The 144,179-nt window shown below is 34.5% G+C and overlaps 5 protein-coding genes and 1 long non-coding RNA gene across 8 annotated transcripts in view; 3 read left to right on the top strand and 3 right to left on the bottom strand.

The window, feature by feature from the left end:
- The first annotated feature begins 1,743 nt into the window (after positions 1–1,743).
- On the top strand, positions 1,744–10,759 carry LOC145269752 (uncharacterized). The gene is made up of 2 exons (XM_080125483.1): positions 1,744–5,580; positions 10,196–10,759. The coding sequence occupies exon 1, from the start codon at positions 1,834–1,836 to the stop codon at positions 3,043–3,045; it is 1,212 nt and encodes a 403-aa protein (XP_079981609.1). The 5' UTR covers positions 1,744–1,833; the 3' UTR covers positions 3,046–5,580; positions 10,196–10,759.
- A 29,686-nt stretch (positions 10,760–40,445) lies between these two features.
- LOC145269757 (uncharacterized) lies at positions 40,446–46,796 on the bottom strand. The gene has a single exon (XM_080125487.1). The coding sequence runs from the start codon at positions 46,785–46,787 to the stop codon at positions 45,744–45,746; it is 1,044 nt and encodes a 347-aa protein (XP_079981613.1). The 5' UTR covers positions 46,788–46,796; the 3' UTR covers positions 40,446–45,743.
- A 659-nt stretch (positions 46,797–47,455) lies between these two features.
- Positions 47,456–67,261, bottom strand: LOC145269763 (uncharacterized). 2 transcript variants are annotated; one of them, XM_080125493.1, is made up of 3 exons: positions 67,077–67,261; positions 47,992–50,204; positions 47,456–47,587 (listed from the first exon to the last, which is right to left on the bottom strand). In XM_080125493.1, the coding sequence occupies exon 2, from the start codon at positions 48,952–48,954 to the stop codon at positions 48,001–48,003; it is 954 nt and encodes a 317-aa protein (XP_079981619.1). In that variant the 5' UTR covers positions 48,955–50,204; positions 67,077–67,261; the 3' UTR covers positions 47,456–47,587; positions 47,992–48,000. The 2 variants fall into 2 exon arrangements, with proteins under 2 accessions (XP_079981619.1, XP_079981618.1); XM_080125492.1 differs by lacking the exon at positions 47,456–47,587 and having other exon boundaries at positions 47,599–50,204.
- A 12,178-nt stretch (positions 67,262–79,439) lies between these two features.
- LOC145269754 (uncharacterized) lies at positions 79,440–98,716 on the top strand. The gene is made up of 3 exons (XM_080125485.1): positions 79,440–80,166; positions 89,408–89,510; positions 92,407–98,716. The coding sequence occupies exon 3, from the start codon at positions 93,430–93,432 to the stop codon at positions 94,621–94,623; it is 1,194 nt and encodes a 397-aa protein (XP_079981611.1). The 5' UTR covers positions 79,440–80,166; positions 89,408–89,510; positions 92,407–93,429; the 3' UTR covers positions 94,624–98,716.
- A 17,429-nt stretch (positions 98,717–116,145) lies between these two features.
- LOC145269774 (uncharacterized) lies at positions 116,146–126,935 on the top strand. Its single transcript, XR_013865234.1, has 3 exons — positions 116,146–116,244; positions 123,566–123,679; positions 126,312–126,935. It is a non-coding gene; the product is annotated as an uncharacterized LOC145269774 (long non-coding RNA).
- Positions 126,936–140,971: 14,036 nt separating this feature from the next.
- LOC145269765 (uncharacterized) overlaps positions 140,972–144,179 on the bottom strand; it is a 13,758-nt gene continuing 10,550 nt past the window's right edge. For both annotated transcript variants that reach the window (XM_080125495.1, XM_080125494.1), the window contains exon 2: positions 140,972–144,179. This exon is cut by the window's right edge and continues 2,227 nt beyond it. In XM_080125495.1, coding sequence (XP_079981621.1) covers positions 143,813–144,179 — 367 coding nt within the window. In that variant the 3' untranslated portion in view covers positions 140,972–143,812.

Here is a 144,179-nt window from a genome sequence, read left to right on the forward strand (position 1 = left end):
AATATTGAAGTGAGGCTTGTTGGTGATTTACATAGTTTTCAATTTCTTAAAATTTTCAAGCATTTATTTGCATTGTTGAACCAAAACATTGGAAAACTTGCTGGATTTATTATTGATTATATTTTTATTTTAATCAAAAATAAATTTGAAGACTTCTAAAAAAAATAGCATGATTATTTAATTGTGCCTTTTGCTCACAATGCAGACGTTTATCTCTAATTTTTCCATTTAAAAATTAATTGTGTATACATATTGACATCTTAGTATTTTACAAAGAACATGTATGAAATTATATTATTTACTGATATTTGTCTTTATTTTATTTTGCAGAATATCCAACAATCAATACAATGCAAATTGAACAAAGTTAAAAGCTGGAAAACAAGAGAAATCAGATCCTTCTGAACTATACGAGTTTTTCTCTTATGAAATATAATTTTATGAAAATACGAGGAAAACTTCTGACATCTGAGTATGTATTTCCTTATTCTTAGACTTATTAAATATGATACTAGTTGAAATAATTATCGCAAGTGCAGATGACTAATGGACCCATTCACAGTTTTCTAAATGAAAAAATAAATATGAAAATATATGAGGTTTTAATAATGAGCGATAAAAATAGTGGATTTGTTTGATCTTTAAAAATAATTGATATATAAATCTTGTAGACCCGTGCTATGGGTTACTAATAAAAGAAACCATAAATAATGTAAAGTGTATAAAATATAATATTCAATGTACAAACATTTAATGAATTTATAAAATATCTTCAATATTCATCAATCTTATTTATTTAAAGTCTAACATATTGTAAAACATTTCCATGTGAAATGTATTTCATGGTTATAAAAACAAACATTTTACTGATAACTATGTATTTCTCGTTAGGATTAATAAAATGAGCACTCATTGGAATAATTGTCTCAAATGCATATGACTAATGTACTTTTGGGTGCATATGGCTAATACACTCATTTAATAAAAATACAGCTAATAAAAAATCTATATGAGACTCTCAATTTGGGCTGCAAAATGGTCGTTTTTGTAGAAGTATCAGTTAAATTACACAGAAAATTATATATATTTATCTGAAGTATCTACATATACGTTGCATCATTTGTGTTAGCTGTAAATATCTTATAAGATAAACAGTCGTTGATTCATCAGATATTTTCCGTTTTCATTCATCTGTAGATATAAAATTCTTTGACCTAATCATCTGCGCAATTCTTATATATATTATCGATTATATTAAAATATATTGACCTAATCATCTGCGCAATTCTTATATATATTATCAATTATATTAAAATATATTGACCTGATCATCTACGCAATTCTTATATATATTATCAATTATATTAAAATATATTGACCTGATCATCTACGCAATTCTTATATATATTATCAATTATATTAAAATATATTGACCTGATCATCTACGCAATTCTTATATATATTATCAATTATATTAAAATATATTGACCTGATCATCTACGCAATTCTTATATATATTATCAATTATATTAAAATATATTGACCTGATCATCTATGCAATTCTTATATATATTATCAATTATATTTTAAAACATTGACCTAATCACCTGCACAATTCTTATATATATATATATATATATATATATATATATATAAATTATATTTAAAGACATTATATATATTATCATTTATATTTAATAACATATTTTCATTTAACACAAAACAAATATAAATTGTAAACGATCCATAAATTCATAAAACTTAAACAGAAATAAAAAAGAATATAAAAAAGCTAATAAATCAAAAGTAATTGTCAATATTTGAACTTTGGAAATGAACCCTAAATTAGATACTGGAGAAAAATCTAATTCTTGTAAAGTATGTGGCTCTTCTTTTTCAAGAAAACAATATTTAGCAACACATATGCAAACACATACTAGAGAGAAACCATATTCTTGTGAAATATGCGGTTCTTCTTTTGCATGGGAACCACACATGTTAGAACATATGCAAATACATGCTGAAAATAAACCATATTCTTGTGAAGTATGTGGGCATTCTTTTTCACAAAAACAAAATATGTTGCGACATATGCGAACACATACTGGAGAGAAACCATATTCTTGTGAAGTATGTGGCCGTCCTTTTTCACAGAAACAACATATGCTGCAACATCTGCAAACACATACTGGAGAGAAACCATATTCTTGTACAATATGTGGCTCTTCTTTTAAAAATAAAATATATTTAAGTATACATGTGCGAACACATACTGGGGAGAAACCATATTCTTGCGAAATGTGTGGCCGTTCTTTTACACATAGACACAACTTGTTCAGTCATATGCGAACACATACTGGAGAGAAACCATATTCTTGTGACGTGTGTACCCATTCTTTTACAAATAAACACAACTTGGTCATTCATATGCGAACACATACTGGAGAGAAACCATATTCTTGTGAAGTCTGTGGCCGTTCTTTTACAAATAAACCCAGCTTGGTCATTCATATGCGAACACATACTGGAGAGAAACCATACTCTTGTGATGTATGTAGCCGTTCTTTTACAAATAGATCCAGCTTGCTCATTCATATGCGAACACATACAGGAGAGAAACCATATTCTTGTTACGTGTGTACTCATTCTTTTACACATAAACAAAACATGTTAGAACATATGCGAACACATACAGGCGAGAAACCATATTCTTGTGAAGTCTGTAGCTTTTCTTTTATGCGGAAACAAGACTTGGTTATTCATATGCGAACACATACCGGAGAGAAACCACATTCTTGTGAAGTGTGTGGCCGTTCTTTTACAAGGAAACCTGACTTAAAGGCTCATATGCGAACGCATACTGGAGAGAAACCATATTGTTGTGAAGTATGTGGCTCTTCTTTTACATATAGAAAAACTATGGTGCAACATAGGCGAACACATACTGGAGATAAACCATATTCTTGTGAAGTATGTGGCTCTTCTTTTAAAAGGAAACCCGAGTTGATCATTCATATACGAACACATACTGGAGAGAAACCATAATTCTCTGAAGTATGTTCCCGTTCTTTACAAATAAATCCAGCTTGGTCATTCATATAGGAAAATATACTGGAGAGAAACCATATTCTTGTGAATTATGTTCCTTTTCTTTTACACAGAAACAACACATGTTGGAACATATGCGAACACATACTGGAGAGAAGATCAAGGCTTGATGACTAATGCGTTTAAAAAGATGAGTGGTCTCAGCAAAGACAACAAATGCAGGTTCTGCCACACAGAAGTAGAGAGTGTGAGCCACCTGATTTCTAGCTGTAAGGTTCTGCTAGGGGACGGCTTCTATACAATGCGACACAATGAAGTATGCAAATATCTCCACTGGACGATCTTCAATAAGTTAAATATCGAATGCAGCAAGAAGTCATGGGAACATATACCCGAAAGAACAGTCGGAAACAAGTCATATACCATCCACTATGACTATGCAATCCCTACAGCCACGTACCTAGAAAACGGAGCTATAAAACCCGACATTGTAATATGGGACAAGAAGGAGAAGGAAGCAACCTTGGTGGAAGTTAGTGTCCCGAATGATGCTGGGTTAAACAGAGCTGAGAGGGAAAAGATTACCAAATACCAGGGTCTTATGTATGACATGAAAAAAACTGGAACCTTAAGAAGATCTCTATCATCCAAGTAATTATAGGAGCAACCGGACTTATGAAAAAGAATTTTACAAACTATCTTACAAATATACCAGGTAAACCAAGTGCAAAGGAGATTCAAACAATTGCACTTAAAGGGACGGTTAGAATCTTAAAAAGATCTCTCGGTTGGAGTGTCTAAAATAGCAGGTGTATGTTTGGCATCTGGTAGGATGCCCCATCCCTGGCTTAAACAAAATGATAAGAAAAATGAAACAAAGAGAGAAACCCTATTCTTGTGAAGTATGTGGCTTTTTTCATAAGGAAACAATGTTTGATCATTCACATGCGAAGACATACTGAGCAACTAGAACTTGAATGCCTACTGGGGAGAGAACTTGAATGCCTACTAGACACTATCCTCGAGTGTCTAAGGTCTCTCTGTACAGGGGTTTGTCAGAACAATCTGGCATGAGGATACTTTTCCATAGAAGTAAACCCTGACCAAATATTCAAAATCACATAGTATTCACAGCCCAAATAAGATCTCCTCACTACGGCTACCCCACAGCTTTTCCGAGGAACGGTGCACCTTCTCCAAGTGATATTACCTCAAGTAATAGCACGAAACTGGATACTCCACCAGACTAGATAAATTCTTGTCCTGGAATCCAGTAAGACCATGAGACCAACATAAAAGATATACTACAATGTAAAAAAATGGTTAATTGGGGAGAGGAAAATTATGTTCTCAATTTATCTACTAACTCAGTGCTTGAGAGATAAAGAAGTTTAATGGAACATTCGAATATCTATGTATCTCATATAGACTTCAAGTGTCAGCCCCAGGTCGTGGGCCCCTTGATTTCTGAGAACTTCGACTGAAGTAAAATAAAACAAAAAGGGAAAAGCAACTGGGCTTATGAAAAAGAACTTTAAAAAGTACATAGCAAGCATACCCGGTGAACCAAGTGCAAGTGAAATACAAACGATTGCACTGAAAGGGACGGCTAGAATCCTGAAAAGATCTCTTGGTTGGACTCACTAAAATAGGGGTAAATGTCAGACATCTGGTTGGATGTCCCATCCCCTAGAAGAAAAAGTTTACGAAAAATGAAAAAAAAGAGAAGAAGAGAAATTGAATTCCTACTAATGTCTCGGTACACGGGTTTGTCAGAACAACTTGGTATGAGGATACTTTTCCCTGGAAAAAAAGCATTTTGTATTTGGTGCACAAATAGGATCTCACTTTGGCTAACTTACATTAGATTTTATGAAGAATGGTACCCCTTCTCCAAGTGGTGTTACTTAGAGTGATAACTCCACAAGACTAGATAACTTCTTATCCTGGAATCCATTGCCTTTTGTCTTCTTTAATGAGGAAAGAACTTTTGTATCTTTTATAAGTAATCCAATATGCTGCATGCGAATACTTATAAACATTTTTTTCTCATATCAAACTTTTACATTTTACAGACATTATGTGGTCCTTTCAATCAAATGAATCGTATATCCTGATGCTACAAAGCAATCATATATTATTTTAGTAACTCTATAATGCAATACAATCGAACACATATTTTGGAAATATTATTATTAGCATTAAACCAATGTCCATACTCTTGATAATGCATGGAAAACTTGTAGTTTTATTCCAGTTGGTTTTATGTTGGAAATAAATAGTTGGTTTAATTGATTTAATGAAAAAATGCTTTCTAATACGAAGTTGATTGGAAAATAATGACACTGTAAACGTTTGGAACAATTTGTTAGTGCATATGTTTAAACATATTTTGTAAAAATTAAATCCATACAAAACTGAATAACTTTTTGTATGAAATAAAAATAATGAAATTTTTTGATAAAAAATCGTTCGTTTTATAAGAAAAAATACTGTAATTTGAACATTTTATAAAATTTATGGAAGGAAATTGTGGAGAAATGCGTGACTTACCTGGATAGACCACGTGTGGGTCGGTCACCAAAAATAAATAAAAAGAAAGAAAAGAAATGGTCAAGACTCTTATTTATAGAGTAGTGATCACGTGAGTTAGAAGAATATGCAAATAGAGGTGAACGATTTTGCGATATAAAAAGCCTGTGTTGTTAAGAGGAGGCGAGACTGTTGGCAGAAGTCAGTGCTGTCAGACGTGCTTTAGAGTTTTGTTATTATATGCTGTGTTCGATTGTTGGGAGAGAGAAAAGAGAAGAGGAGGAACCAAGAAGACATTCTGCAGATACTTGACTTTGTGTTGGTTTTAAGCTATCTCGGCGCTTGGTGTGCGGTTACTAACAATGGACAGATTCGACATTCGCTTAATACCCGAGTTCGACGGATCTACCACTGGACCGGCTGTCGTTGAATGGATTGAAAAGGCAGAGAAAATCTGTAAACTGTGCAAAATTAAAGAACCAGCCACAGTTATCCCTTTGAGGCTAACCGGAGGGGCCTATGCAGTCTACCAACAACTCGGGGATGAACCAGACTGGGATGAAATCAAGCAGAGCCTGTATACAGCGTTTGGTACAGATCCATTTGTTGCGTGGCAACAGTTCACGAGCCGGACACTTCAACCCAAGGAAACAGTCGACGTGTACCTAGCCGACCTGCGAAAATTATCTGTACCGTTTGGTGGGGTCAACGATAAAATATTAAGCTGTGCTTTTTTGGTAGGCCTACCCGAGGAGGTCAGTAAACTGTTGCGGGCATCATCAAGAATCGATGAATTGTCAACTGATGAGTTATTGGCCCGAGCTCGAAACATCTGTAAGGAACAGGAACCAATTGCAGCAGCAGCTCGTTTTCGACATGGAGGCAATGTGGACTCTCTTCCAGATAGTAATAAGCATGCCACCCCAGTGTGCTATAAATGTGGGGAGGCCAATCATTTTGCTAAAGAGTGCCGGAGTGATAGGAGAGGTGTATATCCACAATCAAAGAGACCAGTGCAATGCTATCGCTGCAATAAGTTTGGGCACATATCTCGCAACTGTTCGGGAAACGAAGTTGGGGGCAAGGTACTATCGCTACCCTTGCCCCCTGCCAACCAATAAACACAGGATTGCCTGTCATTAGCGTTAAACTTGATGATGTGCAGTGTTCAGCACTTATAGACACGGGGTGTTCCCGGTCTATAGTTAGTGCCCATTGCTGTCCGGTGTGGCGGAGGAACCCAGTTGGCGTTATGACCATCAATGGCTTATCACGGGTATGTTGTGGTGAAGGGACAGTCACAATCTGCACTGAGAAGGGTGACACAGCTAAAGTTGACGTTCTGGTGATGCAGGAGAAACCCCTTGGCTACGACATGTTGCTTGGAATTGATGCAATACAAGCACTAGGAGGCGTTACAATCACAGCAGCTAGAGGTATCAGGCTTGGAGAAGGGAAAGACGTCTGTGCAGCCATGTCGATTGAAGAAAAGGACTTCTGTGCTACATTTGATGACAACGAAAGGGTGTGGACTGCAGAGTGGAAATGGGCCATGGGCCAGGAACCAGATCGGCTGTGCAACACGATTCCAGAGTATGCAGTTTCTACCAAGAATAGAGCCGCATATGAAGAAGAACTTCAGATGTGGATTGACAACGGTTGGTTAATACCATACCCACAGGAACGTCTGGGACCACCCAAGGGATTAATTCCGCTCATGGCTGTTGAACAACCTACCAAAGAAAAAATTCGTCCCGTAATGGATTACCGAGAGTTGAATCGGCATGTTGATGCGTTTACCGGAAACGCAGATGTGTGCGCTGCTAAACTGAGAGAGTGGCGTCAAAAAGGGAGCAATGTAGCACTTCTGGATCTAAAGAGGGCCTACCTGCAGATACGTGTCCATGAGTCATTATGGCCGTTTCAGACAGTACTACTCAAGGGAAAACTATATTGTTTGACACGTTTGGGTTTTGGCCTAAACGTAGCACCCTTGATTATGACATCCATTATTAAAACTGTTTTGATGCAGGATGAGACCACAGCAAAAGCTGCTTCAGCCTACATAGATGACATCTATGTTAATGAGGACATAATGTCTGCGGATGCAGTTCGAATAAAACTGAAAGCGTTTGGGTTAATAAGCAAAGACCCTAAGCGCCTAAAGGATGGAGTGCCCGTGCTAGGCCTCGAGGTCTGGGAGGAGGGCAATACGTTGCGATGGAAACGAGGGAGCCCACTTCCAAAGTTACCCAATGTATTAACAAGACGTACTGTGTTTTCTATCTGTGGTAAATTGGTAGGACATCTACCTGTCTGTGGATGGCTCCGATCGGCAACAGGAGTGGTGAAAAGACGAGTGACTACAGTAACAAAAGGATGGGACGATGTTGCAGATGATGATTCTCTCCAACAAATGATGGCTGAAATGTTGTCCAGAGTGCATAGGAATGACCCTGCCCGGGGTGAGTGGCAAGTGTCTGGAAACGAACTAAATGCATGGGTTGACGCAAGTTCGTTGGCTACAGGTGTCGTGTTGGAGCAACTAGGTGTTGTTGTGGAAGATGCATGCTGGCTTCGTCCGAAAAATGATGCCCAACATATAAATTTGGCAGAACTTGATGCCACGTTAAAAGGTCTTAATCTCGCATTGCAATGGCAGACTAATGTTGTGCATCTCCACACTGACTCATTGTGTGTTTACCATTGGTTAACCGACACCTTGACTGGAAAGGCTCGAGTTAAGACTAGAGCTGCAAGTGAAATGCTAGTACGAAGGAGACTAGCAATAATTAAGCGTCTAGTTGACGAATACAGCTTGCAGGTAGACATTACGTTAGTCTCGTCGATGCAGAATTTGGCTGATAGCTTGACTCGAGTACCAAAGAGGTGGATCGATGCAATGAGGCAGGGATCCGATCTTCAACAACAAACATGCGCGACTGTAACGGATCAATTAACACCTGACCAGATCCGTATGATGCACCAGCAGATTGGACATCCTGGAATTCAGAGGACTGCATATTTTGTCCGAAGAGTATGCCCTGCAACTACAAAAGCATCAGTGAAAGCAGCCATACGTTCGTGTGAAGAGTGTCAGAGAATTGATCCGGCACCATCCCAATGGCAAAAAGGGAAGCTCGAGGTGGAGGGCAACTGGCAGCGAGTAGGGATGGACATAACACATTATGGGGGCAAACATTTTTTGACCATGACGGATTGTGGCCCGACGCGTTTCACAATATGGCGCCTGTTGACACGACAGGATGCAGCCAGCATTATACAACAGTTGAGAGCCGTCTTTTTTGAACGTGGTACCCCGATTGAAATTCTGACTGATAATGCCGCCACATTTCGATGTCAAGAATTTCAGAAATTCGTGCACGAATGGGGGATTAAAATGCATTATCGGTGTGCATATTATCCCGAGGGTAATGGTATAGCAGAACGGTGTCACCGCACCATCAAAAGAATTGCAGCCAGGACGCAGTGCTCTATTCCAGAAGCTGTGTACTGGTATAATATAACACCCAAGGACAATGCAACACCAGCAACTGCACCAGCCAATGGGATTTACCAATATGAACAGCGTGTGAAAGGAGTTGATGCCATACCATCAGTGGTGAGTGTTGTCAATACACCATATCAGGTGGGAGACCTTGTTTGGATAAAACCCCCAAATGCTGGGTGCACTACGAAATTTTTCCGGGGAAAAATAGATGAAATCATAAGTCCTCAGACCATGTTGATTGGTGGCATACCACGTCACGTAAAAGATATCCGCCCTTGTTATACCTCTTCTGATTCTGAGGACGATGAGGAGGATCACACACCGTTCAGAGATGATCCTGATCACTTACTGCCCCTTCAGGTGAGCATAGAAACACCACCAACAGAACCAGATGAGGGAATGATGGGACATACTGATGACAATAGTGAGGAGAGCGATGGACACAAGGAAGTAATGCCTCATCGAAATACTCGACAGAGACGAATACTGCCCACCCCCCGTGATTGCGAAACCCAGCGAGAAGGGATGATGGAGCATACCGAGGAGATGACGCCTCCGATTCTTCGGAGAAGTACCCGACAAAGACGGATACTGCCCCCCTGCCCTGATTGTGAGACACCGCCTATGGAACCACGAGACGGGATAATGGAACAGACTGGTAGTAATGATGGTGGTAATGAAGAAAACAGCAATGAGGAAGTGCTTCTTCGAAGGAGTACCCGCCAACGACGATTGCCCGCATGTCCTGTTTGTGATCATGAGATCAGGGGGGAGTGTGGAGAAATGCGTGACTTACCTGGATAGACCACGTGCGGGTCGGTCACCAAAAATAAATAAAAAGAAAGAAAAGAAATGGTCAAGACTCTTATTTATAGAGTAGTGATCACGTGAGTTAGAAGAATATGCAAATAGAGGTGAACGATTTTGCGATATAAAAAGCCTGTGTTGTTAAGAGGAGGCGAGACTGTTGGCAGAAGTCAGTGCTGTCAGACGTGCTTTAGAGTTTTGTTATTATATGCTGTGTTCGATTGTTGGGAGAGAGAAAAGAGAAGAGGAGGAACCAAGAAGACATTCTGCAGATACTTGACTTTGTGTTGGTTTTAGAAATAATGACATTTATAATCACATTACTTATTATACGCTTATACCTTACCACTAAAATAAAATAATATAACTCCAATTGCATAGACAATTTTTGCAGTTTTTCTGTATTTGTATATTAATTTGTTTTCTTTCAGATGTTTATAATGTTACAAAAATGTGTATAATTTTTCTGTATTTTTATATGAATTTATTTTCTTTCAATATTTATAATTTACAAAATTTTGTACAATAAAACGATTTTTGATTAGATTATTAGTCCGTTGGTGGAATAGAACTTTGATTAATTTCGGGAGAAAGTACCTTCTAAATAGTAATAACAAACAAACTATCCCCAGTTATCTACATATTTAAGTAGTCACATTTTACTGCGGTTCTAACTTCTATCTGCGGTCCTATCCTCTTTTGTTTTCTTTTTGAAAAAGGGGTAATGTCTCCCGAAATTAATCAAAGTTCCAGCAAAAAAAATTATATACACCGGACATACTAATAACTTGGTTGAAAATAATTATGTAATGAGGGGAGGAGTGATAAATAAATAGTTGGGAATTTCTCTACTCGAACATACCCATCCGTTTGTTCGTTTGTTTTTCCTTTATTTCCTCTTGTAACCCCGGCCTTTCCGGATTGCTTTTGGCTTTTTTAAAACTTTCATATATCCCTTTACCATCAATGCTTCAAGCAAACTATCATTTAATTAGTTTTAAATTTAAACTTTTGTCCATTAATTTAACCTAAAATGATGAATAATCATCATTTCCAGGCTACGTTAACATTGTAGAAATGTTCACTAACCTGGAGTCTTACTAGTAAGGTTGTAAAACTATGCATAATTGCTTAGACCTCTCCCAAAAGCGTACAGAAGTTATGTCCATGAGGAAAACAATAATTTTTGGTTAGTGTTTTAAAATCCTACAATGTCTCTGGAATGAAAAATCATTTTACATCCAATTAATATTGCCCAAGCATTTCTCAACTGGAAAGATCTAGAGATCCGACTTGCTGAAGGAGAGATAGTTGGCAAAGTAGAGCAACATCTTATTGAGAAGGAAACAAAAAAGCGGCAGAAAATTCTAGCTAGATGGCTAGACATCATCAGGTTTCTCACCAAGCAGAATCTGACACAACGTGGTCACCAAAAAGACATCCATAATGATGAAGGAGATCAAGAAAAGGGATTTTTTAGAATTGGTAAATTTATTGGCCAAGTATGACCCTGTGCTCTGTGAACATTTGGTGAAAGTTAACCTGGGAAAGAAAATCGACACTTCTTATCTGTCACCTAAAATTCCAAATGAATTTGTGAGCATTTTGGCAAAGCAGGTGAGAAAGAAAATAATGGAGCAGCTCACCGCCACAATTGTAAGAGACAAAACCTATTGGCATAATGTCGTTTGTGTAATGTATTAATGACTACTCACACTAATGGCTGTCGTCACGCAACACAAAGCAAAAGGTACATACATAAATGTTTTTATTATTATTATTGAACGAGCAGGGCTTGTGTCCCGGCATATGCCTGGGAAAAATATAAAATAATAAAGAGACTGCAAAGATCAGTTCGTACATATCATATCATAGTTTAGCATGGCAATAGATATTACTTATAAAGGGTGGGATTAGCTGTGAATGTGATTTTGCAAATTATGAGGACTATTATGGGCATAGCTTATAATGAGATAAACCAAGAAAGAAATATCGTAATATGTCTACAACATATATATGTCACATATGAAACCAATATTTCTGAATACTTGTTACACTTTCAATTATTTGCTTAAATAAGAAGTCGTGAGATTGAATGTTTTTTTTATTTTTAAATAAGCATCCCAAATATTCCCAGAAGGAGGGTATATTTTCTCTTGAAACACTCAATATATATCATCCACTACTTTTCAAGTATTTAGTGGCATACTATACAAAAGAAAATTACAAATCTGAGCAATTCTAACAATATTATTGAGAGCTTGTAAGTCTGACTACATTTTCACTGTGCATAAAAATATTGGGGAAGGTATCGTTGAACTATTCACATATGAATCAATAACTGATTATTGTTAATAGGTGAGGCAGTGTATAAAAGATTGTATATTGTCAATTGAGCAACTTATTGACAATTGTGGCTTCTCTGATTGTATTCCTATCTGATGAACTATGGAGATTTTATGAAATTCAGCACAGATTTCAAAATTCATCAGGAAGATTCCTAACTTCAAGATACAACTAAAGAGAGTTAAATGTTTTTCCAAACGTGAAAATACTCCAAATGAAAAAAGTATTTCTAAAAATAAATATAAAATACCTTAAATCCTTACCTTAAAAAGTCAGAAATATAACACTTATATTTTTTACTTTATCTTATTAAAACTTTCATAATGTCAGCTTTTTATTTTTAAAAATATTACAAACAAAATTAATTTCTGAGAACATTCATAAAGCATGGTGTTCAAATTAATTGACTTTACAAAAATTTACAAATAAAAAAATAAATAAAATTCACACAAAATAATCATTAAAGAAATAATGAAAATTAAACATTTTTACAAATAGAAATAATTACATTTTATTTTTTAAATAATGGAACCTTAAGCAGTATGTTTTCTTTAAAAGTTACAAAGCTATGCTTGATGATTTCGACAATAGATATAGGCAGTTCAGATTTTCTGGAATAGAATAACGTTCTCATGTAGTAAGCATTTCGAACATGAAAACATACCTGTGTTTAATAAATCTAGCAAAAATCAACTAATGGTCAGATTTTCGTGGAATTTTCGATACTTATCTATTTTAGAATGAAATTACATATAAAATACAATTTCCGTAAAAGATAAGAGGGAAATTTTTTTCTTTTTATAATGCGTGCCCCCTATTTATTTTTTCGAAATTTTACAAAATATATTTAAATCTATCGAAAATTCTATTTATTATGAAACATAAGAGTTCAAATAAGTAAAACATTTTTTTGAATTTAAATTTGTTTTGAAGTTGCAATTAAAAAAAATGATGTGAATTTAATATTATTATGTTTTTTAATAGCGTTTTTCGAATTAATATACACTATAATTAGTTGAATCGCCAAGAAAAAGAAACTTCCGAAAAATTAATTAATTTTTAAAAGATTAAAACGATTAAAATTCCATTATTTCAAAATGTTCTGTTACAACGTAGATTTTTAATTGTGTTTAATTTTTTTTTAGTATTAAGTTTTCATTTAAACATGGCTCTTAGCAGCTATTTTATCGCCAGATTAAAACCGATTTGAAAATATTATTGCACAAATATTATGCATTTTGTACCCCCCTCATATTTTGTTAGTCTCTTTTTACCGAACAAAAGTATGGAAGCCGAACATAAACATTCAGTAAAACCGTATTTAATATTTAATATGCAAATGTCTGCTGTGAAATAGTAAATTAATTGTATTTTGTTATTATTCAGAGCTTCTCTGATAAAATGTTACTTAACGTCGATGTGTTTACATCTCTGCCGATGAATGGGATCCTTAAAAAGTGTTATAGCGCTTTGACTGTCTCTGAATATTTTGATGGGGGCGTGGTCTCGGTGTGGATCTATTTCCTTATACAAGGTATAACCCCTCTTGGGTGGTTTTTGCCAGCGCTACGTACAGCAAATAAGTGGTCAATCCTGAATTAGGCTAAAGCAATATCCGGATGTACGGCGTCTGTCGAATTGCTTAGATGCCCAATCAGCGTCACTGTATACGATTAGATGGATTGAGTGATTTGTTTTTGCGTAGTGCAGTTGGTGTCACGTCGTACACTTTAAGTATCTCAATACAGGTTTAGCTTCCACCCAATGCTTTTCTCATGGCTTGGAAAAATATTTCAATAATTTCCCGACATTGTAGCATAGGTCTGGTCGAGTGCAGATCATAAGGTAAACTAGACTCCCGACGACCTCGTGATATTTCCTGGGGTCAACAATGTCATCCTCTTTGCCAGCTAGATCCAGGTTTTGCTCGTATTGGATCGTTGTAGGTTTGCATTCGGACATGTCAAACCTTTTCAGTATTTTTGTCGCATATTTTTCTTGGTTCATCTGGATATAACCTTCGGTTATATTGAAGTCTATTCCGAATAAATTGTGCAACTTTCCGAGGTCTTTCATGTTAAATTCCGATGTTAATGACTATTTGGTTTCATTTATTGAGTTGATGTTATCGGCAGCATTAAATCATCGACCCACGAGATGATGATATTTTTTCTTTATTGTTGTGTCGCATATAAACGCAATGGTCCACCTGATTTTGGGTAAACCATGTCTGCTGAAGTAGATCTGCAGGGGTTGATTCCAGTTTCGTCCTGATTGTTTTAGGCCATACAGGGATTTGTTCAGTAAATAGACTAGTTTCTCGTCTGTTTCCCCTTTTGTCTCGAATCCCTCTAGTTGTTCCATGTAAATTTCGTGGTCTATTGGAGCATGGAGACACGCCGTTTTACGTCTATTAGATTAAACTGGAGAGCTATTTGCATTAACATGCGGATTGATGAGATATCGGCCGTCGGAGAAAAAATCTTGGTGTAGTCTACTCCCTTAGTTTGTACGCTGGTCTCGTATTTAGGGGACCCATCTACCACTTATTGTCGTTCTGCCTTTGGGTAAGGGTGTCAGATGGTATACATTGTTTTCCTTTAGGGAGTCAATTTCTTTCCGCATCGCTTGTATCCAGTGGTGTGTCGCTGGGGAAGTTACAGCTTCTCTGAAAATGCGGGGTATGCCATATGTGGCCTAGTAGCAGTAGTCAGTGTTGATTAATGTGTGGCCGCTCCCATCCTGGACTACTGTTACATAGTCTTCTAGGTAGCTGAGCATTTTGTGCGCATGCGTCGGGTATCTTCGCATACAGCTAGTTTCTACTATAGACTCGATTTGTTTGTATTGGACCGTTCAGGGTTTTCCCTTGACTTTAAATGTTTTATTAAGTTTCTTGAGGGGAAATTTGCGTCATAATCGCTTGATGAGTGGGTTTGTGTTTAAGTGTGATGGTCATTGGTGTTGTTCGTAAATTTTACCAGTCTGTGTTTACACACTTTCCCGTTTTCTGAGTGGTAGATAATATATGCCGGGCTGGTTCTATCATATCTGACGAAGATTCCCCTCGGGCATCTTGGGTCTAGCTTTCTTTTTATGTTGAAGTAGGCATAGCAAGACTAACCGAAAATATGCTTCCTTGATAAGTCCGGTTTTCTCCCAGTCGTCCTGTAGTAAGGCGTCATTTTTAGACGGTTGTTGAAGCATCTGTTCTGTATAACTGCCGATGTAATAACTGCATAGCTCCACAGTGTTTTGATAAGCCGTTTTCTATGATAAGGCAACTTGCCATTTTGAAGAGAGTTCGCCAGTTTCTTTCAGCCGTTCCATTTTGATGAGGCGGGTATGGCACTGATGTTTTGTGTTTTATATTGTTATGGTGGAGGAGTTTTCCGAAGTGTTTGACTTGAACTCTGAACCATTATCCGACCTCTTTCGCATTCAAAATGGAGGACTATTGCTACTATACCCGGAACTCAATACCACATACAAACCTACTAGTCGATGCAGGGGCCACTTCGCACATTATAACAGACGCGAAGAAATTTAAGAATTTCGACCCAACATTCCATTCTGAGAACCACTACATGGAGTTGGCAGACGGAACTAAAACTAGTGGCTTAGCCTTAAAAAGAGGAGATGCTGGTCTGCCTTTTAGACACTAACAGAAACTCCATTACGATTACCTTAAAAGGGGCACTACTTATACCTTCATACCCATAGGATATATTTTCTGTGAAAACTGCGACCCAAAACGGAGCGACAGTTATTTTCGAAGGAGACGGGAATATATTAAAACATAAAATCGTAACGAAATTCAAAATACACGTGCGCAACAGACTATACTACCTAAAAACTATAGAGGAAGGAAATGCAGAAGACATTTGCCATCAATGTCATGATATCCACACGTGGCATAAAATACTCGGCCATTGCATTACGACAACATAGCAAAACTACCCGATGGGGTCAAAGGGATGAAAATAAAAAATAAGAGTGCAAAAAACAAAAACTGCAACGTCTGCATCCAAGGAAAATTTCCATAGAAAAGAAATAAATCTCCCGACAAAAGCGCGACAAATATTCTACATTTGGACATTCAGACCTAGCCGGCCCCATAGAACCAGCGGATTTAAACGGGAACAAATATACCATCTCCTTCACTGACGACTTTTCTGGCGCCGTATTTGTATATTTTATTAAAAACAAAATGAAGCTACACTTGCCACCGAAAAATTCCTCACAGATATTTCCCCATACGGCAAAATAAAAATACTGAGGTCGGATAATGGTTCGGAGTTCAAGTCAAACACTTCGGAAAACTCCACCATAACAATATAAAACACAAAACATCAGCGCCATACTCGCCTCATCAAAATGGAACGGCTGAAAGAAACTGGCGAACTCTATTCAAAATGGCAAGATGCCTTATCATAGAAAACGGCTTACCGAAAACACTGTGGAGCTATGCAGTTATGATATCGGCAGTTATACAGAACAGATACTTCAACAACCGTCTAAAACAGACGCCTTACTACAAGATGACTGGGAGAAAACCGGACTTATCAAGGATGCATATTTTCGGTTCGCCTTGCTATGCCTACTCCAACATAAAAAGAAAGCTAGACCCTAAAGTCTAGAGGGGAATCTTCGTCAGATACGATAGAACCAGCTCGGCATATATTATCTACCACCCAGAAAACGGGAAAGTTTGTAAACACAGACTGGTAAAATTCACGAACACCACCAATGACCATCACACTTAAACACAAACCGACTCATCAAGCGATTATGACGCAAATTTTCCCCCAAGAAACTTAATAAAACATTTAAATTCAAGGGAAACCCCTGAACGGTCCAATACGGACGAACAAATCGAGTCTATAGTAGAAACTAGCTGTATGCGAAGATACCCGACGCATGCGCACAAAATGCTCAGCTACCTAGAAGACTATGTGACAGTAGTCCAGGATGGGAGCGGCCATGCATTAATCGACACTGACTACTGCTATTAGGCCGCATACGGCATACCCCGCATTTTCAGAGAAGCTGTAACTTCCCCAGCGACACACCACTGGATCCAAGCGATGCGGGAAGAAATCGACTCCCTAAAGGAAAACAATGTATACCATGTGACACCCTTACCCAAAGGCAGAACGACAATGGGGTGTATAAAATCAAAGAAAACGCCGGATCCCCTAAATCCGAGGCCAGGTTTGTCGCAAAAGCGTACAACCAAACTAAGGGAGTAGACTACACCAAGACTTTTTCTCCGATAGCAGATATCTCATCAATCTACATGTTAATGCAAATAGCTGTCCAATACAATCTAACAGTACACCAAATGGGCGTAAAACGCTACTTCAGCAGACATGGTTTACTAGAGGGATTCGAGACAAAAGGGGAGACAGACGAGAAACTAGTCTATTTACTGAACAAATCCCTGTATGGCCTAAAACAATCAGGACGAAACTGGAATCAACCCCTGCAGATCTACTTCAGCAGACATGGTTTACCCAAAATCAGGTGGACCATTGCGTTTATATGCGACACAACAACAAAGAAAAAATATCATCATCTCGTGGGTCGATGATTTAATCATTGCTGCCGATAACATCAACTCAATAAATGAAACCAAATAGTCATTAACATCGGAATTTAACATGAAAGACCTCGGAAAGTTGCACAATTTATTCGGAATAGACTTCAACATAACCGAAGGTTATATCCAGATGAATCAAGAAAAATATGCGACAAAAATACTGAAAAGGTTTGACATGTCCGATTGTAAACCTACGACGATCCCATACGAGCAAAAACTGGATCTAGCTGGCGAAGAGGATGACATTGTTGACCCCAGGAAATATCACGAGGTCGTCGGGAGTCTAATTTACTTTATGATCTGCACCCGATCACAGTGTATCAGAATTTTTGTAGGAATTTTTGACACCCCTAACACGAAATTGCGAATAAAATATAAAAAAAACTCGTAATTTCTCCTTTAAAAGTGGGTTGTTTATTTTCTTTATGGATTATACTTCCAAAAAAAACTATTAAAGTTGTTTTAAAAATAATAGAAATTTTTTTTTATTACATTTTCACCCCAAACAAGGCAAATTGCCACTTTGGTGTAGGGGGCTACTATCAGGAGCAACAACTACTGGGGTACTATGTAGGGATTTGGGCAGCAAGATGTCGGTTCACATTACACTTGAACTTCTGCACGTCAGTACTGTTGGGGAAGCCGGGACCTGGAATGGAATTCCCGAGTTTAGCGGTTCTGGGGAAGAAACTATTGGAGTAAAAAGATCTTTTACATCTAGGGATCTCTACAGTGTGGGGGTGGGATTTAGCAGCCTGTCGGGTTTGTCGATGGTGCTCACGTCGTGGGGGCACAAGTGATTGCAGTTCGTCAGAGCATTCACCACTAAAATACTTGTAGAAAAGGCAGAGGGATGCAACATTTCGTCGATGGGACAGAGGCTGAAGCTTAGATGCCAGTTCAGATGGCGCTGTATTTGTATATTTTATTAAAATGAGAATTAGCAGCAAACCGGATGTTAACACATCCACCATGAGAGACAAAATGAAAAATCATCTTTTGCACATGGCTCCACGCATCGCTTCCGCTTGGGAAGAAAAAAATAAGATAACCACAAAATAATTATCGACCAATGGCAGAGCTCCGCGCCTAAAATAATCACCTCAAATATCACAGTCACTAGGAGCCAGTTTGCCACTATAATACGAGGGATTTGAGGGAACCAAAAGGAGGGAAGAGGAGATTCGCCCACCCGAATTCTCCTACCCGACCTAAAGAGAGGTAGAGAAGAGAACTCGCCCCGCTCATTAGTAAACACATTGACGGATTCTGTCACCAAACCTGAAGAGACATAATGAAGAAGAAAAAGAAATAAGGAACCAGTAAACTGAAGCCGATTACGCTCTCATGTTATGGGCCAAACGCCTTCAATTCTAAACAATGCCTAATTCACACAAACCAAAGAAAAGAGGAGGAAAAAGAAGACGAAAACACCGGGCTGATAGCTGCTGATGAAAAAGTCACCCGCTTTCCAGTTACAAGCCAGGACACGCATCACCGACAGCAGGATGACCGGCCTATGCTAACCATCTTCATCGTCCAAAAGATAAGTTACATTTTACGAACATTCATTCCTTGTCAATTCATACATACCTACAAACAGTTTACGAACATTCATTCCTTGTCAATTAATACATACCTACAAACATTTTATGAACATTCATTCCTTGTTAAATTGTACATACCTGCAAACATTCTACAAACATTTCACCGTAATACAAACTGTCAAATATCTCCATCGGACAATCTATTCTTCGTTAAATCACATTCCATCCTATGAACACTTTACCTCTTCTAATACAAATTGTTAGTAGTAAATAAAATCGGTTCTCAACCTTCAATATTCGTCTGTCTTTAATTATATGGAGTCAGAATCCACACACTTCCAACGTTGTTCATTTCATGTATGCTTTGTTGTGACCTCTATGGCGTCCTTCCCACCCCCAACCCTTCTATAAAAACCAGAGGCCATAAGTATTTTTCAATTTTAAAACTTTAAAAATCTATCAAAATTTTTCTATTGATTCTATTTTTACGATATTTCCAGGGTCAATGTGAAATATTATGCTCTTTCCAATAAACCGGATATAATATTTTAGACAAACGTTTTTTTTTTAAATTAACACCCCCCCATTTTTAAATGTCTATTAAAAAGTAAATAATTAATTTACTCACCAAAGTGTTATAAATCACAAATTGAAGATAAAAGATCAATAAATAATATATTAAAATTTAAAACAAAAAAGTAATGTTTTTTAGAAATTTACCTGTAAAGTCCGAAATTCAAAAACCTTTTTTTGTAAACCACATTGTTTTTTTTTGTTTTTTTAATGAATCCTTGGTTCTTGCTCCTTTAATTGAAAAAAAAATACGGTTTGAATTACATTTTTCGAGCTTGGAAAGACAGGGGGTCGAATTAATTCACGCCATCCCCATTTTGAAGTGTCTATTAAAAAGTAAATAATAAGAACCTGGGAAACCTCATCAGTATTGCCAGCATTTAAAAATTCAGGTGATCGGTTATTTTTCTCTCGATACAGACCAATCCGTCTCCTGTGCATCATACGTTGCTGGAATCTATGTTAAATAGCCAAACACCTCAGCAAAAAAAAATCTCCCCAGTGACATACAATATGGTTTACATTTTGCTCCTTCTACAGTAGATGTACTGCAAGGCCTTTAATAGGATATTACATAAATTCTACTCCACAAAATCCCCAGCTATGTTATAGCTCGAAATCTTTTTAATTAATTAATCATTTCTCTCTGATAAATTCATAAGAGTAGTAGTTTATGGGCAGAAATCAAAAGCTCACAGTATTAATACTGCAGTCCCTCAGGGATCCATTCTAAGCTCAACTCTCTTCCTGATCTACATCAATGACCTCCCAAATCACATACTAAGATAATTTGTAGACATTTATGCTGAAAACACTACCATCTATGGTAATACTTCAAAGGCCGTATAAGCCAAGCTTCTATCTTTACATCATTAACGCTCTAATCCCCATCTGGCATCAATTGAAATGATGGCTCTCGTCTTGGAGAGGCTCCATGTTTTGACAAGCTTCTGGGTATGACCTTTACTCCTGATCTGAAATGGAACCCGTACATCAAACCTGTTGCCAAGGTCGCTGGAAAGATGGTATGATCCTTCTATCGCTCCAGAAGATATCTCACTACTAATGCAATTCTCTACCTGTATAAAAGCCAAGTACGTCCAAGGATGGAGTACTGCTCCCACATCTGGGCAGGAGCTGCTAAAAACAGCCTAGCTTGCCTTGACAGAGTACAAAATAGACTTTGTGGTTTAGTGGGGGATGTCCTTTTCTCTTCCCTGCAACCTCTCTCCCACAGAAGAGACGTTGCAAGCCTATCTTTGTTTTATCGTTATTTTACTGCAAGTGCTCGTCTGAGCTCCAATCCTTCGTCCCCCTCGCCAATCTTTCACGAGAAACACCCGTCTGGCTGAAACTACTGTCAATAATTTTCCCCACTCTTTATCTGTGTCTAAATCAAAACGTAGATTCCATGAGCAAAGCTTCTTTCTTAGAACTGCACGCTAGTGGAACTCTCTGCCGCTTGCCTGTTTCCCACCTGAGTACAACTTGGACGTCTTCAAGTCCAACATAAACAAACTCCTGACAAACCGCCCCCTTAAGTAAGACACTCTATCAAGCCCCCCAATACTAATGATTACTACAATACTATCGCATTGATTACTGTACACGCAATAATCCTTATCCCTGAGTGTCCTTCGGGCCTTGATAATTGATGACCCCCATGTAAAAAAAGACCAAATTCTCTCTGATTCTTTCTCCTCTAATATTGAGACCATGGTACAATGGGGAAAGAGGTGACTGGTTAATTTCAATGCATCTAAAACCAAGCCTGTATCTTCACATCATCAACGTGATGATCTCCATCTTGCATCGATTGAAATGAATAGCTCTCTTCTTGGGGAGGCTCCATGTTTTGACAAGCTTATGGGTCTGACTTTTAATCCTGATCTGAGATGGAAAAAGTACATTAAATCTGTTACCAAGGCTGCTGGAAAAATGATGGAATCATTCTACTGCTCCAGTAGATATCTCACCTACTGATGCAATTCTCTACGTCTATAAGAGCCAAGTATGTACAAGGATGGAGTACTGTTGCCAAATCTGAGGAGGAGCTGCTAGAACCTCTAATCCTGCCTTGACAGAGTTCAAAACAGACTTTGTATCCTCGTGGGGGGATGCCCTTTTTTGTTCCTACAACCTCTTTTCCACATAAGAGACAATTTAAAAAAAAAAATTTTATTCAATTTTCACCCCAAACAAGGCACAGTGCCACTTTGAAGCAGGGGGCTTCTACCAGGGACTTAATTAGCGGGGTCATTATGAAGGCCGATGAGTAGAAAGATGTTTGTTAACATTACACTTGAACTTCTGCATATCATTGCAGTTGGGAAAGCAGAATCCCGGAAGGGAGTTCTAAAGACCCGCAGTTCTGGGGAAGAAATTATTGGAGTAAAAGGCTTTCTTGCACCTAGGGATGTAAAGGGATGAGACTTAGTAGCTTGTCGAGTTTGTCGGGGGTAGTTACGTCGGGGAGGTACAAGTGTTTGCAGTTCGTCAGAGCATTCACCATTAAAGTACTTGTAGAACATGCAGAGAGATGCAACATGACAGTTCAGGACCTATCAGGTTAGCGACTCTCTTTGGAACCCTGTCCAGGAGCGAGAGACAAGCAGCAGATGCACCAGCCCAGATGTGACAACAGTACTCCATACAGGGGCGAATGGTTGCCTTATAGAGGTATAGGATACTGTCAGGTGTAAGTAGTTTTCTAGTACGGTAGAGGGAGCCAACCTTCATTGCAGCAGCCTTGGTAATGCTCTCAATGTATCTATTCCAGTTCATATTCCCTGTAAACGTTAGGCCTAGGAGTTTGCAAGCCTGTCTCTGCTTTATCATTATTTTCATTGCAAGTGCTCGTCTGAGCCGAATCTATGGCCCCATTTACTTGATTTTCACTAAAAATACTCATCTACCTGTAACTACTATCATTTTTTTACCCTGCTCTTTATCTGCGCACAAACCTTAATGTAGATTCCATGAACAAAGCTTCTTTCTTAGAACTGTACACCTGTGGACTTCTGTTCTGTTTCCCTTAGTTGCAACTGATTACAATACAGTCATCTTCAATTTCAACGAGTTCTTGATGGATCATCCCATAAGCAATCCAATTTACAAAATTTTCATGATTTACGATTACTATGATGTTTTCCCATTGACTACCATACACTCATTAACTCTTATTCTCGAGTGGCCTTTGGACCTGGATAAGTGTTGACTCCTTTGTCTAAAAACAAAAAAAAATGCAGCCATCATTAACTCTTAGCAGTGTCAGAAATTTCGTGAAAATAGTGAATAATTTAACCCCATCTTTCCAAGCTTATAACTCATCGAAAAATGTAATTCAAGCCCTAATTTTTTTTCAATTAAAGTAGCAAGGACCAAGGTTTTATTAAAAAAAAAAAACAAAAAAAAACAATGTGTTTTTTTTTAAAAAAAGGTTTTAAACTTCGGACTTTACAGGTAAATTTCTAAAAAAGGGACTTTTTTTGTTTTAAATTTGAAGATATTATTTATTGACCTTTTCTCTTCAATTTGTGATATATAAAACTATTAAACATAAATTAATTATTTACTTTTTAATAGACATTTCAAAATGAGAGGCGTGAATGATTCGACCCCCTGTCTTTCCAAGCTTATAACTCCTCGAAAAATGTAATTCAAGCCCTAATCTTTTTTTCAATTAAAGGAGCAAGGACCAAGGTTTCATTAAAAAAACAAAAAACAAAAAAAAACAATGTGTTTTTTTTTTAAAAAAAAGGTTTTAAACTTCGGACTGTACAGGTAAATTTCTAAAAAAGGGATTTTTTTTGTTTTAAATTTGAATATATTATTTATTGACCTTTTCTCTTCAATTTGTGATACATAAAACTATTAAACATAAATTAATTATTTACTTTTTAAGAGAAACTTGAAAATGTGTGACACTTACACAAATGGGGGGGGGGCGTGAATTAAAAAAAAACGTTTGTCTAAAATATCATGTTCGGTTTATTGGAAAGAACATAAAATTTCACATTGACCCTGAAAATATCGTAAAAATAGAATCAATAGAAAAAGTTTGATAGATTTTTAAAGTTTAAAAATTGAAAAATATTGAGTTCGGAAAATTCATTACTGTTTTTAAAAAAAATATATTTCTACTACTTTTAAAACAACTGTAATAGTTTATTTTGGAAGTATAATCCATAAAGAAAATAAATAACCCACTTTTAACGGAGAAATTACGAGATTTTTATATTTTATTCGCAGTTTCAGGTTAGGGGTGTCAAAAATTCCTACAAAAATTCTGATACTGCTAACCATACACTCATTAACTCTTATTCTCGAGTGGCCTTTGGACCTGGATAAGTGTTGACTCCTTTGTCTAAAAACAAAAAACAAAAAAATGCAGCCATCTAAGGCCGTGTACACTTAACAGTAAGTAATTGTAAAACATTCACATGTGTAAACATAACACTGAATTATGTACCCTTAACCCGAGCTCTCCAGGAAGGAGAGAGGAAAAAGGACTGTCATGGCGGACCCAATGAAGGTACACATGTACGTCGCTTATCGAGGCTAACTACTGTGTCTTGTTGTCTTTCCCTTATGAGTGAAGTCCTTCCCTCATAATTATACATGGTGTCAGGAGTCGGATAAAAACAAAAATAACGAAACAAAGGAAAAATACAACGACCCATCCTAAAAATAAAACATGAAAATACGTATGAACGATTAAGGACGCACCCTCACCACGTGGTAAACTTTTTTCGTTTCTTTGTTTGTTTTGTTTTTAATATCCAGTCAGTATACATATTCAATACTTTTTGACACTCTAGTTAAACACAAATATTTCTAACCCAAACGAAGCTTCACCAAAACATGCCGAAATCGACCCAATTTCTTTCATGTTACAAATGCAACAACAACAACTCACCATACAAGAACAGATGACGAACCTCATGGCACGCCTTCTGCCCACCGGGCAACACGCCCCCACCCCATTGTCGCGCCATTCACGGGTGAAGCCCGAGCGACCAGTAATAGAACCTGACTCGTCAGACAATAAATGGATCATTTTTAAGGATACATGGCTTCGTTATAAGGAGATGACACAACTTAACGACCCCACAGAAATCCGGAATGAGTTACGATCTGCTTGCAATTCATCTGTCAATGAGATGTTATTCAATTTTATTGGTCCGGATGCCCTGCATACTGCTACAGAGGAGCAGATGCTGGAATATATTAAATCCGTTGCCGTGAAAACCGTCCATCCCGAGTTATACCGTCAGCAGTTCTTTGTAATGAGGCAAAGTGATGGGGAGACTATCACATCCTTTATTTCCCGGTTGAAATCACAAGCGATGCTCTGCGCTTTCAATTGTGGCAACCAGCAATGTACAATGTCATTTTCCGAAGACATGATCAAATCTCAAATCATTGCCGGATTACGGGACACCTCCCACCAGAGCAAAATTTTAGCAGAGATTACGTCCCTGCCAACTCTAAATGACTTAACTAGACGTCTCTTGACTCTAGAATCTACCGCCAGAGCATCAAATCACTTCCGACCAGCAGAGATCACACAAGTGGCCCAATTTAAATCTGCGTCATCAAGAAAGTTTCCCCACCAGACAAGACCAAAAATGATAATGGCAAATGCAAAGGTTGTGAACACAAGGCACACCCAAAAGGACGAAGACAGTGCCCCGCTTGGGGCAAATCATGCCACAAATGTGGCAAAGAGAACCACTTCTCAACCACATGCCATGGCACAGCATCGTCAAATGCCATAATGGGAGACTACCCAAATGACAGCTAAGATGAAGATTCTTCGTTCATATCGACAATGACTGTGCAACCTAAATGACTAGAGGAAGAAGAGGGGATCCTGCATGGGTCATGGACCAACAACAAGTTCACACCAAGCCGACCAGAGCCACCTCCATTTTTCAATGTTACTATTACGTTAGATACAAAGGCCCACCAACATCTCGGACGATTCAGACATATAAATATGAAACACCAACCCGTCCAATTGCTCGCTTTGGCAGACACAGGAGCTCAGACAAGTACAGCTGGTGTGGACTTATTGAACAATCTGGGGTTCACTTCTGAACATCTGCTGCGCACCAGACATCGGTTACGTGCCGTTAATGATGACAACCTGCCCATTAAGGGGGCCTTAATTGCCACGATGTCACTCGGTAAGGCAACATGTTCGGAGGTGATATACATCAGCCCAAGGGTTAAGGGCCTGTATATATCACAAACGGCCCTGAAAAAACTCAAAATTATCAACGACGACTTTCCAGCACAAATTAATAGTCTGGTAGCTACAACGAAGATGGACCACAAACCAACTGACCGAATGTTAGCCCCATGTGGATGCCCATACAGATCACCATGCCCACCACTGCCAGACAAGCTCCCGTTTCCTGCCACACCGGAATATCGAGGAGAGATAGAGAGCTGGATCAAATGCTATTTTGCCAGCAGTGCATTTAATACATGTACACACCAGAAATTGCAGACCATGACCGGAGAACCGCTTACTATCACATTCCTCGCCAACCACCAACCCAAGGCTGTTCACAAACCAACCTCTGTCCCTCACCACTGGAAAGAAGCTGTCAAATCCCAGCTTGATGCAGACGTAGCACTGAACATCATTGAACCAGTGCCAGCAGGGACACCAACGACATGGTGTTCGAGAATGATCACCGTGCCCAAAAAAGATGGCAGCCCACGTAGAACGGTCAACCTCCAAAATTTAAATGCAATGACAAGACGAGAAACACACCACACACCCTCCCCATTCAATCTTGTCAATACGATACCCCCAGGAAAAAAGAAAACTATTCTGGATGCCTGGAACGGATATCACAGTGTTCCTCTGGCTGTAAAGGCACGGGATGCCACCACTTTCATAACAGAATGGGACAGATACAGGTATTTGTGAGCCCCCCCCCCAAGGTTTCCAAGCGTCCAATGATGGTTACACAAAGAGATTCGACACCATTACAGAAGGTTTCCCTCGTGTTGCTGGCTGTGTGGACGACTCTATCTTGTGGGATGATGATATGGCACTATCCTTTTGGCACACCGTTATATACATCATACTATGTGCTGAAAATGGAATAGTATTTAACTCAGAAAAATTCCAATTCGCAAAAGACAATGTAGAGTTTGCTGGCTTCGACATTAGCTTAACAGGGTACAAACCATCTCAAAAATTACTTGAGGGCATCAGAAACTTCCCATCACCGACAAACATTACAGGAGTTAGATCTTTCTTTGGTTTGATTAACCAAGTTTCATATGCGTTTGCCCAAGCACCCATCATATCACCCTTCAGAGAACTACTGAAACATAACAGCAGGTTTTACTGGGACGATACATTGGAACAACTCTTCCAGCAATCCAAGGAAACAATCCTAGAAAACATCCGGGATGGCGTTCGAACATTCGAAATAAATCGCCCAACATGTCTGACTACAGACTGGAGTCGAACAGGAATAGGATTTACCCTACTCCAAAAACATTGTGCATGCCCGTCCACAATGGACCACCGTTGTGGGCCAGGACATTGGAAAGTTGTATATGCTGGCTCTCGATTCACTAGACCTGCTGAGAACCGGTATGCACCAATTGAAGGGGAAGCTTTAGCTATAAAGTTTGGATTGGAAAGCTGCAAAATGTTTGTTTTAGGCTGCCCCCACCTGATACTTGCTATTGATCACAAACCCCTTGTGCCGATATTCAATGATCGTAACTTGGACGAAATAAAAAATCCCAGGATTTTAGATATCAGAGAGCAGACCCTGATGTACCAGTTCAGGGCCATATCAATACCAGGCGACGCCAATGGTGGAGCAAATGCCATGTCCCGTATCCCTACACATACCACCAAGGTCGCAGCAGCGGAATTGGATAGCATAGAAGAAGCGTTGCAAGCTGGAATAGAATCCCGATACAACCAAGAAACATCTCCTATGAAGATGGTGCGCATACAGCAAGAAGCCGCGATGGATCACCAATACATGAACCTCGTGGAAACAATAGAACAAGGATTCCCTGAACTCAAGGATCTTCTACAGCCAAATATTAAAGAGTTTTGGAATATGCGAAGCGACCTATACACAGTTCAGTCTCTAGTATTCAAGGAAGGCCGCATATTAATTCCAAAAAACCTACGTCGCGAACTCATCGACCAACTCCATGTTGGCCACCAGGGGGTCAACAGTCTGAGAAGCAACGCCAGACAACGTTTTTTTTTTGCCTGGTATGGGAGCACAATTGCAGGAAAAGCGCAATCAGTGCAAGCGCTGTAACGAAATTGCCCCATCAAACCATAAAGAACCTGCAATGGAGCCTGTCCACCCAGAATACCCTTTCCAGTCGACAGTAACAGATATTTTCAACATGGCGGGACGGAAATATATGATATATGCTGACAGATATTCAGGTTGGACAGAGGTATCTTCAATGCAACAAGACGCCAGGATCTCCACAGTATGCAACATCTTACGCAGGTATTTTGTGAATTATGGTGTGCTGGAGGAAATTGCTCGTAACGGTGGACCCCCATACAACTCTGATGAGTGGAGGACATTTCTCAAAACATGGGACATATCCCTCCGAGTCTCGTCGGCATATTATCCACAAAGCAATGGCAGAGCTGAGGCAGCTGTCAAGCATATGAAGAGGATATTAACAACAAATGTTAGCCCCAATGGTTCACTGGATACGGATGAAGTGGCAAAAGCACTGCTACTCCATCGCAACACACCACCACCTGACATAGGTGCGTCACCATCAGAACTTCTATTCGCTCGTCCCCTGAATGACCACTTACCAAACGCCACAAAATTTCGCCGTGAATGGTTGGAACTCGCCGACATGCGCGAGAGGGCCATTAACCAGCGTTTCCTCAACAACATGAAACACACTGAAAACAGGCAACAACTCAACCCACTAAGAAGTGGGGAACATGTGTCAATTCAAAACCAACATGGACACAAACCACTGCGCTGGGATAACACCGGCACGATTGTTGAAACTCTCCCCCACAGACAATACTGTGTATTAGTTGATGGCAGCAGAAGAACCACACTCCGAAACCGCCGTTACCTTCGCAAAATAAGCACGGATAGCCGCAACCTGGCTCATGATGACACCCTACCAGATGACCTACCAAAACAGAATCAGGATCCATTCCCCACAGTCACCTACAAACTCAAACCCAGTACGCCCAGACAGCCAACAACACCCTCAAATACAAATAACACCAACCCTACCTTCCACACCAGGTACTCAAATAAAGAATGAACCCCTGAAAATGACAGATACAGGGCAGAATGAAAGATCTGAAGCTAGGTCTAGACCTATCCGTAACAGACGATTACCGTCTAGATTTAAGGACTTCCAGCTTGGATGATAATAATAATAATAGTGGTAATAATAATAATGATAAAAAAGACTTTAAATAAAAAAAATAAATAAATAAATAAAAATTACATGTAAACATAACACTGAGTTATGTATCCTTAACCCGAGCTCTCCAGGAAGGAGAGAGGAAAAGGGACTATCATGGCGGACCCAATAAAGGTACACATGTACGTCGCTTATCGAGGCTAACTACTGTGTCTTGTTGTCTTTCCCTTATGAGTGAAGTCCTTCCCTCATAATTATACAACATGGATGCAACATTATGACGATGCGACAAGGGCTGGAGTTTGGTTAATAGTATACAATTTATTAGATTGGACATTATTTTTAGGATTCTGTCTATAAGGAAAATAATGAGGTAACAAAACACCCTTAATTTACTAATCATGGCTTTATAGAGATACAGGATCCTAGTAAGTGTGAGTAGTTTTCTTGCATGGTAGATGAAGCCCACATTCTTTAGAGCAATCAAATTGTTTTGAATTCATGTTGATGTTGTGCTAATAGTTTGAACGAAAAACTTTCAGGTAACATGTTATTAGTCATAAAAATCAGTGAATAAGAAGCTTTCTTATAATTGTTAAAAGGAAAGAAGCTTAGTCTTAGCAGCAACGACTGTTACCATCTATTTATACCTCATTCCATTATAGACTGATAGTAATTTTTAAGGTTTTGTACATTGCATACATATGTGTAAATATGTTTTCTTTTGATGTATATGAAAAGTATAAATATATCAATCTCGGACACAATTTTATAAATTTTCTTATGAATATCAAGGAATAATAAAAGTAAGGATCGAACTCTGAAGCACACTTGTGTTTATATCATGTTGTATGGATGTTCAACTACCGAGGACAAGCTGATTTTTTCTCTTGTCTCAAGAATTTGATTATATGAATCCTACAGTGTTACTGTACGCTTTAATTTTAATGAGAAAACTTTCATCCCAGTCTCATCAAAAGCTTTGGATATAAAAAGGCCTACTTTCCTAGCTCTCCATTCCTTATTCAATGCATGGTATATGCGTACAAAGATGACTATTAGAATACCTGCAGTTGAATGACTTTACCTTAACCTATACTGTTTGTCAAAAAATATTTAGCATTAATTAACCACTATTGTTATGTAGTGGGAGAAACACAAATTTTTTATCGATATATCAATCTGGCTATTTGTCTATCTCGATCTATCTATCTATCTATCTATCTATCTATCTATCTATCTATCTAACTGGCAAGATCAAGATAAACAAGGGATGAGATATGAAGGTGTTTTGATAAAATGGAAAGGTTTCACCGGAAGCTCTAAATACAGCTGAACCAGAAAGACGTGTTCTCACGTGATCAGGTTAGTTGACATAGAGTTCGAATTTGGATGTTAAGAAGAGCGGTCATGTTCATGGTTGTCTCTTCCCGCTGGAGACGATTAGACTTAACCATATGAAAAGAAACTCACTTTCCATTCATGAATTCCAGCTGGACCAAGATCAACAATAAATATAAATGAAAATAAGGTATGTTAAAAATACATAATGACACACACCGGCATAAGAACACTGATCACGGAAAGAACTCAAATAGGTCATAAATAGAACTTGGGTTCAGATAGTGAAGAGCCACCATAGACATTTAGTGACATGTACACACATTCAGATGAACCTTTCGTCACATACACAGTCCATGTCCATGCAGTGTATATGCAACATATGCCATGTTGGTACCTCGTTATATAACTGTGGTTAGAAGCAAGAAAGAGAAGTCTTACCGTGGGTGCTCAGCGAGTGAGTTCAGGCGAAGAAAAGGAAGAACAAACATGGCGGCCAGCATTTTTATCGCTAAATGGCCTCTTCGATTGTGAGAAATCCACAAGTTCGGGAAACTGGCGAGGGGAGGCCGACGCGCCAGCGGCCGCCCCGTTTCGAGAATAGAGGCGCACCCGCAGCAGATGCCCAAACAGAAGATATCGGTGGAAGGACGGGAAGTTCTTGCAACGGACAGTGTGTTACAAATGCAATCGAAGAGGCCATTTAGCGATAAAAATGCTGGCCGCCATGTTTGTTCTTCCTTTTCTTCGTCTGAACTCACTCGCTGAGCACCCAGACTTCTCTTTCTTGCTTCTAACCACAATAACAAACGTTGATTTAGTGACTTTATTATAACACGATTTACCTTTTATTGTGATTCTCTTGCTATATGCCTAAGGATTATTCATTCACTTGAAAACTACTGTAAACCTGTTTCTACTATTTTTACTTTGAGTTGATCGTTGCAGTGCTGACTCTACCCACTCTCATCATCTGTAAATCTGTTTCTGACATTAAGTTTATCTTTTCAATGCTAATGTCATAAAGAATCATTGACTCCAGAGAGTTCGTTTTGATTGGCCTGTACTCTAACAGCTGTTACTTGAACTCTAACATTAGCATAAACATTACCAAACTGATAGTAAAAAAGTGTTTGTATTTCTTAAGCCCTAGTGTCCCACCATGCAAACAACAAAATTGAGGCCAATTTTCTTTGTCCTATCATTTTGTGCTAAAGGAAGTTTGTCAACAGCAAATTTCAGTGTTTATAGGAAATATTTTCTTTTTATGTTAAAAGCCTGTTGCGGAAAAGATTTAATTAAAACACAAAAATTGTCGGGAAATTGAGTAGCTTCTTAGTAATTTAGTTTTTTGACGATCCTTCTTTACAAGCATAATCATTCAAATAAACATTGCACTCCATCTGTCAGGTATGCAGCATGATTAATATTTCATCATCTAAGCCGTAATTGACTACATTTTTTGAATATTCAAACAGATTGAAATGATGTCTCCGTCTTCATTTTTCTTATTTTTAATTTTTAAATGGCATAATGATTATTTATTTTTTTCATGCACAGATACAACAGCTTTAAATACTGAACACTGAAAGAGAACTTGAACAAATGTTTAATTGATTCTATTTAATATATACTTGAATCTATTTCATGTTTAACTGATTTTATTTCATGTTTAATTGATTCTATTTCATGTTTAATCGATTTTATTTCATGTTTAATTGATTCTACTTCATATTAAACTGATTCTATTTTATGTTTAATTGGGTGCATTTTGTGCTAAATTGATTTATCTTATGTTAAATTTATTCTATTTAATGTTAAATTTATTCCCTTTCATTTTAAATTTAGTGTATTTTATGTTTAATTGATTCTATTTCGTGTGTAATTTATTCTATTTTGTGTTTAATTGATTCTATTTCATGTTTAATATATTCTATTTCATATTAAGTGGGATTGTAAGTAGTTTAAATTATGGACATTCAGATATGCCTCTATTATAAATGGCAACAGTTTCTCGAAAAATTTCTCATAACTTTTAAAGGAAAATAGCTTTCTCTTTGTAGAAATAGATCTTATCCATTTATCCACTATATAAAAATTATACAAATCTGAAAACATAAATATCCCAGGATCAACACTAGGGTTCACTTGCATTAATGTTGTTTAAATATATTATCAGCAACAACACTGTTGATCAATGTTTTGTCTAAGAATAATTTGATTATATGAAATATTTTTTAGTAATACTGTAGTAATTAATTTGTGTAAGATTTTTATACTAGACATTTTTTTAATATATTTTTAACATAATTCCTCAAATCTTATATTAAAAGCCATTAATTTCAATTGATGCCAGATCGAGGTAAGAGCCTTGACGATATAAAGATAAAAGTTTGATTTTAGATGCATTAAAAGTAACCAGCCACTCCTTTCTCCATTGTACCACATGCCCAAGATCAGAGCAGAGAATCGGAGAGAACTTGGTCATTTACAGTCTTAGATGTGCTATCATAGATGGTAGTGTCATCAGCATAAATGTCTACGAATGATGTAAGGATGTGATTTGGAAGATCATTAGTGTAGATCAGGAAAAGAGTTGGGCCCAGGATCGACCCCTGAGGGACTCCAAGATTAATACTGTGAGCTTCTTATTTCTGCCTATCAACCACTAGTCTTATGAATCTATCAGAGAGAAATGATTTAATTATTGAGAAGATATTCCCGGCTATACCATAACTGGATATCTTGTGAAGTAAACCTTTATGCTATACCCTATCTAAGGCCTTCGATATGTCAAGAGCAATTGCCCTAGAAAGGTTGCCTCCATCAAGAGCTTTGCTAATCCTCTGAAATATAACCTCATCTGCACATCCGCTGTAGATTTAATGGAACAGAAACCATATTGTGTGTCACTAAGAAGATTATTTTTGCTGAGAGGGTTGACTACTCCTCTATTTAACACAGATTCCAGCAACTTACTCATGACGGACAGGGGACTTATTGACCTGTACTGAGAGGGAGATACACGATCACCTGAATTCTTAAATACAGGGCATACTGATGAGATTTTCCAGGTTGATGGGAAGGAATTTTCCTGAACACAACGTTTAAACAGTTTTGTAAGTATGGGCGCTAGTTCTGGTTGAAGTTTTTTGAGTACTATAATTGGAATACCGTCAGGGCCTGTTGCTTTACTGGAATCAAAGTTTTTGATTAGCTTACATACAGATATTTGTATATCACATAGCGTGTTTTCTGATACAGGAGGAAATATTGGGGGATGGCGGCCTTGGTCGCAAAAAGTTGAATTAGCTGCAAAGTTCTTGGCAAAGAGTTTGGTTTTGTCTGATGCTGGCGAGATTACCTCAGGTCCATTGATTATAGTTAGGATAGAGCACACGCTTCTGTTCAGGATTCTGTTTGCGCTTTTTGCCAAAACTTGTGGGAACCAAGCTGCTGCTCAGCTACTTTGGACTTGACGGACTGAGCATAAACTTTATCGTGTTCTTTATTACATTTTACAATGGTTGCTGGCATTCCTGAAAGCGGCTTTAGTCTCAATACATCTATTACATTGGAAGCGATAGAAAGAGTGATTTCTGTGCAACACAGCAGCAGCATATTCTTGAGAGAACCACGGCTTGCTGTTAGGTTTGTGATGGAACATTTTTGAGGAAATGAAATGGTTTATACCTACACTTAACCATACCATCATATATGATACTATAGAGGACACATCCTTTATAAACATGGAATGCAGAGGTAGATCTGATATAAATCTACGGATCTATGCCAGTCAGCCATAGTGTATCGATATACTGTACGGTGGAGAGGTATGTCTGAGGACTTATTACATTTCATTTTTATTAATTAATACAACAGAGTAGTCAGAAGATCCAAGTGGAGACAGAACAGAAACTGAACATAGTTCAAGGCAAGTTGTGAGAAAAAGGTTTCGGAGACTCGCATACTGGCCGTCAGTGTCGGGCACATGTTAGGGTTCGTGAACAATCTGAGTGAGGTCATAAGAAATGAAGAAATCGTGACAGAACCTCCCCTATTCATCGGCCCTGTTTGAGTGAGTTAACCATTCCAAATTGTGAACATTAAAGTCTCCACATATGTGAATGTTAGCTGAAGGATAAGCAGATAGGATGTGGTCAATTTTCTCAGATATGCTTTTGTGGGGGTAATAGAGAGTAAATATAAATGCAGTAGTTTAAGCAAGTTCAACCCAGAAGCACATATAGGGTAAGTAAGGGTCTTCTGTGGAGAGGTCCCTTCCACATGGAAAGCCATCTTTGATATAGGCACATATTCCATGTCCATGGCGATCTTAGGGGTCATATTTGGAAGTTAAGTTAGAGTATCCTTTAATTACGAACTTCGCCAGTTTGCTTAAACCAAAATTACTTTATTATTTTTCAGACCGCTTCCAGAAAATCTGAACTGCCTGTATGTATTGTTAAAATCCTCAAGCATATCTTTGTAACCTTTAAAGAAAACATACTGCTTAAGGTTCAAATATTTTTTAAATGACAGGTAATTATTTCAATTTGTAAACATGTTTATTTTTTAGATTGTTTTTATTGTTTTAATGGGTGAATTTTATTTTTTTGAATTGTAAATTTTTGTACGGTCAATTGATTTTAAAAGCACAAACTTTATGAATGTTCTGCTCAGAAATTAATATTGTCCGTAATATTTTGAAAATAAAAAGATGGAATCATGAAATTTTAAAAAGATAAAGTAAAAAAATAATAGTGAATTTTGGAAATAGGGATTGATACTTTATATACATCTGAAGCTGTTGTTTTTCCTGAAGTGCAACAATTCCCCGGCACAGCCTCTCAGTAATATTTTTGAAGCTCTTGTTTAATGCTATTCTGTTAGAATTCTTTCAGATTTGTAATTGTCATTTGTGTAGTATGCTAGATAGTTGAAGAGTAGTGGATGATATATATTGAGTGTTTCAAGAGGAAATACACCTTTCTTCTGAGAATAATGTTTGGGGCGTTGTTTTTTTTTTAATAGAAAACCGTCTAATTTCAAAATCTCTTATTGAAGCAAATAATTGAAAGCATAACAAGTGTAATGAAAAATAAAAACCTTTTAATTATTATTCAATTACATCTGCCTGCATCATTTCATCTAATTCGAAGTACATCTTTACCCCATTTTTCTTAATCCATCATGGCTTTTATCACACTTGTGTTGAGATTCTCTGCAACAAAGAAGTCACGGTGCAAAGACTGACGTTCTATTCCTACTCTTAATCGAGCAAGCCATTTTACAATTAATAGGGAGTCATTAGCTGTTCTTAAACCTTTTTAAAACATAGTTCAGGTTCGTGTCTAAGTTCTTTAAAAACACTATTTATTACTAACAGCTCTGTTCTCCTATTCACCAGAATTCTATAATTCTTTCCCTCAATTGTAATCAAAACAGAATTTGATATGCCCATGTTACCGACTATTTGCACTGGTATGCCATTTTTTCATTCGTCGGGCATTGCAAGAATGGAGCATCCCTGGTTTCCCTGGATATGCTTCTTGCAGAATCTCTGTATGTTGGCCATCTTGACAAAATATTAACACTTAATTATCTATCTGCCTCTTTTTTTTTCTCTAGTTTTAAATCCTAGCTCCCTATTCTCTACTTGGTTTCCTCTTTTACATTTGTCTACCTATCTTTGGGAACTATCTGGATTTAAAGCTTAACCAGAATCTGCCGTACAACAACATGGTCGGTAACTAACGACTAAGCTGGGGAAAGGCGCCAATTTCGTTCTATTTGTAAACGCTACGGATGACTGTGCCAAGCATCAAAACATGTGCAGTGTTCGTGATGCCCCTAAATCTGGTCGTCTTAGAGTTATTTCTTACAGGGAAGACAATGCTACTAAAATCCGCAGACTCAGAAAAAGATTTGAAACTGCTCCACAAATCAAACAACAATGCAATCTTGTCAAAAAATGCTCTCTTTCTACAGTTAAGAACAGGTTGAAGGAATTTTATTTGCGAGAATATGTTTCAAAATGTGAGCCAATGATTTATGTAAAGATCAAAAAGCGCCGTCTAGTCTTTGTCAGATGCAATGACGATCATGACTTTTCATCTTGGGCGAAAGTGATTTTTAACGACGAAAGCAAGTTTAATAGGTTAGTAATTCTAGACATTATGTCTGTTAAAGGAAGACAAAGAATTTAATCCTAGGTTCACAATTTCAACGCTGAAAGGTGGTGGAGGTTCAATTTTGGTGTGGGACGTTATTAGTGCCAATGTATAATTCTCCTATTCAAACAACTGCCAATGTCAAGAGGATCCGTGAAAAGCATGATATTCCGTGTTTGGATTGGCCTGCACAATCTCCAGACATCAATCCTATCGAAATAGTTTGGCATTACATCAAGCAACAGCAACGCAATGATAAAATTTCATATGTGCAAGAACTTTGAATAAAAATTAAAGAGAAGTGGAATGCCCTTTCACTGGATTATTTCCGCAGACAAATTTAAGAGACCCCCCCAAAAAAAAATTTGCAGGCTGTCAAATTGAAAAAGGGGTATGCTACTAAGTAATGACTAGTTCATTGAGTTCCTGCTGTATTTGTTTTGCATTAATGTTCTAATGTTACATTTAAATAACAATTTTCAATTGTGCAGAGTTTCTCCTTTTTGCCTTGTCGATTTGAAGTTATTTATTCACATTGACGTGAACACTAGGATGTGTAGCAGAAACAAATGGAACCTTTTTCTTCCTCGAACCAATGCCTCTCCCCAATGCTATTTGTAGAAAAATCATGTTGTTAAATCGCGTGAGGAACGCCTATTCAATAAGGCACGATTTTCAACAATGGAAGCATAGTGTCCTTCAATGACTATGTGACGTTTTCAATTTTTGTGCCACGCAAGTGTTCTGGTCCGCCGATGCTTTTGAAGTCAGCAGCATGATGGCGAGAGTAAATTTGTTTTTTTAATGTGTTTCATGCGTGTTCCGCTAAATTCTGATGAAAATCCACCAGTTTGTAGGAAACTCGAATAGGAAGACTTTTTTTGTTTGTTTTACGTGTTTGAGTAATCTGGACAACGTTAAGAAGAATCATCAATGTAAGGAAGAAAGTCTCGCATATAATTTGCTGCATTTTCTGCATATGTTCACAACGTCGAATGGTTGACCCACTCAAACAAGACCGATGATGAGGGGAGGTTCTGTCATGATTTCTCCATTGCCTATGACCTCACTCAGATTGTTCAGGAACCTACCCGTGTGCCCGATAATGACGGCCAGTATGCGAGCCTACTAGACCTTTTTCTCACAACTTGCCCTGAACTATGTTCAGTTTCTGTTCTGTCGCCTCTTGGATCTTCCGACCACTCTGTTGTATCAATTAAGATAAAAATGAAATGTAATAAGTCCCCAGACGTACCTCTTCATCGTACAGTATATCGATACACTAAGGCTGACTGGGATAGCTTCCGTACATTTATATCTGATCTACCTCTGCATTCCATGTTTAAAAAGGATGTGTCCTCTATAGTATTAGACCTAACTGAATGGTTAATTGTAGGTATTGACCATTTCATACCCTCTAAAAAGTTTCAGCAAAAACCTAACAGCCAGCCATGGTTCTCTCCAGAATGTGCTGCTGCCATTGCGCACAGAAATCACTTTTTCCACTGCTTCAAACGTAATAGATGTATGGAAACTAAAGCCGTTTACAGGACTGCCAGCAACCATTGTAAGAAAGTAATAAGGAACGCAAGAGAGTTGTATGCTCAATCTGTTAAGTCCAAAGTAGCTGAGCAGCGGCTTGGTTCCCACCAGTTTTGGCAAATAGCAAACAGAATCCTGAACAGAAGCGTGTGCTCCATCCCAACTATTATCAATGGACCTGAGGTAATCTCGTCAGCATCAGACAAAGCCAAACTCTTTGTCAAGAACTTTGCAGCTAATTCTACCCTTTGCGACCAAGACCGCCAACCCCCAATATTTCCTCCTGTATCAGAAAACACGCTATGTGATATACGTATATCTGTACGTGATGTTGCCAAGCTAATCAAAAACCTTGATTCCAGTAAAGCAACTGGCCCTGATGGTATTCCAATTATAGTACTCAAAAAACTTCAACCTGAACTAGCGCCCATACTTACAAAACTGTTTAAACGTTGTCTTAAGAAGAATAGTTTCCCATCTCCCTGGAAAATCTCATCAGTATGCCCTGTATTTAAGAATTCAGGTGATCGCTCATCCCCCTCTCAGTACAGGCCAAAAAGTCTCCTGTGCGTCATGAGTAAGTTGCTAGAATCTGTGTTAAATACAGAAGTAATCAACCATCTCAACAAAAATAACCTTCTTAGTGACACTCAATATGGTTTCCGTTCTGCTAGATCTACAGCAGATGTCCTTACAGTTATATCGCATAGGATTAGCAAATCTCTCGACGGTGGCAATCTTTCTAGGGCAATTGCTCTTGACATATCTAAAGCCTTTGATAGGGTATGGCATAAAGGTTTACTTCATAAGATCGCTAGCTATGGTATAGCTGGAAAAGTCTTCTCAATTATTAAATCATTTCTTTCTGATAGGTTCATAAGAGTAGTAGTTGAGGGGCAAAAATCAGAAGCTCTCAGTATTAATGCCGGTGTCCCTCAGGGATCCATCCTGGGCACAACTCTTTTCCTGATCTACATTAATGATCTTCCAAATCATATCCTTACATCATTTGTAGACATTTATGCTGACGACACTACCATTTATGGTACCACATCTAAAACAGTAAACGAGCAAGTACTCTCCAATTCTCTCTCCTCTGATCTTGAGCATGTAGTACAATGGGGAAAGGAGTGGCTGGTTACTTTTAATGCATCTAAAACCAAGCTTCTCTCTTTACATCATCAACATTTTAATCCACATTTGTCATCAATTGAAATGAATGGCTCTCGTCTTCAGGAGGCCTCAAGTTTTGACAAGCTTCTGGGCTTGACCATTACTCCTGATCTTAAATGGAACACGTATATCAAATCTGTTGCCAAGGCCGCTGGAAAAATGGTGGGATCTTTCTATCGATCCAGTAGATATCTCACTGCTGATGCTATTCTCTATCTATATAAGAGCCAGGTACGTCCAAGGATGGAATACTGTTGCCACATCTGGGCAGGAGCTGCTAGAAAGGACTTGTCCTGCCTTGATAGAGTTCAAAATAGACTTCGTAGCCTCGTAGGAGATGTCCTTTTCTCCTCCTTACAACCTCTATCTCACAGAAGAGATGTTGCGAGTTTGTCTCTGATGTATCGTTATTTTCATGGAAAGTGTTCAACTGAGCTTCAATCTATGGTCCCCCCTCGCCAAACTTTCACAAGAAACACTCGTCTAGCTGTAAACACTATCAATAATTTCCCCTACTCTTTATCTGTGCCTAAACCTAAACATAGATTCCATGAACAAAGCTTCTTTCTTAGAACTGCACGCCTGTGGAATTGTCTTCCGTTTTCCTGCTTTCCGGCTGACTACAATATGGTTGTGTTCAAGTCTAAGGTAAATAAGTTCTTGATGAGCCGTTCCATATAAGTTATTAAATTTACCAAATTTTCATTACTAATGATTACTATATTGACCAACTTCTACTGTACACTCTTTAACCCTTATCCTTGAGTGGCCTCTGGGCCTTGATAATGTGGTGATGCCTTTGTAAAAAAAAAAAAAAAAAAAAAATATTCTGCCAAGGTGTCATCTCTTGTAGTAAAGACCTTTTGAATGGCGAGTGCCACTACTTGTAAGGTACCATCGAGTTGAGGAACAGAAACTTCGCATATTATGTGTATGAAGTCCGGAGTTGAGAGGCGCCGACTAGTTGTTCCCATGAGGGAAATGATAGGCCGCTAAAATACATATATGCCAGGTTCGAGTGTGTGAATCTTTTATAACGTCCGTTTATTATTTCTTGTGTGTCATTCCAGATTCTGAAAAAGCAGGGTCACCACTTGTTGCTGGACTTACTTTGAGACCCACAGTCTCGCAACAAATGGAAACAGAAATATTAATAAATGGGTGTGAGGCAATCAAGCAAAGATGACTGAGACGAATGGATAAATTAAATACATTTTTTTAAATTGTAAATGAATGAAAAGAGAAGATAAGAAAGTTTCTTCTTGATTGAAAGTCTCTTCCTGCGACTAAGGTAATTAAAAAAAAATCTGTAATGAAGAAGACAGTTCTTTTTAGGAAGAATTAAACAATATAAAAATCCCTCACTTACATTAGCAGAGAGATATAAAAGGGTAAAAAGTTCATCTCCATGTGGAAGATTAATTCTCAAGTATGCACGTGTTTAATGTCTATACGGACGGAGATCGACGTTGATGTCTACAGCATGCTGCTCAAAGGTCGACTGATTCGTTTGGCTGCAAAAATGCCCTTTTTATAGATTCCAACTGGCTCCACCTTCAGAAAAAAATTTTATGAATTGGTTTTTCTCAGTCTGATTGGAAGAAAAGAATAACATCTGTGTGACATAAGATGCCTTCGACTACATCCACGTAAACAGACAAAGTTTAGTTTATATGGCCACAAAATTTGCGTGTGTGCAGTTGAGGTAATCTTAATGCAGTTGCACACATGTACAACTGGGTTTTGCAGTTGTGGCTACGTGAGTTCTTGAATATAAAGAGAGTTGTTTTTGTGGGGATATGTTTCTTGAAAAGCGGATATGTTATCTTGAAGTTCCATTTAACCTGGCTGCTGCTAACGAATAATGCCAAGGTCATTCTTCTTAACAAAACTTTTATTCTTTTATGTGCGAACAAATTGACTACACCTACAGACATGGTAAAAATCTTTTTTAAAACGTTAATGGCTAGGTGTGTCAGAATTTTTTGGGAATTTTTGACACCCCAAACACAAAACTGCGAATAAAATATACAAAACTCGTAATTTCTCTTTTAAAAGTGGTTTGTTTTATTTCTTTATGGAATATACTTCCAAAATAAACTATTAAAGTTTTTTGAACAATAATAGAAATATTATTTTATATTAAAAAAAAACAGCCCCGGCAGCCATTTTTTTACGTAATGAAATCAATTGAATTTTACAAGTTAATTTTTTTTCAATTTTTTCACTTTAAAAATCTATAAAAAATTTTCTACTGGTTCAATTTTTGCAATACTTGAAGGTTTAATGCGAAATTTTATGCTTTTTTCCAATAAACTTATAGTATTCTAGACAAACATTGTTTTTAATTCAGCCCTCCCCATTTTGAAATGTCTATTAAAATGAAAATAATTAATTTCTCACCTCAGATTTATATATCACAAATTGAAGATAATTGAATAATCTAATTTAAAACAAAATAAGAATAGTTTACCTGTAAAGTCAAAAGTTTAAAATCTTTTTTTAACCACGTTGATTTTTTTAAGTGAAACCTCACATTTTTAAAATGTTGTCCTGAAAAAATTGAATACCTACAATTTTTTTCTTCTTCATTCAATGTTTTTTTTGTTTTAAAAAATCATTCCATAAAGTAAAAATAAAATACATTAAATCAAAAACTCATGTATTTCTTTGAGAGAATAAAAAAATGGAAAATTGGTCAAGTTTGTTTAAACGGCAAAAACTAATAAGTGAAATATGATCATTTTTCAAGTACGGTGGCCAATTTGACTAACATTATTTTACAGCAAACACATGTCAGAAATATAGAGGGGAGCTTAATTCTGGCGCTTTTAGGCCAGCGAAGTCCTCAGCCTTTCTTCAAGCTGTGACCATCTGATATCGCAGTATTTTAAATCCTTGCTTAAATTTTTTTATTTAAACAGTACACTGAACATAAAATATAAATATGGATAAATTCTTAACAATGAAGAATAGAAGTACCCATTGATTAGTATTTTTATAGGTAAGTGATTTTTTGGAATTTAGAGAGATTTATTATATTCGAAGTAATTAAAATTCGTTGATTTTCTTGACATCTTTTTTTAAAGAAAACCGATGTAAAAACTCCTTTTATTGAAACAAATTTTTCAAGTAGTTATAAGCTTCGAAAAATAAGTCTAATTATGCAAGTTTTTATCATGATTTTTAATGGCGATTTCTGACACTGCTAGTAAATAAGAAACTGACATGTATTATTTCTATTTTTGTTTAGTATTAGTTTACATTAAGTATCCGTTTCTCACTCTAATTTCTTCATTACTCTATTGTAAAGCAAGTGTTGCCTAATCACTAATTGCACTGTGAATATTTGTTTTTAGGAGTAGCCCTAATTTTAAATAAGGTGCTTCTATATTAAAAAATACAAACAGTTTATAATAAAAACATGTATTTCGAAAAACAGCTGCGTCATTTTCCAAAAGTGACGTCATGTGTTGACGATGGTGTGGGGGGGGGCAGAAACAAGCACAATTATGTTGCTTTTTAAAAGTATTATGTAGGCCGCTAATGATTACCAAACATTTATTTTTAGGTGAGTTTGGGGTGTGGTGAATTAGTACCTGTTCATTCACCCAAGCATTACCAAGCTTTTTTCTGTTTATGAAGAGGGGATCTCAGTAGATGAGTTGGCTGAAATTGTGCATCAGAACAGATACTACACTTTGATCTTAGCCAAAAGGTCAAGTAAGTCTAATATAGTTTTCTACCAGGCATTACCTCGCCTTTAAAAAATACAAAATAACCGACACAGCATATATCTTAAAAGGGAGAGGATATGGAGTAAGTCCCGGAAATGGCTGAAGCAGTTTACGATCTCAAAAATACTTTAATTTATATATATATTTTAAAGGAAGGGGAAATATGGAGTAGGCCTGGAAACGGCTGAAGCAGTTTACAATCTAAAAATTACTTTATTTCACATATATTTTTAATAGTGAGGAAGGGGGATATGGTGTCAGTCTAATAAATTGCTGAAACAGTTTACGATCTCAAAATTACTTTATTTCATAAAAGACCGGGGGAATGTGAAGTCAGTCACAGAAATGGCTGGGACAGTTTATAATCTCAAATTTCCTTTATTTCATATCTATTTTTAAGAGAAGGGGGATGATATGGAGTCAGTCCCGGAAATAGCTGAAGCAGTTTACGATCTCAAACTTTCTTCATTTTTTACATATTTTTAAGAGAGATGGGATATGGAATCAGTCCCAGAAATGGTTGTAGAATTTTACGATCTCATATTTACTTTATTTCATATATATTTTTAAGACGGGGAGGATGGAAATTGACATACGGAATACAGACTATGCTGAAATAATAGCATTATTTAGAAAGCCATTCTTATAATTATTTTACTCATATATGTTTATATATCTATAATAATGCACTATATATTTATTGGTGTTTCTATAAAAGTTAACCTTTTATTTACAGACTTGAAATTTAATATATATAATTTTTTAATTACAAGACAGTAACTGTTTAGAAACAATACAAAACTCACGTTTTTTACTTCATTTCTTTAAAGAATTTAACATTACATTTAATATGTACAATATTTCTGTTCATAATAAATGAGAAATCTGCAATGATCAAAATATAATATTTATGTGTATATCTTTATTAAAGGCACAAAGAAAAAACGGATATACACAAATCTTAGATAATGGAAGAATCCTTAGAAAACTACATCTAAACTCTAGTGGAGTGAGGCCGGAAGGTGACTTCAAAGCAAGTAGCTTTCTCCCTTTTGCCCCATACAAAGTCGTGAAAGAACAAATACCATGTAAAATAAAACGTAGGTGGAGGTGGGGGGGATTAAGTAATATAGAGTAAGAGAGGATGAAAATGATAGAAACTTAGTAAAATTATGACTAATTCGATTAAAATAAAATTTTCTTTAGTCTTCAATTCTGAAATTTCTTTCAAATACTTGCTTTTAAAAAAATATCACAACAGTTCATATTACTATGCAAAATAAAAAATCCTGTTTCTATTCTACTGAAGTCTAATTTTGGTAAAGATCTCTCTTCCCCACTACCGTTATGATTTCATATTTTAGTCTATCTAAGTCTATATGGCATAATCAAGTTGACACACCAGTTCTCACTAGATCACTGATGTTAAGCAATGTTGAGCCTGGTTAGTACCAGATGGGTGACCATTTAGGAATTTAGGAATATCAAGAGCTGTCTCTTTCTATTTGATGGAATGGTCATTACTGACCAGCCGTGGCAGTCGTTTAAAAGACTGCCGGCAGCATATTAGCGTTAGGGTTAGCTGCTCTCATATTTTTAATTAAGATTCGAATGTCTTCATGTGTAGCATTGGATTTGACTGCAAATGCTTTGCCACATATATGATAAGAATATGAACGTAATTTTAAGTTCTTTCTGCTAAATTAGCCTCAGAAAAGATGGAAGATATATTCTCACAAACTTAGACTCTTGAAGACAGTGTCAAGTTGCCATTCAAGTTCTATGAAGAGTGTTTTCTGCAATGTTTTCATATTTTTTATCAATATATATTTTAATGTAATTTTTTTTTACCACAGACTTCATATGAATAACAACTCTTGTTAGAGTGTGTTTCCATGTGTAATTAAGCATTGGATTTGACTGCAATGGTTGTGTTACATATATTACAAACTTTGCTAGTAGATTGTTAAATTTCAATTTCTATGCCGACTGTGTTCTCCAATGTTTTCCTATGTTGCCTCAATACATATTTAAATGGTTTTGTTTTATCACACAGAATGATAACAGTTCCCGTGTCTTCATATGTAGTTTAGCATTGGATTATTCTACAAATACTTGGCCATATATTACAAACTTATTAAAAGTCAGGAAAATAATTTTCTCTCTCTCCAGTTGACAATTTAAATATGTTGTAGTATTCCTTTCTTGTGATTTATGCTTTAATTGGAGTTAACAGTTGAACTCTATATGCAACACGTAAATATTCGAATTTTCCATTAAATTTAACCATTAAAGGTATCTCCCCAAGCATTAAAATTCTCTCTGTCCCGTGTGTGTTTGCATGTGTCTTGTTATATTCGTTTGATGTTCAAATGCTTTACCACAAACTCTTCAAGAAAAAGGTTCTTCTCCAGTGTGTGTTCGCATGTGCACCGTTGCATTTGTTTGACGTGCAAATGCTTTACCACACACTTTACATGTAAATGGTTTCTCTCCAGTGTGTGTTTTCAGGTGTCTCGTTACATCACTTTGTTGTGCAAATGCTTTACCACACACTTTACAAGAAAACGGTTTCTCTCCAGTGTGTGTTCGCATGTGTCCTGTTACATGATTTTGATGTGTAAATGCTTTACCGCACACTGTACAAGAAAAAGGCTTCTCTCCAGTGTGTGTTCGCATGTGTCTCGTTACATCATTATGATGTGCAAATGCTTTACCGCACACTTTACAAGAAAAAGGTTTCTCTCCAGTGTGTATTTGCATGTGTCTCGTTACAACATTTTGATGTGCAAATGCTTTACCACAAATTTCACAAGAAAAAGGTTTCTCTCCAGTGTGTGTTCGCATGTGTCTCGTTACAACATTTTGTTGTGCAAATGCTTTACCACACACTTTACAAGAAAACGGTTTCTCTCCAGTGTGTATTCGCATGTGTCTCATTACATCATTTTTATGTGCAAATAGTTTACCACACATTTCACAAGAAAAAGGTTTCTCTCCAGTGTGTGTTCGCATGTGTTCTGTTACATGATTTTGATGTGCAAATGCTTTACCGCACACTTTACAAGAAAAAGGTTTCTCTCCAGTGTGTGTTCGCATGTGTTCTGTTACATGATTTTTATGTGCAAATGCTTTACCACACACTTTACAAGAAAGAGGTTTCTCTCCAGTGTGTGTTCGCATGTGTTCTGCTACATGATGTTGATGTGCAAATGCTTTACTGCAAACTTTACAAGAAAAAGGTTTCTCTCCAGTGTGTGTTCGCATGTGTCCTGTTACATGATTTCGTTGTGCAAATGCTTTACCACAAATTTCACAATAAAAAGGTTTCTCTCCAGTGTGTGTTCGCATGTGTACCATTACATGATTTTGACATGCAAACGCTTTACCACACACTTTACAGGAAAACAGTTTCTCTCCAGTGTGTGTTTCCATGTCTTGTTATTTTTTTTATGGGCAAAGTTTTTACCACAAACTTTATAAGAAAAGGTTTCTGTTTTTTTTTTGTTTTATTTTACTTCAGTCAACGTTCTCAGGTATCTAGAGGCCCAAAACCTGGAGCTAACACTTGAAATCTTTATGAGATACGTAGATATTCGACTGTGCCATTTAAGTTCTTCACCTCTCAAACACAGAGTCAGTAAAGAAATTGTGAACATAATTTTCCTCTCCCCAATTAACCATTTGCATACGTTGTAGTATATCTTTCATTTTGGTCTCTTGGTTTTACTGGATTCCAGAAGTATTTATCTAGTCTGCGTTATGTGTCAGCGTGTTAGTCTTTAAACTTTAACTGGTTGAACATGTTTTACCACACACTTCACAAATCTTTATTTTTTCTAGTCTGTTATGATTTCCAATTGCTGGAAGATGTTCCTCCAATATTATATTTTTATAGCAAAATGTCATTTGCAAAAATTTGCAAAAGATAAGCTTTTGCAGTAGTGTTTATTTCTAAACTTCTTATTGAAAATTTTAAGCTAAGATTAATTCAAGAATAACATTTATTTTCAATGTCTCCAAACATGTTTTTATATCAAAATGCAACACATTTTCTGACAAGTTATTTTTTCCACTGTGTGTTCATCAACATATGTTCTCCAGTTTCTGTTTTATTTATGCAAATTGATTCATCTTTTTTCTTTAAAAGAAAATCAGTGATAATCTCAGTTCAGAAGAATAAAATTTGCAGTTCCCGTTTAATATATGAGTTTATTGTCCACTGTAACTCTTATCTGTGAAGAGAAAAAATAAAATTATACAAATTTTACATGAAAATAATCAATAAATAATAAATAGCTGTTTAATCCAATCAGTTAAATGTAATTTTTTTTACACATTTCATAACAATTCTTGTGTCTTCATATGTAGTTTAGCATTGGATTATTGGACAAATACTTTGCCATATATTACAAACTTATTAAAAGTAAGGAAAATAATTTTCTCTCTCCCCAGTTGACAATTTAAATATGTTGTAGTATTCCTTTCTTGTTATTTATGCGTTAGTTGGAGTTAACATTTGAACTCCATATGAGACACTTCAATATTCGAATTTTCCATGAAATTTTTTTCTCTGAAACAGTTAGTAAAGAAATTGAAAACAAAGCTTTCCTCCCCAATTAACCATTAAAGTTCTCACCTTAAGCATTCAAATTCTCTCTCTCCCGTGTGTTTGCATGTGTCTCGTCACATTCGTTTGATGTTTAAATGCTTTACCACAAACTTCACAAGAAAAAGGTTTCTCTCCAGTGTGTGTTCGCATGTGCACTGTTGCATTTGTTTGTTGTGCAAATGCTTTACCACACACTTTACAAGAAAAAGGTTTCTTTCCAGTGTGTGTTCGCATGTGTCTCATTACATCATTTTGTTGTGCAAATGCTTTACCGCACACTTCACAAGAAAAAGGTTTCTCTCCAGTGTGTGTTCGCATGTGTCCTGTTACATGATTCTGATGTGAAAATGCTTTACCGCACACTTTACAAGTAAAAGGTTTCTCTCCAGTGTGTGTTTTCATGTGTCTCCTTACATCATTTTGTTGTGCAAATGCTTTACCGCACACTTCACAAGAAAAAGGTTTCTCTCCAGTGTGTGTTCGCATGTGTCCTGTTACATGATTTTGATGTGCAAATGCTTTACCACACACTTTACAAGTAAAAGGTTTCTCTCCAGTGTGTGTTCGCATGTGTCCTGTTAAATGATTTTGTTGTGCAAATGCTTTACCACAAATTTCACAATAAAAAGGTTTCTCTCCAGTGTGTGTTCGCATGTGTCTCGTTACATCATTTTGATGTGCAAATGCTTTACCACACACTTTACAAGAAAAAGGTTTTTCTCCAGTGTGTGTTCGCATGTGTTCTGTTACATGATTTGTATGCGTAAATGCTTTGCCGCATACCTTACAAGAAAAAGGTTTCTCTCCAGTGTGTGTTCGCATGTGTCTCGTTACATGATTTTGACTGGCAAATTCTTTATCACACACTTTACAAGAAAAAGGTTTCTCTCCAGTGTGTGTTTGTATGTGTTTCGTTACATGATTTTGACATGCAAATTCTTTATCACACACTTGCCAAGAAAAAGCTTTCTCGCCAGTGTGTGTTTGCATGTCTTAGTGCATTAGTTTATGGGCAAAGTTTTTACCAGACACTTTACAACAAAAAGGTTTTTTCTTTTTTTTTGGTTTATTTTATTTAAGTCGAAGTTCTCAGATATCTAGGGGCCCACAACCTGGGGCTAACACTTAAAGTTTATATGATATTCATAGATATTCAAATGTTTAATTTAAATTCTTTATCTCTCAAACACGGAATTAGTAAAGAGATTGAGAACATAATTTTCCTCTCCCCAATTAACCATATTCATAGGTTGTAGTATATGTTTCATTTTAGTCTCTTGGTCATACTGGATTCCAGGACAAGTATTTATCTAGTCTGGTGGAGTATCCAGCTGCGTGCTATTACTTGAGGTAACATCACTTGGAGAAGGTGCACCATTCTTCATAAAAGCTAATGTGGGTTAGCTATAGAGAGATCTTATTTGGGCAGCAAATACTATGTGATGTTGAATATTTCGTCAGGGTTTACTTCTATGGAAAAAGTATCCTCATGCCCAGTTGTTATGACAAACCCCTGTACAGAGACACTTAGACACTCGAGGACAGTGTCTAGTAGGCATTCAATTCTCTCCAGTAGACATTCAATTTCTCTCCAGTAGGTATTCAATTTTTCTCTCCAGTTTGTTTGCATGTTTAATGGTACATCACGATTGTTTGCAAATGCTTTGCCACCCTCTTTACAAACAAACTTGCTCTTTTGGCAGAGTTTACAGGTGCTCCTTAGTTTCAGAATAATTTGAAGATGCCATACCACACACTTCACATGTGTTATGTGTCAGCGTGTTAGTCTTTAAACTTTAACTGGTAGAACATGTTTTCCCACACACTTCACAAATCTTTATTTTTCTAGTCTGTTATGATTTCAAATTGCTGGAAGATGCTCCTCCAATATTATATTTTTATAGCAAAATGTCATTTTAAAATATTTGCAAAAGATAAGCTTTTGCAGTAGTGTTTATTTCTAAACTTCTTACTGAAAATTTTAAGCTAAGATTTATTCAAGAATAACATTCGTTTTCAATGTCTCCAAACATGTTTTTATATCAAAATGCAACACATTTTCTGACAAGTTATTTTTTCTACTGTGTGTTCATCAACATACGTTCTCTAGTTTCTGTTTTATTTCTGCAAATTGATTCATCTTTATTCTTTAAAAGGAAATCAGTGATAATCTGAGTTCAGAAGAATAAAATTGCCGTTCACGTTTATTATATGAGTTTATTGTCCACTGTAACTTTTATCTGTGAAGAAAAACAATAAAATTATACAAATTTTACGTAAAAAATATGTAATCAATCAAGCCACAAACAAATAATAAATAGCTGTTTAATTCAGCCAGCCTTGTTCTAGAAACTGAGGTCCCATTTTACCTGTTTACCAACCGGACGACTCTTCATCATTTGTGTCCAGATCCTTCCTTTCACATGTTTTTTCTACTAATTAGTGCTTTGTCTCATTTTCATACTATTTCGTTTGCGACATACAGAAAAACTCATTTACTGAAATCTTTGTGGTTGGCTTCTAATTATCAAAGTATACCTTTTTATCATACTGATTCACTGGTATTTCCTCGCTTGGACTCTTCAAACTCGACAAAAACATCAGAAAACATCACCCTTTTCTGTACAACCTTTTCTGTAAAATCCTACTTACATACTGAATGCTTAACTATGATGGTGAGTTTATCTGATTTTTCCTTTCTTTTCCATAAGAGCGTCCAAGATCTCAAAAGAGATATTCCACATAAGTATATACAGCATACTTTACTTTTTCCCTCTCATTACTCTTACTTTCTATGTACCTGAATACTTCTCGTATCTTCCCAACATCTGCATTTTTAACTTGTGTTGAGATTTACTATTTAACATTTTTTACATGCATTAACAGTAACTTATTAACACATTTAAAAATGTGATCTTCTAGACATGAACGTCAAATAAACATAGCTTCAGTTTTCTCGATTTTTTTTTTCTAAAGAAACAGCCAACAATAACAAAAGTATTTCAAAACATTGGAACACTAAAAATTTTTACATGATCACAGGACATTTATATTTACATAAACTCAACATTTTCAATTATATCGCAAATGACATATAAACTCAACATTATCAATTATATCGCAAATGACATTTATATGAACTCAACATTTTCAATTATATGGCAAATGACATATAAACTCAACATTATCAATTATATCGGAAATGACATTTATATGAACTCAACATTTTCAATTATATCGCAAATGACATATAAACTCAACATTATCAATTATATCGCAAATGACATTAATATAAACTCAACATTTTCAATTACATTAGAAATAACATTTATATAAACTCAACATTTTCAACCTAGTCCACAAATTCCAAAATTTCATCATGACAAGTTTCAAGAAAAAATACACGATTAAACCCGGTTCTCCAACTTCCAACGTAGACCCCTACTACCATGTCTCCTTCTCCAACATCAGGGGTCTTCGTTCTAACCTTCCAGAGGTTGAAACCCAATTACAGGAGACTAAACCAGACCTTTTATTTTTAAGTGAAACTGGCATTGGACAGGCTATTTCCCTAGATGAGTTTGCAATTACAGGATACTCTAACTTAACTTCTAAATCTGATCCCCAAGATCGCCATGGGCATGGAATATGTGCCTATATAAAAGATAGCTTTCCATGTGGGAGGGACATCTCAAGGGAAGATCCTAACTTACCCTATATGTGCTTCCAGGTTGCTTTAGCTCACACTACTGCATTTATATTTACTCTCTATCGCCCCCACAACAGCGGAGTTACTATCTTTCAAAGCATATCTGAGAAAATTGACCAAGTCCTTTCTACTTATCCTTCAGCTAACATTCACGTATGTGGAGACTTCAATGTTCACAACGTCGAATGGTTGACCCACTCAAACAAGACCGATGATGAGGGGAGGTTCTGTCATGATTTCTCCATTGCCTATGACCTCACTCAGATTGTTCAGGAACCTACCCGTGTGCCCGATAATGACGGCCAGTATGCGAGCCTACTAGACCTTTTTCTCACAACTTGCCCTGAACTATGTTCAGTCTCTTTTCTGTCGCCTCTTGGATCTTCTGACCACTCTGTTGTATCAATTAAGATAAAAATGAAATGTAATAAGTCCCCAGACGTACCTCTTCATCGTACAGTATATCGATACACTAAGGCTAACTGGGATAGCTTCCGTACATTTATATCTGATCTACCTCTGCATTCCATGTTTAAAAAGAATGTGTCCTCTATAGTATTAGACCTGACTGAATGGTTAATTGTAGGTATTGACCATTTCATACCCTCTAAAAAGTTTCAGCAAAAACCTAACAGCCAGCCATGGTTCTCTCCAGAATGTGCTGCTGCCATTGCGCACAGAAATCACTTTTTCCACTGCTTCAAACGTAATAGATGTATGGAAACTAAAGCCGTTTTCAGGACTGCCAGCAACCATTGTAAGAAAGTAATAAGGAACGCAAGAGAATTGTATGCTCAATCTGTTAAGTCCAAAGTAGCTGAGCAGTAGCAGTATCAGAATTTTTGACACCCCTAACACGAAACTGTGAATACAATATAAAATCTCGTAATTTCTCTGTTAAAAGTGGGTTATTTATTTTCTTTATGGATTATACTTCCAAAATAAACTATTACAGTTGTTTTAAAAGTAATAGAAATATATTTTTTTTTAAACAGTAATGAATTTTCCGAACTCAATATTTTTCAATTTTTAAACTTTAAAAATCTATCAAAATTTTTCTATTGATTCTATTTTTACGATATTTTCAGGGTCAATGTGAAATTTTATGTTGTTTCCAATAAACCGAATATAATATTTTAGACAAACGTTTTTTTTAAATTCACGCCCCCCCCCCAAGTGTCACCCATTTTGAAATGTCTATTAAAAAGTAAATAATTTATGTCGGGGAGTTTTATATATCACAAATTGAAGAGAAACGTCAATAAATAATATATTCAAATTTAAAACAAAAAAAAATCGCTTTTTTAGAAATTTACCTGTAAAGTCCGAAGTTTAAAACCTTCTTTTTATAAGAACACATTGTTTTTTTTTGTCTTTTTTTGTCTTTTTTTTTAATGAAACCTTGGTCCTTGCTCCTTTAATTGAAAAAATAATTAGGGCTTGAATGACATTTTTCGAGGAGTTATAAGCTTGGAAAGACAGGGGGTCGAATCATTCACGCCTCTCATTTTGAAATGTCTATTAAAAAGTAAATAATTAATTATGTCGGGGAGTTTTATATATCACAAATTGAAGAGAAAAGGTCAATAAATAATATATTCAAATTTAAAACAAAAAAATAGCTTTTTTAGAAATTTACCTGTAAAGTCCGAAGTTTAAAACCTTTTTTTAAAAAAAAAAAACACATTGTTTTTTTTTTAATAAAACCTTGCTCCTTGCTCCTTTAATTGAAAAAAAAAATTAGGGCTTGAATTACATTTTTCTAGGAGTTATTAGCTTGGAAAGATGGGGTGGAATTATTCACTATTTTCACGAAATTTCTGACACTGCTAGCTGAGCAGTGGCTTGGTTCCCACCAGTTTTGGCAAATAGCAAACAGAATCCTGAACAGAAGCGTGTGCTCCATCCCAACTATTATCAATGGACCTGAGATAATCTCGTCAGCATCAGACAAAGCCAAACTCTTTGTCAAGAACTTTGCAGCTAATTCTACCCTTTGCGACCAAGACCGCCAACCCCCAATATTTCCTCCTGTATCAGAAAACACACTATGTGATATACGTATATCTGTACGTGATGTTGCGAAGCTAATCAAAAACCTTGATTCGAGTAAAGCAACTGGCCCTGACGGTATTCCAATTATAGTACTAAAAATACTTCAACCTAGACTAGCGCCCATACTTACAAAACTGTTTAAACGTTGTCTTAAGGAGAATAGTTTCCCATCTCCCTGGAAAATCTCATCAGTATGCCCTGTATTTAAGAATTCAGGTGATCGCTCATCCTCCTCTCAGTACAGGCCAATAAGTCTCCTGTGCGTCATGAGTAAGTTGCTAGAATCTGTGTTAAATACAGAAGTAATCAACCATCTCAACAAAAATAACCTTCTTAGTGACACTCAATATGGTTTCCGTTCTGCTAGATCTACAGCAGATGTCCTTACAGTTATATCGCATAGGATTAGCAAATCTCTCGATGGTGGCAATCTTTCTAAGGCAATTGCTCTTGACATATCTAAAGCCTTTGATAGGGTATGGCATAAATGTTTACTTCACAAGATCGCTAGCTATGGTATAGCTGGAAAAGTCTTCTCACTTATCAAATCATTTCTTTCTGATAGGTTCATAAGAGTAGTAGTTGAGGGGCAAAAATCAGAAGCTCACAGTATTAATGCCGGTGTCCCTCAGGGATCCATCCTCGGCCCAACTCTTTTCCTAATCTACATTAATGATCTTCCAAATCATATCCTTACATCATTTGTAGACATTTATGCTGACGACACTACCATTTATGGTACCACATCTAAGACAGTAAACGACCAAGTTCTCTCCAATTCTCTCTCCTCTGATCTTGAGCACGTAGTACAATGGGGAAAGGAGTGGCTGGTTACTTTTAATGCAACTAAAACCAAGCTTCTCTCTTTACATCATCAACATTCTAATCCACATTTGTCATCAATTGAAATGAATGGCTCTCGTCTTCAGGAGGCCTCAAGTTTTGACAAGCTTCTGGGCTTTGACCATTGCTCCTGATCTTAAATGGAACACGTATATCAAATCTGTTGCCAAGGCCGCTGGAAAAATGGTGGGATCTTTCTATCGATCCAGTAGATATCTCACTGCTGATGCTATTCTCTATCTATATAAGAGCCAGGTACGTCCAAGGATGGAATACTGTTGCCACATCTGGGCAGGAGCTGCTAGAAAGGACTTGTCCTGCCTTGATAGAGTTCAAAATAGACTTCGTAGCCTCGTAGGAGATGTCCTTTTCTCCTCCTTGCAACCTCTATCTCACAGAAGAGATGTTGCGAGTTTGTCTCTGATGTATCGTTATTTTCATGGAAAGTGTTCAACTGAGCTTCAATCTATGGTCCCCCCTCGCCAAACTTTCACAAGAAACACTCGTCTAGCTGTAAACACTATCAATAATTTCCCCCACTCTTTATCTGTGCCTAAACCTAAACGTAGATTCCATGAACAAAGCTTTTTTATTAGAACTGCACGCCTGTGGAATTTGTCTTCCGTTTTCCTGCTTTCCGGCTGACTACAATATGGTTGTGTTCAAGTCTAAAGTAAATAAGTTCTTGATGAGCCGTTCCATATAAGTTATCAAATTTACCAAATTTTCATTACTAATGATTACTATATTGACTAATTTCTACTGTACACTCTTTAACCCTTATCCTTGAGTGGCCTCTGGGCCTTGATAATGTGGTGATGCCTATGTAAAAAAAAAAAAAATTATATCGGAAATGACATTTATATAAACTCAACATTTTCAATTATATTAGAAATAACATTTACATAAACTCAACATTTTCAATTATATTGGAAATGTCAGATGCCAATGGGTATTTGAGGTGACCTTCTGTTCGTCATTTTCAGTAAGACTTCCTCAGGTTTAGATCACAGGACATTTTTACATACATTAACAGTAACTTAATAACACATTTAAAATAGGATCTTCTAGACATCAACGTTAAATAAAAATCTCTTCAGTTTTCTCGACTTTTTTCTAAAGAAACAGACAACAATAACAAAAGTCTTTTAAAACATTGGGACACTAAAAATCTTTTTACGTGATCACAGGACATTTATATAAACTCAACATTTTCAATTATATTGGAAATGACAGATGTCAATGTGTATTTGAGGTAACCTTCAGTTCCCTATATGTCTTGACGTACTATGAATAGAGCTCCTTCGTCGTTTTCAGTTAGACTTCATCACTTTTAGATCACGGGACCCATGTTAAGTTGAAGTGAAATGGAAAACGATCCAATGAGTTTCTATAATTTTTGTTTATATTTGAAAATTGTGATGCAGGCAAATAATACAGAAAAATGACTTTTGTTTCAAATGCTTCCTGTATTGTTGACCTCTGCTTTTGATTAATCATTTGAGTTGTGTTAGTGTGAATTATCAGCAGGCACTCTCAGTGTAAAAACTAAGAGATTGAGATTTCAAGATATAAGATTCTCACTGAAAAATGGATGCTTCTTATGCGGATCTTCGGGGTTTCATCAGCAGGACTGATTATATCTTGGAGGAATTGACAAAGTCTCAGTGTAAAAGCAATGAGATTGAGATTCTAATGATATCAGTGGAAAGATATGGCGAGATCTCAGTGTAAAAGCAATGAGATTGAGATGTCAATGGTATCATTGGCAAGATATTTAAAGATATTCAATTATCATCAAAAAGGGATGCTTCTTATGCGGTTCTTGGGGGTTTCATCAGCAGGACTGGTTCTATCTTGGAGGAATTGGCCAGCTCACTTGATCGTTACTTCTCTGAGGATGATTCGGCAGGGGCTCAATTTATAGCCAAAATTTTTGTCAGTTGCTAAGATATTTGAAGGGAGAGTTGATTCAATTATGTGGAACTAGAATTCTGTCTTTGTCTTTTTGCGAGATACCAATGAAACAATCAATCATTTGCTAATTCGAGACGGCAGATTGTTTGCTCCTTCTCTTCTGATAATCTTACAATGCATGTTCTGGTGCAAGTTGCCAACTCATTGGATTTATTTTTGAATTTAGTATTTATTGTTGGAGAAATTCAAATGAACTCAATGTCATTTGGTGTCTATTGCATTCATTTCAATTAAGTAAACTTTTTTCCAGCAGTTTAAAAAAATTCATAACCTTCAAGGATGGAAAATATCATGGTCAGTTGCCCTAGCATGCAAATAAACTTGCAGGGGTTGCATCAAGAGTACAATATAAAGAAGCCTCAGGATACTCCTCAATATAAAGGGGTGGGAGGTGAACCTAAAAATCAGTTTAATAGCAAGAACATCTAAAGCGAACACCATCCTTAACAAAAAAGCAAAATCTGTTCTTTTCCTTTTCTAGGGCAATGTGAACCATCAAGAATTGTTTCCTGATATCTACAAGCAAGAAAACTTTGTTGGACCTGAATGGGATCAGTAAGTCCAATATGTCCCTGTTATGTTCACCGCAGAGTAAACAGTCCTGTTTAATGAAGCCAAGCAACCAGTCTTCATGTTACAATTAAATATTGGGCTGATCTTCGTAGTTGCTGCTGGATCTGCCTTAAAAATGGGTCGATGCAGTATCCAGATATAATCCCAAAACTTTTAAGGAGCAACATGTATTTCCTCAATCATTCTTCTGCTGAAGAAACACATTCATATACTTCTCATACAAACCTTGTTTCTCTAAGCTCTTGACTACTCAACTCAAAATGTGGAAGGCAATTGCATGATTTGAAGCTTCTTGAGCAAGTTTATCTGCAGGTAAGGACAACTGAACATGATATTTCCATTCTTGAATTTATTATAGTTTTTTTAAACCGCTGGTTCTGATCCTGTTCATAACTTAAAACATCTTCTCTGAAAGCCTAACGATTCAATGCTGAACATCCAATGATTCTACAACCAGCACCAGAACATGCCTAGTAAGGCCAGACCCCAAAGCCACGTCCAGTACCATTTCCTTAAACTTCCTCTCACATTCTCCAAGTAGGGTAGTCAATTTCAAATGATAATCTTAACCGTCAGAACCCAAGGAATACAAGACATTTGCAGACAAGTAAGTTCGACCACTGCTAGCAGGCAATTCACCAAAACAGAAGGTAATGCAAATGACAGGAGGTAATTTACAAAATTATCCATAGGGACATTGGAAATCTGAGGCAAGTTGAAAAATGGCATCTCAGCTTGTAGAGGCTTCTGTACACTAGTAACTTTCCACTAGTGATGAAGCCCCCCTCGTACAGGCAAAACCCTGTTCACTCTTACTATATTCCAACTATCAAAAAAAAGCCTAGGTAAAGTAAATTCCAGAATTTATTACAAACCTGGATTTATTTTTTCCTACATTAGAAGAATATAGGACTTTGTCTACCCCCTCCCCAAAGTAAAAATTAACAGCGTAACGAAAAATATTCTTCTATAAATAGATACATATGCACACAATATCCGGTTAATAAAAATTACCTTTCCACCTCTAAAAAATATGGTAAAATTCTCTTTTGGCCAAGCAAAGTGCCTAAAAGAAACGATAAGTGCTAATTTTTAACATTCATCTCAATCCTAACAAAATGTATACATGTTGCCTCGTTTGGTTTTGTTTTTCTCTTGTCTTGCTTTATTTATATTTATTTAGTGTGTCTTTATTTTTCTTGTTTTGCAAACTTTCTCTTGTCCCAAGTTGAAATTCGTCAACCCTCTCCTTTGTACGGGCAAAACGCTGTTCAATCTTACTATATTCCAAGTAAACTAGCCTACAACTTCCATATATTCGCAACTACTGGAAATCTGTCCATATATCTATTTACTTTATTATACATACTGAATACACCATAGCTTATAATTTTCTTCCAATTAAAAAGATTAACATGTAAGGAAGAATATTCTTCTAAAAATAGATACACACGCACACAATATCTGGTTAATAGAAATTACCCTTTCACCTCTAAATAATATGGTCAAATTTTCTTTCAGCCAAGCAAAACGGGCTGGACACCATGGTGCCTAACACAAACGATAAGGGCTAATTTTTAAAATTTATCTTAATCCTAATAAATTGTATACATGCTGCCTCGTTTCGTTTGGTTTTTCTCTTGCCTTGTTTTATTTATATTTATTTATTGTGTCTTTAAGCAAGTAAATTCCAGAATTTATCACAAACCTGGATTTATTTTTTCTTACATTAGAAGAAAATAGAAATTTATTTAAGTAATATACTTGATATATACAATTAATGTAAGCTCGCTTGTATTGAAAATGTGGCTTTGTGCCTGACCTAATTGACTAAGAAATTGACTGTCTTTAACTACGAATTCCGATGCACCATGTAATAACAGTTTTTCTCATTACAGTACAAACACTTCTGCTGGCTTGCTTCATATATCAAATATATACTTTACCTCCAAGACGACTGCCTTTGTCTGATTTGCATGTTACTAAAAAAACAATTGTTTTCTCTAACTAAACTTTACTTGACACTCTAAATTCTAATAATTAATTCTACTGTATTCTGTCAGCTTAATCCTTATCATTATCACTAAACATCTATACATTTCTACCTCTAAGGCATGCATTAGTTTATTCTTATCTAGGTAAATACCTATTAGCTATAGTGTGTACTTAAATTTACAGCTATCTACATTACATAGCAATAGATGTCCCTTCCTTAATTGTATGATAAATACAAAAACTGAACAAATACTCTGTAATGCAAAACACAACTTCCTGATTCTTAAACAAAAGCTGAAGATATCTGCATTAGAAGTGGAAGCATATTTAATGCCTACAACTTCCATATATTCGCATCTACTGGAAATCTGACCATATATCTATTTACTTTATTATACATACTGAATACGCCATAGCTTATAATTTTCTTCTAATTATACCTGTACTGTATTGTACTTCATATCAAAAATGATGTTACGTGTATCTACATTAAATAGACATCTAAACGATCCTGCAATCTAAAATATCCAGAGATTGAGCAAACAAAACTTTTAGTTAATTCTTAATATCAAGTCAATCTGTAATGCATTATCCTATTCCTAAGCATAAATGCTTTGTGCCTAATCTAATTGACTGTCTTTAACTACGAATTCCGATGCACCATGTACTAATAGGTTTTTACTTACTGTACAAACACCCCTGCTACGTATATAAAATATATACTTTATCTCCAAGATGTCTGCCTTTGTCGGAATTTCATGTTAAATTAAAAAAATTTTTTTTCATTAACTAAACTTTACTTGAAACTCTAAATTCTAATAATTAATTCTACTGTATTCTGTAAGTTTAATCTTCTGAAAAGTAACAATCTGCACTACTCCGCAAGCTGCCACTAACACTCATACATTACACACGCCTGTGGAGGGGGGTCCTTAGCTCTCAGCCCTAAACCTTTGTATGTTAATCGATTGGAAGTCATTATAACAAAACATCTACACATTTCTTCCTTAGTTTATTCTTATCCAGGTAAATACCTATTAGTTATAGTCTGAACTTGGATTTACAGCTATATACATTACATAGCAATAGCTGTCTCTTCCTTAATTGTGCAATGATAAATACAAAAACTGAACCAATACTCTGTAATGCAAAACAACTTCCTGATTCTTAAACAAAAGCTGAAGTATCTTCATTAGAAGTGGAAACATATTTAATGCCTACAACCTCCATGTATTCGCATCTACTGGAAATCTGCTTATATATCTATTTACTTTATTATACATACTGAATACACCATAGCTTATAACTTTCTTCCAATTATACCTAAAAATATAACGTTACTTGTATCTACATTGAATATACATCTTAACCCTCATGCCATCTAAAATATCCAGAGCTTGGGCAACAAAATTTTTAGTTAATTTAGTTAATTCTTAATATCAAGCCACTCTGTAACACGTTTTCCTATTCCTAAGCCAACATAAAAAAAATTTAATTATGAATTTAAAGGAAAAATATTAAACCATATATTAACTCCTTCCAACAAACATGTTTCACATATAGCTGCTTCCACAGCATGAACTTTTACTCCCCCCTCCTCCAGTAACAATGAAATAGCAATGTATGTTAATCACTTTGAGGAGGGTAATTTTTCAGTAAATATATAACCTTTACAAACTAACCTAGTAACATTAACTTCCCACACGGTGTTGCAGAAATACCTGGATTGGGACCCAGGTGCTGGGCAAAACCTCTTGGTGCTGATGGACCCGTAGATCTTTCCAGGTCATCTGTCTAGGAGTAGGAAAACTCTGAAGCTAACCGTTAGGGGAAGGAGGCCTATCCAGTCTTGAATGACAACCTTCCTAGAGCTGGTGACTCAAAGAACTTACCGGTCTGCAAACCTAAACTGCTTAAGGAGTAGATAGGCACTGATTATCTCTCGGCTTCCATACTTCTTCTTTGCCTATTAGCTAGGCATAAGGTTGAATCACATTCGACAGAAACACTCAGAGGTCGATCTTGTTTCCTGACTAAGGCAATGAACATTGTTTTCCCCACTCCCGATACATCCCCTCCTTCTAAACTGGGCACATGGGAGTGCTTGAATGCCATAATGCCAGTGCAAGTAGATTGGGTTAATCATTGTCTGAGTGGTTGAGGGTACTGAATTGACAGTTTCTGGCTGCTGTTCCTGACTGCTAGTACAAGGGCCTAACTCTTTGGTAGCCCTTAGAGTGGCTGCTCCATCAACAGTTGAATAATATTGAGATGTTTGTAGTGCCATGCAAGGTCAAGTGATGATCTACTTGTGTTGCATGTCTTGTATTCTGCATAACCACTTGTTCGACACCCCTTACCTAAACTGAAACTCTTTAAAAGAAATGACAGTACAATCTAAAATTACACTTAAATCAGGACAAAACTAAAACCAACTTGCTTTCTCCCTTGATGCTTGCATTTATGGACATCTGTAGGCTTAGAACTAATTTAAATGATGTTGAATCATTTCTTCTCACAAACACACCCGATATCTTCGCATTAAGGGAGACTAGCCTACACTTCTCCATTCCCTCTAACTACTTTAACATGCCCGAATATCTCCCACTCTTCCGTAAGGACTCTGACAGATATACGCATGGGTTTGGAACCTATATTCGAAACACCCTCCTTTTGACTAGAGAGACAAAACTAGAATTGGACGATCAAGTCTTTATGTGCTTTAGACTTAACACGCAGCATAACATTAGTTACTTTTATTTTCTATACTGCTCTCCCTCGACCTAGGACTGTACCCTAATAAACAAAGTCTCTGACAGTATAGATACAGCTCTTTCCCTCAACACTAGCGCACAAGTGCATGTATTTGGTGACTTCAATGTCTACCACAGCAACTGGCTTTGATGTTCTCCTTCCACTGACACAGCTGGTAGCACAACACATACATCTCATTCCCTATCACAGATGGTTATGCGTCCAACCCGTTTCCAAGACCAGCAAGAACAACATGCATCACTTCTTGATCGGTTTCTTACCACAGTCCCCGATGAATGTGTGACAAATGCCTACAATAGCTCCAATTCTCTCCAAACTTTACAACAAATGCCTTAACGAATCTGGCTTTCCTATCTGCTGGAAAACTGCTTCTGTGGTACAAGTTTTCAAGAATTCTGGCAAAAAAACTGACCCAGTAAATTATCACCCCATTAGCCAATTCTCACTTTTCACCAAAATATTTGAGTTCATAATTAACCAAGCTCTAGTCCATCACCTTACAGATGCTAAACTTCTGACCGATCAACAATATGGATTTAGGCAAGCCTGTTCCACAGCAGACATCCTATCTATAATCTCTGAATGTATATAACATTCACTGGACAAAGCAGGGGAGGGTAGAGCGGTAGCTCTAGATATATCTAAGGCTTTTGACAGGGTATGGCATGAAGGTCTTCTCAGGAAAATCAGATCATACAGTATCACTGAAAGAATACTTAACATAATTAAATCCTTCTTAGATAAGAGAAAAAACTTAGGTTGTCCTCGATGGCCATACATCTAAACAATATGATTAAGTGCGGGAGTGCCTCAAGGGTATATCCTTGGACTTCTATTATTCCTAATATTCATAAAGGACGTCCCTGACAAAATTGTTTGTGAGATGGGTATATATGCTGATGACACCATGCTCTATAACAGACACAAGAAGAAAACAAATGAACACATATCTAAAGAAATGGAAGAAACACTAGAGGATGACCTGCAATCTGTAGTGAAATGGGGACAAAAATGGATGGTCACATTCAATGCCACCAAGACTAAACTTGTTTTCTTCAATAATTACAAGAAACCTTCTCTACCACCAATAGCAATGGGCAAAAACTCTTTATCTGCAAAAACATCTTTTAAACTCCTTGGCTTACCGTTCACATGAAACATGATCTGGAACAATTACATTGAGAGTATTGTCAGGATCACTGCAAAGAAAGTAGGGTCTCTCTACTGTGCTAGAAAGCTACTAACGCCCGAAAGTATCCTGTACCTCTATAAGGCCATGTATGGAGTATTTCTGTCATATTTGGGCTGGTGCATCTGCTACTAGACAAGGTTCAAAAGAGAGTCGCCAACTTGATAGGTCCTGAAGTGTCATATAAGCTTCAGCCTCTCTCCCATCGACAAAATGTAACATCTCTCTAACTGTTGGTAAGTTAGCTCATTATATACAACAGATAAATGACAATTCAATATTCGTAAAGGTATTCGGTTTCTAATACAACATTCTAGTAAATCAATCCTCCAAATTAGAACCACTCAGGAACACCCTTAAAAAACTTTTCATTTATTAATTTGAGGACAATAATATTATCCAATATATTCAGTATTACTTTCATGGGTCACAATGTTTGTTTTTGTGTATAGACACATTCAATTTTTCCGCGCTCGGAAAAATTGAATGGATGATCGCACAAAATTTTATTTAAATGATATATTTGTTTTCAGCATACTCAAAAACCTACAAAAGTTGTCATTTTAAAGGAAAATGTTGATAATCTTGAAGATTCTTCTTCCTTTGTTTACAAAGCCATTTGGTGGAAGTGACGTCTGACATATTTTTAGCTAGGGATGACCAAAACTGTTTAGAATTAAACTTTTTATTCTATATAAATTTTATTCAAACAGTCTTTATTTTAACTTAATGTTTTTTTATTTATTAACTGTTTTATTCTTTTTATCAAACAAAAATATAACTTTTATAATTAAATATATATGATGGACTGTTTTCCAAACATCGAAATTTTAGAATTAAAGTTACTTTTATTAAAAAAAAATAGAATGACGAGTTTTTTTCGTTTGTTTTAATTTAATATTCACCCCAAACAAGGCACAGTGCCACTTTGAAGTAGGGGGCTACTATCGGGGACATCATTTGCAGGGGCACTATGAAGTGAGATGAGCAGCAAGATGGATTGTTCACATTGCACTTGACCTTCTGCATATCAGTACAGTTGGGAAAGCAGAATCCCGGAAGGGAGGTCTAAAGACTTGCAGTTCTGGGAAAGAAACTATTGGAGTAAAAGGCTTTCTTGCACATAGGGATCTCTACTGTAAAGGGATGGGACGTAGTCACGTCGAGGAGGTACAAGTGCTTGTAGTTCGTCAGAGCATTAAAATATTTGTAGAACAGGCAGAGGGATGCTACATTTCGTCGGTGGGACAGAGGCTGAAGCTTAGATGACAGTTCAGGACCTATCAGGTTAGCAACTCTCTTTTGAACCGTGTCCAGAAGTGAGAAACAAGCAGCAGATGCACCAGCCCAAATGTGACAACAGTACTCCATACATGGGCGAATGGTGGCCCTATAGAGATACAAGATACTTTCAGGCATAAGTAATTTTCTAGCATGGTAGAGAGAGCCCACCTTCCTTGCAGCAGCCTTGGCAATGCTCTCAATGTACCTATTCCAGTTCATGTTCCTTGTAAACGTTAGGCCGAGTAGTTTAAAAGAAGTACTTTCAAGTAATGTGTTCTTGGCCATTGGTATTGTTGGTAGAGAAAGTTTCTTATAGTTATTGAAGGAAATAAGCTTAGTCTTGGCAGCATTGAATGTGACCATCCATTTTTGTCCCCATTCCACTAGAGATTGGAGGTCGTCCTCTAGTGTTTTTGCATGTCCTTAGATATATGTTCACTTGTTTTCCCCTCATGCTTGTTATAGAGAGTGGTGTCATCAGCAAGTATACCTATTTCAGAAACAATTTTATCACGGAGGTCATTTATGAATATCAAGAATAATAAAGGTCCAAGGATAGACACCTCACGTACTCCCACAGTCATATACAGGAATCCCTCTATTGGCGGTGAATCAAAGAGAATTATTTTAAAAATATCATGCATTGGATACAATTTTTACGATGTTTGATTAAAATGCATGAACAATGAAAAAAACAAAAACTTTTTCTTTAAAGAAATTTTAAAATCTTATGTTATAAAAGATCAAGAAATTCTATTTTTATGCAAAAAATTGTTCAAAAGTTCAACTAAACAAAGATAATTATTTGGGGAACATCATGTATTGGATACGATTTTTTATGATGTTTGATTAAATATGTGAGAAATGTCAAAAAAGAAAAAAAACTTTTTTGTTAAAATATTTTTAAAAATTTACTATAAAATATCTATAAAGTCTATTTTTTATGTATGTAAAAGTTTGTTGAAAAGTTCAAATAAAGTTTATAATGTATTTGAAAAAAAAACACCTCGTTTTTTTTTTAAATAAAACTAACTTTAATTTCAAAATTTCGATATCGACATTTACCTAACTTTTATTATAAAATTAATTTTTTAAAAAGGTCTTAAACTTCAGTAAATTTCTAAATAAAAAACACTACTTTTTTGTTTTAAATTTGAATATAATATTTATTTACCTTTTCTCTTCAATTTGTGATATATAACACTTTTGTGAGTAAATTAATTATTTACTTTTTAATAGACATTTCAAAATGGGAGGCGTGAATTATTCGACCCCCTGTCTTTCCAAGCTTATAACTACTCGAAAAATGTAATTCAAGCCCTAATTTTTTTCGATTAAACTAGCAAGGACCAAGGTTTCATTAAAAAAAAAACAAAAGAAAAAAACAAACAACGTGGTTAAAAAAAAAGGTTTTAAACTTCGAAATTTACAGGCACATTTCTAAAAAAACACTACTTTTTTGTTTTAAATTTGAATATATTATTTATAGACCTTTTCTCTTCAATTTGTGATATATAAAACTTGGGTGAGTAAATTAATTATTTACTTTTTAATAGACATTTGAAGATGGGGGGGCGTGAATTAAAAAAACGTTTGTCTAAAATATATTTGATTTATTGGAAAGAGCATAAAATTTCATATTGACCCTGAAAATATCGTAAAAATAGAATCGATAGAAAAATTTTGATAGATTTTTAAAGTTTAAAAATTGAAAAATATTGAGTTCGTAAAATTCATTACTGTTTAAAAAATCTATTACTTTTAAAACAACTTTATTAGTTTATTTTGGAAGTATAATCCATAAAGAAAATAAACAACCCACTTTTAAAAGAGAAATTACGAGATTTTTATATTTTATTCGCAGTTTCGTGTTAGGGGTGTCAAAAATTCCTACAAAAAGTCTGATACACCTACTAGTTCACCATACATTCAAAGAAAAAAAGATGTGTAGTACTGTAGTACTAGTGCACTTAATAATCCGTGCTGAAATAATAACGTTATTATTTAAAAAGCCATTCTTAACATGGGGAGGGGAGGATGTTTTGTACCTATTCTATACTTTAATCTAACAATTGAATAAAAAAAAACATATAATAAAACTTTAATTAAACTTGGAAATACGATTTAAAAAATAGCGCGGATCAGTAAGTGCACTAGCAAAAATAAAAAAATAAATAAAAAGTAAATAAAGGCTCAAATTTCTAAACCGGAATTTTATAAAGTATGGATTTATTACACTACTGGTCCACCATACATTCAACGAAAAAAAGATGTGGGGCTTAGTAGCGGCATAGACAACAATTGTCCAAATGTTTTTTTGTTTTTTTTTGTTTTAATTTGAACTCCGTAAAACTATGTCTAAACTCCATTTAAACATATGTTTATATAATAATATAATGGCGCTAATGCAGAGAGTGATCCGCGCTATTTTTTTAATCGTATTTTCAAGTTAAATTAAAGTTTTATTATATGATTTTTTATTCAATGGTAATTGTATAGAATAGGTACAAAACACCCTCGCCTCCCCATGTAAAAAATGGCTTCTTTTTTTTTTTTTTAAATAATAAAGTTATTATTTCAGCACGGATCACTCTCTCCAATATAATTTTTGGATTATAAAATAAAATATTCAAATTTAAGAGATTGTGATTTTTTTCGATCAATTCTTTTTACATTACAAATAATATCGTAAAAAGTCATGAAATTACTTACTTTTTTAGTCCAGTTTTTTTCTTCTTTTCAATGATTTGATTTAAAGAATTAAATTTTTTTCGATATTTTGATAAAAAATAATTGATTTTAAAGAAAGAAATTAATTAAATTTTACATAAAAAAAAATAATATCTTTTTCGTTAACAAGATTTTTCAAACAAGTCACGTCGTCGGAATAACTAAAAAAAAAAGAGAGCGACAATCAAGGGAGGTAATTTTATACTCAAAATACATTTTTTTTCGTATAATATACGGCGTTATGAAATTAACATGTTAAAAGCAGAATAATATTTTATTTCTATAATTTTTAACATAAGTTTAAATTTTAAATGTTTCAAAAAAGAAAAAAAAACAAAGAAAGTACAATTTTTTTGTCTAAAATCATTGAACAAAACTAAGATATTAAAAAAAAATGTGTTTGAATACTAAAATAAACTTTGTTTTCTGATATATTTTTTGAATTTAGGAAAACTCGTCCCCGGAAAACTCATACCAAGAAAGCTCGACCCCGGAAAACTCGTCCCCTTTTGCTAGGTAGGAAAACTGGTCCCTTATTGAATATATATCGATTGAAAACACATTTTATGACCGTTCTTGAAGATATTGTCTTTAGAAAAGAATACACATCCCATAATATTTTTTAAAAATATTCTTACTTGCTTACTGTTGTTTTAAAAAAATTAAATTAATTTTTCTAAGTTTTCGTTTTCTACCTAGCTTTGAAAGTTTTTGGTGTTTCAACTCATTTTAAAGAGTTTATATAGTTTAAAAAAAAAAAAAAGTCATGTCGAATGTTACTTATGAACAAAAAATGTCCGACATAAGAGGATAACATCTGAGGAGTCTTGGTAATTGAAATACCCAAAATTGTTTTATCAAAATTATATTTTCTTACGCAGACTTTTAAATAAATATTTTTACAATTATATATTGATACATTTTCATACAATAAATGTTTGGGTTTTCACATATTTTTCTGTTCGGAAAAAAAGATTATTTGTTACTTATTTGCCGCGTCATTTGCCCAAGAAGAAATTGGAGTTATCGCCCTCTAACAATAGCCACCGTCTGCACACTGCACAAGTGTCCTCATAATGACTACCCTACCCTACCCATGTTAAGATTGGCTTTCGAAATAATAACATTATTTTAGCGCGGTACCAAAATTACATTAGTACTGTGTTTTCTTTTTTGTTGTTTCGGAATAACCCAGAAGAATTGTTTGAACTAAATTAAGGATTGTTTAAACTAAATTAATTCTTCTAAATAAAATAATTACTTTTGATAATACATGTTTTCTTTCTTCTATTTTTTTTTTCGTAATAACACAGAAAGTGTTACAACTAAATTATTTTTTTAAATAAATATATGGTTTCGTTTTTTGTATCTTGACTTCGTGACCAAGTTTATTTTTTAAACAAAAGATAAAAATAATTATTTAAAATATTATTAGATGTGTATTCTCTTTTAAAGACAATTTATTCTTCAAGAACGGTCATAAAATGTGTTTTCAATCGATATTTATTCAATAAAGGACCAGTTTTCCTACCTAGCAAAGGGTGGGGGTCTTGTTACGAGTTTTCCGGGGACGTGTTTTCCGAGCACTGAAAATTATATTAGGCTGAAAATTACAGGTTCATTCAAGCAAGGACAATATAAAAATCTTACATATAAAAATCCTGCGAAACTGTGAACAAAAAAAAAGAGGAAATGTTTTTTTTGCAATTACAATTTTTGATGTGAAAATATTAAATAAACAATGTTTAATTCAATGATAATATCGGTAGTTTAAGAAATTAATTTTTTTTTTTCGAATTATATCGAATTCATTAATACAGATTTTAGGGGGGGGGTTCGTAATGTTTCCGAAAAAAATATTATTTTTCTTTGGTGCTTCTGCACTTTATCGCCGAAATTGGAGACGCCATTTTATTTCAAGCACTTCCTGATTAGAATCAGAGGGAGAAATCAGTATTTTAAACTATGGTCGAAGTTAGAAATAAATAACAAAAAACTTAAACCAGATAAATTTCCGGAAAGAACTATGAAAAAAAGTAAATAAAATGCAAAGAGAACATCCATAATTGTTTAATTGGAAATTTTTCCATTTAATTAATGAAAACGGAAAGTTTTTCATTTAATTTTAGGTTTATTTATTCTTTCCGGAAGTAATCGTTCTTCAGTTTATTTATTTTATTATTTCATGCTTTGGCCATAGTTTAAAATACTGATTTCTCCCTTGAATGTTAACAGCAGGTGCGCGAAATAAAATGGCATCTCCAGTTTCGGCGATAAAGTGTAGAAGTACGTTATCTATTATTATTTTAACATTTTGCGATTCTCCATTTTCATAAAAACAGCGAAAATAAATTCATTCATGTTTGCTTTATTACATAAAGCCATAACAAAAGTTTAAAACAAAATACATTTCCAATAAAAAATTTTAAAAATAATAATGGTTTTATTATATTTCGTTATCATTATTTGATAAATAATGCAAATCTCATTAAAATGGGTTAATTTTCGGTAATGTACCTTCAGAGCGTATTGTGGTTATATGAGAAAATAAACCTGTGTACGTATTATAAATGTTTCTTTTCTGTGTCTTATGTTATATATTCGTACATTAAGTGTCATTTCGAGTTAAAAGTTTATTTACTGCACTCATCTGAACTAGAGAAAATCATGATTAAAATGTGTATGTCTCGTGTAAATGACTAACGATGAATATCTAATATGGCCGACGTTCAGAAGACGTTCTGAAGACGAGACGGGTAATCAAAAAGTCAGATCGAGTACCAGAAAACGAAATGGAACCAAATTAACAACTCGGAATTTCTAAAAGAAACGTTTGAAAAATAAATAATTATTAAAGCAAAAAGTCGTGTTCTCGTCGAGTTATTTTTTTTTTATTCAAGAAAATAAAAGGTCCTATTCATTTTTGTTTATCGCTACAAGTGCTGCTGCTGATCTGGTTTTGCACCAATTTTCTTGTTAATAATTACCTATAACTATAATCTCTGGCAAAAGCTCCCCCCCACCCACACAAAAAACCCGGCCAAACAAAAAAATGGCCATCCAAAAATAAAAAAAGAACCCACAAAAAAACAAAAACAAACAACAACAAAGAAAAAAACACTGCAAAAAAGTATCCGTCTAAAAAAAAAAAAAAAAAAAAAAACGGTAAAAAAAAAACGGTAAAAAAAAAAAAAAAAAAAAATATATCCACGAAAAAATAAAACATAATAAAATAACAGTGATTCTTTTCTGGGACGCCAGGACGCCAGCTCGCCAAAACGTACGCCAGCTCGCCAAAAAGTACGCCACGGGCCAATTTTCATTCCGTCATAAAAACAACTTTCTACAGAAAAAAAACTTATTTTGTACACTTTTATCTCGCGAATAAACATGAAATTATATATTGAAAACCGTGTTTATTATTATTTTTAATATCCAACAACGGAGTTGAAGTCAATGATTTCGATTTTAAAACAAAACTAATTTTTTTGATAAATCTCTGTTTGGCATACTCATGAATTATTTTTTTTAAAGAATAAAATTGAATAAAGTTTATTTTTACAAGAATCTTCAGACATTTACCTAGCAAATAAGCATAAATATATAAAGGAAAAACCGCGTTTATTTTTTTTTTTAAATCCAAATTATGCACTGTGTATGAAGTTGACTATCTTTTTTTTTCTTAAACGAAAGTGACTTTGAGAAAATTGTGCTTGGCGTACTCCTGAATTATTTTTTTCTAAAGAATAAAATTGAATAAAGTTTATTTTTACAAGAATGTTTAGACATTTACCTAGCGAATGAGCATGAAAATATATATGAAAAACCGCGTTTATTATTTTAAAAAAAATCAAACTCATACACGGGGTATGTAGGTTGCTGTGTTTTTCTTAAACGAAACTGACTTTGATAAAATTGTGTGTTGGCGTACTCATGATTTATTTTTTCTAAAGAATAAATTGAATAAAGTTTATTTTTACAAGAATGTTTAGACATTTACCTAGCGAATGAGCATGAAAATATATATGAAAAACTGCGTTTATTATTTTTAAAAAATCCAATTTATACACTGCGTATGAAGTTGGCTTCCTTTTTTTTCTTCTTAAACTAAAGTGACTTTTTTTGAGAAAATTGTGCTTGGCGTACTCCTGATTTATTTTTTCTAAAGAATAAAATTGAATAAAGTTTATTTTTACAAGAATGTTTAGACATTTACCTAGCCAATAAACATAAAAATATATGTGAAAAACCGCGTTCATTATTTTTAAAAAATAAAAATTTACACCTGGGTAAAGTGGGCTTCTTTTTATTTTTTTTTTCTTAAACGGAAGTGACTTTGATAAAATTGTGTTTGGCGTACTCATGAATTATTTTTTCTAAAGAATAAAATTGAATAAAGCTTATTTTTACAAGAATATTTAGACAATTACCTAGAGAATAACCATAAAAAAAAATAGGAAAAATAAACACGTTTATTATTTTAAAGATTTTTTAGAGGTGTCTTCTGAGGACCTGTAATAGTAAGTAGAAATTCAAAGAAAGAGTTAACGAAACCATCTGACACAAAAATAAATTCATAAATTCAGGAAACGACAGTAATCAACAGAAGACATTGAATTGCTGAGTTATTATAATATAAACATTTATTTATTAAATGTAAAATTATTGTTTAACATGTTAGGTGAAAGTCGTATAGATTCAAAAGGTGTCCAACATGTTACATCAAAGTGTCCAACAAAAGTATTTTGTAGTGTTAGATTGTTCTGGAAGAATGAATATTATATGAATTTTGTGTTTGACACAAGGTTGGAAACTCATGTCTTTTTAAATAGAGCCACCGCAGGAAAGATTGAAGTTGTTATAATTATTTTGTTTAGCTCTTTCTGTGAATTTCTACTTACTATTACAGGTCCTGAGAAATCACCTCTAAAAAATCTTAAAAATAATAAACGTGTTTATTTTTTGTATTTTTTTTAATGGTTATTCGCTAGGTAATTGTCTAAATATTCTTGTAAAAATAAGCTTTATTCAATTTTATTCTTTAGAAAAAATAATTCATGAGTACGCCAAACACAATTTTATCAAAGTCACTTCCGTTTAAGAAAAAAAAAAAAAAGCCCACTTTACCCCGGTTTAAATTTTGTTTTTTTAAAAATAATGAACGCGGTTTTTCACATATATTTTTATGTTTATTGGCTAGGTAAATGTCTAAACATTCTTGTAAAAATAAACTTTATTTAATTTTATTCTATAGAAAAAATAAATCAGGAGTACGCCAAGCACAATTTTCTCAAACAAAGTCACTTTAGTTTAAGAAAAAAAAAAAGGAAGCCAACTTCATACGCGGTGTATAAATTGGATTTTTTAAAAATAATAAACGCGGTTTTTCATGTATATTTTCATGCTCATTCGCTAGGTAAATGTCTAAACATTCTTCTAAAAATAAACTTTATTCAATTTATTCTTTAGGAAAAAAAAATCATGAGTACGCCAACACACAATTTTATCAAAGTCAGTTTCGTTTAAGAAAAACACAGCAACCTACATACCCCGTGTATGAGTTTGATTTTTTTTAAATAATAAACGCGGTTTTTCATGTATATTTTTATGCTTATTGGCTAGGTAAATGTCTAAACATTCTTATAAAAATAAACTTTATTCAATTTTATTCTTTAGAAAAAATAAATCACAAGTACGCCAAACACAATTTTATCAAATTCACTTCCGTTTCAGAAAAAAAAAAAAAAAAAAGCAGCGCACTTTATACCCGGTGTAAATTTTGATTTTTTTTTAAATCATAAACGCGGGTTTTCACATATATTTTTATGTTTATTGGCTAGAAACATTCTTGTAACATTCTTGTAAAAATAAACTTTATTCAATTTTATTCTTTAGAAAAAATAATTCACGAGTACGCCAAGCACAATTTTCTCAAACAAAGCCACTTTCGTTTAAGAAAAAAAAGGAAGCCAACTTCATACGCGGGGTAAAAATTGGATTTAAAAAAAATAATAAATGCGGTTTTACATATATATTTTCATGCTCATTCGCTAGGTAAATGTCTAAACATTCTTGTAAAAATAAACTTTATTCAATTTTATTCTTTAGAAAAAAATAATTCAGGAGTACGCCAAGCACAATTTTCTCAAAGTCACTTTCGTTTAAGAAAAAAAAAAGATAGTCAACTTCATACACAGTGCATAATTTGGATTTTTTAAAAATAATAAACGCGGTTTTTCCTTTATATTTTTATGCTTATTTGCTAGGTAAATGTCTGAAGATTCTTGTAAAAATAAACTTTATTCAATTTTATTCTTAAAAAAAAATAATTCATGAGTATGCCAAACAGAGATTTATCAAAAAAAATAGTTTTGTTTTAAAATCGAAATCATTGACTTCAACTCCGTTGTTGGATATTAAAAATAATAAACACGGTTTTTAATATATAATTTCATGTTTATTCGCGAGATAAAAGTGTACAAAATAAGTTTTTTTTCTGTAGAAAGTTGTTTTTATGACGGAATGAAAATTGGCCCGTGGCGTACTTTTTGGCGAGCTGGCGTCCTGGCGTCCCAGAAAAGAATCACCCTGAAAATTCTATTTTTGTTTGATAAAAAGAATACATCAGCTATTAAAGAGTTCTGTAAATATATTAAAAACGCATTCGGAAAGACACCCATTTATTTAAATATCTCTTACTTAAAAAAAAAAAAATCTTGATCGCGAATATTCGTCAAAATTTAATATTTAAAAATATTAGGTACTCCTTGGGCGTTGAGTTCCATGGCGATCAGCATAAAAACCATGCGTCGCTCCCTTCCTGACGCAAGCAAGCGCACGTAACATTTTTCCTTTATTTACTGACATTGTCGTAGTAACTAAACGATCATTTGTCACATTATTTATTTTGAAAAAAGTTTTAGTCTTTATTAATATTAAAAGAAAAAAAGTTACTAAACATTTATTAATGTCTCACTTTTACAGACATTTGTTTTTAAATTTATTTTTAAATGACGAATTTTATCGACTTTTTTTTTTAAATAGCATTTGCGGATGGATATGCTTGTCACGCTGTGTTTGCTCGTGTTGTATGGTTGGTTAATAGAGAGAAACGAAAAGACGCGTGTTGTTAGTTTTAAATATAAAACATGGAGGCCTTTATTTCCAGTGCGCATGCGTGGTTGTTACAAAACAAGGATTGTCGTGAAACGAAATGATAACGTTGTTACAAAACTAGGATTGTAACGAAACGAAACGATAACATCGTTACATCCCCCCTTTACCAATATGAAGATTATGATATTGAGCATATTCAATATATGATAAAAGGTAAGAGCTAATTCAGGGTAGACTGCCTGAATAGCTACAGCGAAGCAGGGGATTATTCTGCCCCATGAATTGCTTGCTATACTTCTCTAGAAAATGTTCACAAGTTCATTTTTGATGGTGGTCGTACCATCCTGCCACTGCGAGTGTATTGTTGGGAGTCTCTTTGTGGAGACTGAGTTGTACATGCAGGTGGTTCTGCAAATGTTACATGCTTTGGTGTTTGTGGTGGTGTTGGCCTTATTGGAGCACTCCTAATATGCTGCCGGTTTCTCCGTATCATATATCCGTTTGCAGTTTGTAGGAGATATGATCGGGGACCATCTGCTTGAGAAGATACGGTTGCTAAATCCAGTTTCCGTGTGTAGGGTTTTGTGCTCTTACCCTCTGGCCAGGATATAAAGGTGGTAGGTCTTCCTTGAGCGCATGCTGGTCAAAATATTTCTTTTGCTTGTGTTGCCTTTGTTTAAAAGCATCATATATTTGATCCTGATCTTGGTGGTTGTTTTCTATTTTTGTTGCAATTGGGGATTGGATTCGTCTACCCATGAGTAGCTGTGCGGGGCTGGGTATGGCGTTTGAGATAGGTGTGCAGCGCCAGTGCAATAATGCAATTTCGGGTGTTGTCCTAGATTGCTTGGCCTTTTTGAGGATGGTCTTGATGGTCCTTATCTGGCGCTCTATGAAATCATTTCCCTGTGGTCTTCGAGGTGAGGTGGTCTGATGGTTGAAACCCCATTCTTTGGCAAATTCGTGGTAAAGGGCGCTTGAGAAGTGTGGCCCGTTGTCACTAACCACTTTTGACGGTATGCCAAACTCCGCGAAGGTTTGTTGCGTTATTTTTATGACAACTCTGCTTGGTGAGTGGGCAGGTAACTGTTTGATAACAGGGTACTTGGAGTAGTAGTCTGCTATGATCAGCCATTGATGTCCATGGAGCTCGAAAAGGTCTGTTCCAACTACATCCCATGGCTTTGTCGGAATGTCATGCTGCAGAAGAGGCTCTGACATTTGTGATGGCTGATGTTGTTGAGAGATGCTACATGAGCTTGTGAATTGTTCGATGTCTCTGTTTATATTTTTCCAATAGACAGTGTCTTTGGCTAGGAGTTTGGTTTTCTCCTGTCCTAAGTGAGCGGTGTGGAGTTGCTTTAGGATATCTTTTTGGAGTGTCTGAGGAATGACAATTTGTTGTCCTTTAAGGATAAGGCCGTCATCAATTGATAGCTGATCTCTTAGGCTCCAGAATTCTCTGATATCGGTAGGCAGTTGCTTGATTGTCTCAGGCCATCCCATGACAATGGTATCTCTTAGCTGGTTAAGCAGAGGGTCAGCTGTTGTGCAGTCTCTCAGTTTTTCAATGCGGTCAGCAGAGAAACGAATGGTGTCAACTCGAACATCCAGATCGATAGGGTCCGAATTACCAGGTGATGGCAGGCGTGATAACCCATCAGCCAATATGTTTTCGGATCCCTTGTTGTAGGATAATCTGAAATTATATCCCTGTAGCTGGATGAGCATTCGTTGTAGGCGAACTGGAGCTGAGGTGAGAGGTTTGTCAATGATCATGACAAGAGGTTTGTGGTCCGTGACAATTTGGAAACCATGACCGTATAAATATGTGTGGAATCTATGTGTGCCAAACACGATTGCCAGTAGTTCCCGCTCGATACATGCGTATCGTTGTTCTGTTTGTGTCAGACTCTTGCTTGCGTATAAGACAGGCATCAAATTGCCAGCTGAGTCTGGTTGTAGAAGCGCTGCTCCTATTCCATGAAGACTTCCATCTCGAGCTGGTAGATGTCTTGGCTCACGTTTAAGCCAAATGGAAGTCGTTGGAAGCAGTACCTTCCAAATGGTGTTTGAAAAGTGGTCAGGATCTGGCTTTCCTGGTCAAGCTTTATGGACCAGTATCCTGCCTTAGCATCCAGTTTTGAGAAGTATTTTGCACCTGCAAACCGGTGATTGAGTTCCTCAACTGTTGGGATTTGATGATACGGCCGCATTAGGGCTTTGTTTAGTGCCCTTGGGTCTAAGCAGACCCTTATTGTGTTGTCGCGTTTGGTTACATATGTAAGGGAACTTACCTAGTCAGTTGGCTCCTCAATACGACGAATGACATTCTGTGACTCCATCTTGTCTAGTTCAGCCTTGATCTTCTCCCGCATGGCTATTGGCGTTCTTCTTGGTGCGTCTATGTGGTATGGAGTATTAGGGTTGACAGTGAGCTTGTGTGTTTTCTTGAACTCGCCAATACGGTCGAATCTGTCGGGGTATAAACGTATCAGATCATCTATGCTGTTGATAGGTTGTTGCTGAACGGATACGGCACAGTTCATTGTCACAACGTTGAAGGCTACAGATGTTGGCATGCCCAGTATAGCTGGTCCTGGAGTGTTGACCACATAAAATTGAGTGTCGAGCCATGAAGAGTCCTTGTATTTGCACCTGATGTTTGTGGTGCCATGGCATTTTATTTCAGTGTTGTTGTATGCTGTCAGTACGCATTTCGTTGGGTTTAGTGATCCAGGTATTGGGTTTCCGTCTTCGTTTATGGCGGAGGGGCACATACTGCGGAATATGCGTAAAGGTAGTGTGTTTGCCTGTGCACCCGTGTCTACCTTCAGTTTGAGGCTGTGCGTACCTGGGTGGTCTGTCAATATAACGTTGATATTGACAAACGCTTCATTTTGTGTTGTTTTTTGTTTGTGCAGTGGATGTTCATTGTTAATAGTGCTGAATGTGAGGTGCTCCATCGCCGCATGTTGTTTTGTTGTGGCTCGGTCGTCATGTTCAGCAACGCTGTCGACTTTTCGGCCTGTTCCATGTTGTCTGTGTCTTGGCTGGCTGCGGCTTTTGTGCCAGGGTTTTTCTTGTTTCCTGGGTCTGAGTCTCGCTGAGAAGCACAATTTGGCCAATGGCCTATTTTCTCGCAGAAGCTGCATATGTCGTTCTTGGCAGGGCAATGCTCCTTGCCAAAACGGTGGTCCCGTCCACAATTTTTACACAAGTTGCTGGTATTTCTGTTGCCTTCCTGGCGTTCACGACCACCGCGATTTATGGTGTCTATCTGTGACAGGCCATGTAGTTGGTGTATTTTGTTTATTTACACGGCTGAAGCCTCATATGTGCGTGCTAATTTCACAGCCTCTTCTATTGTGTAGCCCTTCGGCTTGTTCAACAGTTCTTTTTGTAAGTCCGGTATGGGCGTGTTGGCTATCAGTATTTCTACTAAACGTTCGTTCATTTCATGGGCTGTGAAATCGCATTTCTTCGCCTGTAAGCGACACCTGTTTAGAAATATGTCTGTCGTCTCGGTAGGTTTTTGTTGGTATCTACTGAGTTCAAGCCTACATATACGGTGGTTGGTTGCCGGTTCCAGCTGCTCCAAAAATGCGTTGAAAATTTTGTTGGCGTCTCTCCGGTCTTCGTTTGACATAGACCAACTGTTGTATGTACGAATTCCTTCCTCGCCAGTTGTGAGTAGAATGATAGGCACTTTCTCTTCTTCTTTAGTTCCCTTCGCTGTGAAATAAAGTTCCAAACGTTGTTGGAATATCTTGAATGACTCTGCAGTGTTAGGCGAGTCCCAGTCGAGAATGGGAACTGGTATCGATATATTAGCCATAGTAGTAGCAGTGTTGTTGCGAGCTTCAACGAGCGTGTGTGTGTTTTACGAAGTTTTGGTTCGAAAAGAAAAGAGAAAAAAAAAATTATATAATATCTTACTTTTATCGTTGTTTCATTTTATTTTTCCCTTTATCTCGCCGCTGTCACCATGTCACGCTGTGTTTGCTCGTGTTGTGTGGTTGTTGGTTAATAGAGAGAAACGAAAAGACGCGTGTTGTTAGTTTTAAATATAAAACATGGATGCCTTTATTTCCAGTGCGCATGCGTGGTTGTTACAAAACAAGGATTGTCGTGAAACGAAATGATAACGTTGTTACAAAACTAGGATTGTAACGAAATGAAACGATAACATCGTTAAATGCTGACATTTGTTTTTTAAATTTCTTTTTAAATGACGACTTTTTATCGACTTTGTTTTTAATAGCATTTTTTTTTTATATATAATAGCATTTTCGGATGGGTAAAAAACGAAAAAAAATAACTCAACCATTTATTGACAATTTCTCGGTATCTTGACTTTGATAACATTTATTTGTTAAAAATATTTGTAAAAGTGAGAAATTATCAGTAAATGGTTTAGTTATTTTTCGTTTTTTACCCATCCGCAAATGCTATTAAAAAAAAAGAAAGTCGATAAAAAGTCGTCATTTAAAAAGAAATTAAAACAAATGTCCGCATATCCATCCGCAAATGCTATTAAAAAAAAAAAAGAAAGTCGATAAAAAGTCGTCATTTAAAAAGAAATTAAAACAAATGTCCGCATATCCATCCGCAAATGCTATTAAAAAAAAAATGAAAGTCGATAAAAAGTCGTCATTCAAAAAGAAATTAAAACAAATGTCAGCATACCCATCTGCAAATGCTATTTAAAAAAAAAGTCGATAAAAGTCTTCATATAAAAAGAAATTTAAAAACAAATGTCTGTAAACGTGAGACATTATTAATAAATGTTTAATATTTTTTCTTTCAATATTCATAAAGAGTAAAACTTTTTTTCAAAATAAATAAATAATGTGACAGATAATCGTTTAGTTACTACGACAACGTCAGTAAATAAAAAAAAAAGTGTTACAAGCGCTTGCGTCAGGAAGGGAGCGACGCGTGTTTTTTATGCTGGCCGCCATGAAATTCAACGCCCAAGGAGTACCAAATATTATTTTTACAATATATTAATTGTCGCTGAAGTTAATATTTTAAAGAATAATTAAATAAATATTGAATTGTCTTAACAACGCACACAGAAAAAAAACAAAAAAAACACACACAGTACATAAAAAAAATCAATTTTGGTCGGAAAATCCGAAACAGAAATACACCCATTTATTTAAATATCTTTTATTTAAATACGTTTGTTTTGTTACTAACTTAAAAAAAAACTGTTTTGTAAATATATATTTTTTCTTTTAAATCCTCCAAAGTTTTGTAAATATATTAAAAAAAAAAATGTTAGCGAATATTCGAGCATGTTTGCTATTTGACGTGTTTACAAACAACCGACGCCATGTGCTTGTGCCAATGTCAAGGTCGAATCACCGGTGTTAGTTGAAATGTGCGCTTGTCACCGCCAGGCGGCGTCGTCTATTACAGGGTATCTATTCTTTACTTGATCCATTTTTCTTTCTATCCAGAATGCACCTTTTCCCTCACATTAAAAACTGAACTTGAGGAGGCAAATAAATAAATAAATAAATAAATAAAAGGGGAAATCAATAACATTTAATTGACTTTCATCGTCTATTTCCTATGGCGTGGTAATTGCTCGAGTAAGTTAATATGCGTGATCGCCAATAATTTTTAATAATGAAAGAATATTTTGTAATTATACACAACGCAAAAAAAAAAAAGAAAAAAAGTGAAATTTAAAATTATGATTAAATTCTTTCCTATTTATATGCGTGATCGCCAATAATTTTTGATAATGAAATAAGTGTAATTTAACACAAAGCAAAAAAAAAAAAAAAAATGAAATCACAATTAAAAAAAAAATTAATTTTCTGCGAACTTGTTTTTCCGGTCGCCATCTTAAAATGTTGACTTCCACCCGTCAAACTCGTCTCGTTTAAATCAACTCATCTTATAATCATTTCTTTGTTAAAAACAGATTGCCAAACAAAAAGTAAGTATCTATTAATTTAATTGCTTTTGAAGCTCTTTTTTATTACATTATGATTCCCTTTGTTTTACAACAGGGGCGCGTCGAAACCATTATGATTGCCTTTGTTTTAATAGAGAAATGTGTCAACATTCCATGATTGCATATAAACGAAAAATGGTACTATAGAAATCACTCTAATCGGGTTTTTGTTGTTTTCTTCTTTTTTTTTATTAAGTTTCTTTCTTTTTTTTTAAAGGGCCTTGAAAATTATTTTGATATTGAAAACATCACAATTACCTAACATATTATTACGTACTCTAACATAAACCCTAACACCCCCAAATATATAAATACAAAGAGGGGAATGAATGAAAAAGAAAAAAACAAGAAGGTTTTTGATATGATTCAGTTAAAATAAAACCTGAACACTCGCTACTAATACCATCACAAGAAGATATTTGACATGTTATGGAAAATTTCAATGTTTATAGGAAATATTTAATTTTGGAATAAAGTGTGGGAAAAGGTGACAAAAAAAGTAAAATAAATAGGAAGTGCCTCACCCTAACACTTTACTTAAAAATATACAAAAAAAAACTCAATTTCATGTAAACAAACAAACAAACAAACAAACAAACAAACAAAAAACATTTTCTAAAGTTCTATTTAAGTAGTAAAAACGCATTAATTTATTTTAGTTTTGATAAAGATAAAAACATCATAGATGTTAGCAATTTATTTATTTATTTAATCTTTCGGCGCTTATACACTATTGGGACGAGATTTTTGAAATCGTAACACTAGGTGTATCAGAATTTTTGTAGGAATGTTTGACACCCCTAAAACGAAACTGCGAATAAAATATAAAAAAAACTCGTAATTTCTCTTTTAATAGTGTGTTGTTTATTTTCTTTATGGATTATACTTCCAGAATAAACTATTAAAGTTGTATAAAAAGTAATAGAAATATATTTTTAAACAGTAATGAAATTAATTGAATTTTACGAGCTCAGTACTTTTTAATTTTTAAGCTTTAAAAATCTATCAAAATGTTTCTATTGATGCAATTTTTACGATATTTTCAGGGTCAGTGTGAAATTTCATGCTCTTTCCAATAAACCGAATATAATAGACAAACTTTTTTTTTAATTCACGACCCCCCATTTTCAATTGAAAAAAAAAGAGTTTGAATTACATTTTTCGAGTACTTTAAAGCTTGGAAGCCAGGGGGTCGAATTAATTCACGCCTCCCATTTTGAAATGTCTATTAAAAAGTAAATAACTAATTTACTCTCCAAAGTTTTATATATCACAAATTAAAGATAAAAGATCAATGAATAATATATTCAAACTTAAAACAAAAAATGTAGTGTTTTTTTAGAAATTTACCTGTGAAGTCTGAAGTATAAACCCTTTTTTTTAACCACGTTGTTTGTTTTTTCTTCTTTTTTTTTAAATGAAACCTTGGTCCTTGCTCCTTCAATTGAAAAACATAGGGCTTGAATTACATTTTTCGAGTAGTTAAAAGCTTGGAAGCCAGGGGGTCGAATTAATTCACGCCTCCCATTTTGAAATGTCTATTAAAAAGTAAATAATTAATTTACTCACCAAAGTGTTATATATCACAAATTGAAGATAAAAGATCAATAAATAATATATTCAAATTTAATACAAAAAAAGTAGTGTTTTTTAGAAATTTACCTGTAAAGTCCAAAGTTTAAAACATTTTTTTTAAAAAAAAAACCTTGGTCCTTTCTCTTTTAATTGAAAAAAAAATAGGGCTTGAATTACATTTTTCGAGGAGTTATAAGCTTGGAAAGACGGGGTGGAATTATTGAATATTTTTCACGAAATTTCTGACACACCTATCGTAACACTGAATTTCTACATGAAAACAATGGTATCTATGTATTACCCATATTTTTAAGATGATAATATCCAAATCGATAAGGCAGAAACTTATTTATTAAAGAAAATTGAATTTGGAGAACACGATCGTCTATGCTTCTTTAAGGCACAGGAGAGTACCAAGGGAGACAATTCAACAATTGCAAAAAAAACTTGTATATATATGTTATTTTTATGTTATTTAATTTTTAGATGAACAATTATTTTTTATTAAACAATTATAAAAAAAATCTTAAATGAAAACCAGATTCAGAAACAATGTCGTGTTTATTTTATTATTTGTTTTGTTTTAGTCCCATTAAAAATCTAGAGTTGCTTCCCTTGTTTATGGTTTTTTAATTATTAAATCATTGCTCTCTATCAGGTTCATAAAAGTAGTGATTTATTAGCAGAAATCAGAAGTTTACAGTATTAATGCTAGAGTCACTCAGGGGCCATTCTTTGCCCAACTCTCTTTCTGATCTACATCAATGATCTCCCAAATCACATCCTAAGATAATTTGTAGGCATTTTTACTGATGATACTTCAAAGGCCATAAATAACAAGTTCTGTCTGATTCTCTTTGTTCATATCTTGAACGCATGTTGCAATGGGGAAATAGGTAGCTGGTTAATTTTAATGCATCTAAAATAAAGCTACTATCTGTACATCATCAACGGTCTGATCCCCATTTGTCATCAATTGAAATTAAAGGCTCTCTCCTTGAAGAGGCTCCAAGCAAGGGCTTGTCTGTACTCTGTTTTTCTGCTTTCCCCCTGACTACAATATGATTGTCTTCAAGTCCAATATGAACAACTTCCTGATGAGTCATTTAATTTACTAAGGATTACTATGATATTTTGCCATTGACTACCATACCTCATTAAGCTTATCCTCCAGTGGCCTCCGGGCCTTGATAAGTGTTGACTCCATTGTATAAAAACAACAAAAATATTTTAGGCATCTAGGGAAGTATACACTTAACAGTAGGATTTTGCTTCCTATTTGGTATATTAGAATATTCATGTCAAGGGGCACAAGTTTGGTTGATATTATATGCAATTTATTAGATTGGAAATTCTTGTAAGGATTCTTGTAGATGCACCAGCCCAGATTCATTTGCCAATCGTGTATTTATAGAGATACAAAATCCTGGCAAGTGTCCTATTTTTCTAGCACGAAACATGGAGTTCACCTTCTTTAAAGCATTTGTTCCAATTCATGTATTCAGCTAACATGTTATTAGTCATAACACTCAGTGGATGAAAAGCTTTCTTATAATTGTTAAAGGAAAGAAGCTTAGCCTTAGCAGCAATAAATGTTATCATCTCTTTATGCCTCATTCCATTATAGATTAATTGTAATTTTCTAAGGTTTTGTACATATGTGTAAATTAGTTTTCCTCTCATGTCTATAAAACGTATGCTATCATTAATAAGTATATCAATCTCGAGCACAATTTTATCAATTTCCTAATGAATATCAGCAAAATAAGTCTAAGGGTCGAACACTGAAGTACACCTGCGTTTATATCATGTTGTGTAGATGTACAACTACCATGGACAACCTGATTTTTTTCTTGAAGAATCTGATTCTATTAATTGTAGTATTACTATACAAGTTAATTTTCATGAGAAAACCTTCCCAGACTCTATGAAAGGATGAAAGGCTTCTGATATACCAAGGCCTTCTGCCCTAGCTTCCCCTACCTTATTCAGTGCATGTGGAACATGACTATTAGTATACCTGCAGTTGAATGACTCTACCTAAATCTACACTGTTTGTCAAATGTCCTATCAAGCCTGAATAATATTTCATCATCTAAGTCATAATTGACTACATCTAAAATACCTTGACACTTCAAAAGCATTTAGACCCGATTTTATCCCAGCTATGCTATTAAAAAAGTGCTCAGCCGAAGTAGCTCCAGTTCTCTCCAAACCCTACAACAAATGCCTTAATGAAGCTTGCTTTCCGGGCTGTTGGAAAACTGCTTCTGTTGTACCAGTATTCAAAAATTATGACAAAAGGACTGACCCATTAAATTATCGCCCCATTAGCCTCCACCCACTTTTTGCCAAAATATTTGAGACCTTAATTAACCATGCTCTAGTCCATCATCTTACAGATGCTAAACTTCTGACTGACAAACAATATGGATTTAGACAAGCCCGTTCCACAGCAGACATCCTAACTGTGATCTCTGAACGTATATACCATTCACTGGACAAAGTGGGGGAGGGCAGAGCGGTAGCTCTAGATATATCTAAGGCTTTTGACAGGGTATGGCACGAGGGTCTCCTCAGGAAAATTAAATCATACTTAACATAATTAAATCCTTCTTAGATAAGAGAAAAATCCAGGTTGTCCTCGACGGTCGTACATCTAAACAATATGATATAAATGTGGGGGTGCCCCAGGGTTCTATCCTTGGACCTCTATAGAACATGGAGTAACCTGTAAACATTCATATAAAACTCAATTGCATCAAGGAGTTCGTTTATAAAAAATCTATAAAAATAAAAATCCAAGGATCAATATCTTGGGGCTCACTTGCATTAAGGTCATGTTGTTTATATATATGGTCAGCAACAACACTCTGGATCATTCTTTTGTCTAAGAATAACTTGATATGGAATATTTTTAGTAATACTGTAGTTGTTAATTTATATAAGATCTTTATTCTAGATATTTTATGAATATATTTTTAACATAATTCATCATATATGAAATTTTTTGATTTATTATTTTACAACACAATAGCGGCTAATATGCCCCACTTGTCCACATATGTAGCACGTGATCCCCGGTCTCGGCTCTTTGCAGTCCTTGATCAGATGAGGACCCTGGCACTGGAAACACTTGATGGCAGGTCTCCCCTCCTGTCGCCTCGCCGGCTGCCTCTCATTAAAGTGAAGCCTCATGCACATATTTCCACTCACAGCTGCAGCCACGATTGGGCTTTTAACATTTTTCACTAGGACTCTGGCGTGGACCAAGAGATCGTCCACTTCCATAGAATGGATCCCCGTGATTCTCTGCATGTTCGCCGAGATTTCCTCTGGGAAGCCGTTCACTAGGTACAGCTTTACCGTCATCTCCAGGCTCCTCCCCACGTAACCAGCCAACCATGCCAGTTTCCTGATCTCTGCCGCAAAGACGTCAATGGACTCGCCAGTCCACCTCAAACTTGACAGCTTGCCAAGTGCTTCAAATGGGCCCTCTGCGAAGGCCAATTTCAGCCTTTGCTCCACTAAGGCAAGGTCTTCCTTGTCTTCATCTCGCATCTGCTGGTAAATCGTGAGGGCTTCCCCCTCTAAGTATAGCGGTAGCAGGGTGACCACATCTTCTATCTTTTGCAGCTTCGCCACCATTTTTAATTTCTCCAGCCACTTAATCAGGTCACCCTCCCCAGTAAATGGTCTCAACATCTGAGTGCTCAGTCTCCACTCAGCCATGTTAATTTGCTTGATGGGCCGAAATAGCTTGTCGCCTGCGTGACACTGCTGTCCGAACTTTCACGTTTTGGTTACCACTTGACGCGTCTTCTCTCCACTCCAAAACGAACTTCTGCAACTTTAGCTTTTCTCTCCCTGAATCCGACTTTTCTCTTCTACAAATACAACTTCTCTGCTCTGCTCGCAATCTAACTTCAGAATGCCTTCCTTCCCCAAATCACTCCTCTTTTATCTCCAATCAGGAGCATCTCATTTGCATACTTCGTGGTCACCCTGTAGGCATATAAAGAAACAGGGCAGCCATTTTTGTTTCTTTCTTCTTCATTATGAACACGAGGTAAGCCACACAAAAACGCGGTCGGTCGTTCTTGTTTCTTTTTTCTTCATTTACACCACAGTCCCATTAAAAATCTACAGTTGCTTCCCTTGTTTATGGTTTCATTCAGCTTCCTTTTATAAAAACAAAATGGTGGCAATTTTTCACCTGCTAACACGATTAAAGCTGTTTTTTTTTTAAATAATAATTTCGACTGAATAATTTGAAAGTTACCTTTGTAACTTATTAAAATTGACAAAAAATCAGTTGAAACTATTGGTTTTTATCTGAAAACTCCTTTATCGACTAAAAAATTTCGTCTCAATTCTGTAGAAGCACCAATGTTTCGTATATATTTTTCAAAAGACACTAAATTCATGTAAACATGGAAGATGTGACTCAAATGAAAAACGGTTTTTCTATCTCTTCTTATATATTCTTGAGGGACAGATAACTCACTGGTATTTCCTGTATAATTTGCAGATAACTTTTAGATACTATTTCAACATATTAGTCGATAATCTTTTCCCACTACATCCTCCCACACTGTGACCACAGGATGAATTATCATGGTCACTTTTATGTGCACCAGAAAACCTGTGTAATTTTCTATGCATTTGTGTTAACAGATATATTTTATTGGATTAGCAAATCTTCGATGAAGGCTTCCTTTCAAGAACAATTGCTCTTAACATATCAAAGGCTTTTGATATGGTATGGCATAAAGGTCTACTCCAAAAAATCTCCAGTTACGGAATAGTTGGAAATTGTTTTTGAATTATTAAATCATTGCTCTCTATCAGGTTCATAAAAGTAGTGATTTATTAGCAGAAATCAGAAGCTTACAGTATTAATGCTAGAGTAACTCAGGGGTCCATTCTTGGCCCAACTCTCTTTCTGATCTACATCAATGATCTCCCAAATCACATCCTAAGATAATTTGTAGGCATTTTTACTGATGATACTTCAAAGGCCATAAATGACAAGTTCTGTCTGATTCTCTTTGTTCATATCTTGAACGCATGTTGCAATGGGGAAATGGGTGGCTGGTTAATTTTAATGCATTTAAAATAAAGCTACTATCTGTACATCATCAACGGTCTGATCCCCATTTGTCATCAATGTAAATTAAAGGCTCTCTCCTTGAGGAGGCTCCAAGCAAGGGCTTGTCTGTACTCTGTTTTTCTGCTTTCCCCCTGACTACAATATGATTGTCTTCAAGTCCAATATGAACAACTTCCTGATGAGTCATTTAATTTACTAAGGATTACTATGATATTTTGCCATTGACTACCATACCTCATTAAGCTTATCCTCCAGTGGTCTCCGGGCCTTGATACATGTTGACTCCATTGCATAAAAAATATTTTAAGCATCTAGGGACGTATACACTTAACAGTAGGATTTTGCTCCCTATTTGGTATGTTGGGATATTCATGTCAAGGGGCCCAAGTTTGGTTGATATTATATGCAATTTATTAGATTGGAAATTCTTGTAAGGATTCTTGTAGATGCACCAGCCCAGATTCATTTGCCAATCGTGTATTTATAGAGATACAAAATCCTGGCAAGTGTCATATTTTTCTAGCATGATACATGGAGTTCACCTTCTTTAAAGCATTTGTTCCAATTCATGTATTCAGGTAACATGTTATTAGTCATAACAATCAGTGGATGAAAAGCTTTCTTATAATTGTTAAAGGAAAGAAGCTTAGTCTTAGCAGCAATAAATGTTATCATCTATTTATGCCTCATTCCATTATAGATTAATAGTAATTTTCTAAGGTTTTGTACATATGTGTAAATTAGTTTTCCTCTCATCTCTATAAAACCTATGCTGTCATTAACAAATATATCAATCTCGAGCACAATTTTATCAATTTCCTAATGAATATAAGGAAAATAAAAGTCTAAGGGTCGAACACTGAAGTACACCTGCGTTTATATCATGTTGTGTAGATGTACAACTACCATGGACAACCTGATTTTTTTCTTGAAGAATCTGATTCTATTAATTGTAGTATTACTATACAAGTTAATTTTCATGAGAAAACCTTCCCAGATTCTATGAAAGGATGAAAGGCTTTGGATATACCAAGGCCTTCTGCCCTAGCTTCCCCTACCTTATTCAGTGCATGTAGGACATGGCTATTAGTATACCTGCAGTTGAATGACTCTACCTGCCAAATGTCCAATCCAGCCTGAATAATATTCCATCATCTAAGTCATAATTGACTACATCTAAAAAACCTTGACACTTCAAAAGCATTTAGACCCGATTTTATCCCAGCTATGCTATTAAAAAAGTGCTCAGCCGAAGTAGCTCCAGTTCTCTCCAAACTCTACAACAAATGCCTTAATGAAGCTTGCTTTCCGGGCTGTTGGAAAACTGCTTCTGTTGTACCAGTATTCAAAAATTATGGCAAAAGGACTGACCCATTAAATTATCGCCCCATTAGCCTCCACCCACTTTTTGCCAAAATATTTGAGACCTTAATTAACCATGCTCTAGTCCATCACCTTACAGATGCTAAACTTCTGACTGAAAAACAATATGGATTTAGACAAGCCCGTTCCACAGTAGACATCCTAACTGTGATCTCTGAACGTATATACCATTCACTGGACAAAGCGGAGGAGGGCAGAGCGGTAGCTCTAGATATATCTAAGGCTTTTGACAGGGTATGGCATGAGGGTCTCCTCAGGAAAATTAGATCATACGGTATCACTGGTAGAATACTTAACATAATTAAATCTTTCTTAGATAAGAGAAAAATCCAGGTTGTCCTCGACGGTCGTACATCTAAACAATATGATATAAATGTGGGGGTGCCCCAGGGTTCTCTCCTTGGACCTCTATAGAACATGGAGTAACCTGTAAACATTCATATAAAACTCAATTGCATCAAGGAGTTCGTTTATAAAAAATCTATAAAAATAAAAATCCAAGGATCAATATCTTGGTGCTCACTTGCATTAAGGTCATGTTGTTTATATATATGGTTAGCAACAACACCCTGGATCATTCTTTTGTCTAAGAATAATTTGATATGGAATATTTTTAGTAATACTGTAGTTGTTAATTTATATAAGATCTTTATAGTAGACATTTTATGAATAAATTTTTAACATAATTCATAATATATGAAATTATTTGATTTATTATTTTTGCAGACTTATTCACTAGTAAATTTGAACTGCATATACATAAAGCCCAAATGTTCAACATATTTTTATAAATTTTTAATGAAAACAGACTGCTTAATATTCAAATAGTTTTTAAATAAAGTTAATCATTTTTATTTAAAATGTTTTAATGTTCTTTATTTTTTTATTATTTTTTGTAATTGTTATTGTTTTTTTCATTTGTAGATTTTTGTAAGGGCAATTAATTTGAACACCATTACCTTTCTGAATGTTCTGGTCAGTTGTCACTAATGTAAGATTAATTTTTTGGTGTTAAAAATACAATAAAAAATTTAAATGTTTTGAATACATTTATAACAATAAGAAATTATTATACTTTATGTCTTTTTATTGTATCAAACAAAAAATTAAACCAACATTTTTTGATTTAGTTTTTTTTCACACGTATTCCAGAAAATCTGAACTGTCTATACCTATTGGCGAAATCCTCAATCCTAGGTTCGTGACTTTTAAAGAAAACATACTGCTTAAAGTTGAAAGATTTTTTCAATAACAGGTAATTATTTCTTTTTGGTAAAAATTTTTAACTTTCATTTTTCTTTAAGGATTATTTTAATTGTTTGAATTTTATTTTTTGAATCGTAAATTTGTGTAAATTTTTGTGAGGTAAAGTAATTTGAACTCCACAAACTTTATGAATTTTCCGCTCGCAAATTTAAACTGTGCATAATATTTTGGAAAAAAAAAAGATGGCGCCATAGAAAGTTTTAATAAGTTAAAAATAATAATATATTTCTGTATTGATATTTAATATTTATTTTTAGTATTTTCAGAACGTTTGGAAGACTTTACTTTCAACATTCTTGAACTGTGAAATTTGTACTGAATTTCATGAAATTTCCATCGTTCATTTCATAGAAAGAAATTCAGAGAAACCACAATTTTCAGTAATTGGCCCTCTTAAGATAGTTTTTATTTCTGCAAGAAGACAGTCATTGTACTATAATTCTGCATCAGCAGGTCATAAAATCTGTAAATCTGCAGTGCTTGTTCTATAATATAAAATCATTATATCGTCAATGTTTATTCCATAATCATGAAATCTCTAGTGTTTTTCATGAAGTTTAACAATTCTTTTCCTGACATTTTGTATGAAAACACACAAGTTCTCAGTAATATATTTGAAGCTCCTGTTGTTTAACGCTAATGCTGTAAGAATTCTTCAGATTTTTGTAATTAGTGTAGTATGCCACTAGATACGTGGAGAGTAGTGGATGATATATATTGAGTGTTTTGAGAGAAAATACACCTTCCTTCTAGAAATAATGTTTGGGGCGTCCTATTTGAAAAAAAAAGTCAATCTCTAAACTTCTCATTGAAGCAGATAATTGAAAATGTAACAAGTGTTCAGAACTATTGGTTTCATATGTTACACATATATGTTGTAGACACATTACGATATTGCTTTCTTGATTTATCTCATTATAAACTATGCCCATAATAGTCCTCATAATTTGAAAAATCATATTCACAGCTAATCCCACTCTTTATGATATCTATTGCCATGCTAAACCATGATATGATAGGTCCAAATTTATCTTTGACAGGTTCTTTAAAGTAGGCAGAGCAAAGATCTTGGAGCAAAACAATAATTGATGTTAAGCTTAAGAGTAGTAGAAAATTCATATCAGATCAATATTTGATCAACATTGGCTGTTTTTTGTTATTTTTTGGTGCTAAAATGACTATCAAAATATTTTGCATCGATATAAAGTAGCTCTTTATAGTTAATAACACAGCCAACTCTTCTTTTTCCTGCTTGATGACAGCCATCAGCATGAGTACCAATACAAGAGTTCTGAGCTTAGGTTATGGTAAAAACCCATCCAACAATAATGTATAACTCAAATTGGGCTATTCTCTGTGGATAGAGATCATTGTTCAGCTTGCTTGCTGCCTTGCATGCTGAAACTTTTTATTCACTAAATTAGATTTCCCCTAACATAGAGGTAGAGAATCTGCTTTTATTGCCTTTATTTTTACCATCAAGGAATCCAAACTAAACAGGCCTTTCACAATTATCAGTTTATAAATTATAACATTACTTTCACTTGCTAACTCTATATGTCTGCATTGCAACGCCAAGAGTAATCAGCATCAAGTCCAGTATGTTCTCTTGCTCAATATGGTGTAGGGACACTAAGAATAACGATAGTGTTTCAGCATGTTCTACTTTGCAGAGAAATATGGCTGCAAGTCATCCCCTTTTCATTCTAGAAAATGTCATTAACGAATGTTGTAAATCTGACTTTTGTTTAAAGGCAAAACTCCATTATTTCTCACTTTACTACTTGCAGACAATGAACATATGTATGGAGACCAACAGTCAATATTTTATACCTATATTTTTTAAAGATACTATAACCATTATGCATGACACAATCGACCCTATACCAATAGACTTTGTCTTTTGCGATTGGTTGAAGCGAGCACTGCATAAACTTTCAGCATTAAATTTATACATTCATAATTTTAAAAAAGCGAGTCACCAGTATTATGAATTATTTATTTTCAATGGCAATTACGCGAAATCCTTATTTCATAAAAAATTGAAGTTCATCATAATGAAAATCAACTTGTATATGTGTATAAATAAAACTAATTTTAATAAAGTAATCAAGTCATAAAAATACAGATATCATAACTTATGTTTCTTTAATATTTTATTAACATATGCAAAAATATTTCTCATCAATAATGACGGTTTATTACATTTTTAACCTTTTACTTAATGTTATTATTAATACGGATAGAAATTACATAAATTTGAGACGTTTTCATTATTTCTTCAAAATTATTATTATTTTTTGAGTTAAGTGAAAATCATTTAAAAATTATTTAGTACAGGTAAATATATGAACTAATAAAATATATTATTACATAAAAAGGTTGAATCAAGCATGTTTTATGGCATATCAAAGAAATGATAGTTATATATTCTACAATTTCTTAGAATTTTCAAACATTCGCATTGTTGAACCAAACGCATTGTTTAACCAAAAGCATTGTTGAACCAAAAGCATTGTTGAACCAAAAGCACTGGAAAAATTGTTAGATTTTTTTCATGCCTCGAGAAACATTAATCAAAAAGTGTTGAAAACTTTTGTTGATATTTAGTTTGATATTTATGAAAAAGAATTCATTTTCTGCATGAATAAGTATTGCAACAAATATCCTGATTATACTTTTACTTTAATCAAAAATTAATTTGAGGACTTCTTAAAAATTGTGCATGATTATTTAATAAATTATTAACTCACAATGCAATTGTCTATCTCTACTTTATCCATTTTAAAACTAACACTGTATACATATTAACATTATTAAAAGTATTATGAAAATATGTATAAATCATATTATTTAATGAAATTTGTCTTTATTTCATTTTGCAGAATATCGAGCAATCAATACAATGAAAATCGCACAAAGTTAAAAGCCAGAAAACAAGAGAAACCATAGCCTTCTGAGTTATGTTTTCATAAAATAGAATTTTATGAAAATACAGGGTAAAATCTTGACAACTAAGTATTTATTTTTTCTAATCTATAGGAGTATTAAATATGGTATTAGTTGAAATAATCATTGCAAGTGCATATGAATAATCGACTCATTGACAGTTTTATAAATGCAGTGAATAGTAGAATAATAAAAATTTGTATGAGATTTTAATAATAAGCTGCAAAAATTGTTGATTTGTTAGAACTTTCCATTAAAATACACAGAAAATGATTTATATATAAACGACTTGTGAGAATCTAAATGTGTTATGTTAATATGTAAGGTTTAAATATCTTCTAAAAATGCATAAAATTCAGTGGATCCTTCATGTTGAATATTCATCAATCAATTCATATCCAATATTAATTTAATGTGGATTCTTTATTATAGTGAGCTGGCACACAGAGGGGCATACATTCCGTATATATTTACATATAATTATATTAGTGTTGGGACGATAATTCAGAAGCAGAAAAATCTTAACTTCTTGGGGTATCGATATCGGGATCAGAAAATTACATTCCAATTTCTGATTCCAAACTGATTCTTTAAAATTTTAACATATAAAATGAAACCAGCACAGATTTTTTTTATTAAAAGTTGTTCCTTTACAACATAAGACTGAGAAGAGCCCTACAATGGATTATAAATCTCATTTACAGATTTAGCATTGATTAACAGAATTTCTTTATTTATTGGTCATTAAGAGATAACTTGCCTATTGCCTGTGTAATTGTGTTGCATCTATTCGCTAAAATATCTATGAGTTCTCATCCGAGGGAAATCATATGATTATTAAAAAGTTTTTAAGGGATTAAATTTCTTTGGCGCCAGCTGTACATTGGAGTGTCTGATACGGGAGAAAAGTGTGAAGTGTGTGGTTATTTTTTACAAGTAAACAAAGTGTATTCATTCATATGCGAACACATACTGGATCGAAACCATATTCTTGTGAAGAATGTGGCTCTTCTTTTACACATAAACAGACTATGTTGGCGCATATGCAAACACATACTGGAGAGAAACCATATTCATGTGAAGTATGTGGCCGTGCTTTTACACACAAATGCAACTTGGTCACTCATATGCGAACACATACTGGAGAGAAACCATATTCTTGTGAAGTATGTGGCCGTAACTTTACCTGTAAAAACCACTTGGTCGTTCATATCCGAGAACATACTGGAGAGAAACCATATTCTTGTGAAGTATGTGGCTATTATTTTGCACGGAAATACAATATGTTGCGACATATGCGAACACATACTGGAGAAAAACCATATTCTTGTGAAGTATGCGGCTATTCTTATACAGACAAACAGAACATGTTGCAACATATGCGAACACATACTGGAGAGAAACCATATTCTTGTGAAGTATGTGGCCGTGCTTTTACTATGAAAAAAAAAGTAACAATACATATGCGAAAACATACTGGAAAGAAACCGTATTCTTGTGAAGTATGTGGCCATGCTTTTGCACACAAATGCAGTTTGGTTACTCATATGCGAACACATACTGGAGAGAAACCATATTCTTGTGAAGTATGTGGCTCTTCTTTTACACTTAAACAGACTATGTTTGCGCATATGCAAACACATACTGGAGAGAAACCATATTCTTGTGAACTATGTGGCCGTTCTTTTACACACAAATGCAACTTGGTCACTCATATGCGAACACATACTGGAGAGAAACCATATTCTTGTGAAATATGTGGCCGTAACTTTACATGTAAAAACCACTTGGTCGTTCATATCCGAGAACATACTGGAGAGAAACCATATTCTTGTGAAGTATGTGGTTCCATTTTTACAAGTAAACAAAATGTAGTTATTCATATGCGAACACATACTGGAGAGAAACCATATTCTTGTGAAGTATGTGGCTCCTATTTTACTCACAAACAGAACATGTTGCGACATATGCGGTCACATACTGGAGAGAAACCATATTCTTGTGAAGTATGTGGCTATTATTTTGCACAGAAATACAATATGTTGCGACATATGCGAACACATACTGGAGAGAAACCATATTCTTGTGACGTATGTGGCCGCGCTTTTACTATGAAAAAAAATTTAACTATACATAAGCGAAAACATAAGTGAGAGAAATCGTATTCTTGTGAAGTATGTGGCCGTGCTTTTGCACACAAATGCAGTTTGCAAACACATACCGGAGAGAAGTAAACCCTGACCAAATATTCAAAATCACATCGTATTCGCAGCCCAAATAAGATCTCACTACGGCTTCTCCACAGCTTTTCCGAGGAATGGTGCACCTTCTCCAAGTGATATTACCTCAAGTAATAGGACGAAGCTGGATACTCAACCAGACTAGATAAATTCTTGTCCTAGAATTCATTAAAACTAAGAGATCAACATGAAACATATACTACAACATATAAAAATGGTTAATTGGGGAGAGGAAAACTATGTTCTCAATTCTTTACTAACTCAGTGGTTGAGAAATAAAGAACCTAAATGGAACATTCGAATATCTATGTATCTCATATAGATTTCAAGTGGTAGCCCCTGGTTGTGGGCCCCTTGATTTCTGAGAACTTCGACTGAAGTAAAATAAAACAAAAAAAAAGAGAGAAACCATATTCTTGTGAAATATGTGGCTCTTCTTTTACACATAAGCAGAGTATGTTGACACATATGCGAACACATACTGGAGAGAAACCATATTATTGTGAAGTATGTGGTTCTAAGTTTAGGCAGAAACAACACATGTGTCATATGTAAAGACATACTGGATAACAAAGTATCAAAGACTTATGTATGATATGAAACGAAATTGGAAATTAAAAGACGTTTCAATAATACCAATCACCATAGGAGCAACTGGGCTTATGAAAAGGAACTTTAAAAACTACATAGCAAGCATATTCAGTGAACCAAGTGCAAGTGAAATACAAACGATTGCACTGAAAGGGGTTGCTAGAATCCTGAAAAGATCTCTTGGTTAAACTCACTAAAATAGGGGTAAATGTTAGACATCTGGTTGGATGTCCTACCCCCTTGAATAAAAATGAAAAAAAAAGCTCTTCTTTTACATTGAATACCGACTTGGTTAATCATATGCAAATCTCCTAACTATGGCTAACTCTCATCAGCTTTTTGGGAGAATGGTGCACCTTCTCCAAGTGATATTACCTCATGTAATAGCACGTAGCTGGATAGTCCACCAGACTAGATAAATTCTTGTCCTGGAATCAAGTAGGACCAAAATATAAGATATACTACAATATATAAAAATGGTTAATTGGCGAGAGGGAAATTATTTTCTGAGCTTCTTTACTAACTCGGTGTTTTAGAGATAAAGAACTTTAATGGAACATTCGAATATCTATGTATCTCATATAGAGCTCAAGTGTTAGCATCAGGTCGTGGGCCCTTTGAGTTCTGAGAACTTCGACTGAAGTAAAATAAAAAAGAGAAATCCTGCTAGACACTCTCAATTGTCTAAAGTCTCTCTGGACAGGGGGTTGTCATAACAACCTGGCATGATGAGATTTTTTACTAGAAGTAAACCTTGACTAAATATTCAAAATTACATAGTATTAACAGCCAAAATAAGATTTTCCTATGGCTAATCCACAGTAATTCTTATGAGGAATCGTGCATCTTTCTTGTGATGTTACCTTAAGTATTACCACGAAGCAGGATACTCCACCAGACTAGATAAATTATTGTCCCTGCACCAAGTAAGACCAAGCAACCAAAACAAAAGATATAGTACAACATATAAAATGGTTAATTTAGGAGAGAAAAATTATATTTTATTCAATTTAATTTCTAACATAAGGCTTGAGAGATAAAGAATTTCAATGGGACTTTCGAATATCTATGTATCTCATATAGAGTTCAAGTGTTTTTCCCAGGAAGTGGGTCCCTTTATTTCTGAGAACATCGATTGAAATAAAATAAAAACAACAGAGAAACTTTATTCTTGTGAAGTATGTGGCTCTTTTATAATTTAACATGGGAACACGTACTTGAGGTTGGCCTTTTAAGCGTCGCTTTTATAAAGAATCCAATATGCTGCATGCAAATACTTATTTTAAACAAAATCATAATCTTTCATAAAACATTTACCTTTAAATATTACTTCTTACATTAATACATTATGTGGTTCTTTCTATCAAATGAATCTAATTCTGATGCTACAAAGCAATCACATATTTTAGTAACTTTATGTTGCAAATACAGTCGAACACATTTCACTGTGTGTGACAGCCATATACATTCAAATATTATATAGCATGAAACTAATGCCCATATTATTGATATTGCATGGAAAACTTGTAATTTTCTGTTCAATTTATTTTATGTTGGGAATATTTCATTTATTCTCTTTTATAAAAGAAAATTGTATCTAAGACACAATCGATTGGAAAATGTCATTGTAAAGATTTGGAACAATTTGTCGGTGCATATGTTTAAACATATTTTGTAGAAATTAAACCAATACAAAGCTGAATAAAGGAAATGAAAATATGGACGTTTTTTGATAAAAATCGTTTGTTTTATAACAGAAAATATAACTAACATTTTATAAAATTTGTGCCTGAACTTTCGGACTTATATGAAATCAGTGTTTATTTGATACGAGAAAATGAGTTGTAGAATCATATTTCTTTTTATAATTTAACAGAACAATAAAAAATATCACACAACTTGCATTAAAAATTTGTGCAGTTTTTGTGTAGATTAATTTGTCTATTTTCTTCCAAATATGTATGTTTCCAAAATGAAACAATATTTTTTATATAATTCGTAATTTATACAATATATTCTGAAAGTGGATTGCAGCGGAGAACAATTTTTTACTTTATGAATGTTGCTTAGATGTCTACAAGTGATTTAATTTTGCACTGCTGAATCGGGAAATAGCATCCGTTTCTATCCATCAGGTCAGATTTGTGTGCTAAGTTGATTTGAAAAAATCAGACCGTGTGAAAAAATTGATTATATTTTGTGGCATTCTCAGCTCATTTTTGTAAACACACATCATAAATCATCCTAATTAAGGATTGTAAAAAAATGTCTGTCCAACAATATACAGTGCCGGCAAAAAGAAAGTCCGCACTTGTAATTTTTTTCAAAAACTGCAGATTTAAGTTACATTTAATGTAACTGCTTTAACAACATATACCTTATTTGATTCGCCTTTTATTTGTCTATAATTTCACCTGTTCATATTTGACTTTTAATTGAAATATTCTAGTATTCGCGTCAATTCTTTTTAATGAAATTTTTCACGTTTTGATTACCTATGCCGTTTGTATAAAATTAAGGATTGTAATCAAACTTTTGACCTCACGTTATTTTATATGAGAGGATTTATTTAAAGTATTGTTGTGGTAGGATCCATCTAATTAGCATACGTGGAGTGTCAACTATATAAATATGGTTGGTACCGTAAAAACAGGATAACCTGAACGAGAGACTCAAAGAGACAATGAGATCGAGAATTAGCTCCTGCCTGTGACTGTAGCAAGTTTCGGCTGCTACAATTCTTTTTACTGTGATTTTTCACGTTTTGTTTACCTATGCCGTTTTTACAAAATTGAGGATTCTAATCAAACTTTTGACCTCACGTTATTTTATATGAGAGGATTTATTTATTTCAAGTATTGTGGTAGGATCCATCTAATTAGCATACGTGGAGTGTCAACCATATAAATATGGTTGGTACCGTAAAAACAGAAAACCTGAACGAGAGACTCAAAGAGACAATGAGATCGAGAGTCGACGACTATCCAGTCGACACCAAGGACGGTCTCCCCATGACTATACCAATGGACTCTATGTAAATATTGTATATACTTTCTTGCTCTCAATCTGTTCTATTTTACTTTTATGTTTCCATGTGTTCAGTCGAGTTTCAACAAGTATAAAGGAAGAAAATTTGCTAAATTGAAGTTTTGTGATTTGGGCAGAATTGTTTGTAATCTTCATTTCACAGCCATTTTTAAGTAGTTTTGCCTGTTACAGTGATATGTTTTTTTTACATAATGTTAAGTAACTGTGTAAGAATTTTTGTGTACTTTGAATTTCCTACTCACACAAAAAATTCAATAAATAAATGTTCTCATAAAAACACGCATTATTCTTTTCTTGTCAGCGGTCAGATGAGATGTAACTTTTCGACAAACGTATCCCTACCAAACAACTCTTTTTATATTCAAGAGTTCTCTTTGAATAAAGTTGGGGTTTTTTACTACAGCGGTAATCTCTAGTCTTGTTAATGGAACTCATAAACATAATGCCAGAGATGATTAAGACTTAAAATTTATGATCATAATATTAGTAAAAACTAGAGTTGCAAGCGATTCAGAACAGTTTCCGATGGTTTGGTGTTCTATACAAGTCCTGGAGGTGACTGATTCTCAGTAGACAGTTTTCAAGTTGGAATCCATAGAGCTAAATATTCTTCCCATGTTGTCACGGAGAAAATATGCGAAGTTGCTACAGAAAAGGTTTAATATTTATGGAGCGATTCTGTTTTCTGATTGGTTGGTAGCAGAACGTGAATTAATTTGATTCGTCAGTTCCTAGCAGCATCGTTTATAAATAGAATCTCCCGACTGTGCGGGATCATACCCCATTATAAGGCAAAATATTGCAACATCAACACCAAAAACATTAATGGAAGCACCAAATCGATTTTTCTTATCAAAACTTCTATTCTTTTATGTACGAAAAAAATGACTACACCTACAGACATGGCAAATACCTTTTTATAATAAACGAAGCAATGTTTAAGAAATCCTTCCTAATCTGTTCTTCATTTTAATGAAGATAAAAATAACAAAAACAGAATTTTAAAAATATCGTTTGTGCACAACCAAATTTTATATTTTATGTTTCGTCGGGTCCCTGTAATTTCTATGCTCCCACGTGGTGACCGCTGCTACTACATTTAAGAGGAGGAAGGAAAGAACCAGAAACGCGTCCGTTCACATCAAATACTTTATTTAGACTCCCCCTGATATTAACCAAGTCCAAGTAAGTCTTTATTATTACACATCTCCGTTTGTCGAGATCCTTTTTTTTTCTTCTTTGTTTACAAACAGTTTTAACTTTTATTTACAAACGGTAACATTTATTATCTTTGCAAACAAAGTCTTTCAAGTAGTTCGGTTTTTTTTATTATCGTCCTCTGCTTGATACAGTTGTCTCCTGTTTTTGCTTAACTTCGCTTCTTCTGGAGGAGTTGTCTACGTTTTCCAAAATAGTAAATGTTTTCTGTTCCTTTTTAGACTTTCTCCAGAGTTCAACTGTTCTGTATATGTCCTATTTTTCTTATTTGTTGCTGTGACTATACCAATATTCCTCCACATTTTCTCTCTCATCCGTTTTCTCTCGGATTCTGTCTCTCACTCTTAGTGGTTTCAAGTCTTTACTTCCATGTCTTTTGTCGTAATTTATTTTACTTTTTGTTTTTTAAACCCCATCTCTCTCTTTTACTTTTCGTAAATTTGGCCATTTGGGTTTTAATTTATTTGGATGACTGGGTAAAGTTGTTTTAATTTTTCTACCCATCAAGAGTTCTTCTGGGCTAACTCCCGTAGCAGTTATTGGTGTACTACGGTAAGCCATTAATGCGAGAAATATGACTGGCTGTCGTAATATTCTTTTCGCAATTTTCACTGCGCTTTCGGCAGCTCCATTCGCCTGAGGGAAATGCGGACTCACTGTGGTGTGTGAATCTATATTGTTTTGCAAATTCTTTGAAATATGTGCTTGTGAACTATCCTCCATTATCACTTACGATCTCCTCAGGTATTCCCCATCGAGCAAATATTTCTCGTAATTTTCCAATTATCGTTTTGCTGGTTAGTGGATTTAATCTCGCGATTTCCAAGTAACGGGAGAAATAGCACGACTAAGTAATATTCTCTCTCCAATTTTAGGATGTCTGTCCCCAATTTCTGCCACGGCCTATCTGGCAAAGTAGTTGGTTTCAATGTTTCATTTGGATTTGCAGCACGATGACCATTGCAAAAATCACATCGTCTAATGAGATCTTCTATTTCTTGCGATATTCTCGGCCACCATACTGACATTTTGGCTCGTTCTTGGCATTTGTTTAACCCCAGATGTCCTGTATGTTTGGCTTGTAATATTTCTGCTCTGAGATTTTGTGGAACCACTATTTGATCTTGATAAAATAAAATTTCATGATGAACTGATAGATCATTCCTAAAGTTAAAGTAAGGTTTAACTCCCTTGTTTAATCTATCCTCCTTGCTCGGCCAACCATTTGATGTTAAATGGATAATCTCCTGTAGTTTTGAATCCTTAGATGTAGCATTCCTAATTTCTTTTAATTTTCTATCAGTAGCTGATCTGGTCTTTATGATAGTGTCTATATACATTTCTACATCTTTCTCCGTGATGCTTTCTGCTTTTTCGGTTGGACTTCTAGACAGTGCATCTGATACCAGCAAAAGTTTCCCAGGAACATACTCTGCTATAGGATTGTATCTCCTAAGTCTCATCAACAGTCTTTGACATCTCAAAGGAGTGTTATTCAGATCCTGAGTATTTATCAACGGTACCAAAGGTTTATGATCCGTTAGAAGACAAAACTGATCTAGTCCCGCGTCCCGCGATGTATCTGTCAAATTTCTCACAGGCCCATACGCTCGCTAAACATTCTTTTTCAATTTGAGCATAGTTTTGTTCTGTTTGTGTCAGCGTACGAGAGGCATAAGCTATGACTCTCAATATTTTATTTTCTTCTTGGAAGATGGCAGCGCCAAGTCCATAGCTGCTCGCATCCGCACTAATCGTGATGGGCTTTTTTGGATCATAATAAGTCAATATCGGTGCCTGTGTCAATAGTTCTTTAACGCTTTGAAATGACTTTTCTTGAGGTTCATTCCAAGCCCAAACCGTATCTTTTTTTCAATAATTCAAGCATTGGTTGTAATGCCGCTGCTAAGTTAGGCACGAATTTCCCTAGATACTGACTCATTCCCAAAAATCTTCTGAGCTCTGTGACTGATGTAGGGGCAGAGAACTTTTTTATCGCTTCTTACTGTTCTTCAGTGGGTTGTATCCCCTTTGCTGATATGCTGTATCCGAAGTATTTTATAATACGTTTTCCTGAATTCGCACTTCTCTTTGTTTAATTTTATTCCTGCTTGCTCTATTATTTTTAGTGCTACTGTAAGCCTTCTATCATGTTCCTCCATCGTTTTCCGATGAATTAATATGTCATCTATTATGACGTGAACACCTTCCACATTTTCTAGAAGCTTGGACATTTTCCGTTGAAAAATTTCCGGTGCTGATGATATTCCAAAGGGCAATCTTTTAAAACAATATCTCCCGAATGGGGTTATGAAAGTCGTAAGCAAACGACTCTCTTTTGCCAATGGAATTTGGTGAAACCCACTGGCTGCGTCCAGTTTCGAAAATATCATTGAGCTGTTCAATTTGGGTGCTATATCCTCCAGATTCGGCAGCATATAATATTCGCGTTTTACTGCTGAATTTAATTTTTTTAGATCGACACACAACCGTCCGTTTTGTTTTTTAACCGGAACGATTGGACTGCACCCCGTCTATCCGTCGGGGTACAATACGGTTTCACACCGTCTTTTAACGCTATTTTCACTGGGTCTGTTTTCATGACTCCAGTTACCTCCCTTTGTTTACATTAGACACGAATTTAACCAAATTCATTCGATACGCTGTTTCTCTCGATAGCAAGTTGTCTATACTGCTATCAATAACATGCATTTCGAATGAGTATCTGCTACCATTATGTCTCGTATCAACCGTAAACTTCCCTATACAGGTCAATATACCTGCGGGGCTTTTGTATATGCCATATGCTGGTTTCAAAACGGGTTTTTTCTCAAGCTACGAAACGTTTCGTAACTGATAACATTTATAGTGTCGATTTTAAAAATTAAATTATTTTCACATACCTTTAACCACACGTGCCATGGGTCTATTGCATTTTCTCTGAATTCTTTTCTTTTATAAATAGCCCCAAGAAAGTATTCCTCTGTCGTATGTTTTTCCACTTGTCTGACATTATGGGCTTTGAATCTGCAACATATCGCGAAGTGATTTATTTTGTTACAGTTTCGACATCGTTTTCCGTTCGCTGGACAATAATCTTGCCGTTTGTGTTTTTTGTTACATTTTCCACATCTCTGTTGCTGCGTTTCTGTTTGTGGATAATTTTTTTTCCATTCGTTTTGTTTTACTGCGTCGACCGATTTTTCCTTCATTTCAGCCATTTGCTGTCTCACTTGTTCGTAGCTGCGTGCTATTTCTATAGCCTTTTCCAAGCTTAGGTCGTCTCTAAGTTGTAGTTTTTCGGATAGCTCTCCACTTCTTAACCCGATGACCAGCCTGTCTCTTATTTGGTCATTTTTGTGTAGAAAATCACAGTTTTCCGATAGTTCGTGAAGTCCCCGAATAAATTGTTCTATCGATTCGCCTTCCCTTTGTGTTCTGAGGTGAAATTTAGCGCGCTCGTGCATAATATTTTTTTTCGGCATGAAGTGGCCTTCAAATTTGTTCAGTATCACGTCGAAACTCTTTTCATCTTCCTTTTTCTTGAAAGAGAACGACTTATATATCTGTTCAGCGTCCGGTCCCATACAATACACAAGCGTGCTAATTTGTGCATCGGGCGACTCTTCATATAATTTTGTCGCACTCCGAAAACGTTGAAATCGGTCTCGCCATGTCCTCCACTGGTTCGGTTGCGTAAAGTCAAAACGCTCTGGGGGCTGAAGTCTAAACATATTTCTTTTTGAAATAGTTGACGTTAATCCTTTTTTTTCTCGTTATAAGGTTTCCTTACCCAAAGAAAAAAAAATTTATCCCGATCTGACACCATGTTTCGTCGGGTCCTTGTAATTTTTATGCCCCCACGTGGTGACCGCTGCTACTACATTTAAGAGGACGAAGGAAAGAACCAGAAACGCGTCCCTTCACATCAAATACTTTATTTAGACTCCCCCTGATATTAACCAAGGGCAAGTAACTCTTTATTATTACACATTTTACTGTAAAATTGTATTCTAATTGAAAGCGTAATTTATTTTTCAAAATCAGATACTCCTATAATATTTATATAATATCTTTCTATTTAGAATAATGTAACATTGACAAAAAATAAGGCAATTGTTATAAGTGGAGACATATGCAGGGTATCATCAGAAATTAATTGTACAAGTAAAACTTTAATGAGAAACCCTCATCTAGCTAAAACCATTATCAATAATTCCTCCACTCTTTATTTATGTCTTCAAGTCCAATGTAAACAAGTTCTTGATGAATCGTCCCCCTAAGTAATCCACTACTTCCGATTATTACGCTATAATCCCATTGACTACTGTACAGCCAGTAACCTTTATCCATGATTTGTCTCCTGGCCTTTGTAAGTGGTGACTCCCATGCAAAAAAAAAAGAAAATTAAGAAAATAAAATAGTTTTCAGACATTGTTTTCGTTTTTAATATTCCAAATGTCATTTTAATCCTTCTTCGCAAAATCGCTTTTTGAAAAAATGTTTAAAGAATATTTTAAAAGAAAATAAATAGTATAAAATTAAGTAATTAAAATTCAAAGTTTTTTCATCTTTGAATAATTAGTATTTTATTTAAAAATCAATGTTTCATTTCATCAATATTAATATTGGTGTTATTGATATATAGAGTGCATGTTTAATAATAATAATAATAATAATAATAATAATAATAATTAATAATAACAATAATAATTATAATAATAATAACTAGCGGGATCTGTGGAAATTCAACAGCAGCATTTATTATATGTAATATATTGTTGCTAGGCGTGCTGTGAGCGTTCTGGCCAGCATGAATGAAGGCGCAATCATATTATATTTTTTTATTAAAACTGCACTGCTCCCTTACTAAAATAATAACTTTGATATATTTCCTGTGCTGATTATTTAATTACAGACATACCAGTCAATTTACTCACATTTTATCATTTTTCATAATTATTGAATATGTTACTATGTTTGACAATAATTTTTCATAATTTCAACCCACATTATCGCCCCTCTATTTACCAAAATAGTACATTTGATATATTGCAATAGGCAGATGATGTCATAAAAACACAACCATCAATTAACTCATATTTCATCATTTTTAATAATTCTATAATATGGTACTAATTTGGACAATAATTTTTCATCATTTAAACTCACCATATCGCACACCTTACTAAAATAATAACTTAGATATATTGTCTAGGCTGATTATTTCATTACAAAAACACATCAATCAACTCGTATGTCACATTTTTCGTAATTCTTGGATATGATATTAATTTCGACAATATTTTATTATAATTTAAACCAACGTTGTCGCCCAACCTTACTAAAATAATAACTTTGATATATTTACTGGGCTGATTATTTCATTACAAACACACTAATGCATGAAATAACATTTAATCATTATTTCATAATTCTTGGATATGTTACTTATTTCGACAATCATTTTTCATAATTTTATCCCATATTTTCGCCCTTCCCTCTTTACTAAATAATTTTGATATATTGTCTAGGCTGATTATTTCCTTACAAACACAGTAATCAATTAACTAATATTTCATCATTTTTTCGTAATTCTTGGATATGTTACTAATTTAGACAATATTTTTTTAATAATTTAAACCATCCTCGTCGCCCTCTTTTACTAAAAAATTACTTTGATATATTGTCTGGGCTGATTATTTCATAAAAACACAACTATCAATTAACTCACACTTCATCATTTTTCTTAATTCTTGGATATATTACTCATTTCGACAATCATTTTTAATATTTTTAACCCACATTATCAACCCCTCCACTACTAAAATAATAACTTTGATATATTATCTGGGATAAATATTTCATTTCAAGCACATCAATCAATTAACCCATATTTCGTCATTTTTCATAATTCTTGGATATGTTACTAATGTCGACAATCACTTTTCATCATTTTAACCCAGATCATCGCCCCACTTACTAAAATAATAACTTTGATATATTGTCTGGTTATTTCATTGCAAACACACTAATGCATTAAATAACATTATCATTTTTCATAATTCTTGGATATGTTACTAATTTCGACTATTATTTTTCATAATTTAAACCATTCTTATCGCCCTCTCTTACTAACATAATTACTTTGATATATTTCCTGGGCTGATTATTTTATTATAACCACACAATCGATTAACTCACATTTAATCTTTGTTCATTATCTTGGATATGTTACTAATTTCGACAATAATTTTTATAATTAAAAATCCACATTATGCCTCTCCCTTCTAATATAATATATTTGATATATTGTCTGGGCTTATTATATCATTGCAAACACAACAATCAAGTAACTCACATTTCATCATTTTTCATAATTCTTGGATATGTTACTGATTTCGACAATAATTTTCATAACTTTAACCCACTATGTCTCTCCCCCTTACTTAAATAATAACTTTGATATATTGCCTGGGCTGATTATTTCATTACAAACAAATCAATCAATTCTAACTAATATTCCTGGTAAACCAAGTGCAAAAGAGATCCAGACAATTGCACTTAAGGGAACAGCGAGGATACTATAAAGAGCTCTCGGTTGGTTTCAATAAAAAAGCGGGGCAATGTTGACAGCTGGTTTGGCTGCCCCATACCCAGCATTACAATCTTCAAAGGAAGAAAAAAAAGGTATTCTCATAGTATATATGCTTCACCTATCTTATCCAATCCCAGGTGACGCCGCATATTCTGCTAATATATATCGTTCAGCTATCTCATTCGATCCCAGGCAATGCTGGGTATTTTGCTACTATATGTTTTCCACCTATCTCATTCAATACTGGGCGACGCTTTCTGATAGCATATCTCATTCAATCCCGGGACTGACTTCATGTCCGCTGTTACCCCACTGTTGAAAATATACATTAAATAAAGTAATATTTTAATCGTAAACTGTTTCAGCCATTTCCAGGACTGACTTTATATCCCCAACCCACTGCTAAAAATGAACATGAAATAATGTAATGTCTAAATAGTAAACTGTTTCAGCCATTTCCGGGACCGACTTCTCATCTCCTATCCTACTGTTAAAAATAGACATTAAAAAATGTCCAAAACGCAAATATTTCCAGCCATTTCCGGAACCGACTTCATATTTTGCAAATTATGAGGACAATATAGGCATAGCTTATGAGATAAATCAAGAAAGCAATATCGTAATAAGTCACATATGAAACCAATATTTCTGAATACTTGTTACACTTTCAATTATTTGCTTCAATAAGAAGTCGTGAGATTGAATGGTTTTCTATTTTTAAATAAGCATCCCAAATATCATTCCCAGAAGGAGCGTATATTTTTTCTTGAAACACTCAATATATATCATCCACTACTCTCCAAGTATTTAGTGGCATACTATATAAATGACAATTACAAATCTGAGCAATTCTAACAATATTATTGAGAGCTTGTAAGTCTGACTACATTTTCACTATGCATAAAAATATTGGGGGAGGTATTGTTGAACTATTCACAGATGAATCAATAACTGATTATTGTTAATAGGTGAGGCAGTGTATAAAAGATTGTATATTGTTAATTGAGCAACTTATTGACAATTGTGGCTTCTCTGATTGTATTCCTATCTGATGAACTATGTAGATTTTATGAAATTCAGTACAGATTTCAAAATTCATCAGGAAGATTCCTAAGTTCAAGATACAACTAAAGAGAGTTAAATGTAAGATTTTCCAAACGTGAAAATACTCCAAATGAAAAAAGTATTTCTAAAAATAAATATAAAATATCAATCCCTACTTTAAAAATTCAGAAATATAACACTTATATTTTTACTTTATCTTATTAAAACTTTCATAATGTCAGCTTTTTATTTAAAAAAATATTACAAACAAAATTAATTTCTGAGAACATTCATAAAGCATGGTGTTCAAATTAATTGACTTTACAAAAATTTACAAATCAAAAAAATAAAATTCACACAAAATAATCATTAAAGAAATAATGAAAATTAAACATTTTTACAAATAGAAATAATTACATTTTGTTTTTAAAATATTGGAACCTTAAGCAGTATGTTTTCTTTAAAAGTTACAAAGCTATGTTTGATGATTTCGACAATAGATATAGGCAGTTCAGATTTTCTGGAATAGAATAACGTTCTCATGTAGTAAGCATTTCGAACGTGAAAACATACCTGTGTTTAATAAATCTAGCAAAAATCAACTAATGATCAGATTTTCGTCGAATTTTCGATACTTATTTATTTTAGAATGAAATTACATACAAAATGCAGTTTCCGTAAAATATAAGAGGGGAACATTTTTCTTTTTTTAGTACGTGTCCCCCTGCCATTTATTTTTTTCGGAATTTTACAAAATTTATTTAAATCTATCGAAAATTCTATTTATTATGAAACATAAGAGTTCAAATAAGTGAAACATTTTTTAATTTAAATTTACATATTGAACAAAAATTTGTCTTGAAGTTTCAATTAAAAAAATGATGTGAATTTAATATTATTATATTTTTTTAAATAGCGTTTTTTCCCGAATTAATATATACTATAATCAGTTGAATCGCCAAGGAAAAGAAACTTCCTAAAAATTAATTAATTTTTAAAAGATTAAAACGATTAAAATTCCATTCTTTTAAAATGTTCTGTTACAACGTAGATTTTTAATTAATTGTGTTTAAATTTTTTTTAATATTAAGTTTTCATTTAAACATGGCTCTTGGCAGCTATTTTATCGCCAGATTAAAACCGATTTGAAAATATTATTGCACAAATATTATGCATTTTGTAGCCCCCTCATATTTTGTTAGTCTCTTTTTACCGAACAAAAGTATGGAAGCGAACATGAACATTCAGTAAAACCGTATTTAATATTTAATACACAAATGTCTGCTGTGGGATAGTAAATTAATTGTATTTTGTTATTATTCAGAGCTTCTCTGATAAAACGGTACTTAATGTCGATGTGTTTACATCTCTGCCGATTAATGGGGTCCTTAGAAAGCGCTATAGCGCTTTGACTGTCTCCGAATATTTTGATGGGGACGTGTGTGGATCTATTTCCTTGAATAGTTGCACAAGATATAACCACTCTTGGGTAGTTTTTGCCAGTACTCAGCCTCGCACGTGGATAAAGCAGATGTAATTTGCCTTTTTGACTTCCAGGAAAAGAGTGGTCAATCCTCAGTTAGGCTAAAGCAATATCCGGATGTACGGCGTCTGTCTCGTTGATCAGACACCCAATCAGCGTCACTGTATACGATTAGATGGATTGGGTGATTTGTTTTTGCGTAGTGCAGTTGGTGTCACGTCGTACCCTTTAAGTATCTCAATACGTGTTTAGCTACCACCCAATGTTTGGACAAATATTTCAATAATTTCCCGACATTGTAGCAGGTCTGGTCTGCTAGGTGTGTCAGAAATTTCGTGAAAAATAGTGAATAATTCCATCCCGTTTTCCAAGTATAAACTCCTCGTAAAATGTAATTCAAGCCCTATTTTTTTTTCAATTAAAGGAGCAAGGACCAAGGTTTTATTAAAAAAAAAACAAATAAAAAAAAAACAATAAACAACGAGTTTAAAAAAAAAGGTTTTAAACTTCGGACTTTACAGGTAAATTTCTAAAAACACTACTTTTTTGTTTTAAATTTGAATATATTATTTATTGGCCTTTTCTCTTCAATTTGTGATATATAAAACTTTGGTGAGTAAATTAATTATTTACTTTTTAATAGATATTTCAAAATGGGAGGCGTGAATTATTCGACCCCCTCTCTTTCCAAGCTTGTAACTACTCGAAAAATGTAATTCAAGCCCTAATTCTTTTTCAATTAAAGGAGCAATGACCAAGGTTTAATTAAAAAAAAAAACAAAAGAAAAAACAAACAAGGTGGTTAAAAAAAAGGTTTTAAACTTCGAACTTTACAGGTAAATTTCTAAAAAAAAAACTACGTATTTTAATATATTATTTATTGACCTTTTATCTTCAATTTGTGATGTATAAAACTTTGGTGAGTAAATTAATTATTTACTTTTTAATAGACACATGAAAAGAGGGCGTGAATTATAAAAAAACGTTTGTCTAAAGTATTATATTCGGTTTATTGGAAAGAGCATAAAATTTCACATTGACCCTGAAAATATCGTAAAAATAGAAGCAATAGAAAAATTTTGATAGATTTTTAAAGTTTAAAAATTGAAAAATATTAAGTTCGTAAAATTCATTACTGTTTAAAAAAAACCCTCTCTACCACCTATAGCAATGGCCAGCGACTCTTTATCTGAGAGTACATCTTTCAAACTCCTGGGCCTAACGTTCACAGGAAACATGAGTTGGAACAATTACATTGAAGGCATTGCCAGGGCCGCTGCAAGAAAAGTGAGCTCTCTCTACCGTGTTAGACAACTACTAACACCCGAAAGTATTCTGTACCTCTATAAGGCCACCATTAGCCCATGTATGGAGTATTGCTGTCAAATCTGGGCTGGTGCATCTGCTACTAGTCTCTCGCTCCTTGACAAGGTTCAAAAGAGAGTCGCAAACCTGATAGGCCCTGAACTGGCATCTAAGCTTCAGCCTCTGTCCCATCGACGAAATGTTGCATCCCTCTGCCTTTTCTACAAGTATTTTAGTGGTGAATGCTCTGACGAACTGCAATCACTTGTGCCCCCACGACGTGAGCACCCTCGACAAACCCGATAGGCTGCTAAATCCCACCCCACACTGTAGAGATCCCTAGATGTAAAAGATATTTTTACTCCAATAGTTTCTTCCCCAGAACCGCTAGACTCGGGAATTCCATTCCAGGTCCCTGCTTCCCCAACAGTACTGACGTGCAGAAGTTCAAGTGTAACGTAAACCGACATCTTGCTGCCCAAATCCCTACATAGTACCCCAGTAGTTGTTGCTCCTGATAGTAGCCCCCTACACCAAAGTGGCAATTTGCCTTGTTTGGGGTGAAAATGTAATAAAAAAATAATATTTCTATTACTTTTAAAACAACTTTAATAGTTTATTTTGGAAGCATAATCTATAAAGAAAATAAACAACCCACTTTTAAAAGAGAAATTACGAGTTTTTTTATATTTTATTCGCAGTTTCGTGTTAGGGGTGTCAAAAATTCCTACAAAAATTCTGATACACTGTGGTCGGGTGCAGATCATAAAGTAAATTAGACTCCCGACGACCTCGTGATATTTCCTGGGGTTAACAATGTCATCCTCTTCGCCAGCTAGATCCAGTTTTTGCTCGCATGGAATCGTCGTAGGTTTGCATTCGGACATGTCAAACCTTTTCAGTATTTTTGTCGCATATTTTTTCTTGGTTCATCTGGTTATATTGAAGTCTATCCCGAATAAATTGTGCAACTTTCTGAGGTCTTTCATGTTAAATTCCGATGTTAATGACTATTTGGTTTCATTTATTGAGTTGATGTTATTGGCAGCAATGATTAAATCATCGACCCACGAGACGATGATATTTTTTCTTTGTTGTTTTGTCGCATATAAACGCAATGGTCCACCTGATTTTGGGTAAACCATGTCTGCTGAAGTAGCGTTTTACGCCCATTTGGTGTACTGTTAGATTGTATTGGACAGCTATTTGCATCAACATGCGGATTGATGAGATATCTGCTGTCGGAGAAAAAATCTCGGTGTAGTCTACTCCCTTAGTTTGGTTGTACGCTTTTGCGACAAACCTGGCCTCGTATTTAGGGGATCCGGCGTTTTCTTTGATTTAATACACCCCATCTACCACTTATTGTCGTTCAGCCTTTGGGTAAGGGTGTCACATGGTATACATTGTTTTCCTTTAGGGAGTCAATTTCTTCCCGCATCGCTTGAATCCAGTGGTGTGTCGCTGGGGAAGTTACAGCTTCTCTGAAAATGTGGGGTATGCCATATGTGGCCTAGTAGCAGTAGTCAGTGTCGATTAATGTGTGGCCGCTCCCATCCTGGACTACTGTCACATAGTCTTCTAGGTAGCTGGTCATTTTGTGCGCATGCGTCTGGTATCTTCGCATACAGCTAGTTTCTACTATAGACTCGATTTGTTTGTCGGTATTGGACCGTTCAGGGGTTTCCCTTGAATTTAAATGTTTTTGTTTCTTGGGGGAAAATTTGCGTCATAATCGCTTGATGAGTCGGTTTGTGTTTAAGTGTGATGGTCATTGGTGGTGTTCGTGAATTTTACCAGTCTGTGTTTACAAACTTTCCCGTTTTCTGGGTGGTAGATAATATATGCCGGGCTGTTTCTATCGTATCTGACGAAGATTCCCCTCTAGACTTTAGGGTCTAGCTTTCTTTTTATGTTGGAGTAGGCATAGCAAGGCGAACCGAAAATATGCATCCATGATAAGTCCGGTTTTCTCCCAGTCATCTTGTAGTAAGGCGTCTGTTTTAGACGGTTGTTGAAGTATCTGTTCCGTATAACTGCCGATGTCATAACTGCATAGCTCCACAGTGTTTTCGGTACGCCGTTTTCTATGATAAGGCATCTTGCCATTTTGAATAGAGTTCGCCAGTTTCTTTCAGCCGTTCCATTTTGATGAGGCGAGTATGGCGCTGATGTATTGTGTTTTATATTGTTATGGTGGAGTTTTCCGAAGTGTTTGACTTTAACTCCGAACCATTATCCGACCTCAGTATTTTTATTTTGCCGTATGGGGAAATATCTGTGAGGAATTTTTCGGTGGCAAGTGTAGCTTCATTTTGTTTTTAATAAAATATACAAATACGGCGCCAGAGAAGTCGTCAGTGAAGGAGATGGTGTATTTGTTCCCGTTTAAATCCGCTGGTTTTATGGGGCCGGCTAGGTCTGAATGTCCAAATGCAGAATATTTGTCGCGCTTTTGTCGGGAGATTTATTTCTTTTCTATGGAAATTTTCCTTGGATGCAGACGTTGCAATTTTTGTTTTTTGCAGTCTTATTTTTTTTTCATCCATTTGACCACGTTGGGTAGTTTTGCTATGTCGTCGTAATGCAATGGCCGAGTATTTTATACCACGTGTGGATATCATGGCATTGATGGTAGTTCTTAGGTAGCGTAATCGGCTTCAGTTTACTGGTGCCTTATTTCTTTTTCTTCTTCATTATGTCTCTTCAGGTTTGGTGACAGATTCCGTCCATGTGTTCACTAACGCAGTGGGGCGAGTTCTCTTCTCTAGATCTCTTTAAGTCGGGTAGGAGAATTCGGGTGGGCGAATCTCCTCTTCCCACCTTTTGGTTCCCTCAAATCCCTCGTTTTATAGTGGCAAACTGGCTCCTAGTGACTATGATATTTGAGGCGATTATTTTAGGCACGGAGCTTTGCCATTGGTCGATAATTATTTTGTGGTTATCTTATTTTTTTTCTTCCCAAGCGGAAGCGATGCGTGGAGTCATGTGCAAAAGACGATTTTTCATTTTGTCTCTCATGGTGGATGCGTTAACATCCGGTTCGCTGCTAATTCTCATTTTAATAAAATATACAAATCCGGCGCCAGAAAAGTCGTCAGTAAAGGAGATGGTGTATTTGTTCCCGTTTAAATCCGCTGGTTCTATGGGGCCAGCTAGGTCTGAATGTACTAAATGCAGAATATTTGTCGCTCTTTTGTTGGGAGATTTATTTCTTTTCTATGGAAATTTTCCTTGGATGCAGACGTTGCAGTTTTTGTTTTTTGCAGTCTTATTTTTTATTTCATCCCTTTTCATCATCATTCATTTTGCAGTCTTATTTTTTTTATTTCATCCCTTTGACCACATCGGGCAGTTTTGCTGTGTCGTCGTAATGCAATGGCCGAGTATTTTATACCACGTGTGGATATCATGACATTGATGGCAAATGTCTTCTGCATTTCCTTCCTCCATAGTTTTTAGGAAGTATAGTCTGTTGCGCACGTGTATTTTGAATTTCGTTACGTTTTTATGTTTTAATATATTCCCGTCTTCTTCGAAAATAACTGTCGCTCCGTTTTGGGTCGCAGTTTTCACAGAAAATATATCCTATGGGTATGAAGGTATAAGTAGTGCCCCTTTTAAGGTAATCGTAATGGAGTTTCTGTTAGTGTCTAAAAGGCAGACTTCAGCGTCTCCTCTTTTTAAGGTTAAGCCACTGGTTTTAGTTCCGTCTGCCAACTCCATGTAGTGGTTCTCAGAATGGAATGTTGGGTCGAAATTCTTAAATTTCTTCGCGTCTCTTATAATGTGCGAAGTGGCCCCTGCATCGACTAGTAGGTTTGTATGTGGTATTGAGTTCTGGGTATAGTAGTAGTAGTCCTCCGTTTTGAATACGAAAGAATTTTCCTCGGTGTCGGTTGCCTTTTTCATTGTATCATTTTGCTTATAACGGCAGAACTCCCTTTTATGGTGTCACTTTTACAGTAACTACACCATTGTTTTCACTGTTTGTGTTTGTTGTTGGGACATTCTTTCGATAAATGTCTGTTCGTCATGGTTGCGACAGCTCTCCATCGTATTCTCTGAAAAAGACGATGTCAGTTTCATCACTTCCTCACTGGTCAACTGGATTTTATGTTTCGTCGAAACCATGGAGTTCTGTTTTAAATTTCAAGAATGTTATTTCTTTGTTGCTGTGTGTCACGTAAATCTAAAAAGGGTCGTAGAAGCTTGGTAGTCCTTTAAATACCATAACAATAATTAGGGCATCATCAACTGTTTGCCCGGCATTTCTCAGAGTTGTTAAAATTGTCTCAGATCTTATCACGTATTCTGTGAGGCCTTTGTCTCCTTTCTTTTTGAGAGACGTGAGTTGGGTTTACAAGGAGATTACCCTTGGTTTTCCTTTGCTTGCGTAGTGTTCACATAATATTTTGAGAGCTTTTCTTCTCCCATCATCTGTGGCTTCTCTCATTATTAAGGATAAACTTTTCTCGTCCAAAAACTGTACGAGTTTGGTGTAAGCATCTTCATTTCTCTCAGTGTTGCTTCCGCCTCTATTAGAGCATATACCTAAAATGGCGTCTTTTAGGCCGAGCGTGCGTAAATGACATAAAAATTTTGTCTCCCAAATTTCGTATTTGGTTTTCTCCGTCAAATAAAAGTCTGTTCCATCGGCTTCCATGGTCTCTCCTGGACGCATCGCATAACCTGTTGCGTGTTGCATTTCAGTGAAAAGAGAAAAGGAACTGGAACTAATATTTGAAGGAGGACACGAACATGTGTGTGACAGGTATAAAGAGAAATATATTTTATTTGAGATAGAGGAAGCAGGGAGTGAAAAAAGGGATTATACGATTACAACGTAAAAGGGAGGTAATCATAAAAGGGTCTATGATAAGAGTTATCGAACTTACTTTCAACAGAGACTCCAACAAAAAAATACTTACTCTCTCCTTTCGTTTTGGCCGTGCCTAATTTATCTTTAGCAGTATGCATTGTACAGGTTTAGCATAGAATTCTTTTCTGTTCACAGCCTTAAAAATATGAAGAAATAATAATTGAGCAATTTTTACGATAAGACTTTTTCAAGTCAAATCTTAAACAAAAAAAGGTAAATTTGGTAAATATAGGGCTCCGTTACAACAGAAAACCTATCACTCTAATATGTTTTTTAGGGGTAATCGAGGTCGCTGACAACGAATCTGATAATCAAACCCGGGGCAAATTTACCGTTTGCATGGTATTAACCCCTGAACCTACGAATTAATTTCCGCCATTTTACAGCTTCCATCTACTCTACGCGCGAGCGAGCGGTAAAATAAACGACGGCTGTTGAATGTGCTTTCACATATCAAACTTTTCACATGGCGTACGAATGTTTTGTGGAACATTTAAAATTATATGAAAAAGAAGAAAAGCACTCCAAGTGTTGGGGAGGGGGGGGGGGGTAATGTCGGGAACATTTTTTTTTTCTAATTGACTGAATTTAAAATTCTAAGAAAAAGTTGTCTAAAACAAAATTTAAAAAAATACATTACAGTACATTTACCGATTAGAATAAATTTTAACATTTTTAGGAGATTTTACTGTTTTCATTGGGGGAGGAGACGGGGGCAGGGGTGGTGTTAGGGAAAACAGTAAAATCTAAAAATGTTAAAAATTTTTCTAATCGGTAAATGTCTGCGCGTTACTTACGGAATAACGGTCAATTAAACTACACAAGAAGCACCTGTCAAGCAATACAAGTCTATAATCCCCCCCCCCCAAATGAACGAAAAACATAAAAATGTTTGGTGCTTATGTTTTTGTAAACCACTCGTGAAAACTTTGTTTAAAATGCAATAAAACTACATAAGACAACCCCCCCCCAAGTACTGTAATGAATTTTTTTAAAATTTTGTTTTAGACTATCATAAATAAAAAGGAAATCGATAATAGGCAATTGACTTTCATCGTCCATTTCTTTTAGCGTGGTAATGACTCTGGCTTGGGTAAGTTGATATGCGTGATCGCCAATAATTTTTGACAAGGAAAGAATAGTTTTTAATTTAACAAAACACCAAAAATAAAAATAAATAAATAAATAAAATAACCAACAGAAAAATAAATCACAATAAAATGAAAAAAAATATTTTAATTTTCTGCGAACTTGTTTTTCCGGTCGCCATCTTAAAATGTTGACTTCCACCCCTCAAACTCGTCTCGTTTAAATTAACTAATCTTATAATCGTTTCTTTGTTAAAAACAGATTGCCAAACAAAAAGTAAGTAGTTATTAATTTAATTGCTTTTGAAGCTCTTTTTTATTACATTATGATTCCCTTTGTTTTACTACAGGGGCGCGTCGAAACCATTATGATTGCCTTTGTTTTAATAGAGAAATGAGTCAACATTCCATGATTGCATAGAAACGAAGAATAGTACTATAGAAATCACTCTAATCGGGGTTTTATAGTTTAATTTTATTTTTAAAGTTTCTTTCTTTTCTTTTTAAGTGCCTTGAAAATTATTTTTATATTGAAAACATCACAAAATACCTAACATATTATTTCGTACTCTAACATAATTCCTAACGGCCCAGAATACATCAATGGGGGGGGGGTCGGTATGATTCAGTTAACGTGAAACGTTAAAACCCACTACTAAAAAAAAATCACAAGAACATATTTAACAAGAAATTTAAGGAAATTTTCAATGTTTATAGGAAATATTTATTTCTTGAGTATAGCTGTGGAAAAGGGGGGAATGATAATACTGATTCTGAAAGAAAAAAAAACGGAAGTGCCTCTTCCGTCATTTAAGAATTTACTAAAATTTAGGAAATCAATTTTAATGAAGTTTTCTGCATTTATTAACAATCACAGAATATAATAAACATATTTTTATCTTAGTAAAAATGTATTATTTCATTTAAACAAAATAATAATTTTCTAAAGGTCTATTTTAAGTACTAAAAACGCATTTATTTTAGTTTTGATGAAGATAAAACATCATAGAAGTTAGCAATTTATTTTTAAATATTTCTCATATATTTTACAAAAGACACTAAAGTCCTGTAAATATGGAAGATGTGGTTCTACAATTCATTGTTAAGATCCACTCAAAACAAAAACGGCTTTTTCCATCTTCTTTTATATTTTTGAAGGACAGATAACTCACTGGTACTTCCTGTACAATTATCAGATAACTTCTAGATACAATTCCAACGCATTAGTCTATAACTCTTTTTCCTTTATATTCCCCACGTTTTTGCCACAGTATGAATTATCATGATCATTTTTGTTTGCACTAGAGAACTTGTGTAAATTTTCTATGCATTTGTGTTGGTAAGTTTCTTGGCGCTCTTATTCTGCAGCGTGAAGGTTGTCTTAATGATGGAGGACTGTCTGTGTGTGTTTATCATCCAGTGTTGTTCTCTACTTCCTCTGTGGTATCATCAATTTCCATTTCTTCTTCATCAGGCTCGCCAGTCAACCTGACATAAACATACAGTTTACATTTAAATCTAAATATGTCGTTTAAAAAACAATAACAAACTAAAAGTTTTAATCAGTTATATTTAATCTGTTCTTGGCATTTTCACATCTTGGATCGACAATTAAATGTAAATGTATTGCTTTAAAAATAAAATACAACAAACATACAGAAAGAATAAAAGTTCTCGGCACTTTAAAACTAAGCAAAGAACTTTGTAGGTAATTCTACCCTATACAATCAACCCCCCCCCCGATTTTCCTCCTGCGTTTGAGAATATGCTATGGAACATACAAATATCTGTGTGATGTTAAATAGTCAAACACCTCAGCAAAAATAACCTCCTCAGTGACATACAATATGGTTTAATAGGGTATTACATAAATTCTACTCCACAAAATCCCAAGCTATGTTATAGCTCGAAATCTTTTTAATTAATTAATCATTTCTCTCTGATAAATTCATAAGAATAGTAGTTTATGGGCAGAAATCAAAAGCTCACAGTATTAATACTGCAGTCCCTCAGGGATCCATTCTAAGCTCAACTCTCTTCCTGATCTACATCAATGACCTCCCAAATCACATAGATAATTTGTAGACGTTTATGCTGAAAACACTACCATCTATGGTAATACTTCAAAGGCCGTATAAGACCAAATTCTCTCTGATTCTCTCTCCTCTGATCTTGAGACCATAGTACAATGGGGAAAGAGGTGACTGGTTAATTTCAATGCATCTAAAACCAAGCCTCTATCTTTACATCGTCAATGTGATGATCTCCATCTCGCATCGATTGAAATGAATGGCTCTCTTCTTGGGGAGGCTCCATGTTTTGACAAGCTTCTGGGTCTGATTTTTACTTTTACTTTTGATCTGAGATGGAACAAGTACATCAAATCTGTTACCAAGGCTGCTGGAAAAATGATGGAATCATTCTACTGCTCCAGTAGATATCTCACTTACTGATGCAGTTCTCTACGTGTATAAGAGCTAAATATGTACAAGGATGGAGTACTGTTGCCACAGCTGGGTAGGAGCTGCTATAATATCTAATCCTGCTTTGACAGAGTTCAAAACAGACTTTGTAGCCTCGTGGGGGGATGCCCTTTTCTGTTCCCTACAACCTCTTTCCCACAGAAGAGGCATTGCAAGTATGTCCCTGCTTTATCATTATTTTCATTGCAAGTGCTCGTCTGAGCCGAATCTATGGCCCCATTTACTTGATTTTCACTAAAAATACTCATCTACCTGAAACTACTATCATTTTTTACCCTGCTCTTTATCTGCGCACAAACCTTAATATAGATTCCATGAACAAAGCTTCTTTCTTAGAACTGTACACCTGTGGACTTCTGTTTCCGTTAGTTGCAACTGATTACAATACAGTCATCTTCAATTTCAACGAGTTCTTGATGGATCATCCCATAAGCAATCCAATTTACAAAATTTTCATGATTTACGATTACTATGATGTTTTCCCATTGGCTACCATACACTCATTAACTCTTATTCTCGAGTGGCCTTTGGGGCTTGACAAGTGTTGATTCCTTCGTCTAAAAACAAAAAAAAATGCAGCCATCTAGGGCCGTATACACTTAACAGTAAGTAATTGTAAAACATTCACATGGATGCAACATTGTGTCGATGCAACAAGGGCTTGAGTTTGGTTAATTTATATTCAATTTATTTGATTGGAAATTTTTTTAGGATTCTGTCTATAAGGAAAATAATGAGGTAACAAAACACCCTTAATTTACTGATAATGGCTTTATAGAGATACAGAATCCCAGTGAGTGTGATTAGTTTTCTAGAATGGTAGATGGAGCCCAGTATTTTTGCTGCAATCAATTTGTTCCAATTCCTGTTGACTGTTGATGTTATGCTGATAGTTTGAACGAAAAACCTTAAGGTAACATGTTATTAGTCATAACAGTCAGTTTCTTATAATTGTTAAAGTTTAGTCTTTGCAGCAATAAATATTATCTATTTATGCCTCATTCCATTATAGACTGATAGTAATTTTCTAAGGTTTTATCATGTTGTGTTGATGTACAACTACCGAGGACAACCTGATTTTTCTCTTTTTTTTCTTGTTTCAAGAATTTGATTATATGAATCCTAGTGTTACTGTACGCTTTAATTTTCATGAGAAAACCTTCATCCCAGACTCATTGGATATAAAAAGGCCTACTTTCCTAGCTCTCCATTCCTTATTCAATGCATGGTATATGCGTTCGAAGATGACTATTAGAATACCTGCAGTTGAATGACTTTACATTAATCTACACTGTTTGTCAAAAAATATTTAGCATTAATTAACCACTATTGTTATGTAGTGGAAGAAACAAATTTTTTATCGATATATCTATCTGGTTATCTATTTTGTTATTTGTCTATCCATATCGATCTATCTATCTATCTATAACTATCTATCTATCTAACTTGTGATATAAAGATAAACAAGAGATGAGATATAAAGGTGTTTTGATAAAATGGACATGTTTCACCGGAAGCTGTAAAAACAGCTGACCCAGAAAGACGTGTTCTCATGTGATCAGGTTAGTTGACATAGAGTTCGAATTTGGATGTTAAGAAGAGCGGTCAGGTTCATGGTTGTCTCTTCCCCCTGGAGACGATTAGAATTAACCACATGAAAAGAAACTCACTTTCCATTCATGAATTTTAGATGGACCAAGATCAACAATGAATATAAATTTAAATAAGATATGTTGAAAATACATGTATGGCACACACACTCCAGAACATTCTTTGATTGGCCTGTACTCTAACAGGTATTACTTGAACTCTAACATTAGCATAAACATTACAAAACTGATAGTAAAAAAAGTGTATTTCTTAAGCCCTAGTTTCCCACCGTGCAAACGACTAAGTTGAGGCCAATTTTCTTTTTCCTATCATTTTGTGCTAAAGGCAGTTTGTCAACAGCAAATTTCAGTGTTTATAGGTAATATTTTCTTTTTATTATAAAATCCTGTTGTGGAAGAGTTTTGACTAAAATACCAAAAATTGTCGGAGAAATTGAGCAGATTCTTAGTAATTTAGTTTTTTGACAATCCTTCTTTACAAGCATAATCAATTAAATCAGCATTGCACCCCATCTGTCAGGTACGCAGCATGAATAATATTTTATAATCTAAGCCGTAATTGACTACATCTTTGGAATATTCAAACAAATTGAAATGATGTCTCCAGTTACATTTTTCTTATCTTTATTCTTTAAATGACATCAGGATTGATTATTTCTATCAGAAACAGATACCAAATGAAATGTTGCAAAAGTATTGCTCAAGTTGATAGTAAAAAATATACAACAGCTTAAAATACTGAAGAGAACTTGAATGAATGTTTAATTGAATCTATTTCATGTTTAATTGAATCTATTTTATGTTTAATTGAATCTATTTCATATTAAATTGATTCTATTTTATATTAAATTGATTCTATTTCATGTTTAATTGAATCTATTTCATGTTAAATTGAATCTAGTTCATGTTTAATTGAATGTATTTCATATTAAATTGATTCTATTTTATATTAAATTGATTCTATTTCATATTAAATTGATTCTATTTCATGTTTAATTGAATCTATTTCATGTTTATTTGAATCTAGTTCATGTTTAATTGAATCTATTTCATGTTTAATTGAATCTATTTCATGTTTAATTGAATCTATTTCATGTTTAATTGAATCTATTTCATGTTTAATTGAATCTATTTCATGTTTAATTGAATGTATTTCATATTAAATTGATTCTATTTTATATTAAATTGAATCTATTTAATGTTTAATTGAATCTATTTCATGTTTAATTGAATGTATTTCATGTTTAATTGAATGTATTTAATGTTTAATTGAATGTATTTCATGTTTAATTGAATCTAGTTCATGTTTAATTGAATCTATTTCATATTAAATTGATTCTATTTTATATTAAATTGATTCTATTTTATATTAAATTGATTCTAATTTATGTTTAATTGGGTGCATTTTGTATTAAATTGATTTTTCTTATGTTAAATTGATTCTATTTCATGTTAAATTGATTATATTTCCTGTTAATTCGTTTTCATGTTAACTTTTTTCCTTTTCATTTTAAAATTAGTGTATTTTATATTAAATTGATTCTATTTCGTGTGTAATTTATTCTATTTTATATTAAATGGGATTCTAAGTAGTTTAAATTATGGACATTCAGATATGCCTCTATTAAAAATGGCAACAGTTTCTCGAAAAATTTCTCATAACATTTAAAGGAAAGTAGCTTTCCCTTTGTAAAAATAGATCTTCTCCATTTATCCTCTATATAAAAATTATAAAAAAATCTGAAAACATAAATATCCCAGGATCAACAATTGGTGTTCACTTGCATTAATGTCATGTTGTTTGTATATATTATCAGCAACAACACCGTGGATCAATGTTTTGTCTAAGAATAATTTGATTATATGAAATATTTTTTAGTAATACTGTAGTAATTAATTTGTATAAGATCTTTATTCTAGACATTTTTTGAATATATTTTTAACATAATTCCTCACATCTTATATTAAAATTATTTGATTTATTATTTTTACACACTTATTTACAAGTAAATTTTACCTGCATATAAATTTCAACTGTATATATCTATAGCCCAAATGTTAAAGCATATTTTTGTACCTTTTGAAGAAAAGAGACTGCTTAATGTTCAAATAGATTTTGAATATCAGTTGATTATTTTTATTTGTAAAATGTTCTTTCTTTATTATGATTATTTAAATTTTCTGTGTTTAATTTTTTTTTTAATTATTGGATTTTTATAAGGCAATTAATTTGAACACCATAACCTTTCTGAATGTTCTGATCAGTTGCAAAATTCACTAATGTAAGATTTATTTTTTTAATATTAAAAATAAAACAACAAATTTAAATATTTGGAATTCATAACAATGAGAAATCAGAATATTTCACATCTTTTTGTTTTTGTTTTTACAAGGCATCACCACTTATCAAGGTCAAGATGCCACTCGAGGATAAGGGTTAAGAGTGTACAGTAGGCAAATGGACAATATAGTAATCGTTAGTAATGGAAACTCGGTAAGTTTGTTAAATAAAATGGAACAGCTCATCAAGAACTTGTTTACGTTGGACTTGAAGACAACCATATTGTAGTGAGCTGGGAAGGAGGAAAACGGAAAACAGTTCCACAGGCGTGCATTTTCAAGAAAGAAGCTTTGTTCATAGAATCTATGTTTAAGTTGAGGAGCAGATAAAGAGTGGGGGGAATTATTGATAGTGTTTTCAGCAAGATGAGTGTTTCTTGTGAAAGTTTGGCAAGGCAGGACGATAGATTGAAGCTCAGTTGAGCACTTGTTATGAAAATAACGATAAAGCAAAGACAAATGTGCCAAATCTCTTCTGTAAAAAAGAAGTTGCAGGGAAGAGAAAAAGACATCTACGATGCTATGAAGTCTATTTTGAACTATCATGGCAGGATAAGTCCTTTCTAGCAGCTCCTGCCCAGATGTGACAACAGTACTCAATCCTTGTATGTACCTGGCTCTTATATAGATGGAGAATTCCATCAGCAGTGAGATATCTACTGGATCGATAGAAGGATCCCACCGTTTTTCCAGCTGCATTGGCAACAGATTTGATGTATGTCTTCCATTTTAGATCAGGAGTAAAGGTCAAGCCGAGAAGCTTATCAAAACATGAGGCCTCCCTAAGAAAAGAGCCATTCATTTCAATTGATGATAAAAGCTTGGTTTTAGATGCATTAAAAGTAACCAGCAACTCCTTTCCCCATTGTACCACTTGCTTAAGATCTGATATATGCTTTTAAAGATAGTAACGCTGCTGTTGTGGGAGTGATAGAGAGTAAATATAAACACAGTAGTGTTAGCAAGTTCAACCCGGAAACATATAAGGTAAGTTAGGATCTTCTCTGGAGAGGTCCCTACCACATGGAAAGCCATCTTTAATATTGGCACATATTCCATGTCCATGGCGATCTTAGGGGTCATATTTGGAAGTTAAGTTAGAGTATCTTGGAATTACAAACTTTGCCAGTTTGCTTAAACCTAAATTACTTTATTATTTTTTCAGACCGCTTCCAGAAAATCTGAACTGCCTGTATGTATTGTTAAAATCCTCAAGCATATCTTTGTAACCTTTAAAGAAAACATACTGCTTAAGGTTCAAATATTTTTTTAATAACAGGTAATTATTTCTACTTGTAAACATGTTTAATTTTTTAAATTTTTTTATGAATATTTTAATGGGTGAATTTTATTTTTTTTAATTGTAAATTTTTGTATGGTCAATTGATTTTAAAAGCACAAACTTTATGAATGTTCTGCTCAGAAATTAATATTGTCCGTAATATTTTGAAAAAAAGATGGAATCATGAAATTTTAAAAAGATAAAGTAAAAAAATAATAGTGAATTTTGGAAATAGGGATTGATACTTTATATACATTTGAAACTCTTGTTTTTCATGAAGTTCAACAATTCCTTCCTCGACACCTCTCAGTAATATTTTTGAAGCTCTTGTTTAATGCTAATCTTTTAGAATTCTTTCAGATTTGTAATTGTAATTTGTGTAGTATGCCAGATAGTTGAAGAGTAGTGGATGATATATATTGAGTATTTCAAGAGAAAATACACCTTCTTTCCGGGAATAATGTTTGTAACGTCCTATTTAAAAATAGAAAACTGTCAATTTCAAAACCTCTTATTGAAGCAGATAATTGAAAGCGTGACAAGTGTTCAGAAATATTGGTTTCATATGTGACACATATATGTTGTTGACATATTACAACATTGCTTTCTTGATTTATCTCATTATAAACTATGCCCATAATAATCCTCATAATTTGAAGAATCACATTTACAGCTATTCCCTCCATAGATAACTAATACTTATTGCCAGGCTTAACTATGATATGATAAGGTCTAAATTGATCTTTGACAGGCTTTTAAAGCAGAAATGTAGGAGCACGATATCGACCGCTTTTATTATTTTTGGTGCTAAAATGAGAAAATCAAAATTTTATGTGACAACAGTAAAGAGGAGCTCTTATTAGTCAATAACAAAACTTTTGCTTTTTGTTGCTTGATTACAGCCGTCAGTGTGAGTAGCAATTACAGGAGCTTGGTTAGTTTTTGGTAAAAAGCCAACAATAATGTATCGTTTCAATTGGATGGTTCTCTGTTGATGCTTATTTAGCTTACTTGGTGCCTTGGATCCTGAACTCTTTATGCACTTAATTGGATTTCCCTTAACTTGGAGCTGATCCAAACTAAACAGAACTTTCACAATTATCAGTTCATAAATTAAAATCTTACTTTTACTTGCCAACTCTATATGTCTGCATTGCAATGCCAAGAGTAATCATCTGAACAGTTTGCTTTTGCCAAGTCCAGCATATGCTCTTGCATAATATGGTGGAGAAGCACCATGAGTAACAATAGTGTTTGAGCATGTTCTACATGAGAAATATGGCTGTAAGTCTTCCCATATTCATTTCAATGGCACTATATAATGTAAATACGACTTTTGTTTAATTCCTGACTTTAATACATGGAAACCATTAATATATGTATGGAGAAAAACAGTCAATTTTCTTCATCAATCATAACTAACACACATGCTTAGCTACCTTAATCCATTCAATAATGGATTGATATTTGTCCACATTACTAAACAATTGCATTAGTTTGAAATTACAATTGATCTTATAAAGGCAACACAGATACCATAGCTATTATACATGACACAAACGACCAATAAAATTTGTCTCTTAAAATTAGTTGCACGATATAAACAAGCAGTATTAAATTTATACGTTCATATAAACCGAGTCACCAGTATTGCAAATGATTTCTTTTTAATGGCAATTAAACAAAAACTAATTTTCATGAAAATGAATTTTCAAAACTAAAGTAATATATAATAATAAATAATAATAATATTGTATATGTGTATGAATAAAACTAATTTTAATAAAGTAATCAAGTCATAAACATACAAATAAGACTTATTTCTTTAATATTTTACGAAAATATGCAAAAATATTTCTCGTCAATAATGTTTTATTACATTTTTAAGCTTCCACTTAATGTTATTAATACGGATAAAACTGTTACATAAATTTCGAGACGTCTTTATTGTTTCTTCAAAATCATTGATTTTTTATTTAAGTGAACATCATTTTTCAAAAAATTAGTTTGTACAAGTAAATATGTGAAATAATTAGATATATTATGATGCACATGAAAAGTTGAAAAAACATGGGAAAAGATTACTAGATTGATTACATGCATATTAGATATTTCCATTTTTTGTTAAAAAAATGAATGATTTTTATTTGCTATGTTTTATAACACATGTCAGAAATTATGGTGATTTATATAGTCTTCAATTTCTTAGAATTTTCAAACATTATATATTCAAACATTTTTTTGCATTGTCGAACCAAGAGAATTGGAAAAATTGCTAGATTTAATGCTTGAGAAACATTAGTCAAACTGTGTTGCAAAATAAAGATCATAAATACAATATTTTCCAAAAGAATCATATTTTTATAAATTAAAAAGTTTGTAAATTAAAAATACATATTAATTTAGAAAATAACTAAGGAAACTTTTGTGAATATTAAGTTAAATATATATGAAAAAGAATTTTCTTCCTGGATAAGCATTGCAACAAAAATCCTGATTATATTTAATTGTGTTATTTTTAGTATTTTATTATTTTATTTATGTCTGCGGTTGGCTACATGTTCAGCTTGCAAAGAACATGTATAAAATTATATTATTTAATAAAATTTGTCTTTATTTCATTTTGCAGAATATCCAGCAATGAATAAAATGCAGATTGCACAAAGTTAAAAGCTGAAAAAATCTTGACAAATGAGTATGTGTTCTATTCTTGTCATTAAATACTATTTTGTAAATGCTGTGAATAATAGAATAATAAAAACTTATGATGAGCTGCAAAAAATGGTGAATTTGATCGAACTATCCATGAAAATATACAGAAAATAGTTTATATATAAACAAATGGTGAGAATCTATGTACATTATGTGAATACATAAGGTTTAAATATCATCTTATGAAATGTATAAACATTCACTGGATCTATTATATTTATCAATTAATTCACATCACATATTGATTTGATGTAGATTCTTTTGGTTATATAGTGAGCTGCCACAAAGAGGATATATATATATATATATATATGTGTATGTATACGTCATCACTTACGTTGAAAAAGATGTTCTCATTGAAACAATAAAATGTACAAACATTTACTGAATCTATTAAATATTCATCAACAAATGAGTAATACACTATATTACAATATATGACTAATACACTTGAGAAATTATTGAAAAGGGAAAATTTGGGATGAAAAAATGTCTGTTTTGTAGTTTTACATATAAATTTGGTATTTACATAAACCATTATCTGTGCACACAAATCTTTTATATATATATATATATATATATATATATATATATATATATAGATATTCATATTATCAATTATATTTAAAAATAAAATATTTTTTCATTTAAACATGATTAAAATATGAATTGTAAACTTAAAAAATTGAAATCCATGAAACAAACAAAAATCTTATTCTCTTTATTCTACAATAGAAAAATAAAAATATAAAGAAAGTAATTAGACTAAAAAACCATAAATATTTCAATTTTAAAATGAACACTAATTCAAATACTGGACTGAAGCCATATTCTTGTGAAATATGTGGCTCTTCTTTTACAAGGAAATTCAACTTGTCCATTCATATGCGAAGACATACTGGTGAGAAACCATATTCTTGTGAAATATGTGAGTCTTCTTTTACACAGAAAAATAACTTGTTGCAACATATGCGAACACATACTGGTGAGAAACCATATTCCTGTGAAATATGTGAGTCTTCTTTTACACAGAAGCAACACCTGTTGCAACATATGCGAACACATACTGGAGAGAAACCATATTCTTGTGAAATATGCGGCTCTTCTTTTGCAAAGAAAAATAATATGTTGCAACATATACGAACACATACTGGAGAGAAACCATTTTCATGTGAAGTATGTAGCACTTCTTTTACAAATAAAACAGATTTAGCCATTCATATCCGAACACATACTGGAGAGAAACCATATTCTTGTGAAGTATGTGGCTCTTCTTTTACACAGAAACATCACATGTTGGAACACATGCGAACACACACTGGAGAGAAACCATATTCTTGTGGAGAATGTGGCTCTGTTTTTAGACATAAAAATACTCTGTTGCAACATATGCGAGAACATACTGGAGAGAAACCATATTCTTGTGAAGTGTGCGGCTCTTCTTTTCCCAGGAGAGCCAAATTGATCATTCATATGCGAGCACATACTGGAGAGAAATCATCTTGTGAAGTATGTGGCCTTGCTCTTACAAATAAACGCAGCAAGGTGATTCATATGCGAATGCATACTGGAGATAAATCATATTCCTGTGAAGTGTGTGCCTCTTCTTTTACAACTAGATACAGCTTAGTCATTCATATGCGAACACATACTGGAGAGAAACCATATTCTTGTGAAGTATGTAGCTCTCGTTTTACACAGAAGCAACACCTGTTGCAACATATGCGAACACATACTGGAGAGAAACCATATTCTTGTGAAGTATGTGGTTCTTGTTTTGCAAAGAAAAGTAATATGCTGCAGCATATGCAAACACATACTAGGGAGAAATAATATTCTCGTTAAGATACCCCCAGAAAGTCCACCAAAATACACTAAAAACAGACATGACAAAACATTTGAAGAATGGGCAATCCACAGCATGCCAAATATTTTCTAGAAGAATTAAACAAATATTATATAGATAATTAATGCTTTATAAGTTGGCTAAAAGAAGGATCGCTCCACTATGATCATAACATTATGATAGCTTCCCAAGAATAAGGCTTGTTGATCAATGTTTTTAAAAAGATGAGTGGTCTCAGCAATGAAAACAAATTCAGAAGTTGAGAGTGTGAGCCACCTCTCATCCAGTGTCAAGGGTCTGTTAGGAGACGGCTATACAATGCGACACAATGAAGTGTGTAAATATCTTTACTGGACGTTTAGAAAGAAGTTTAATATCGAATGCAGCAGCAAGTCTTGGGAACATATACCTTAAAAATGGTCAGAAACAAGGCATATACCATCCAATATGACTATAGAATCCTTACAGATATGTACCTAAAAAACGGAGTTATAAAACCTGACATAGTTATATGGGATAAAAAGGTGAAGGAAGCAACCTTAGTAGAAGTCAGTGTCCCTAATGATGCTGGGTTCTACAGAGCTGATAGAGAAAAGATTGACATGAAAAGAAATTGGAATCTTAGGAAGATCTCTATCATTCAAGTAATTGAAAAAGAATGTTAAAATTACCTTAAAAATATACCTGTTGAACCAAGTGCAAAGGAGATCCAAACAATTGCACCCAAAGGGACTATATAAATCTTAAAACGATGTCTTGGTTTAAATTGATAAAATAGTGAAATTTTTGCATTTGTTAGGATTCCCCATCCCTGCCTTGAACAAAATCATAAAAAACAAAAGAGAGAAACCATATTATTGTTGCATAGCAACGCATCAAAGGTATTTGTATTTACATAACTGAAAAGAAAAGACTCATACCTTTCTCTGAAGGTTCTCCTCTTCCTGCTACTCGGCTCTGTGATGAATGTCCACTTATATTAACATAATAAAACGATTGTGACATAACTGACTTTTCTTTGTGAATCACATCTGCACACCAACTTTATATTTTATAAATAAAATTGATTTCAGGTGTTCCAGTGTCTTCATGTGAATCATGTGTCTACATTGCTTGTTTCTTTAGTCTTGCTCCCTGCTTTTTTGGAGCACATCTGCACACCTTGGTGACCAGAAACAGATTTCTCTTCTTTTTGACCTCGTTACTCTGCTACGCCATCCTCAAAAGCACACATCTCACTAATGTGTGTCCTCTTGTCACATACGCAACTGCTGAAAGTCGATCTAGTTCTATTTTGTTTATATTTTATATAAGCTAATATCTGTAAACATTACAATGACCAATTTATTTCTCTAAGCAATAACAAATTCTTTATATAAACCATTTTAGCAAGATCGCTGCTGTGTCACTAGATAGATAAATAAATAGAAAGGTAATAGCTAAATATCATTTTATCCCTGCTATTATTTAACACGTTTACACGGAAACAACACATGCGGCAACATATGCGAACTAGATAGATAAATAGATAATAGCTAAATATCACTTTTAACCCTGCTATTATTTAACACTTTTACACGGAAACAACACATGCGGCAACATATGCGAACTAGATAGATAAATAGATAATAGCTAAATATCACTTTTAACCCTGCTATTATTTAACACGTTTACACGGAAACAACACATGTTGCAATATATACAAACACGGTGAGAAACCATATTCCTGTGAAGTATGTGGCGCTTCTTTTACAAATAAGCAATAATTTACCATTCATATGCGAACACAGCAGCCATAAAGGGAACAGTTTCTATTCTTAAAAGAGCCCTCGTATATAAATTTAAATCATAACAGAATCAAGTGTTAGCTCTAGGGGGGGGAGGCCCTTGATCTCTTAAAACTTATTGAAGTAAAAAAAATTGAAAAAAGATAGAAGCCATATTGTTGTGAAATATTTTACTAGTCTTTTACACAAAAACAAAATATGTTGAAAAATAATATCACAAAAAATTGTGCCTTATAAAGAGGGGATGATGTTCTTTACCGTTCTTATATATTCGCTTATCCATTTATGAATAAAATGTTTGTATTTTTATCGACTGTTTGTCAGCCTACTGTTTCTTAGTGTCTCTGTGATCGTTTAACAATGTCTCTTAGTGTGTGTTTGTGTGGCATTTACATGTAACCTGAATGCATACAATAATACATGACGTCATATCTGCCTATGCTCTGCTACCTTCACTGTGGAGGACTTTTTATCAATCATCTTGGGAGTTGGTTCTGCAAACCAAAAACAAATGCATGCCAAACAAACACAAGACAATGAACGTTGTTTTATATAATTTATTCCATTCTTATTATCTCTGTTGGCTAGAGTGGACTGGCAATCTTGGCAGGCGAGCAAACCATTGCTCCCTTTTTGAAGAGACCTTCATCCTCACATATTGTCTCTTTCGTGTCTAGCAATCGACTCCACTAAATTAACTAAGTTTCTCAAAACAAAACCCCCTGATACGTTAGACCCTGTTCCCCATCTATCTAGCTTCAGTGCAGCCAATTGGTTATTCCCTTTGACATATGTCACAACATTAAACCTTTAATGCTTCTACACTTGCAGTGCTTGCTGAACTATCATTTCCCGCGATTCAACTTTGTCATTGTGTCAGCTAGAGTAAAATAGATATTAAGTAAACAGAGAATTTAGATAATCCAATTCTGAATAATTATTTTTTAATTGAAATTTAAATAGATATTAAGTAAACAGAGATAGATAATCCAATTCTGAATAATTATTTTTTAATTGAAATTTAAATAGATATTAAGTAAACAGAGATAGATAATCCAATTCTGAATAATTATTTTTTAATTGAAATTTAAATAGATATTAAGTAAACAGAGAATTTAGATAATCCAATTCTGAATAATTATTTTTTAATTGAAATTTAAATAGATATTAAGTAAACAGAGATAGATAATCCAATTCTGAATAATTATTTTTTAATTGAAATTTAAATAGATATTAAGTAAACAGAGATAGATAATCAAACACTGAATAATAATTCTCTAATTGAAATTTCCCGTGGATCACATAACAATAACAACACAAGTTTCTTGGCTTGACCTTTACTCCTAATATTAAATGGAACACATTAAATCTGTTGCCAAGGCCACTCGAAAAATGGTGAGATCCTTTAATCGATCCAGTAGATATCTCACTGCTGATGCAATTCTCTATCTATATAAGAGCCAGGTACGTCCAAGAATGGAGTACTGTTGCCACATCTGGACAGGAGCTGCTAGAAAGGACTTATCCTTCCTTGATAGAGTTCAAAATAGACTTCGTAGCCTTGTAGGGGATGTCCTTTTCTCTTCCCTGCAACCTCTTTCTCACAGAAGAAATGTTAAGAGGTTGTCTCTGGTTTATCGGTATTTTCATGGCAAGTGCTCGGATGAGCTCTATTCTATGATCCCCCCTCGCCAAACTTTCACAAGAAACACCCGTCTAGCAGAAAACACTATCACTAATTTTCCCCACTCTTTATCTGTGTCTAAACCTAAACATATGTTCCATGAGCAAAGCTTCTTTCTTAGAAGTGCACGCCTATGGGATTGCCTTTCGTTTTCCTGCTTTCTGGCTGACTACAATATGGTTTTGTTCAAGTCTAACGTAAGCAAGTTTTTGATGAGCCGTTCCATATAAGTTAAATTTACTGAATCTCCATTACTAACGGTTACTATATTGTCCAATTTCTACTGTACACTCTTCAACCCTTATCCTCGAGTGTCCTCTTGGCCTTGATAAGTAGTGATGCCTATGTAAAAAAAACACATACTGGAAAAGACACATTCTTGCAACTATACAACTCTTATTTTACAAGGAAAGAACTTGTCATGACATGTGCGAGTGTATCCTAAAATGAAAACATTCTTGTTAGTCATTTCTGTCATCTCTTTTATAAGAAACCAAATATGCTGCATGCGAATGCGTATTTTTAAATAAAATCATATTCTTTTATAAAACTTAAGTTTTACATATATACATTATTTTGTTCTTTCTATCAAATGAATCTAATATTCTGATGCTATAAAGCAACCATCATTTTAGTAACTTTATGTTGCATTACAATCGAACACATTTTGCTGTGATATTGCATGGAAAACTGATGAGAAAACGCTACGGATGACAGTGCCAAGCACCAAAACATGTGCAGTGTTCGTGATGTCCCTAAATATGGTCGTCTTAGAGTTATTTCTTACAGGGAATACAATGCTACTAAAATCCGCAGCCACAGAAAAAGATTTGAAACTGCTCCACAAATCAAACAACAATGTAAACTTGTCAAAAAGTGCTCTCTTTCTACAGTTAAGAACAGATTGAAGGACTTTAACTTGCGAGAATATGTTTCAAAATGCAAGCCAATGATTTATGTAAAGATCAAAAAGCGCCGTCTAGTCTTTGTCAGATGCAATGACGATCATGACTTCATATTGGGCGAAAGTGATTTATAACGACGAAAGCAAGTTTAATAGGTTAGTGATGGTTGACATTATGTCCGTTAAAGGAAGACAAAGAATTTAATCCAAGGTTCAGAATTTCAACGCTGAAAGGTGGTGGAGGTTCAGTTTTGGTGTGGGACGTTATTAGTACCAATGGATAATTCTCCCATTCAAACAACTGGCAATGTCAAGAGGCTCCTTGAAAAGCATGATATTCCGTGTTTGGATTGGCCTGCACAATCTCCAGACATCAATCCTATCGAAATCGTTTGGCATTACATCAAGCAACAGCAACGCAATGATAAAATTTCATATGTGCCAGAACTTTGAATAAAAATTAAAGAGAAGTGGAATGCCCTTTCACTGGATTATTTCCGCAGACAAATTAAAGAGACCCCCCCCCCAAAAAAAAAAACAATTGCAGGCTGTCAAATTGAAAAAGAGCTATGCTACTAAGTAATGACTAGTTCATTGAGTTCCTGCTGTATTTGTTTTGCATTAATGTTCTAATGTTACATTTAAATAACAATTTTCAATTGTGCAGAGTTTCTCCTTTTTGCCTTGTCGATTTGAAGTTATTTATTCACATTGACGTGAACACTAGGATGTGTAGCAGAAACAAATGGAACCTTTTTCTTCCTCGAACCAATGCCTCTCCTCTGTGCTATTTGTAGAAAAATCATGTTGTTAAATCTTTGATTTTTTAGCGATTATTCGCAAAAATCGGTTATTTTGATAGACCAGTGTCATTATTTCTTAAGAAGTATGTGAAAACACGTGTGGTTGATTTACCGACGTTGTTTATTAGAGGCTTGGAAAAGAAAAATCGGTTATGTTCGTGTTTCTTTTCGTTTTTCAAGTGTCTGGTCGCTTCTTTCATTTTCTTATAACAAAAATTATAAGAAATTTATAAGACACGTGGGGAACGTCTATCTAAAAAGGCGGGATTTTCAACAATGGAAGCATAGTGTCCTTCAATAACTATGTGGCGTTTTCAATTCTGATGAAAATCCATCAGCTTGTAGGAGACACGAATAGGAAGACTTTTTTCGTTTGTTTTACGTGTTTGAGTAATCCGGACAACGTTAAGAAGAATCATCAATGTAAGGAAGAAAGTCTCGCATATTATTTGCTGCATTTTCTGCATATTCTGCCAAGGTGTCATCTCTTGTAGTAAAGACCTTTTGAATGGCGAGTGCCACTACTTGTAGGGTACCATCGAGTTAAGGAACAGAAACTTCACATATTATGTGTATGAAGTCCGGAATTGAGAGGCGCCAACTAGTTGTTTCCACGAGGGAAACGATAGGCCGTTAAAATACATATGTGCCAGGTTCGAGTGTGTGAATCTTTTATAACGTCCGTTTATTATTTGTTGTGTGTCATTCCAGATTCTGAAAAAGCAGGGCCACCACTTGTTGCTGGACTTACTTTGAGACCCACAGTTTCGCAACAAATGGAAACAGAAATAATGATAAATCGGTGTGAGGCAATCAAGCAAAGATGACTGAGACGAATGGATAAATTAAATACAATTTTTTTTAAAATTGTAAAAGAATGAAAAGAGAAGATAATAAAGTTTCTCCTTGATTGAAAGTCTTTTCCTGCGACTGAGGTAATTAAATGTTTTTGTTCTGTAATGAAGAAGACAATTCTTTTTAGGAAGAATTAAACAATATAAAAATCCCTCACTTACATTAGCAGAGAGATATAAAAGGGTAAAAAGTTCATCTCCATGTGGAAGATTAATTCTCAAGCATGCACGTGTTTAATGTTTATACGGACGAAGATCGACGTTGTTGTCTACAGCATGCTGCTCAAAGGTCGACTGATTCGTTTGGCTGCAAAAATGCCCTTTTTATAGATTCCAACTGGCTCCACATTCAGAAAAAAATTTTATGAATTGGTTTTTCTCATAGTCTGATTGGAAGAAAAGAATAACATGTGTGACATAAGATGCCTTCGACTACATCCGCGTAAATAGGCAAAGTTTAGTTTATATGGCCACAAAATTTGCGTGCGCGCAGTTGAGGTAATCTTAATGCACACATGTACAACTGGGTTTTGCAGTTGTGGCTACGTGCCGTTATTCTGTTTGAGTGGTCTTGGCGTGAAGATGTCGGGGCTATGATAAACGTATAAAGTAAGAATATTTGATAAATTTATATTTTGTGAGTTGGGCAAAACTGTTTTTAACCTCCATTTCACAGCTATTTTTAAGGGAGATGACTCTCACGTTTAGTCTGTTACAGTGATGTCTTTTTATTTTGTTTTATTTTTAACGTCATATTTAATTATCGTTTGCCATTGAACATGCGCAAAAATAACATAACTGTGTAATAATTTTTGTAATTTACAATTCCCACTCACATAAAATAATTCATTAGATAGATTTTCTCAAAACAACACACATTATTCGTTAGCAGCAGCCAGGTGAAATGGAACTTGTGCCAGTTGACACCGTTAAGATTCGGATTAAAAATTGTTATAAAAATAAATACAATTTAGGTGCACAGTACGATTATGATTATGTTGGCGCGTGAAAAATGAAAAATAACTCTCATGCAAATTCCGGCATGGCCTTATATATTAAATCGACTCAAAACGAGCGGACGTAGTACAGAGCACCCCACATGATGTTTCTATCCAATGGGATTTCTCCAAGGACATTTTTCTAAACTTTTCTTCTTAAGCTCACTGGAGCCGGTCCAAATAGTATTTAAGCACACACAAACATCAAATCTCCCTCTGATCTCTCTCAACTGCATTCTCATTTGGACGTTCCACGCGTGTTACTATCACTCTTCCATTTCCACCGCTCTGCGCACTTCATACAATTTCACAGGCGAACATTACCTATTGCCTCTCTTACCATGTTTTAACATATGAACAGTTCAACAAAAAAAAGACATTCTCCTTTTTTTGTACGAACAATCAAAAAGGACTTTTTTTATAAAGAGAATTATATTTTATTTGTTAATGGTTGGTTTCTGTGAATAAACCTCCGTTTGTTTTGCATGTAAATCTTCTTTTTATTTTTATTTATTTGTGGAGGAAGTTAGTTCCTAAAAAGGCCTGACGACACCCACAAACTCCAAGATAACATATCCGCTTTTCGACAAACGTATCCCCACAAAAACAACTCTCTTTATATTCAAGAACTCAGTTTAAATAAAGTTGGTTTTTACTTCAGCGGTAATCTCTAGTCATATTAATAGAACTCATGAACATAATACCAGAGATGATTAACACTAAAAATTGATAATCACAATATAAGTAAAATCATATTATCTTGTCAACACCAAAAAGTATTAATGGAAATGCCAAGGCCATTTTCCTTAACAAAACTTTTATTCTTTTATGTGCGAACAAATTGACTACACCTACAGACATGGTAAAAATCTTTTTTAAAACGTTAATGGCTAGGTGTGTCAGAATTTTTGACACCCTTAAGACAAAACTGCGAATAAAATATACAGAAATCGTAATTTCTCTTTTAAAGTGGTTTGTTGAATTTCTTTATGGAATATACTTCCAAAATAAACTATTACAGTTTTTGAACAATAATAGAAATATTATTTTATATTAAAAAAAAACACTGCAGCCATTTTTTTACGTAATGAAATCAATTGAATTTTACAAGTTAATTTTTTCACTTTAAAAATCTATCAAAATTTTTATACTGGTTCAATGTTTGCAATACTTGAAGGTTTAATGTTAAATTTTATGCTTTTTTCCAATAAACTTATTATAATATTCTAGACAAAAATTTTATTTTTAAATTCACCCCCCCATTTTGAAATGTCTATTAAAATGAAAATAATTAATTTTCTCACCTCAGATTTATATATCACAAATTGAAGATAAATAAATAATCTAATTTAAAACAAAACAAGAATAGTTTTGTGCAAATTTACCTTGCTTAAAAATTATTTTATTTAAACAGTACACTGAATATAAAATATAAATATGGATAAATTCTTAACAATAAAGAATGGAAGTACCCATTGATTAGTATTTTATAGGTAAGTGATTTTTTGTAATTTATATATATTATTATATTCGAAGTAATTAAAATTCGTTGATTTTCTTGAAATCTTTTTTAAAGAAAACCGATGTAAAAACTCCTTTTATTGGAAAAAATAGGGGCTAACTCACATTTTTCAAGTAGTTATAAGCTTCGAAAGATAAGTCTAATTATTCAAGTTTTTATCACGCATTTTTAATGGCGATTTCTGACACTGCTAGTAAATAAGAAACAGACATGTATTATTTCTATTTTTGTTTAGTATTAGTTTACATTAAGTATGCGCTTCTCACTCTAATTTCTTCATTACTTTATTGTAAAGCAAGTGTTGCCTAATTACTTACTGCACTGTGAATATTTGTTTTTTTGAGTAGCCTTAATTTTAAATAAGGTGCTTCTACAGTGTAGTACCTATATTAAAAATACAAACAATTTATAATAAAACCATGTATTTCAAAAAACAGCTGAGTCATTTTCCGAAAGTGACGTCATGTGTTGACGATGGTGGGAGGGTGGAAACAAGCACGATTATGTTGCTTTTTAAAAGTATTCTGTAGGCCGCTAATGATTACCAAACCATTATTTTTAGGTGAGGTTGGGGTGTGGTGAATTAGTACCTGTTCATTCACCCAAGCATTACCAAGCTTTTTTCTGTTTATGAAGAGGGGGTCTCAGTAGATGAGTTCGCTGAAATTGTGCATCAGAACAGATACTACACTTTGATCTTAGCCAAAAGGTCAAGTAAGTCTAATATAGTTTTCTACCAGGCATTACCTCGCCTTTAAAAAATACAAAATAACCGACGCAGCATATATCTTAAAAGGGAGAGGATATGGAGTAAGCCCCGGAAATGGCTGAAGCAGTTTACGATCTCAAAAATACTTTAATTTATATTTTTAAAGGAAGGGGAAATATAGAGTAGGCCTGGAAACGGCTGAAGCAGTTTACAATCTAAAAATTACTTTATTTCACATATATTTTTAACAGTGAGGAAGGGGGATATGGTGTCAGTCGGGGAATTTGCTGCCACAGTTTACGATCTCAAAATTACTTTATTTCATAGACAGGCGAAATGTGAAGTCAGTCACAGAAATGGCTAGGACAGTTTATACTCTCAAATTTCCTTTATTTCATATCTATTTTTAAGAGAAGGGGTGATATGGAGTCTGTCCCGGAAATGGCTGAAGCAGTTTACGATCTCAAAATTTCTTCATTTTTTACATATTTTTAAGAGAAATGGGATATGGAATCAGTCCCAGAAATGGTTGTAGAATTTTACGATCTCATATTTACTTTATTTCATATATATTTTTAAGACAGGGGGATGGAAATTGACATACGGAATACAGACTATGCTGAAATGATAGCATTATTTAGAAAGCCATTCTTATTATTATAATTATTTTACTCATATATGTTTATATATCTTTAATAATGCAATATATATTATTTGTATATCTATAAAAGTGAACCTTTTATCTACAGATTTGAAATTTACGTGTTTTACTTCATTTCTTTAAAAAATTTAATATGTACGATATTTCTGTTTATAATAAATAAAAAATCTGCAATGATCAAAATATAATATTTATGTGTATTTTACGACCTGCCAACGCAGGGTTGCCTACTAGTATATTATGAAAGTGAAAATGTGTGTGTTAACAACTCTCAACCTTATACATTTCCTACTTGAAAATTGATATATAGGGTATTCAGACATGTGATAAAAGTTATCTTCGGTATTTCTGTTTATAATAGGAAATCTGCAATAATAAAAATATATTTATGCGTATTTTACGACAAGACAGGTTGCTGCTAGTATATTTCTAAAAATGAGAATGTATGTGAAAACAACTCTCAACCTATGTACTTTTTTATCTGAATACTTCGAAAATTAGTATATAGAGTATTCAAATGTGGAAAACGTTTAACCGGTATTCATTCGGAAACAAGAGCTCTTAAGGGGTTAAACTTGAAAAGTTGGAAATTGAAGTAATCGGATTTTTATGTTGTTCAAATGTTTCATGACTATGCATGCGCAAATTGTTCACATGATATCTTCCTTACGTTAATAATAAGTAGGTTTGAAAACAATGTCTAAGCACCGCTTGCTGACTTCAATGTCCACCATAAATATTGGCTTAGTTCCTCAAGTTACACAGATCGACCCTGTACTTATAGCTTCTCTAAAGATCATTCCATTACAGAGTCATGTTCCACACCCTCTTGGCAGATCGGGAACACTACCACCTTCAATTCTAGACCTATTCCTTATCACAGTACCCGAAGATTGTGTGACTAATGCTCATGGTCCACTTGATAACATGGATTACTTAGTTGTATCAGTAGACATCATCCTAAATTCCTAAGCCAAAAGATAGAAGTCATTTATCAAAACGACAGTGTACTACAAAATGAATGGCTGAGAAGCTCTCATATAACACATCACATGCTCAATGGACTCGTTTTATAAGTCTTTTAGTTTATGTTGTCTTCAATGTAGTTAAATGATAAGGTGGGTAACCCAGGGTTGAAGCTCTTGATAAATCCAATGACTTTGACAAAGTCTGGCATAAAGTCTTCTAATAAAAAGTAAATCACATGGTATAACTGGACGGATATTAAATATAATAAGTTCCTTCTTAGACAAGAGGACCATCCAGCTTGCTCCAAATAGATGTACATCCGAACAGTGTAATATTAATGTAGGACTGCCTCAGGGGTCGATCCTTTTGTCATTATTATTCCTTATATTCAATAACGACTTCCCTAATAACATTGTGTCCAAGATGGATATATTTGCCAAATGAGACCACGCTTTATTAAAGGCACAAAGAAAAAACGGATATACACAAATCTTAGATAATGGAAGAATCCTTAGAAAACTACATCTAAACTGTAGTGAGGCCGGAAGATGACTTGAAAGCAGGTACCTTTCTCCCTTTTGCCCCATACTAAGTATGTAAGTCGTTTAAAAGATTGCCGGCAGCATGTTAGCGTATGGCTTAGCTGTTCTCCTATTTTTAATTAAGATTCGAATGTCTTCATGTGTAGCATTGGATTTGACTGCAAATGCTTTGCCACATATATGATAAGAATATGAACGTAATTCTAACAGTCCTTTCTGCTAAATTAGCCTCATTAGTTGTTATTTAAGTGAAGAGTGTGTTCTGCAATGTTTTCCTATTTTTTATCAATATATATTTTAATGTAATTGTTTTATCACAGACTTCTTTATGAATAACAACTCTTGTTAGAGTGTTTTCATGTGTAGTTAAGCATTTGACTTGACTGCAATGGTTGTGTTACATATATTACAAATTTTGTCAGTAGATTGTTAAGTAGGCAATCAATTTCTATGCAGACTGTGTTCTCCAATATGTTTTCCTATATTGCATCAATACACATTTAAATGTAATTGTTTTACCACACACTTCATAACAATTTTCGTGTCTTCATATGTAGTTTAGCATTGGATTATTCGACAAATACTTTGCCATATAGTATAAACTTATTAAAAGTAAGGAAAATAATTTTCTCTCTCCCCAGTTGACAATTAAAATATGTTGTAGTATTCTTTCTTGTGATTTATGCGTTAGTTGGAGTTAACAGTTGAACTCTATATGAGACACTTCAATATTCAAATTTTCCATTAAATTTTTTTCTCTGAAACACTGAAAGAAATTGAGAACAAACCTTTCCTCTCCCCAATTAACCATGAAAGGTCTCTCCTCAAGCATTCAAATTCTCTCCCGTGTGTGTTTGCATGTGTCTTGTAACATTCGTTTGATGTTCAAATGCTTTACCACAAACTTTACAAGAAAAAGGTTACTCTCCAGTGTGTGTTCGCATGTGCACCGTTGCATTTGTTTGACGTGCAAATGCTTTACCACACACTTTACAGGTAAAAGGTTTCTCTCCAGTGTGTGTTTGCATGTGTCTCGTTACATCACTTTGTTGTGCAAATGCTTTACCACACACTTTACAAGAAAAAGGTTTCTCTCCAGTGTGTGTTCGCATGTGTCCTGCTACATGATTTTTATGTGCAAATGCTTTACCGCACACTTTACAAGAAAAAGGTTTCTCTCCAGTGTGTGTTCGCATGTGTCTTGTTACATCATTTTGGTGTGCAAATGCTTTACCACACACTTTACAAGAAAAAGGTTTCTCTCCAGTGTGTGTTTGCATGTGTACCTTTACATAACATTGACGCGCAAATGCTTTACCGCACACTTCACAAGAAAAAGGTTTCTCTCCATTGTGTGTTCGCATGTGGTCCGTTACATTATATTTATGTGCAAATGCTTTACCACAAAATTCACAATAAAAAGGTTTCTCTCCAGTGTGTGTTCGCATGTGTCTTATTACATCATTTTGATGTGCAAATGCTTTACCACACACTTCACAAGAAAAAGGTTTCTCCCCAGTGTGTGTTCGCATGTGTTCTGTTACATGATTTTTGTGTGCAAATGCCTGTCCACACACTTTACAAGAAAAAGGTTTCTCTCCAGTGTGTGTTCGCATGTGTCTTGTTACATCATTTTGATGTGAAAATGATTTACCACACACTTTACAAGAAAAAGATTTCTCTCCAGTGTGTGTTTGCATATGTTTCGTTACATGATTTTGATGTGCAAATGCTTTACCACACACTTTACAAGAAAAAGGTTTCTCTCTAGTGTGTGTTTGCATATGTCTCGTTACATGATTTTTATGCGCAAATGCTTTATCACACACTTCACAAGAAAAAGGTTTCTCCCCAGTGTGTGTTCGCATGTGTTCTGTTACATTATAATTATGTGCAAATGCTTTACCACAAATTTCACAATAAAAAGGTTTCTCTCCAGTGTGTGTTCGCATGTGTCTCGTTACATCATTTTTACATGCAAACGCTTTACCACACACTTCACAAGAAAACAGTTTCTCTCCAGTGTGTGTTTGCATGTCTTGTTACATTATTTTATGGGCGAAGTTTTAACCAAACACTTTATAAGAAAAGGTTTCTGTTTTTTTTGTTTTATTTTACTTCAGTCAACGTTCTCAGATATCTAGGGGCTTAAAACCTGGGGCTAACACTTGATATTTTTATGAGATACGTAGATATTCGACTGTTCCATTTAAGTTCTTTATCTCTCAAACACAAAGTCAGTAAAGAAATTGTGAATATAATTTTCCTCTCCCCAATTAACCATTTTCATACATTGTGGTATATCTTTCATTTTGATCTTTTGGTCTTACTGGATTCCAGGAGAATTATTTATCTGGTCTGGTGGAGTATCCAGCTGCGTGCTATTACTTGAGGTATCATCACTTGGAGAAGGTGCACCATTCCTCATAAAAGCTAATTTGGGTTAGCTATAGAGAGATCTTATTTGGACAGCTAATACGATGTGATTTTGAATATTTGGTCAGGGTTTACTTCTATGGAAAAAGTATCCTCATGCCCAGTTGTTCTGACAAACCCCTTTACAAAGAGACTTAGACACTCGAGGACAGTGTCTAGTAGGCATTCAAGTTCTTTCCTGTAGGCATTTACATTCTCTACTGTAGGCATTTACATTCTCTCCTGTAAGCATTTACATTCTCTCCTGTAAGCATTGAAATTCTCTCCCATAAGCATTCAAGTTCTCTCCGGTAGGCATTTAAATTCTCTCCTGTAGGCATTCAAATTCTCTACAGTAGGTATTCAAGTTTTCTCTCCAGTTTGTTCGCATGTTTGATGTACATCACGATTGTTTGCAAATGCTTTGCCACTCTCTTTAAAAACAAACTTGCTCTTTTGTCGGAGTTTGCAGCTACTCCTTAGTTTCAGAATAAATTGAAGATGCCATACCACATATGTGTTATGTGTCAGCGTGTTAGTCTTTGACCTTTAACTGGTTGAACATGTTTTACCACACACTTCACAAATCTTTATTTTTTTCTAGTCTGTTATGATTTCAAATTGCTGAAAGATGCTCCTCCAATGTTATATTTTTATAGCAAAATATCATTTGCAAACATTTCCAAAAGATAAGCTTTTGCAGTAGTTGTTATTTCTAATCTTCTTACTGAAAATTTTAAGCAAAGATGTATTCAAGAATAACATTTGTTTTCAATGTCTCCAAACATGTTTTTATATCAAAATACAACACATTTTCTGACAAGTTATTTTTTCCACTGTGTGTTCATCAACATATGTTCTTCAGTTTCATTTTTATTTTTGCAAATTGATTCATCTTTGTTCTTTAATAGAAAATCAGTGATAATATCAGTTCAGAAGAATAAAAATTGCCGTTCCCGTTTATTATATGAGTTTATTGTCCACTGTAACTCTTACCTGTGAAGAAAAAAAAACAAATTTTACATAAAAAATATGCAATAAATCAAGCCAAAAACTAATAATAAATAGCTGTTTAATCCAGCCAGCCTTATGCTATAAACAGAGGTCCCATTTTACCTCTTTACGAACTGCAATACTCTCTGTCCATTGTGTCCTGACCTTTTCTTTTCACGTGGTTGTTCTACTAATTAGAGCTTTGTCTCATTTTCTATTTCTTTTGGGACATACATCAAAACTCATTTTAATCTTTGTGGTTGGCTTTTAATCATCAAAGTATACCTTTATATCATACTGATTCACTTAACTGTGATGGTGAGTTTATGTGATTGTTCGTTTCTTTTCCGCAAGATCTCAAAACAGAGATATTCTACATACATTCATCTCTAAAAAATTATATGGTATCTTGTTATATCTTTTATTTTTTTCTTTTAAAGTATATAGGGCCTATTTTACTTTTTCCCTCTTAAATATGTTGTAGTATTCTTTTCTTCTGATCTATGCGTTAGTTGGAGTTAACAGTTTAACTCTATATGAGACACGAATTTTCCATTAAATTTTTTTCTCTGAAACACTGAAAGAAATTGATAACAAACCTTTCCTCTCTCCAATTAACCATAAAAGGTCTCTCCTCAAGCATTCAAATTCTCTCTCGTGTGTGTTTGCATGTGTCTTGTAACATTCGTTTGGTGTTCAAATGCTTTACCACAATCTTTACAAGAAAAAGGTTACTCCCCAGTGTGTGTTTGCATGTGCACCGTTGCATTTGTTTGACGTGAAAATGCTTTACCACACACTTCACAGGTAAAAGGTTTCTCTCCAGTGTGTGTTTGCATGTGTCTCGTTAAATCACTTTGTTGTGCAAATGCTTTACCACACACTTTACAAGAAAAAGGTTTCTCTCCAGTGTGTGTTCGCATGTGTCCTGCTACATGATTTTTTTGTGCAAATGCTTTACCGCACACTGTACAAGAAAAAGGTTTCTCTCCAGTGTGTGTTCGCATGTGTCTTGTTACATCATTTTGATGTGCAAATGCTTTACCACACACTTTACAAGAAAAAGGTTTCTCTCCAGTGTGTGTTTGCATGTGTACA

This window comes from Euprymna scolopes, chromosome 45 (assembly GCF_053919585.1).
Source record: "Euprymna scolopes isolate OS-2025 chromosome 45, ASM5391958v1, whole genome shotgun sequence".
NCBI lineage: Eukaryota > Metazoa > Mollusca > Cephalopoda > Sepiida > Sepiolidae > Euprymna > Euprymna scolopes.

What these genes read in the sequence shown, in the direction of transcription:
- LOC145269752 (XM_080125483.1), top strand. Translation starts at nt 1,834, where the DNA reads ATGAACCCTAAATTAGATACTGGAGAAAAATCTAATTCTTGTAAAGTA.
- LOC145269757 (XM_080125487.1), bottom strand. Translation starts at nt 46,787, where the DNA reads ATGGAAACACACACTGGAGAGAAACTGTTTTCCTGTAAAGTGTGTGGT.
- LOC145269763 (XM_080125493.1), bottom strand. Translation starts at nt 48,954, where the DNA reads ATGCAAACACACACTGGCGAGAAAGCTTTTTCTTGGCAAGTGTGTGAT.
- LOC145269754 (XM_080125485.1), top strand. Translation starts at nt 93,430, where the DNA reads ATGCGAACACATACTGGATCGAAACCATATTCTTGTGAAGAATGTGGC.